This window comes from Podarcis bocagei (genome assembly GCF_964188305.1).
Source record: "Podarcis bocagei genome assembly, chromosome: 8".
NCBI lineage: Eukaryota > Metazoa > Chordata > Lepidosauria > Squamata > Lacertidae > Podarcis > Podarcis bocagei.
In genome coordinates, this window is record NC_138133.1 from 84,361,643 (window position 1) to 84,505,821 (window position 144,179).

General features: G+C 44.3%; 3 protein-coding genes and 1 long non-coding RNA gene across 12 annotated transcripts; 2 read left to right on the forward strand and 2 right to left on the reverse strand.

The window, feature by feature from the left end:
- Nucleotides 1-5,741: 5,741 nt before the first annotated feature.
- Nucleotides 5,742-27,840, reverse strand: LOC308592791 (solute carrier family 2, facilitated glucose transporter member 5-like). 2 transcript variants are annotated; one of them, XM_081204639.1, is made up of 13 exons: nt 27,383-27,840; nt 26,329-26,918; nt 24,704-24,799; nt 22,708-22,865; nt 20,988-21,112; nt 19,666-19,818; nt 19,446-19,571; nt 17,682-17,869; nt 13,999-14,109; nt 10,928-11,029; nt 8,704-8,779; nt 7,676-7,803; nt 5,742-6,001 (listed from the first exon to the last, which is right to left on the reverse strand). In XM_081204639.1, the coding sequence occupies exons 2-13, from the start codon at nt 26,881-26,883 to the stop codon at nt 5,828-5,830; spliced, it is 1,992 nt and encodes a 663-aa protein (XP_081060765.1). In that variant the 5' UTR covers nt 26,884-26,918; nt 27,383-27,840; the 3' UTR covers nt 5,742-5,827. The 2 variants fall into 2 exon arrangements, with proteins under 2 accessions (XP_081060765.1, XP_081060766.1); XM_081204640.1 differs by having other exon boundaries at nt 27,695-27,832.
- Nucleotides 27,841-34,996: 7,156 nt separating this feature from the next.
- LOC308592842 (solute carrier family 2, facilitated glucose transporter member 5-like) lies at nt 34,997-59,475 on the reverse strand. 4 transcript variants are annotated; one of them, XM_081204768.1, is made up of 14 exons: nt 59,361-59,475; nt 56,249-56,382; nt 52,174-52,339; nt 50,293-50,388; nt 49,588-49,730; nt 48,691-48,815; nt 46,844-46,996; nt 46,213-46,338; nt 43,679-43,866; nt 41,612-41,722; nt 39,490-39,591; nt 37,786-37,861; nt 35,450-35,577; nt 34,997-35,228 (listed from the first exon to the last, which is right to left on the reverse strand). In XM_081204768.1, exons 3-14 carry the CDS (start codon nt 52,270-52,272, stop codon nt 35,055-35,057), a joined length of 1,521 nt encoding a protein of 506 aa, XP_081060894.1. In that variant the 5' UTR covers nt 52,273-52,339; nt 56,249-56,382; nt 59,361-59,475; the 3' UTR covers nt 34,997-35,054. The 4 variants fall into 4 exon arrangements, with proteins under 4 accessions (XP_081060894.1, XP_081060895.1, XP_081060893.1 ...); XM_081204769.1 differs by lacking the exon at nt 59,361-59,475 and having other exon boundaries at nt 56,249-56,479; XM_081204767.1 differs by lacking the exons at nt 56,249-56,382; nt 59,361-59,475 and adding an exon at nt 54,974-55,108.
- LOC308592809 (solute carrier family 2, facilitated glucose transporter member 5-like) lies at nt 55,116-111,612 on the forward strand. 5 transcript variants are annotated; one of them, XM_081204682.1, is made up of 14 exons: nt 55,116-55,169; nt 59,561-59,694; nt 61,274-61,496; nt 63,703-63,798; nt 64,685-64,836; nt 65,719-65,843; nt 66,720-66,872; nt 66,961-67,086; nt 68,217-68,404; nt 71,432-71,542; nt 73,605-73,706; nt 77,844-77,919; nt 78,043-78,170; nt 80,262-80,488. In XM_081204682.1, exons 1-14 carry the CDS (start codon nt 55,167-55,169, stop codon nt 80,433-80,435), a joined length of 1,791 nt encoding a protein of 596 aa, XP_081060808.1. In that variant the 5' UTR covers nt 55,116-55,166; the 3' UTR covers nt 80,436-80,488. The 5 variants fall into 5 exon arrangements, with proteins under 5 accessions (XP_081060808.1, XP_081060812.1, XP_081060811.1 ...); XM_081204683.1 differs by lacking the exons at nt 55,116-55,169; nt 59,561-59,694; nt 61,274-61,496; ... (9 more) ...; nt 78,043-78,170; nt 80,262-80,488 and adding exons at nt 81,425-81,567; nt 84,930-85,051; nt 85,955-86,195; ... (9 more) ...; nt 108,748-108,875; nt 111,370-111,612; XM_081204686.1 differs by lacking the exon at nt 66,720-66,872.
- Nucleotides 111,613-133,412: 21,800 nt separating this feature from the next.
- LOC308592645 lies at nt 133,413-133,668 on the forward strand. The gene is made up of 2 exons (XR_014010598.1): nt 133,413-133,575; nt 133,608-133,668. It is a non-coding gene; the product is annotated as an uncharacterized lncRNA (long non-coding RNA).
- The last annotated feature ends 10,511 nt before the right edge of the window (nt 133,669-144,179 follow it).

Sequence of the window (144,179 nt, forward strand, 5' to 3'; positions counted from 1 at the left end):
AGTACAGCGTTGCCTCACGTTAAGTACTTAATTCGTTCCAGAGGTCCGTTCTTAACCTGAAACTGTTCTTAACCGGAAGCACCACTTTAGCTACTGGGGCCTCCTGCTGCCGGCGCGCCGCCGGAACACGATTTCTGTTCTCATCCTGAAGCAAAGTTCTTAACCTGAATCCTTTCTGGGTTAGCGGAGTCTGTAACCGAAAGCGTATGTAACCTGAAGAGTATGTAACCCGAGGTACCACTGTACAGTTGGGATACCTCCTTTTCTGAAAGGCCCTACGCCATTGAGAAGGGACGCGAGTGGTGCTGTGGTCTAAACCACTGAGCCTCTTGGGCTTGCTGATCAGAAAGTCAGCGGCTCGAATCCCTGTGACAGGGTGAGCTCCTGTTGCCCTGTACCAGCTGCTGCCAACCTAGCAGTTTGAAAGCACAGCAGGGCAAGTCGATAAATAGGGCGGGAAGGTAAACAGCATTTCCATGTGCACTGGCACTCATCATGGTCCTCCATGCTCCAATAGTGGTTTAGTCATGCTGGTCACATGACCCGGAACACTGTCTGTGGACAGACACCGGCTCCCTCGGCCTGAAAGGGAGATGAGCGCCGCAACCCCATAGTCGCCTTTGACTGGACTTAACCGTCCAGAGGTCCTTTACCTTTTTTTACCTTACACCCTTGAGAACAGTTGATGTTTCCCTTAAAAAATTAAAATGTGTTTCTAAACACTATAACTTCCTTGTCCGGTTACGTTACGTTATGTTATGTTATAGTGGACCTGTGGATTTCATTTTCCTGAATGATTGGCTGTGGAAGCCATTTTGAGAAGGTTGCTGTGTAACTGAGGCAAAATCTACTTTTCTTTGGTGGCCGTGATTGGTTTTTTTGTCATTTATGTAAATTGTATCATTGAGGTAGACTCCATATAAATGCATAAAAGTATGGTAAAGGTACCCCTGCCCATACGAGCCAGTCGTGACCGACTCTGGGGTTGCGCGCCCATCTCACTTAAGAGGCCAGGGGCCAGCGCTGTTCGAAGACACTTTCGGGTCACGTGGCCAGTGTGACGAAGCTGCTCTGGCGAGCCAGCACCAGCGCAGCACACGGAAACGCCGTTTACCTTCCCGCTATAAAGCGGTACCTACTTGCACTTAAGGGTGCTTTCGAACTGCTAGGTGGGCAGGAGCTGGGACCGAACTGCTAGGTGGGCAGGAGCTCACCCCGCCACGGGGATTCGAACCGCCGATCATACGATCGACAAGTCCTAGGCGCTGAGTTTTTACCCACAGCGCCACCCGCGTCCCATATAAATGCATACATACATATATATCTGTAAAAACCATTAGGGCAGAATAGTGTTATTTCTTGATGTTTGAGAATTCTCAGTGTAGTTTGCCACTGTACAAGTCCTTCCCTGTGAGACTCTGTTAATTGCATTATTCATTTTGATGAATGATTTTTGATATTTGATATTTGTTAACTACCAAACATATTTGATATATATTAACTACCAAACTTTTAGAAGACATCTGAAGGCAGCCCTGTTTAGGGAAGCTTTTAATGTTTAATACGTTACTGTGTTTTAGTGTTTGCTGGAAGCTGCCCAGAGTGGCTGGGGAAACCCAGCCAGATGGGCGGGGTATAAATAAATTATTATTATTATTATTATTATTATTATTATTATTATTATTATTATTATTATTATTATTATTATATTTCGAATGACTACGACTTTATCATTTCGATTACTGTGATGTTAAAAGGTCTGCCTTGGATTCATATTGAGATCATTCTGTCATTTTTGAGATTGCATCCCAGTACAGCTTTTGCCACTCTTTTGTGGACTATGAGGGCTGCTCCATTTCTTTTATGGGATTCTTGCCCACAGTAGTAGATATGATGGTCATCTGAACTGAATTCACCCATTCCCATCCATTTTAATTCACTGATGTGCAGGATGTCAATATTTATACTTGCCATCTCATTTTTTACCACATCCAGCTTACCAAAGTTCATGGTTCTTACATTCCAGGTTCCTATGCAATATTTTTCTTTACAGCACTGGACTTTCCTTTCGCTTCCAGGCATATCCACAACTGAGCGACCTTTTGGCTTTGGCCCAGCCGCTTCATCAGCTCTGAATCTCCTTGTACTTGTCCTCCGCTCTTCCTCAGTAGCATGTTGGATGCCTTCCAACCTGAGGAGCTCATCTTCCAGCGTCATAACTTTTATATGCCTGTTGTTTTTGTCCATGGAGTTTTCTTCGCAGGGATACTGGAGTGGCTTGCCAGTTCCTGCTCCAGATGGATCACGTTTGGTCAAAACTCTTCACTATGACCTGTCTGTCTTGGGTGGCCCTGCACGGCATAGCTCATAGCTTCTCTGAGTTATTCAAGCCCCTTCTCCATGACAAGGCAGTGATCCACGAAGGAGCTAAACCTTAGCGATATCATATAGACATTTCCAACAAAAAATAAAGACCCCAAACTACATCCCTGATAGTTTGATAAAATAATGAAGTTACAGTCTCAGCCATAAGCAAAATAAAATGAAAATGAAAAACAACAGCAAGGCTCAGAAACTAGGCTACATTGATATCAGTAACAAGTATTGCACTAGTTATCTAGGACAGGCAAAAAAATAGGGTTCGGTTCAGTTGAATGTTAAAATCAAAACTATTTTCTCACTTAGGAAGCACATCCATTTAAACTAAACTAAGTTCATGTGCATAATTTAGAAACAGAAAAGGAAAATAAATAAATGGTGTGTGGTAGCTACAGCCAAATTTTCCATGGACCTTGGAGCTGTTACCTACTGTAGTACATATTATGGGTTGGATGGCAGGGAGAGGGAGAACAAGGTCAAAGTCATTCTCAACTCCAAATGCCATCAATCACAAACCTGCAGTTCCAGGGTCATGGTTAACAGAACAGTGAAAATGTTGCAGATCCCAAAGTTAGTGAGCAGAAGAAACCTGTGCCCTTTAGAATCAGCGATAAACATCTAGAGAAAACAAAGATAAGGCTGGGAGATCTGATGAATTACTCACTGGCTGACTTATGTTTCTTCGTGGACAGCTAATGAAATTCATTTTTATAAATAAATAAATAAATAAATAAATAAATAAATAAATATAAGATTACCAAGCATACAGATGAACAAATCTTGCTGAAGTGGTATCAGCTTGCTTTCACAATATGTAATTCCTTCTGATCGGATGTGGTGATGACAATGACAATGACGATGTGTCAGTATAAAGCAAGTATAAAAAAAGGTAAAGGTACCCCTGCCCGTACGGGCCAGTCTTGACAGACTCTAGGGTTGTGTGCCCATCTCACTCAAGAGGCCGGGGGCCAGCGCTGTCCGAAGACACTTCTGGGTCACGTGGCCAGTGTGACATCGCTGCTCTGGCGAGCCAGAGCCGCACATGGAACACCGTTTACCTTCCCGCTAGTAAGCGGTCCCTATTTATCTACTTGCACCCGGGGGTGCTTTCGAACTGCTAGGTTGGCAGGCGCTGGGACCGAACAACGGGAGTGCACCCTGCCGCAGGGATTCGAACCGCCGACCTTTCGATCAGCAAGCCCTAGGCGCTGAGGCTTTTACCCACAGTGCCACCCGCGTCCCAAGCAAGTATAAATGATGCATATTGGGGCAATTTCCTCATCTAACCCAGAGCTTCCCAAACATGGTTCTCCAGCTGTTTTTGGACTACAATCTCCACCCCCATCGTTCAGGGCCTTCTGGTGGCTCCCTCATTGCGAGAAGTGAAGTTACAGGGAACCAGAGAGAGGGCCTTCTCGGTAGTGGCGCCCACCCTGTGGAACACCCTCCCTTCAGATGTCAAGGAAATAAGCAGCTATCCTATCCTTTAAAAGACATCTGAAGGCAGCCCTGTTCAGGGAAGTTTTTAATATTTATTGCTGTACTGTTTTTAACATTTGATTGGGAGCCGCCCAGAGTGGCTGGGGAAAATCGGCCAGATGGGTGCGGTACAAATAAATTATTATTATTATTATTATTATTATTATTATTATTATTATTATTATTATTATTATTATTTTATCTTCCCTGACCACTGGTCCTGCTAGGTAGGGTTGGTGGGAGTTGTAGTCCAAAAACAGCTAGAGTCTCAAGTTTGTACACTAACAGGGGCTGAACTCATCAGAGTCTGTAACTGACCATGGAAAAGCACTTGGGGCCATTGTGGACAGCTCAATGAAAATGCTGTCCCAACATGTGGCAGTTGTAGAAAAGGTGAATTATCTCTGTTAGGGATTACCAGGAAGGGATTGACATTAAAACTGCCAATAATATCATAAGGCAGTTAGACAAACCTGTGGAGCAAGCAAACTTGCAATACCATGCACAGACCTGGCCACCACAGCATGAAAACAATATTGTAGAGTCAGAAATGGTGCAGAAAAGGCAAACCACAATGGAACAGCTGCAAAAGTAACTGCTCCAAAAGGAAACAGCTCAATACTGGAGCAGGGGATTAATTTGGAGAAAAGGCAAGTAAGGAACCAACCAACGGGAGAGTGAATTGACTTGGCAAAGTCATACACTTGACCTCTGCTCTGTTGCTATGGTAACCCAGTGCACCTGGCCTCTTATCTCAGAACATCCAGCTGTGTGAAGAGATGTGCTAACTCAAAAATGAGCCCAAGCACTGTGCAATTTAACCCAATGTTCACATTACACTGATGCTCCAAAGTTCTTCAATAGATAACAGTCAGTGTTTTAAGCTGCCTCACTTTGTGCACTTTAAACCATCAATTTTTATTGCACTGTTTATTTGTTGTTTTAAATCATACACTGTGTGTGTGGGGGGGGGGTTACATACTGGTCTATAAAAGACTGGTCTTTTGAAGGAGAATGATTTTTCAAAACTTAGGAGGTGAAAGAGGAAAAGGTGGAGGAGACTTACTGCCAATGCATTTGTAGAGGAATAAATAATGGTAAAGTAAAGGTAAAGGGACCCCTGACCATTAGGTCCAGTCGTGACCAACTCTGGGGTTGCGGCGCTCATCTCGCTTTATTGGCCAAGGGAGCCGGCGTACAGCTTCTGGGTCATGTGGCCAGCATGACTAAGCTACTTCTGGCGAACCAGAGCAGTGCATGGAAACTCTGTTTACCTTCCTGCCGGAGCAGTACCTATTTATCTACTTGCACTTTGACGTGCTTTTGAACTGCTAGGTTGGCAGGAGCTGGGACCGAGCAATGGGAGCTCACCTCATCATGGGGATTCAAACCGCTGACCTTCTGATCAGCAAGTCCTAGGCTCTGTGGTTTAACCCACAGCACCACCAGTGTCCCATAAATAATGGTAGAGCTTATCAAACCCAGCTGAACTATCTCCAGTTTCAGCCCTGTCAACCAATAGAGTCTCTCCATATAATAGCAGCCTGAAATCAGACAAACATAATAAAAGTTATTAGATGAATTGAAGAACTGGCAGGGTTCTGAGCCCCTGAAGAGTCTGGTCAGTTCTCTTTCCACTTTTAAGTTCTGCACTTAATCTTGGATGTCAGCTGCTCTCCGTCTAGAAAATATTTACCTTTAGTTTCACCTCTATAATTGTCTAAACACTTTAAGCACTGAGTCCTGCATCTCAGAACTGTCTTCTCTTCTCATTTTCCCCACCACCTTGACTAAATTTTTCTTTAAATAAAGCACTGACTACCATCATCATCATTTATCAAAATGATTACAGTTTTAGACAGTGGAAGAATATCAGTAACAGCTCTTTGAATAATTTCATTTATTTAAAAAAGCTATTTAATATATACACAAACAACAAAATAAAGTGCATAGGATGCTTCCTGAGTTTTTACTTGATGTTCCTCTTCTTGGTATGTTTCTTCCTGGGCTTCGGGATCAGCATGGATCTCCTGATCTGTACAAAGGCCTTCATTTTTGTTTCTGGTATAATCCTGAAGATAACGAAAAAGGTAGCTACAGAGACAGGCCAGAAGAGAAGGAAGATATAGGCTCCCATACTTGCCTAGAGATGGAACAAAAAAGGGGCAGTAGGAAGGAAGGAAGGAGAGAAACAGAATCTTGGTTATTTATTTGTCACACACATATTCTTTTGGAGTTTACCCTTCAAGGAGCTCAAGACCAGACTTCCAGATATTTGCCACAAGTGGTGGCAGTAGTGCATTTTGGACCAGCTCCCCGCCCACCTAACCCAGGTTGACCTATCTCTGTTTTGCTCTACGTTATTGTGCACATTCAGGGTTGGCTCCTTCCTGCTTGCTTGCTACGAGTCCACCGGCAATTCCACCCAAAGAAGCCAGCTATGGCTTTCTTGTCTTAGGAGGCACCATGGGCTCTGTCCAGGGCACTGAAAGAGCGCATGAAAGAGTTTGACTGTGTGGGTCAATAATGCAGGCAGAGATTACAAGCAGGTCCTCCTCTGGAGAGGCATCTGCAGAGTTGCTCTCCTTAAATAAATAATTTTATTTATTATAAGGTCAATTCTGTATCCAGGGCAGCTGTCTACCAACTCCACCTGGTACGCAGGCTGAGACCCTACCTGCCTGCGGACTGTCTCGCCAGAGTGGTGCATGCTCTGGTTATCTCCCGCTTGGACTACTGCAATGCGCTCTACGTGGGGCTACCTTTGAAGGTGACTCAGAAACTACAACTAATCCAGAAGGCGGCAGCTAAACTGGTGACTGGGAGCAGCCGCCGAAACCACATAACACCGGTCTTGAAAGACCTACATTGGCTCCCAGTACGTTTCCGAGCACAATTCAAAGTCTTGGTGCTGACCTTTAAAGCCCTAAATGGCCTTGGTCCAGTGTATCTGAAGGAGCGTCTCCACCCCCATCCTTCTGCCCGGACGCTGAGGTCCAGCGCCGAGGGCGTTCTGGCGGTTCCCTCATTGTGAGAAGCAAAGCTACAGGGAACCAGGCAGAGGGCCTTCTCGGTAGTGGCGCCCGCCCTGTGGAACGCCCTCCCATCAGATGTCAAAGCGATAAATAACTACCTGACATTTAGAAGACATCTTAAGGCAGCCCTGTTCAGGGAAGTTTTTAATCTGTGATATTTTACTGTATTTTTGGTTTCTATGGAAGCCGCCCAGAGTGGCTGGGGAAACCCAGCCAGATGGGCGGGGTACAAATAATAAATTATTATTATATTATTATATTATTTATACCCCACCTATCTGGGTTTCCCCAGCCACTCTGTGCCACTTCCAGCAGAATATATCAGTTTTCTCTGACTAAACAATTCGTGGCAGAGTGGAAGGTGCTGGTGTTCGCATGGATATTATTATTAATTCAATTTATATACCAGCCACCCAGAGTGGCTGGGGCAACCCATTCAGATGGGCATGGGATGATGATGATGATGATGATGATGATGATGATGATGATGATGATCTCAGGATGGTGTACCCAGGGATGTTGGGAGGTGCAGTCCAGCAACATCTGGAAGGGCAGAGTTTCCCCATCACTGCACTGAACCTGATTGGAAAATATGCAGATTCCTGAAATGATTTAACATTCAACTTTAACAAAACACACTGGCTGGATTGGGGGAAGGGTAGAAATAATGGCAAATAAATAACTTCAAGGGTATGGCTTCATTTGTGGGTTTGGGGAAACAATAATGGTGCGATAAGGGGTTTACCGCACTTACGACCAAATGGAAATTCAAAACGACTCACCTCAATGTAAAAGAATATGAATTCTATAAGAAACCTACTGAGCCAATGCACAAATCCTGCAATCGCAAATGCTGAGGCCCGGGATGACTGAAGGAACAGCTCAACCACAATTACAGTTGAAATAGAACCTTGGTAGACAGAAATGATTTAGGGCATTGAATACCACTTTTCTTTTATTTTATTTGACTCACTACATTATCTGCTGCATTCATATCTTTCATATCATCTAAAGAACACAATGCAAAGACCATAAATAAGCAAAACTGTCCTTCTAGCACAGAAAGCGCCATATCTGCATTTACAGCATTGTTAGTCACTTAGCACTTTTGTCTCCTGACTGAATGCTTTCCCTGGATTGCACAGGTTTTGAAACAACTTGTTCATGGAACTATGTATAACCTGCATTTTTCAGCTTTTGCAGTAATATTCAGTATTCAGAGCCTCCATGCATTTCTGAACATTGAACTTAAAAATATAAGTTACCTATGTTGGAAAACTGAAAGTGGAAATGTTTCTTGAAGAATGACACCCAAGTTCTAGTTTCCAGGAAAAAAACATTCCTCTTCAATGAGGCCTTTGGCTGATTAACATCCTATAGCCTTTTAAATGTGTTTAACATATGTTGTGCATATTATGTTTTTATCTTGTGTTTTTATGTTGTGAAACACCTTGAGATCTATGGATGAAGGGTGGTGTAATAATAATAATAATAATAATAATAATAATAATAATAATGATGATGATGATGATGATGATAATTTTGACCACCTCATGAGAAGAGAAGACTCCCTGGAAAAGACCCTGATGTTGGGAAAGATGGAGGGCACAAGGAGAAGGGGACGACAGAGGACGAGATGGTTGGACAGTGTTCTCGAAGCTACCAGCATGAGTTTGACCAAACTGTGGGAGGCAGTGGAGGACAGAAGTGCCTGGCGTGCTCTGGTCCATGGGGTCACGAAGAGTCGGACACGACTAAACGACTAAACAACAACAACAAATAATAATAATAATATCATCTAAGCACTTACCTGATCCTATACCATGTCCAAAGATGAATACGTTTTCCAAAACTTTTCTTACATGCACCATTTGCGGGATAAATTTCTGTTGGAGAAAACAGGTCATGTTTATTGTCCACAGCTGAGTTTAATGTGCATTTGAAATGTTTGTGTTCCAATTAAGGTAGGATTGTCCACCAGCTCATTTCCCATGAGTTTCCTCCCTGAACATCTGGATTCCCTCCCCCCTCGCCCACCAATTCAAGGTGAATCGAATAAGTTTTGAAAAATGCAGCTCCACTCAAGATAATGGGCACATTGCCTCTCTCTCTCCCCCCCCCCCTGTGAGATGAAGCATCCATTCTGACTACTATCCTTTCCATGTACCTTGCACCATCACGGTGCCAGTTTTTCTTTGGGTAGTGCCTATATTTGAAAATCTCTGCAGCAGTATATTTTTGTCTTCTTATGTTTTAAAATGACAACAACAATTTCACTGCTAGTGAAATTTCCAGGTGTAGTCCTCATGGTGTCCTCCATATTTTGTTGGACCACAATTCGCAAAGCCAATTCCCCTCACAGGGAGTTGACTTTGCAAGCAGATCATGAGCCTGGGCTTAGCTAGCTCCGCATCACAGGGAGTTCCTGGCAGCGTCATTTCATATCGGCCAGTCCGATCAGCCAAGGAGGGCATGGCTTAGCCCATTTAAACAAGCTGCGGCCAGGCTCTTGCTCTCTTTTACCTTGCTTCCGCTTGTGCAGTTCTCCCTCCTTCCCTAAGGCTAGGTCCTTATCGTTTGACCTTGCTATGGACCTCAGTTGGTTGCCTGTTGAAGGGGCCTGGTAGGAATTATTTCCACTTGGCAAATTGGCACCAGCCACTTGGCTTTTCGCCTACCTCATAGCAAATCCTCACAACTTTGTAAGATTTGGTGGTTAGGCATTGGAGTATTTGGTGGGAGGTGGCGGCCATTACCTACCCCTCCTATTTCAAGGGTATTCCATTAAAGGAATCTGGGAGGGAGGGTGTCCTCTGTCCGAAGCCCAGATGGGGGCCAGTGCCATAGCACGACCCCTATCGGTGACCCTGGGGGAATTCCTAGCTGATGTGCATCAATAGGGCTCCCCCTATTGGTGGTTAACTCTCAGGTTCCAATGCCTAAGCCAATACCACTCACATTCTGTAACCCATAAAGTTGTGGCCCTTTTCAGCCCATTAACCTAAATTCTGGTGTCAAGTGTCTTTATTCTACAATGGGGTAGGGTTCAGGACCTTGCCACACAACATTCCTAACTATTGGCCATGCTTGATTGAGACTGATGGGAATAGGAATGCAGCAACATCTGAAGGATTGTCACACATACTACTTCCCACATACCCCCCCCCACATTTTGGGAGGGCAATTTGGGACACATACAGACCTGCACCATTCTGCCACCTGCCACTGCCACCTGCTGCCCGCTTGCATACTGGCAGTGCTGGAGGGGGGGGACAGCCAGTGAAGGTGTGGAACCAAAAGAATGTGCAACCAAAGGATATGTCCCTTTTGATTTTGCACTCTTTGGGCCCCTGTTGGGTTAAATCCTAGAAGTGTGGCACCAGCTTCCATAAGTACATCAGCCATTCTGTTCTTTTGTCCCACACTCTGCTGTGAGTCAACTGACGCGCACCACAGTGTGGGACCAAAAAAAACTATGTCTTTGGGTCCCACGTTCTGGTGAAACTAGAGTATGGGGAGCTAAAATGAGACATCCAGGATTCAGATCAGAAGCCAAACAGGCTTCTGTCAATCTGGGATGTCTCGTTCGAAACGGGACATTTGAGAGGTAAGCTCCCATATTTCCAGTTACCACTGTTTGTTCCATAGAACTGTTGACCCATAGAATGAAGGAGACCTCTATTGCCTCTGAATCTAACATTTGTGTAACTTTCAGAGGAAACATCTGTCAATGGGAAACTATGTTCTTATTCATTCACTTAAAGACTTCGTACAAAATTCAGCTGAAGGTTAAAAATCCAATGCTACCTTTCTCTCAAGTCTCCTTCTACAGATGTACCAATCAGAAGTATGCCCATGCCTCCGTTCGTATGCCTTGTTTTTATTATTCTTAAAGAAATGTCCTGTCACATCTACAGCCATCTTAAACATTGGCTTTGGAGCTTTTGCATGATACAGATTAAAGATGGAGGGGGGACAGGGCCAAACGACAAACTATTTAATGATTCTCAGCTCGAAATCTACCAACTACAAACCACTAAATCCAGTGACATGGTTAGCATGATACAGGTCACGATGCAGATCCCAGAGCCAGTGAGAAGCAGAAACTTGTGCCCCTTAGAATCAGCCAGATACATCTAGAGAATATAGAGACAAGAAAGAGGGACCCTAGGCGTTACAACAGTACAATAAAACAGTGTTTCCCAAACTAGGGCCTCCAGCTGTTTTGGGACCACTGGTCCTGCTAGCTAGTGATGATGGGAGCTGTAGTCGAAAAACAGGCTTCATTCACTCTGGAGGGGCTCCTGTTCCATAAATTTTCATAATTTTGGTCAAAAGAGGAAAATTGGCATCTGATTTTTTATTTTTATTTTTGTTCCCTGTTATAGCAAATGGGTAATGGGAGAGCTTTGTTTTGGACAGTTTTTCCCAGAACCAGAATTACAAATCAAAGCAGAGGTAGCATAGGGCAAAACAGTAAACAGTTGCTTTTTTTTTAAGACAGAGTTACTTGGGGCTTATTCACACCCTTCATTGAGAAGGAATGCATATATGAATAGCAGATTTTGAAGCGTGGCATACTGAATTTGTGTCTAGACAACCACAGTCGGGGAACAAGGCTCTTAAATGAAAAAGGACCTGAAGCTAAGACTTACAATGCAGTCCTCTACATATCCACTCAGAGATAAGCCCTTCTGATCCCAGGTAAGCATATGTAGCATGTTTGGGCAACAAAATACCTTTCATGTGTAGTGAGACTACAACTCCCATCGACCCTAGCTATCGGAGCCAATAGTAAGGAATGGTGTAAGTTGTCTTCAGTGCTTTTTTTGAGGCTGTACATACCACCTCTTCACCCACCATCCTGCTGCCACCACTTCCCAATGTGAGACCCTTTTACAGTTATAATCATAGAATCACAGAATCTACGAGTTGGAAGGGACCCCAAGGTCATCCAGTCCAACCCCCTGCAATGCAGGAATCTCAGCTAAAGCATCCTTGGCAGGTGACCAGTCAACCTCTGCTTAAAAACCTCCAAGGAAGGAGAGTCCACAACCTCCTGAGGGAGACTGTTCCACTATCAAACAGGGAAAAAATAATTGTTTGCCTAGTTGGAATCTCCTTTCCTGCAACTTTAAGCCATTGGTTTGAGTCCTACCTTCCAAAGTAGGTGGAAACAAGCTTGCGCCATCCTTCCAATACTTGAAGATGGCTATCATATCTCCCTTCAGTCTCCTCTTTTCCAGGCTATACATACCCAGCTCCTTCAACTGTTTCTCACAAGGCTTGGCTTCTAGACCCTTGACCATCCTAGTTACCCTCCTCTGCACACATTCCAGCTTGTCAACATCTTTCTTAAATTGTGATGCCCGGAACTGGACACAGTGTTCCAGGTGTGGCCTGACTAAAGTTGAATAGTTGCCAAAACACCTTCGAGGAAGGTGCCTGGCAATTGTAAGAAGGTCTCACCATAGCAGAGGCGCTTTGGCGCAGCATTTTTATGATTGCCAGGTACGCTTTGATGATCGTAAAAGTGGTCGCGCCAAAGTGCCTCTGTGGGAAGCGGTGAAGTAGGAGGACAAAGTGCCTCTGGGAGGCTGTGCCTGCCGCCGCAGGAAGTGGTGGCGGTGGCAAAAGCAGTCTCAGGCAAAGGGGGAGGGAGCAAGCAGGTGGGCATGCAAATGGCAGCCAGGTGGAGGTGGGGAGATAGGGGACATGGTGTGTATTGACACCTTTTTCATAGAAATAAATCACTTGTTGTATTCCAACAGCATCTAGAGAGCAGCTTGTTGGCTACTCCAGAGGTATAGGGATGTAGCCACATGGATACATCTGTATCACAGACTTAAACTGGTCTAATATTAATTCCCTTTTCCAGAGGACTTTTAGGAATCGTAGTTCTATGATAGTAAGATAGGGGTGATATATCAAAACCAAAAAAGGTTTTGACCTTTAAAGCCCTTCACAGCCTAGGACCCTTGTACCTACGGGACCACCTCTCCCGGTATGCCCCATGGAGAGCCTCAAATAGCAACACCCTAGTGGTCTCAGGCCCTAAGGAAGTTAGATTAGCTTCAACCAGACCCAGGGCCTTTTCAACACTGGCTCCGGCCTGGTGGAACGCTCTGCCTCATGAGACCAGGGCCCTGCAGGATCTGATTTCTTTCCGCAGGGCCTGTAGGACAGAGTTGTTCCACTTGGCCTTTGGCTTGGAGCCAATTTGATTCCCTCCCCCTCTTTCTTTTTTTCTTTTTCCTTTCTCCTCCTGTGATGAGGCTGCATTTTAATATTTTAATGTTTCAATATTTTAATGTTGTATTTTAATCTTGTTTTTAAGTTGTATTCATTCAACTTGTTTTTATTATTGCTTGTTAGCCTCCCTGAGCCCGGCCTTGGCTGGGGAGGGCGGGGTATAAATAAAAACTATTATTATTATTATTATTATTATTATTATTATTATTATTATTATTATTATTATATCTTCTCTATACAGTAGGCCATTTAGGCTAAAAAAGGCAATTCCCCTTAGAGTACATTGATGAAATAGTTAATGCAGCAGAATAAAGTACATAAAGACAGGAGCTCTTGCTTCTTCTGACACATGCACATGCAAAGTATTTTTTAAAAAACCCTTGAAACAGTTCCAAGTAAAGCATGGAGCCATGAAATCTGTTTAAATCTAAGGGCTTCTCTTAGATCTGGGGTGTCCAAACTTTTTTCAAAGAGGGCCAGATTTGATGAAGTGAACATGCGTGAGGGACGACCAAAGGGCCAACCAAAGTTGTTGACCTTTCTTTAGGATTGAAGCTGTTGAGCTTTTTTTAGGATTTTGCCCCAGGAAATAAACTGCCACAGGGGCCAGATTAAACTGACCGGCGGGCCGGATTAGACCCCCGAAACGGGTTTAGGACATGCCTGTCTTAGAAAGAATAGTTGGGAAAACCCCACAAAACTACAATTCCCAGGTTTTTGGGAGTATGGGAGAGCTGCTGCACAGAAAAAAATATGGCAGAAAAGATATAGAATGTTGCAGTGAGGATCAGTCTATTGAAGAAGGGTGATTTTCAAGACTTAGAAAGTGAGAGGAAAGGTAGAGGAGGCTTACCGATAATGCAATGGCACAGGAATAAACAGTGCTTCCGATTATCAAAAGTAGATGTATTTCTGCAATATCTGACTTTGTAGGTGAGATGATTCTCTCTTTATAATAGTATGCCTGAAATCAGACCATCACAATAAAAAGTGTTAGGTGAGGGGGAAGAAGCACATGATGGTGACCTGGGATTCTGAGAAATCCTAGAGTTCGTTTTCTGGTTATTTCGGTTGCTGTTGTTCTTTTCTGGATGTCAGCTGCTCTTAACCTAGAAGTCCTTTAATTTAGGTTCCTCTGTATAATTGACCCGACACTTTAAGTAGCAAGTCTTGTGCTTCAGAGTTGTCGTTTTCCTCATATGCCTGCCATGCTTGACTTAATTTTAGTGACTGACAAAGATGGAAAATAATTCAACATCAAATCATAAAACTGTAGCGTTGGAAGGGACCAAAGACAAGAGACTCCTGACTTGGCTCTTCTCCTTTGCAAAATCTAAGTCTAAAGTGATGGTGTTAACTAGTTGTCTCCTGAACTGCATCATCGCCCAAAAAGCCGAGTAAAAGAAATATGTGACATAGAATCATAGAACTGTAGAGTTGGAAAGGATTTCCAGGGTCATGTAGCCCAACTGCCCACAATGCAGGAGTCTCAACTAAAGCATTCATAACAGGTGGCCATCCAACCTCTGTTTAAAAACCTCCAAGGAAGAAGAGTCCACCATCTCCCAAGAGAGCCCATTCCACTGTCAACAGCTCTTACCATCAGAAACAACTCTTACTTGTCACTATTTTCCAGGATGATGAGGAACCATTGGTTAGCACTCTTTGGGATTAGTCTGTCAAGCAGCTACAAGTCCACCTAAAAGTGGCCTCATCCAGCCCACATTTTACCAGTTTCTCCACAAGAATATCACAGGGGACTCTGTCAAAAGCCATACTGAAATCAAGATTTACTACATCCCCAGCTTTCCACTGATCCACCAAGTTTGCAACTATCTCTGTATAAAGTATTGAGATTGTCCGGCATGCCTTCTTTTTTTTAAGAAACCCATGCTGGGTCTTAGTCACCACAGCACCCATTTCTAAGCATTCACACACTGGCCATTTAATTAAATGTTCTAGGGCCTTTCCTGGTATCAACCTCAAGCTGACTAGTCAGTAGTTACCTGTGTCTTATTTTTTCCCCCTTTTTGAAGACTGGTACAACGTTTGTCCACTTGCAGTTTGCAAGGACCTAATCTGCTGTCCAATAATTCTCAAAGATTGTTACATGGCATTGATGTACAGGGAACTGGAGCAATATTACTGGCCTCTGTTAATACACAGGAAGCAGAAGGAAGCAGCTGGAAAGAATTATTTGTAGATTCAGTTTTCTTTATACTAATTCACAGAGCATGGGAAAGAAAGATGAACTTGGGCTCTTAAAACAGGAGGGCAAATATGATATAATAGGCATTTATAAAACCTAATGGGATGAGACTCATGGTTGGAATATAGTAACTGAGGGGTATGAACTAATCAAACAGGAATGAAAGAGAAGTAGCATTATCTATAAAGGATATGTACACCTGTGAAGAAATCCATGACTTGGAGCATGGAAGGCAGGTTGGGAGTATTTGGGTAAAAATACCAGAGCCCAGGCATCACTCCACACATGCCCAAGGCTTCTGGACCCTCCTGACTGGCCCTTGGCCTGGGGCCCTGTCACTTCATATTCACACAACTGGATATGAAGCTTAATTGACCCCCTTCTGGCTGCACAAACCATGCCACTGCCCCCACCGCCCCTGGTGTTGGTGGCATGGCTACGCCAGACAGCAAAGGCCCACCCCTTGGAGCCCTGAGGTAAGCAGCTATTAGCATGAGTTATTTGTATGAGTAGCGGAAAACAAGCTTGCTCCACTTTAGATGTGACAGCCCTTTAGATATTTGAAGATAAAAGGTGGATTCTGATTAAACATGGATGCCATCTGTCATAGATCCTTTAGTTGAGATTGCAGTGTGTTGGACAAAGTAACTCTCTGGAACCCTAACAACTCTACAGTTCTATTATTTTATTCTTAGGAAGAACTTTCTGATGGTAAGAGCTCTTTGACAGTGGAACAGTATTTCTGAAGGTGGTAGTTTCCTTCATTGGAACTTTTAGAGCAGGAATTGGGTGGTCATTTGTCTGGGACTCTTTAGCCATGACTCTTGCATTGCAGGGGGATGAATTAGATGACCTTCGGAACCTCATCCAACTCCATAATTCTATAACATAATCATGTTGATTTTCCTCTCTTCCTTCATGCTGAGAAAATGAATTGAAACAGGAAAATGCAGGACATGGTGATGTTGTGTCAAATAATGGACATATCCGTTCATTTCCCATCCATTTTAACTTCACGTGTGTTCATTAACAAATCTGTTCTGTACTATTTCTGCATTAATTTGGAAACCAGACATTTCTGCACAAATATTCCTTTTTCGATGCATATTTAAACACCTGGTACATTTTTCTGAGCTGAGAAACATATTGCAAAATTTCAACAAGTGCAGAACCTGAAAGATCATTGCATTCCAATCCATACGTTAATCTGATACGTGGGAATCATGTTATCTCACATTAGATGTCAGACCATTAACATTTCATAAACTTAAAGGAATCATTCCAATCTGTCTAACTGTGTGATGCCTCATTCTACATTACCCTGATGTCTTTAGTATTCTGTACCTGTGAAATCTATAAACTTTTAGGCAGAGGCAGAGTTCCTCCACACCGGGTGCTGAGCTGAGGAGGGCACTGCAGGACATTACAACTATGAAGTAGTGCATTCACAGAATGGAAAACAAGAGGCGGGTAGTGGTGGTGAATTTTGACCTTGCACAGGGTGCCACTGAAATCTGAAAGACCATAGTCTGCCTCTATCCTAGGCAATGCCATCTTCCCAGTAGATACACTGTCAGGTCAGTCACAGAGCAGAGAAAGACAGTGACACACAGCTCAGCTCAGTTACAGTTAGTTTTTTTAAAAAATTAAGGAAGCAGAACAGAGAACACATGGAGACTTCTGAGATTGCTACTGTCTAGTTGAAGCAGTTGCTCAGACTGGCTTGTACCTCCCAATTCACTCCCTATCCCTCTGTGTCAGGCCCCTCCCTCTGTTTTCAGTGAGCCCCAAGGGAACCTCTCTGTTTCTGCCTGGCTCTGTGCTCGGTAACATGCAATGGATGCATTGTTCTGGGAGTAGGGGCACACAGGCTGTCAGCAGAAAATCTGTCAGGCTAGCTCTGCGATGAAACTGCTAAGTCTGATTCCTGTCTAAATCCTCTTCCTCTGCATTTTCCCGGGGGGGGGGGGCTCTTGGTCAGGTGGTTTCCACCACTCCTCCTCATCCAGCCACTCCCTGGCATGCACTAGGGTGAAGATGGAAACCTTGAGGCACCCTGTGTGTTGTCAGGATATATATATCACTGGCCATGCTGTCTAGAGTTGATTGGAACTGGGATTCACCAACACCACAGGCCTCCCCTTAAGGGTGGTTAGATAGCCTTGATCCCTGGAATAGAGTCTGGAAAACAGAGCAGGCCCCTGCATGCATCAACATGGGCCATTCTCAGAGACAGTGACAATTGGTGCTTCTGAACCTTTTTGTGAAATACATTCTTATTTTACATGGTTGAACCTCCTAACAACTTGGGATATTGCTTTCCTTACCGCATTGAGGCCATCAAGCTGCTCTCCACCCATCAAGACGAAGATGCGGATGACATGCCATTTTAGGCTTGGGGTCATCATTAGCTTAAGTGAATCCATGTTCTTTTCGTCTTTCTCAATTATGTCCTCCAGCTGGAGCTCTTCAATCTCATCTTCCACGTCGCTAGTGTCTCGCAGCTTCTTCAGTACTGGGTGTGAACAGAGGCAGAGAGGATTAGACTTTGAAAGGGGTGACTTCTAAAATAAATAAATAAGCAGATTGATTGAAAGGAAGTTGGAAAGGGGAGGTCTGGAGGGTTTAATCTCTCTGGTATGCTTGGGAGTAATTCAGAACCATAAAGAAGCAATCTTGGGAATCTCTTAATAAAAATTTGTGGTATTTGAGGAAATTGTATTGGGATACTTTCTGCATTTGTGATTGTTGCAACTATTACACAACAGTTGCTATTATTTATACTTGCATAGATTTCCATCATGTGTGTAGTATTGTTTTGTTAATTTCATTGTTCCTAGAATTCCTCTTGTTTTTCATACTTCCATACATGCCACAAAGGATATTAGCTGCTTCCTTTGACATTACTGGAGACAAGCAACACGCCGCCCCCCACCCCAGAACACATCCCCATGCAATTTTGAAAACTTGATTTAAAAAACAAGCAGACTATTTTTCTATTTCAGAGCCTAGACATAGTGCACTGAATTACTCCAGGTGGATCATCATGTTTATAGCATGCATGACCGATGGCCATCCAGCCTCTGCTTAAAAACCTCCAAGGCAGGAGAGCCCACAACCTCTTGTGGGAGTCTGTTCCATTGCTGAACAGCTCTTGCTGTCAGAAAGTTTTTCCGAATGTTTAATTCATAATCTCCTTTCTTGTAGCTTGAAGCCACATTCTTTCACTCATGATACTCAGCAACTTTTATTCAGAGGTATACTGACTCTGACACTATTGCCATCACTGCAAGTAGCCATTGAATGACCATTGACTCAGTCCAGTATACCTGAAGAAGCGTCTCCACCCCTATCGTTCTGCTCGGACACTGAGGTCCAGTGCTGAGGGCCTTCTGGCGGTTCCCTCACTGTGAGAAGCCAAGTTACAGGGAACCAGGCAGAGGGCCTTCTTGGTATTGGCACCTGCCCTGTGGGATGCCCTCCTACCAGATGTCAAAGAGAACAACAACTACCAAACTTTTAGAAGACATCTGAAGGCAGCCCTGTTTAGGGAAGCTTTTAATGTTTGACGGACTATTGTATTTTAATATTTTGTTGGAAGCCTCCCAGAGTGGCTGGAGAAAGCCATACATAATAAATTATCATCATCATCATCATCATCATCATCATCAATTATACCCTCCCACCAGATGTCAAAGAGAACAACAACTACCAGACTTTTAAAAGACATCTGAAGGCAGCCCTGTTTAGGGAAGCTTTTAATGTTTGACAGACTATTTGACAGACAGATGGGCGGAGTATACATAATAAATTATTATTATTATTATTATTATTATTATTATTATTATTGTTGTTGTTGTTGTTGTTGTTGCCTAAATAGTTGTGTGAAAGGAAAGTGCATTTATATATCAGTTGTATGTGCATTGTTATGAAAGGCTGTTGATGACCCTCTATTAATGAGAGGATTATCAACATAAATGATCTGATAATCCTAGATTGAATTATGCAACAGGCCAAAGGTGCCTGAGGTCTCTTCAGCCTGAAGGGATATCACAGCTCTTTATGGTGCCCATACCTAGAGGTCCCAGTACCTTTTATTGCATTGTTTTCATCCTCCTTCTGAATGAAGAGATACCTAGGACTTTCAGGAAGTAAGGGCAGTAGAAAGACCTGAAGCAATGGCATGACCACAGAAATGCTTGTCAGAATGGGTAAACCTGTGAAAGAAAATAAGAGTGACTGATAACGTGAAAACACTGAGGTGGAACATCTGAAAAGCTGTAAGTCAAAGGATGAATTTCTCTGAATTACCTTTTCGAGTCCCAATAATTTCTGGGAGAGAAAGTATCTGAGCCAACAGAACACCAAAAGAAGAAAACAGACTGTGCATCATCATTATGCGTCCCCTCAGGTGTATAGGGGAGATTTCCCCAAGATATATGGAGACAACACAGAAGGTTATTCCTGGTTAGGTGATAAATCAAAATATAATTTACAATAAGCTTGTGACATGGTGTACAGAAACATATATAGAGAACTCTGTGTGGTACAGAAGGCCACAATGAGTAATGCAGTTAACTCCTTATGAATTTAAGAGGTCCCCCATAGACTTCTGCAAAATGCCATGCTGTCCTTGCATGAGAGATCACTGGATCAAGCTACATGGAGAGATGATATTTGACATCATAGTTACAGAGTTGTTGCCCAGTTGTAGCTCCCCACCATTTCAGGCCCCACAAAGTTACAGAAAGAGGTGTTCTCAGTGACTACTTCTTAACTTTGGAGATTTCTCCCCCTGGCTGGTTGCCAAAAGCCAGAGCACTTCACGCCATAGACACCAAGATGTTGTCCAGTTGTAACTTAAACCAAACTGAGCCCCACAAGGGCTTGCAGAGAGGTGTTCTCAGCCGCTGCCTCTTAACTTAATAAATTTCTTCCCTAGCTGCTTGCCAAAGCCAGAGATTACTCATCTTCTAGAACTGGAATTAAATATGTTCATTTAAACTAATTGTGATGGCTAGAGAAAAGTTAGAAGAGAAGTAGCCAACCTGACACTCCACAAACGATATTTTGACTGCGATTCTCAACATCTTTTACTACTGAATATGTTGGCATGGGCGGGTGGAAAATATAAATCAATAATATTTGCCTCCCACTGGAGTAGAATAATTAGTATAATTACCACATCCCAGATCTTTGGGATCTAATCTCTAATCTAATCCACCCCACACATCACTCTTCATGTCCTTGGGGACTAGGGGAGAAGGGAGTTTGTCACAGTAGGACAGGAAGACTCCCAGGATTCTTCTGCAGCCTCTTGCCCCCTCTCTGCTTCAGCATCTGAGTCTGAATTGCTCTCTGTCACAGGCTCTCCCTGCTCACGAAATCCTGTTGCCCCTACAGCATCCAACAACTCCTCCCACTCTTCTCCCTCTGACCTCTCCTCGGGGTCCCACCACCAATCCCCGGTTTCTGAGACTTCCTCCTCTGGTGTTTCCCTTGGGGGTTCCCTGGCTGGTCCCCCTCCCCATCATCCAGTTGGTCCCTGAAATCACCTCAGATGAATCTTGTGCATTTCAGGATAATTTCTTTTTACAAAAAGGCAAGCCAATAAATTCAGGACTCCGACTTACCTGAACATACTCCAAAGCAGAAATTGACAAAGAGGCTGTATCCATAGGTTCTTATCAAGTGTGAGAGACCCAATAGTACAGAACAAATAATGTACAAAATGTCAGCTATCATCAAAGCACCTTTCCTGAAAAAACAACAAAAAAAAAACAGGTGGGGTTGAGGGAGAAGATGCCAATGAATATAAGATGCTATCAAAAGAGGAAGAGGGGGGTTATGGTGCTTCCTACTTCAACTGTTTGGACTGAATTTGGGATGTCACATCACTCATTCCATCTCTCAAATTGGGAGAACTCTACCGATATTTTGAGAGTAAATGACTGGGACACACGAAACATCTCCAGCATGGCTAAACAGGGTTTCCCTTCTTTTTGTATTGGACCTGGAACCATTAGAAACTACCCAAATATTAAAAGCATCATAATAAAAAGTAAGGAACATCTGGCTAACTTAAATGCTGATTACAACATGGTCCTGATGCTAGCAGATGCTTTAGACCCACCACCTTATTTACACCAGGAACTGAATGGACATAACAGGGCTAAAATAAATTAATCAAAATCAATTTTAAGGATTTTCAACATCCCACCCAAGATTCAGATTCTAATTCCAATGGTACTTTAGTGTCCCACGTAGATATAAAAGCTTCCAATATTTGGAGGTTTGGGGAACCATGAGCCTAAAGAAACTATTTCTAGCGGGGCTCCTATAATCACTGGACAGCTTTGTCCCACTGGTTAAAAATAATAATGATGAAAAGTGATTTTGAAAGGTTGTCTTCCTTTGATCTTGCCACACTGAGAAAAAATGTTTCTGTAAAAAAAAAATATTGTCTGCCTAAGTTGTTACATTGCCTAAGTTGTAGCTTTTCCAAGTTCTTCCCATAGATATAGCACTCTAAATTTTGGCTGCTTGGCAAAAACTATTTGAAACATTTATATTTGAATCTAAAGAGGCTTGGGTGAGGATATTTTACCTACACAGAACAGTTTAAAAAGTGCTTGGATAAATAAAACTATATTGTGAAGCTAACCAGTCAAAAGCAAGCTATACCCCTAATATCGAGTAACACAGCAAAAGCCTAGAAACAAACTGAACAAATGCACAATACGGGAAATTCAATGGATGTTGTTCTTTTAGTGGGGATCTGGTTAAAGAATTTAGATTGGATAACTACCCTAAAGGTGACTCTTCAGATATGCAAATCCAGGATGAAATGTTTACCCCTTCCGAAATCTCAGTTATCCAAATTGTGTGCAGTCTACTTCCTTTTAATAATAAGAATACTTAAATATTGTTCTGTCTGTAGTGTTAGTGTAGTGAAAGATAAACCTACCAATGTGGTTTCAACAAATTTTGTGTCTGTAGGATTATAATGCATTTGGAGAGCATGTTCCCACCACCCTAAAACAAAGTTCATTTAGCTAGCTAAAAGTGATCAGATAAGATTCCAGGACTCTGTCCCTCCCTGCCATACAACACTCCCTGAAATGTTTAGTGAAATATAAAAATTATCTGACATCATCCCCTTTGCCTTTCTCTGAAATCCCATTCCATTTGGTCGAATGCCTTGGGCAGGTGGAATGAAACTAACAGACGACATTTTATCTTTTATTAGATGTTACTGGGGAATGTAGGTCAGCAGCAACCACCCATTCCCGCATCCCCTCAAAACTGCATGCTAGGAAATGCAGTTCACCACTTAAAGGGTTATATCGATACCTGCCAAATCTATCCATCAGCCAAGCAACAGGAAAGGACCCACAGATAGCTCCGAATGGAAATAAAGCCACAGGGATAGTGGCCAGGACCAGTTTATTAGAATCTACTCTATTTCCAAGCTCTTCCAATATAGTTGTGTTATACAAGTCATGCAGGAACTAGGAGAGAAGCACATAACATTCAACATTAGGACCTTTCTGCAGAGTGTATGGCAGCAAAAGCTGAGAGGCTGAGACCTGGCTGAAACCCTGGAGAGTCATGACTAGTTAGTGTGAACACTGTTGAGGTAGATGTACCAATGGCCTGACTCACTATGAGGAAGCTTCTATCATCATCATCATCATCATCTTCATCAATAGCTGCCCATCTGACTGGGTTACCCCAGCCACTCTGGGCAGCATCCAACAAACTAAAGTAAACTAAGACATCAAACACTAAAAACTTCCTGATACATGGCTGCCTTCAGATGTCTTCTAAAAGTTGTATAGTCCTTTATCTCCTTGTCATCTGATGGGAGGGTATTCCACAGGGAGGGCGTCACTGCCAAGAAGGCCCTCTGCCTGGTTCCATGTAGCTTCACTTCTTGTAGTGAGGGAACTGCCAGAAGACCCTCAGAGCTGAGTGATGGGGGTGGAGACGCTCCCTCAGGTATACACAGCCAAGGCCCCTGAAGGCTTTAAAGGTCAGCACCAACACTTTGAATTGTGCTTGGAAACATACTGGGAGCCAGTGTAGATTCTTTAAGACTTTTGTCCTATGTTTAAAAAACAAACAAAACAGCAAATTCTTGGCAGAGAGATGCAGCCAATGCTGGATGGACAGTGGGAATGTCGGGATGAGGAATGACTCTGCCACATTCACAGTGAAAAAGTTAGTTTCTTGCACAAGGTGATCATCTGCGATGTCCCAGAAATCACAAAAGCTGTCCCCACCTTTATGTCATTCTGTCATTTATCAAACTTCTCAATAATTCAGGCATGTTTGGGGTACCTGCTTGTGAAGCAGCTTGCATTAGTAACATAACAACCCCCTTTTGCAAAACCTAAGAATTATTTTTTTAAATGCTAAGACTCAAAATGGGTGTAGTTTATGGATTATGGATCAGCTGCAACACAAACAAATTCAGTGGTGTTTATAACACAGCAAGATGGGTGGGGTATAAATGATAAAGTTGTTGTTGTTGTTGTTGTTGTTGTTGTTGTTGTTGTTACATTATGGTGGAGCAGTTAGAAAGGAAATGGGGTGAAGTGGAAGAGATGTTGTGCGTTCTCACTATTCATCCATGTGTGTGCATATTCACATGCCACATGTGTGCCCAGGAGAGTCACGAGTGATATGGAAATTTTGACATTAGATTCTTGCCTTAGATGTTCCATGTATTTTCCAATAGTAATTGCAGAAGTCTATATAGGATTATATATCAACATGCCAATGAATAATTTGATTCTTATGTTTCTGCATTTTTCAACTCTCATGCTACACTGTGTAAACACCAAATCATTCCTTCCAGTAGCACCTTAAAGACCAACTAAGTTAGTTCTTGGTATGAGCTTTCGTGTGCATGCACACTTCTTCAGATACAAGTGTGCATGCACACGAAAGCTCATACCAAGAACTAACTTAGTTGGTCTTTAAGGTGCTACTGGAAGGAATTTTTTTATTTTGACTATGGCAGACCAACACGGCTACCTATCTGTCACCAAATCATTGCATTCCATGCTTATCTGACCCTAAAAAGGCACAAATGACCAGCCTGGAAATTCATGAAGATTTTTAAACAGAAAATAAGCATCTTGCTACAGAAATGTGGGGGACCAAATTTAAGACTGGGGTGTGTGAGAAACCGAGAGAACCAAAACAGGCGGATCCTTCCATCCCTACTTCCAGTATGTGGCCCCCCTCAAATTACCCTAGGTGGAATGTGGCCCTCAACGGTGTAAAAGCCCTATAATAACTGCTGCTTTAATAAGCCAGCTACACTGCAGCACCATCTTACCACAGTTGGAGAGTAGAGTAGCCACATGTTGTAACCATCACACTGTGATAGGAGGCAGGAAACAACTGAGACCCAAATAAGCAACTTTGACGACTCCTGCAGGAAGGATAAGCAGGTACTGTGATGAAACTGCACAAGGTCAGATACATGAGAGCAGCTGCTCATGTGTAGATGTTCCACGAGATCATGAGTGAACTATCTGTGCAGTTCAGTTTCCTGACAGTGTATGTGCTTCTTTTCTGATGTCCATGCTCAGTGCATGGAAACCAGGGTGACAGGGTGTCAAGGAGCTGTCAGGGAGCCAGGTCAACCACAGGGCAGGCACACACACAGAAGGCACACAGCAGAGTCCTCTGGTTTGCCTTAATCCAGCAAAGACATAGCTGAAACAGACCACTAGCTCTGCCCATCCCCCTCTAACCTATCAGTCTGGATCCCTTCCAAGCAGACAGAGGCTATGTAGAGAGGCTGAGCTCCTCCTCTGGGCCTGTCTGGCCTGTTGCTCAGCAATGTGCAGGACTTTCCTTGAGAGGAGTGTCAGAGTGGGAGGAGAGCCAGCAGGACTGGGACCGTCCTGCTGCTGTGGAGCAGGGTCAACCTCTGACTCCTCTATGTCCAAGTCTGCTCATACACTGTGACTCTCAGCCTCTCCCCCTGTCCTGGAAGGGCCTCCTTCTCCTGTCCTGACTCCCCTTTGATCGCTCAAACCTCCTGCTTCTAGCACCTCCCAGCTCATCCCTTCTGCAGACTGCTCTTCAGTGTCACACCACCAGGATCCAGGATCTAAGTTGTCTTCTTCTGTGACCCTCCCTGGAGGGTATCTTGGGTGGTTGGCTCCCACCACTTCCTCATCCAGCTAGTGGGCAGAGCACATTAGCACTCCCTGCTGCAGCTGTGATGGATGTACTTCTAAATACTCCTGCCACATATTCCTTCTCCATCTTAATACGGAGAGCACATTGTTTCTGGTGCCTTGATGGAAGTAAACCAAGTCATGATCAGCATATTAACAGTTAACTTCTAGTACCCATTTCATTCCACAACCAATCCAAGAGTTGGGAAACTGGAATCTTACAGTCCAACCAGGAGATTAAAACCCGTCACAGGCCCCAGCTGCAAGATATCACTGATTAGAAATGGATGGGTGCCATTAATAACTTCAGTACCAGCCTTGAAATAAATTTATCCATCACAGGATTTTACTAAATCTGGACAACCACATTCCTGGAAATATTCATAAATACAATGCGAATAAGGGCAGGATTCAGATCTAAACTGGACAACATTTAGGGAATAATCTTATGCAGATGAAGCATGCAGCTGCCTAAATCTCGCAGAGGGAGAATGTGCCTTTAAAACAGTATTTTGTGCTAGGGAACCAGGTCATATAACTAAGTTTAACAGGCTTCAAACCCAGCTGGTATGCTAAATTATTTTATCAATTGTTTTTATTATACCAAACTAACATATTAATCATATAGATTTAGACAAACCCATAATATCTTTCCTTTCTACATTGGGACTACCCTAAGAATGCCTAATTCAAACCGAATGTATTATGAGTTGTTCTACCTATAAGAATCTGGGGAAAAAATTACACATCAGTTTGGATTGATAGGACTCACCTGTGTCTTGGGTGTTTCCTCTGAACTCACCCGGGTTTTGGATGTTCCTTCCAAACTCACCCAGGTGTTGGTTGTTCCCTCCAAACTCACCCGGGTGTTGGCTGTTTCCTCTGAACACACCCGGATGTTGGTTGCTTCCTCTGACCTCACCCGGATGTTGGTTGTTTCCTCTGAACACACCCGGATGTTGGTTGCTTCCTCTGAACTCACCCGGGTGTTGGTTGTTTCCTCTGAACTCACCCGGATGTTGGTTGTTTCCTCTGAACTCACCCGGGTGTTGGCTGTTTCCTCTGAACACACCTGGATGTTGGTTGCTTCCTCTGAACTCACCCGGATGTTGGTTGTTTCCTCTGAACTCACCCGGATGTTGGTTGTTTCCTCTGAACTCACCCGGATGTTGGTTGCTTCCTCTGAACACACCCGGATGTTGGTTGCTTCCTCTGAACTCACCCGGATGTTGGTTGTTTCATCTGAACTCACCCGGATGTTGGTTGTTTCCTCCGAACTCACCCGGATGTTGGTTGTTTCATTGTCTACCTCTTCTTTTTCATCCATAGTTTCTTATTTAGGAGCCCAGAAAGAAGGCTCACCTGTCAAGAAGTAAGAGAGTTCTTTTCATTTGGACCTACCATCTGTTTCACAACTACAGATCCATAAGTTTTGAGGCTCTTCCATTTAGTTAGTATGTCAAACAGTCATGCCTGGGATTTTATCCTACAGGATTGTAGGGGGACCGGAGGCACAGGGCATTGGAATTCAAGGATTTGTTTTCAGAGCAGGAGTGATTATGTCATCTGTTGGCGTGAGGCGGTAGCTAATTTGTGTGCTAGATTAGGCTAGCTAAAGTCCAAATATGGAAAATGATCAAGCAGAAACTGGATACTTCCTTCCTTTTCTTTGATGGAATTCCATCTTCACCTTGGACGCCTAGATTGTGACACCATTTAAATAACCACTGAACTGGATAGATATGGAATCTAACTGTAGGCAGCCTCCTCATCTTATGCAGGACATGAATGGAGAGGATGAACAGGCAAAGAACACATGGACTTACTGTAGCTTTCTCTTACTGGCGAGGAATGGAGTATTGAGTCAAGCCTTCTTTTATTCTGAAGTAAAGCTCTCAGAACTCTGTGTTGTGAGAGCCAATCAGAGGAAGGAGGCCAGAAGGTTCCAGGAAGCTGTTGACAATTGGGTTCTGAGATCATCCCTGCTTACAAGTCTGGTTTAGAATCGCATTGTCACAGCAATTTAATATGGGTTGGTTGCTGGTTGGAGCTAGAATAGCATTGTGGCGAGATGACTGAATAGGGAAGTCCCCTGCACAGAATATCCATAGCGTGACCACATTCTTTCGCAGCCTTACTTCTTCCTTCTGCAACGCGAGGATAACAACATTGACCTTTCTTGCAGGGTCGTCATTTGGACTCCAATATAATTCCCAGGAAACATTTGAAAATGTTTTAGGCAAATGCTGTGTTTCATTTAGCTTCCAGCATTTCACATTTCAAAATAGCTGTTTTTAGAATGCTTCAGTTGTCATGCCAGGCAATGTTCCATATTACATGTTCCATACATATTCCATATTCCAGCCCCCAATTGTTGAAGGGTCTTTGAACCATTTGCATATATTGCAATGGTTTACTCTACAATAGTTTCCCCTTCACTGATTTAAAAGCCAATATGGTTGGTGTGTTTGTGTGTGTTTAAAAAGAATAATTAATCTTTCAATTTTTGAATATATCCTTACAAACAAAACAATATCAAGAGTTTCCTGCCAGATTTTTTAAAAAGGTTATGTGCTTTAAATGTCCTGTAATTAGTAAAAGACATTCCTGACTACCGAGGGCATCTTCACCTCCAGTGACAGAGCTGGACCCAAGAACACCCAAAAGTTAAGTACCTGCTCCTCTAGGAAAACTTCAACCCCATCCAGGGCAGGCAACTTACTGTCTTTCTAGATCCCGGAACAACTCACCCACAGAGCTTCTATCTTGCCAGACCCTATTTATCCATTCATCCAGACCACCACTGCACCCAGAGTACAGACCAGGGTCTTCCCAGTTATTCCCAATTCAGATGTTACTGAGAAAGTTGGGTATCATCAGTATGCTGAAGACACATTATTCCAAAACTCACAATGGCTTCATATAGATATTTGATAGCATCTGAGACAAAATAGTTCCCCACAGCACCCCATAGTTCAAGAAACAGCAGGCCAAGAAGTCATGCAACACTACCTTCTAGAATCACTGCAGAACATTGCTCCCTGATACCCACCCACCCCCTATGCAGTCCATGGTGTCAAAAACTGGTGAGAGATCAAGAAATAGAACAAGGGACACATTCCCCTTGTCCCACTCTCTGCAAAGGTCATTCACCAGGGCAACCAAGACAGACTTAATCCCATTCCCAGCTGTGAGCCCAGATCGGAATGGGTTTAAATAATATTATGTAGGCCCATTTCCATTTAGGTTCAGACATGGGTTCAGGACTGAATAGTCCTTGGTTGCCCTGATAAATGGCCTCTATCAGGAGATAGATGGGTGAGTGAAACATATTGCTCTTTCTAGATTTTTCGTTGGCTTTGGATACCATTCATCCCAAGGACTCGATGGCCCTTGTGGTCTCTTCCAGCTCTATGATTCTATGAATGAGAATTGGAGACACTGTTCCAATCCTACATTTGGGACCAAGTCCAGAAAGTAGGATTGAGAAGTTGCCTTTCAGTCCTTTGGTGGCAAGGTTATCACCAATGCTATTTAATTTACCGTATTTTTCGCCCTATAAGACGCACTTTTTCCCCTCCAAAAATGAAGGGGAAATGTGGGTGCGTCTTATGGGGCGAATGCAGGCTTTCGCTGAAGCCTGGAGAGCGAGAGCGGTAGGTGCGCACCGACCCCTCTCGCTCTCCAGGCTTCGCGGACCTCTCCTCAAGCAGCGGGAACGTTCCCACTGCTTGGGGAGAGTTGCCGGCATCCCGAAGCCTGCAAGCGCTGATCCCAGCACGTGCAGGCTTCGCGGATCTCTCCCCAAGCAGCGGGAACGTTCCCACTGCTTGGGGAGAGTTGCAGGCATCCCGAAGCCTGCAAGCGCTGATCCCAGCACGTGCAGGCTTCGCGGATCTCTCCCCAAGCAGCGGGAACGTTCCCACTGCTTGGGGAGAGTTGCAGGCATCCCGAAGCCTGCAAGCACTGATCCCAGCACGTGCAGGCTTCGCGGATCTCTCCCCAAGCAGCGGGAACGTTCCCACTGCTTGGGGAGAGTTGCAGGCATCCCGAAGCCTGCCCTCGCTGATCCCAGCACGCGCAGGCTTCGCGGATCTCTCCCCAAGCAGCGGGAACGTTCCCACTGCTTGGGGAGAGTTGCAGGCATCCCGAAGCCTGCAAGCGCTGATCCCAGCACGTGCAGGCTTCGCGGATCTCTCCTCAAGCAGCGGGAACCACCGCTGGGGTCCCACGGCTTGCAGAGAGCTGCCTGTTTGGGGGCTGGGGTCGGGGGAAGCTCGGGCTGCCCCAGCCCCGCGCCTGGGGGGGAAAATAATTTTTTCCCTTTATTTCCCCCCCAAAAAACTAGGTGCGTCTTATGGGCCGGAGCGTCTTATGGGGCGCAAAATACGGTATACATGAAGCCGCTGGGAGCAGTCATTAGGAGTTTGCAGGCAAGGTGCTGTCTGCATGCAGATGACACACAGCTCTGTTTCTCCATGACGGAATGAGGAGAGGCCATGTAATACCTCGGGCAGTGCTTGGGTGCAGCAATGGGATGGATGAAGATGAACAAATTGAACTGGAATCCTGGCACGGCAGAGGCATTGTGGGTGAGTAGTTCTCATGTCTGAGAAATTGATCAGTTGCCTACCCTGGATGAGGTTGGACTCCCCCTGAAGGAGCAGTTTGACAGTCTGGGTGTGCGTCTGGATCCAGCTGTGTCCCTGGAGGCTCAGATAGCATTTGAGGATAGAAGGGCCTTTTATCAAGTGCAGTTGGTAGGCCAGCTGCAGGGGTTCCAACTTGAATAAAATATTGTGTGGACAGGCGGAGCCCCCAGATCCCAAGCGCCCCCCCCGTCATGTGGAATAACGAGTCAAGACAACGTGCTATGGGGTTAAATTGGCCACAACTTTATTAAATTTTAAATATGGGTAGACCTTGGCTCAGGCATTAGGCATTCTCCCTCCCCAGTCCCCAGCTGGGGACCTAGGGAACATCAGGGTTATCCAGTGTGTGTGAGAGACCACCTTACCCCATATATGCCCACTCAATATGTGGACAAATCTAAAATGTAAAATGCCAATGGGTGTTTTAATCTCTTTTTAGTTTATTGCTGAGTTTTCTTTTTTAAAAAATAATATTTTCACTTTTTTTACTGATGCCGTTTTGATTTATTCTATTTGTAAACTGCTTTGAGGCTTTATTTACTGTCAAGCAGTATATAAATGTCACAAAATAAATATGAAATAAATGTATGATAATATCAACCAATTTCCTCTAGGAGTGTCTGCAGCTACGTCACCATGACCTCGTAAGTTTCATTGACATCCATCTGTCTCACGAGACAGTGGAAGAGTGCACCTTTTGGAGTGAAGTCCAACCACTGGAGAGTTACAGTGTCTGCTGTGGCTGTAGAGACTGAAACAGGAGAGACACGTTTTATTGCACCTGGGGCAGATGAAGGTGTACGTTTGTGCTGATGCGGGCGTACCATGGTGTTTTTTCTTTCTGCGCTCCTCCCAGTGGTCACCTCTCCTCTGGTACTCTCACAAGTACTTGCCCATAAAATGGGATGCTTGAGACAGGGCTGTAGTCATTAAGTGCCATCAGGTACAAGGTGGGCTTTTTGAGGAGTGGGTGCATTATCTCCTTTTTCAAGGTGTCTGGTGCCATCCCGTCATGCAGAGACCTGTTCACCACACCATGAACCCACCCATTTTATGCCCCTCCTCCTGCTAGCATTACTCAGCAATGATGGACAAGGATCCCAAAAGCACATTAGTAAAGGTAAAGGGACCCCTGACCATTAGGTCCAGTCGTGGCCGACTCTGGGGTTGCGGCGCTCATCTCACTTTATTGGCCGAGGGAGCTGGCATACAGCTTCCGGGTCATGTGGCCAGCATGACTAAGGCACTTCTGGTGAACCAGAGAAGTGCACAGAAACGCCGTTTACCTTCCTGCCGGAGCGGTACCTATTTATCAACTTGCACTTTGATGTGCTTTCGAACTGCTAGGTTGGCAGGAGCAGGGACCGAGCAAAGGGAGCTCTGTCAGCATCGCCCTTGAGCCAGTGCCACCAACAGGACTCATCCACTTCAGCCCCGACTGGGCTAGGCGAGCTGGGTAGCACTTCCAGAGACCACCTTCTGCATAGGAACAGGTCAAAGTGCTGTGGACTCACAGCTTAGAGTTGTGAGCACCGGATTCACTCTCACAAGAAGACAGTCGTTGCACAGCAGAGTATAGCAGAGTCTAGCAGAGTATATAAACAACTCGGAGAGCAGCTCTGTAGAATATCTTCTTTATTCTATCTAGAACTATTACACAACTATATACAGAGCTAAATAGGTCTAAGCATAAATGAATGCTGAACCGCACTGAGTGTCTGCAGCTGCTCTTAGCAGCAACCTTATCTATACACACGATCTCTAACTAACACTCAGTCTCTCTCTCTCCGACACACTGACTGACTGACTCTTTGATGTGGTGCTGGCGCAGAATAAGTAGAGAGCAGAACACGCCTCCTCCTCTCTGGAGAATCAGCAGACTCCTCAGGAGATTCTTGGATATGGGAGGGGTGAAATCTCCCTGCCAGAGCGGTACCTATTTATCAACTTGCACTTTGATGTGCTTTCGAACTGCTAGGTTGGCAGGAGCAGGGACCGAGCAAAGGGAGCTCACCCTGTCATGGGGATTCGAACCGCCAACCTTCTGATCAGCAAGTCCTAGGCTCTGTGGTTTAACCCACAGCACCACCTGCATCCCTAGTAAAAGTACATTATTGAGCACTTATTCACAAGCACCTTCTCAAAGTTTGAAGGGCTTTCACTCAGAAGATGGATTAAGCTTGTTTTCAGCTGTTTCAGACAGTAGAACCTTATCCAACGGATTCAAGTAACAAGAAAGGAGATTCCAACTAAACATTTAGGAAGAACTTTCTGACAGTAAGAAATATTTGACAGAGGAATGGACTAATTTGGAAGGTGGTGGGTTCTCCTTCATTGGAGGGTTTCAAGTAGATTTCAGATGCCCATCTGTCAGATAACTGTGATTCCTGCATTGCAGGGGACTAAGGCATGATGACCCTTCGGGTTGCTTCCAGTTCTAGGATCCCATGAAAGCCATAAGACTGCAAAACCTTAAACTGATCCCACAAAGCATGGCTTGATGGAGCATTGGAAGTCTCACTCTTGATGCATCTATTGTGACATCTCTGTCATTACAGAAACAAATGGATTTGTCCTTAAGGTACCTAGGAGGTCTCTAAGGTATCCCAGGTTCCATCTGTCAAGATAGGTGTTAACAGCCAATGGACTGCCTTCATGAGCTGATTTCATGGAGACATGATAGAAGTAGCAATGTCACTGCTTTCACCGCCATGCAATGGGCACCATTATGGGCTCTAAACTTGTGTTGTTTCATCTTTGCAGCAATTGTTATGCTTCCTGCACCCACCCCAGCTGTTGTCTGGAATATTCCATGTAGGGTATTGCCAGGGAACTGCCATCGCAGTCAGGAGTGGAGGAAGGGCTCCCGAGCGATGCCGGAGAAGGTCCCAGCAGGAAAGGAGGGGATTCAGTGACCAGGGAAGGAAATCAGCGTTACACCAGGGAGAAAGGCGGGCGGAGGTGGGCTTCGGAGGGATGGCTCCAGGACTCTTCACCAGAGACCAGCGGGGAGAGCATTGGTCCTCCACTGCCCACACCCACCCTGCGCAGAAGACTTCCACGCAGGGAGGCTAGGCGGAGACTATCCGTCAAGGAACTTTTATGTTGGAAGAAATTCAGGAAACGCCCACTGACGGATTCTGCCAGTGACTGAGACAGACGCAGAATCAGGACTGTCCAGCCAGGGAAAGGTTTTTCCAGGCAACCTCGCCGAGAGTGGCGGCAACTTACGCACAAGCAACCCCTAATTCCCATTACAGGTATACCAGTATACCAGGCAGTCAAATGCGCTCCACCATCCTTAAGGATTACACTCAGAAGCGATCATATCTATGGTCTTATGGTCATCATCCTATAGTGAGATGAGGGCCTAAGTTCCACCCACTGGAAAGATCATTAGATCTTCAGGGGTAGACTATCCTCATGAGTATGGGAAGGTCTGAGAGCTCCCTAACTGTTGCTGTTTCTTCTTCTTCTCCTCCTCCTCCTCCTCCTCTTCCTCCTCCAAACTTTGTCCACTACCGTAATACCACAGAACCAACCCTCAATCCCTGATCACTGTCATGTAGGCTTGCCAAATACCCTCAGTAGGAATCCAACTAATGATCCAGTTTACTAGACATTTTCAATCAATATGTCCCTTTCATAGACACCTCTGCGATGATGATGGCATTCAAATTAAATTGAAAAGGAGGGAAAAGGAGTTGTCTCTTACTGGTTTTCAAATGTAATTGAAGGTTCCTATGAGCAACTAGCTAGAAGTGGGTCTCCCTGCCACAGCATGCATGGAAATCAATGAAATAAATCCTTCTGGGAATGACAGGTCTTAAAGACAGCATTAGCTTTCCAAGGGATTAATATGGGCATCGGGTTGTTTATGTACTGCTTCTGGAACTGGAGCTATTTCATTTGGCATACTGTGGGTGATCACCCCTTGGAGAAATATGGGAATGGGGGCATCCTACCCTAGAGGAGACTTCAGTGCTGTTAAAAGTAGCAGCTAGGTGCTGGGATGATAAACAGGCAATTTTTCACCCCAAGGTGGTGCTGTGGTGATGAACGAAGTGGTGACCATAGCCTATGTGATGGGCTGTCATTCAGGATGAATTACGGGCCTCTACAGTAAATTCAGGGTGGCGCTGTGGGTTAAACCACAGAGCCTAGGACTTGCCAATCAGAAGGTAGGCGGTTCAAATCCCCACGATGGGGTGAGCTCCCATTGCTCGGGCCCTGCTCCTGCCAACCTAGCAGTTTGAAAGCACATCAAAGTGCAAGTAAATAAATAAGTACCGCTCCGGCGGGAAGGTAAACGGCGTTTGCATGCGCTGCTCTGGTTCTCCAGAAGTGGCTTAGTCATGCTGACAACATGACCTGGAAGCTGTACACCGGCTCCCTCGGCCAATAAAGCGAGATGAGCGCAGCAACCCCAGAGTCGGCCATGACTGGACCTAATGGTCAGGAGTCCCTTTACCTTTACCTTACAGTAACTACATGTCTGTAGTAAATAAGTAAAGGCAACAAAGATGTAGCCTGTTCTGGAGTGGAATCTAATTTGGCCCAGCCAAAATATTGTTCACAAGACATTCACACACACACAAAAAATACTAAGACCTGGAAAGGGGGCAGCTGTTGAGGTATTTGTCTGTTGCCTTCCTGAAATTTGGACACTTTCATGGCACAGAAAAGCCTGAAAATGGTGTGGAGTGTTCAGACAAAAAGGAAAACTGCAACATCATCATTGTCATTATTCAGTTTAAGAGTAACCACAAGAAATCTCTTGGAATATGTTTTTTTTAAAAACCCTATTTAATAAATGAACAAACGGCATATGCTGCTTAACAAGTTTCTACTTGGGCGATGGCATCTTGAAACGTACCCTCCTGGGATTCCGGGTGTTCACTTTCCCCCTGATTTCCACAAAGGTTCTGTTTTTGGTTTCTGGAATGAACTTGAATATATAAACAAAGATGGCGAAACCAAATGGACAGAAAAAGATTAAGCTATAGGGCCCAATATGTATCTAGAGATGGGGAAAATGGGGGCAGGGAAGGAGAGAAAGAGGCAGACATGAGTATAATGTAGAGCTCTATCTATCATCTATCTATCCACCCACCCATCCATAACACCCATATATCCTTCTTGGCTCCACCCAGCTCCCCTCATTATTTTTTTTGGGGGGAATAATGGTTGTAAGGAGCAAAGTCTGCACTCCTCATCAAAATTACCTTCAAAATCACTCACCTCAATGTAAAGGAAAATCAGTCCTACGAGGAAGCTTAGGAGCCAATGCAAAAATTGTGCAATCACAATGGCTGAAGATCGTGATGACTGAAGGAAGAGCTCCACCACTAGCACAGATGGAAGTGGACCTTTGGTGGATAGAAAGGATTCCAGGAATTTAATACTCCCCCACCCTTGAAAATTGATCTTTCCTAGTTATTGTTTTACTTGAGTCAGTTTATTACTGCTTCCAGTGAGACATCTCAGATCAATTTCACAGTAAAAACAGCCACAATAAAAACAACTAAAGACAATCCCGTAATTTCAAAACCAAGACAGGTGCTGATTAGGATGAAGATCTCCACTTAAAAGGCTTGGTGAAAAAGGAAGGTCTTCAAAAGGTGCCGAAAACACAACCAAGATATGGTGCCTTGCTGATGAGTGATGGGAGAGGATGTCAAAGGCAAGGTGGCACCACACTCAAGGTCAGATTCAGACATCATCATATGGAACAGACCTCCTGATGAGATGGTATTTGCAATAGGTCCCTGTGGCGTTTGCCCTCCTATGTCTGTGACAACATACTGGGTTCATAGGGAAAGAGTTAACTAATTGTAAAATGACTAACCAATGGGAACCCAGGGGGTAGAGTTAGCTGTGTATAAGGGTTAAGCACAGAGGGTTTTTTAGAGAGTGAGTTAGAATTAGAGTTGTTGAAAAGACAGTCTGGAGTTAGGAGAAACAGAGAAGGTAAGTCTGTGGGTTGGGTTCGGCTAGTCTGGTGTGAGAGAGGGAGAGAATTTGTTAAGAGGAGCCAGTCAAACAGTTGAGATAATCAGTCAGAAGGTATTAGGAAGGTATAGGCCAGTGAAGAAACTAAAGTTAAGATACTGACAGGTATATTATCTGAGAAACCATAAACTTGTTAATGTTTGTAAAATAAACTTGGGGTTTTTTTGTTCACTTTTAACAACTGACTGGACTCAGTGTTTTACCAGAGAGTAACTGGTTGGTGGCAGCAGTAAAGAGAGCACAGTGGTGGCACAGGAATCAATAGACCATTAAACGTCCGGCGACCCTGTGTGATCGCCATAGTCCCTACCTTCAGAGCACAGTCATTAATGGGTATATAAGGAGTGAGATGATCTCTTAGGCATTCTTATCTCAAGCTGTATGGGACTTTGCACACCAGGACCAATACCTTGAACTTAGCTTTGTAGCTAAACAACAGCCAGTGTAATCCCTTTAGTAGCAGTGTAACAGAGTAGTGAAAGACTGCACCAGTGACCAGTTGGGGCATTACTTATTGTGCTAGTTGTAGGTTCCAGCCCAACCTCATCGGTACTCTGGGAAAGAAGGCATTGCAGTAATCCATCCTAGAGGTTTTCAAAAAATGGATGGCATGGCCCACAATATTTGGCAGGGTTCAAACTCAGTTTGCTGATCCTTATCCAGACCTCTACTGAGTCAAGGTGCCAGTGCAGGGTTTTGCAGACTTCTCCTGATACAGATGTTACAGAGAAATGGAAATTGGGTATCATTACTACACTGATGACAGCTCTTCCCAAATCTGCTAATGACTATTCCCATAATGGCTTCATAGGGAAATAGCATGGAGGAAAATATGGTACCCTGCAGGATATCAGAGCACAATTGGCAGGGGACCAAGAGGTAATCACCCAGGGCTCTGAAATAGGAGGAGTAGAACGACTGTAAAAGAATGTCTCCAATGCCCATCTCACCAAGTCACACCACCGTCAATGGTATCAAATGCTACCAAAATATCAAATGAAAATAACCACATGCTCTTACTTTCCTCTGTGTCACTGCCTTGTCTTTACTTCTCTGGTATACCAAAGTGTAGAATGGCATCTTCTGCACCGGAGAGGGCAGGGTGGAGGGTACTATCTCCTCTGCCTGATGCCAGGTGCTGGCTCTCATGGCTAGCTCCAAGATGGATGGGTGTCCTATGAATCACAGCAACTCCTCCCTCTTCATCACCCCCCAACACCTGCAGCCTGTCTCATGCTACATCATGTATCTTGACAGGCACATCTGGATGTGATCAGGTTCTCCTAGCTCACCCACCCAGGTCTCAGCAACACATCTCACATGAACAACCTTCTCCACGTTCAAGTTAGATCTAACTCAGGTTGCCACAGCACACACAGCAGACAGGCAGCCATGAATCTCTCTCTATGTGAGGAGTGCAACATTAATAGTAACTCCCTAGCCTTCTATGGTGAATTACCAACTCCCCATAGCTGTGTGTCTTTCTACCATGATCACTTACATTGATCACTTATTCATCTCTCCCCCATCATCTAAAGAGCTCAACGCATCATCTAAGCACTTACCTGGCCCAATGCCATGTGCAAAAAGGAATATGCAGATTAAGATTACGCTGAAATACCCCATATCTGAGATGACACTCTGTTGGAGAAAGTAGACTGTATTTCAGTTATGTACTTGTGATCTTGTCAGGTGCCCTTTATTTCATAAAAGTTATATACTGCTTGATTGCTTTTTGATATACCTCAAGTGCATAAAAAGGTAAAGGACCCCTGGACAGTTAAGTCCAGTCAAAGGCAACTATGGGGTGCAGCGCTCACCTCGCTTCAGGCCGAGGGAGCTGGTATTTATCCAGACAGCTTTCCAGGTCATGTGGCCAGCATGACATAGAATTATGCTGCGAGACTATAATTCACATAATCCCTAACCATTGATCATATTGGTTGGGGCTGCTGGGAGTTGGGTCAAAGAGCAAAACTCATCTTTCCATTTGCTATCCCTTATTCCTTGAAATTCTGGCCCACAGAATGCAGTGGGTAGTGCAAAACAGCAAGAACTGAGCCCCTGTGAAATCTGTCATCTTAGAATGCAGCCTCCATGTACAGTGGTACCTCTGGTTACAAATGGAATCCGTTTCGGAGGTCCGTTCGGAATCGGAAACCACCCGTAACATGAGGCGCACTTTCACTAATGGCGCCTCCCGCCACATGTGTCCCTCCGGTGCGCAATTTCCGCTTGCATCCTGGGGCAAAGTTCGCAACCAGGAGTGGCTACTAATGGGTTAGCAGAGCTTGTAACTCGGAGCATGCGCAACCAGAGGTACCACTGTAATGTTCACAGGGTGGAGACTATGCTCATTCTTATCCATTCATAGAAACATAGGAGGCTGAATTATACCTGCCAACATTTGAATTTGAGCCCTCATGACTGGAAGTTTTTAAGCAGAGTTGAGATGGTGAATTGTCATGGATGCTTTAGCTCAGATCTGTGCATTGCAGCGAGTTGGACTAGCTGGCCCTCGGGGGTCCCTTCCGACTCTATAGTTCTAGGATTCCATGATTTTACTTCCTTGCTCACTGCTAAACAACAGAGGTGTTGGAAGCACCAACCAACAGTACAGCCATTTCAAATCACCTCAGCTTTTATACATAATTTTGGGGAAAGGAAATGTTCTGATGCGTCTACTGCCAGCTTCCCCACTAGCTTTGGAGCTGTTACCGTATTTTTCGCCCTATAGGATGCACCATCCCATAAGGTGCACCTAGTTTTTTGGGGGGGGAATAAAGGGGAAAAAATTTTTTCCCCAGGCACAGGGCTGGGGCGGGGGAAGCCCGAGCTTCCCCCAACCCCAGCCCCCAGAACAGGCAACTCTCCACAAGCCGTGGGAGCCCAGCGCCGGGCTCCCGCGCCTTGTGGAGATCTGCGCGAAGCCTGGGCACGCTGAGCTCAGCGCACCCAGCCTTCAGCATGCAGGCAACTCTTCGCAAGCCACGGGAGCCCAGCGCAGGGCTCCCACGCCTTGTGGAGAGCAGCGCGAAGTCTGGAGAACAAGAGGGGTCGGTGCGCACCGACCCCTCTCGCTCTCCAGGCTTCAGTGAATGCCTGCATTCACCCCATAGGACGCACACACATTTCCCCTTCATTTTTGGAGGGGAAAAAGTGCGTCCTATGGGGCGGAAAATACGGTACATAGTGTGTGTTATACGGGAAGTGGGCTAGAGGAAAGCCCATTTAGCGATTCTCAGCTCTAAATGCCACCAGTTACAAACCTGCAGTTCCATGGCCACAGTTAACAGGACACAGATGAAACCGCTCACACCAAAGCCAATGAGAAGCGAAAACCTGCGCCCCTTATAATCAGTAATAAAAATCTAAAGAATATAAAGACAAAGATAAAATTACTAAGCATATAGAGGAATAAGACATGCTGAAGAGGTATCAATTTGGCTTCTCTAGTAGTGATGTATGGAAGTGAGAGCTGGACCATAAAGAAGGCTGATCGCCGAAGAATTGATGCTTTTGAATTATGGTGCTGGAGAAGACTCTTGAGAGTCCCATGGACTGCAAGAAGATCAAACGCATCCATTCTTAAGGAAATCAGCCCTGAGTGCTCACTGGAAGGACAGATCGTGAAGCTGAGGCTCCAGTACTTTGGCCACCTCATGAGAAGAGAAGACTCCCTGGAGAAGACACTGATGCTGGGAAAGATGGAGGGCACAAGGAGAAGGGGGCGACAGAGGACAAGATGGTTGGATAGTGTTTTCGAGGTTACCAGCATGGGTTTGACCAAACTGCGGGAGGTAGTGGAGGACAGGGGTGCCTGGCGTGTTCTGGTCCATGGGGTCACGAAGAGTCGGACACGACTAAACGACTAAACAACAACAACAACAAAGGTACGTCCTGCTATACTAGCATTTTAGAGTTTCTTCTTATTTTTTTAGTGAATGTCTTCCAGTAGCACCTTAGAGACCAACTAAATTTGTTATTGGTATGAGCTTTCGTGTGATACACTGAAACAGAAGTCACCAGACCCTTATATATAGTGAGAGGGTGAGGAAGGGTATTACTTAGAAGGGTGGTGGGAATGGGTGATTGGCTGATAGGTGTGGTAAACCTGTTGAAGACTGTTAACGACTGCAATTGTTATTACATGATAAAGCAGGGGGTGTGATGGCTAAAAATAGCTTTATCTTGTATAATGAGATAAGAATCCAATGTCTCTATTCAGACCAGGTCTCTCCATGGTTTGAAGTTTGGTAATAAGTTACAATTCAGCAACTTCCCTTTCCAGTCTATTTCTGAAATTCTTTTGTAATAAGACAGCTACTTTGAGATCTTGTATAGAATGTCCTGGGAGATTGAAATGTTCTACTGGTTTCCTCTGTCTTGAGATTCCTGATTCGACTACGGCAGACCAACATAGCTACCTACCTGTGATTAGTGAATGTTTGTGCAAGAAAGTTATGAATTGCAAGGGCCAGTCTGGATGATATTCTGTGCTCATTCCAAACCTATGATTCTATGATGGGGGAAGGGGAGCGGAATCAGAATTACAGATCAAAATGTAGAGAGCACGTGGCAACACAGAAACATATTGGGATATTTTTAAAAAAAACACACACAAAAAGATCAGGACTACTCTTTAGGTTCACATACAAGCTTACATTAAGCAAGAATCCATGTAAAAACAACAGAGCAAGGAGAGTATGCCACAACTGTGTGTATACATGAGTGTCAAGGATCTTAAATAAGGAGTTGAGTGAAAGCCTATAAATACCTACTCAAAGAAATCAGGACTTAACAGTAAAGTAAGTGTGCAGAGATGGTTTAGCTTCCAGATGTTGGACTACATCTCTTATCAGCCTTAGTCAGAATGTTCAGTTATTGGAAATGACGGGAGTTATAATCTAACAAATTCAGGAGACCACCATGTTAACTATCCTGGGTGTATAGATTGCAGTCTTTTGGACATAGCTATACAACAGCCCTAAACTGGTGTAGCACTGATTTCCTTTTTCGTATTTGGAAAGTATAAATTCTGTGGTAGTAGGACAGAAATAAGGCACATTCTCCTTAGAAAACAAAAGGCACAAAGGTAAGAGTCCTTGCTCTCACCAACTCAAATTTTATTTAAACAAAAAATTCAAATTCTAAACTAATTTGCAAATTGATTTTTTAAAAACCCCTTCGGACAGCTTCCAAGAAGCCAGGTAGTATATGCTAATATGTAGGACTGCTCTTCAAAATAATACTCAGACAACTCATGTAAAACTATAATTCTTGTGGTTTTTATGAAAGGGGGGCACCTAAATTGGCAAAAAATAGTTATAAAATGTTGCATGCATTTCCAAGATCTAGAAGGTTAGTGAGAAAGAGGTAGAAGATGCTTACCCCAAATACCACTGAGATACATAAAAAAGTGGTGGCTGCTATTGTCACAAATCGGGATGAATATTTTCCCATATTTATATTTCTGAAGTTTCTCTCTGCATAAGAGTATGCCTGAAAAGAAGATGCATACCATTACAAGTCTTATCTGAATGGAAGAAAAAGAATGTTGACAAAGATACATAACCGACCCAATTCTGCAGGACTTTCTTTGTATTTTGCACTGAACCTTGGATATCAGCTGCCCCTAATCTAGCATGATCTCTATAATTGTCTCGACTCTTTAAGTATCATATCCTATGCTTCAGAGCTGCAATTTTCCTGGCATCCCCCTCCATTTCCAAATTTTCCGCAGTCTGCTGGACATGTAATCTTGGCATGAAAATTCACATCTCCCTACAGCTTTTCTACACATTAGAGCAGAGCTTTCCAAACTTTCCATGTTGGTGACACACTTTTTAGCCATGCATCTTTTTGTGACACACCAATTTCAGTTTCACTAGCAAACTGGTGGGTTGCCTGTTCCCTTTCCAGCCCCAGGAGGAGTGTGGGGCACATTGGCGCAACGAACCTACACACTGCAGCCGACACACTAATGCGCCGTGACACACAGTTTGGAAAGCTCTGCATTAGAGGATCCTAGTTGGAAATGAAGAGAGCTATTCCCTAGAAACAGGCCCTTCTAAGATAAGGAAGAGTTGACTTGGATCTCTTCCTTGCAAAATCAGGTCCTACTGAGATTTGCCACCAGGTATACGTCTGATCAAAATTGCTGCAGTTCTAATGTATGTACTTTGGCATGTGATTGATCAAACAATTTCATGTAGCTGGATTATTTTGTGGTTATTTTGTAGTCTTGCTTTTCTCTGATAGTTGAGAAAGTTTTTTGGGGGGAATCATCTCCTTCAATGGAATAGCATAAATATCCCTTTCTTAGAGCATCTTTCCCAATTCCATTTGAGAGCATGCATGCAACCTTTTGCATGTGTCCAAGCCTTGCTGATTCAGGTAATTATTATTTAATAAGGGTATTTCAGCTCTGCATCAGTATTACAGGTTGGTAACGTTAGCTTATAGTATGTAATGTTCTTATGCTATATATAACATTTTTAACCTTCTCTTATTTGTATCTGCAAGCTGCCTTGAGTTTCATAAGGGAAAAAGGCAGGGTATAAATGGACACCCCCAACAAAAATTTGTTGCACCATCCAACAGATTATCTCCACCACTTGGCTTGGATTTTTGAATTATTGAAAAGTTAACGAGAATACAATTCACATTTAAGAAACAATGTCAGTCAATAACCCTGAATGACTCACCATTCAGGATTACCCCAATGACTTCAGCGCTCTGTACTTCTGGAACCTTTAAAGGTAAAGGTTAAGGGACCCCTGACCATTAGGTCCAGTCGTGGCCGACTCTGGGGTTGCGGCACTCATCTTGCTTAATTGGCCGAGGGAGCCGGTGTACGGTGTGGCCAGCATGACTAAGCCGCTTCTGGCGAACCAGAGCAGTGCACAGAAATGCCATTTACCTTCCTGCCAGAGTGGTACCTATTTATCTACTTGCACTTTGACGTGCTTTCGAACTGCTAGGTTGGCAGGAGCAGGGACCAAGCAACGGGAGCTCACCCCGTCGTGGGGATTCGAACCGCCGACCTTCTGATCGGCAAGTCCTAGGCTCTGTGGTTTAACCCACAGCGTCCCTCTGGAACCTTTACCCCTCAGCAATGCCATCTTTCCTGTAGAGCAAGACCATTTACTTGGGCAGCAGTGGGAAATCTGCAGCCCACCATGTGTTTTTGGACAAGAACTCCCATTATCCCTGACCACTGGCCATATTGGCTTCGCCAATGAGAGCTGGAGTCCCAACAATACCCACAAGCCTACAGTTTCCCTCTCCTTGTGTTACAGAGTTTGATATTTCTAACACTTGGAGAAGCATCTGAAAAACAGAACAGGGGCAAAGAATGCGGCCATCCATAGAGACAAACAGTGGTAGCTCGTATGACAGCCTCTAAATTGTATGTACAACAGGGGCCTTCATTTTGCCTAGCTCAACCTTCCTTACCACATTGATGCCATCGAACTGTTGTCCAACCATCAAGACAATTATGGCAATGACTTGCCTTCGCAGTTTTTTGGCAAATAGCAGTTTAAGAGGTTTCATGTTCTTTTCTGACTTTTCAACAATGTCCTCCTGATGGAGCTCTTCAATCTCATCCTCCACATCATTTCTGTTCCTTAGTTTCTTCAGTGCTATGTTAAGAATAGAGGCAGAGAGGATCAGACTTCAATAGAGGTACTTTCTAAATAAGAAGAAAAAAGGAAGAGGCTGGTAACAAAGGAAAAGTTGGATGAAGGAAGTCAAGAGGGTGAAATCTTTCCAGAATGCTTGGGAGCCATTGAATGCCATAAATACAGAAGTCAGAATGCTCACTGCAGAGCAGTAAATATACCACCAAGGTCAAGTGGATGCCTCTGTCGTGAATGAATACAATAAAGGAAGCATTTCAAGGTAAAAGAAAAAGGGGGGGGAGTTTGTTTTGGAAAATAGAAGTCATGTCCAAATAAGAAAAACAAAAGCAGAGCAGAAGCTTTAGCAAAAGAAAGGCAGGGAGGCATAAACAGAATCTGAGGAGCATATTACTAGAAAAATTAAGAATGATAGAAAATCATGGGGGAAAGAGGTCATCACTCCAAGGGACAGGAAATATATCCCTTAGAAGTGGTCCATTCCTTCATGAACTGATATGTTTTTTGCTGAATAAACACATTCATAATCCGAATACAATTAAACTGTTAAGCAACAAAGATAGCTAATGATTTGCCCACCCAGTGCAAAGGCTGCAGAAGACAGCATCTGGAATGCCTGGTAGACAGTGCTGAGGAGGGGCATTGGTCATAGTGCATGTTATCATCAAATATATTATTTCCTTTACTTGGAAACATGGGATTTGTGGATCAACATGAGGGAGGCTTGACTGCTCTGGAGTCCTTGCTCTCTTGCGAGGTCAACAAAAATGATGGAATCTCTAGTTACCTTGAGGATTTGTCATTGTGGCCAAAAAGTTTTGTCAGCTGAGGATTCCTTCATGTCTGAGTAGTGGAAATCCTCATACAAAACTTAAAACCCAAGCTAATACTGCCTTGATGACTATGTGGGTATAAAGTGCCTTTATAAAGTCCTACAAATTCCAAAGCATTCGGGCCATCACTCTAAAGGCCCCATTTCTTGCAGAAATTTTATCTTGCTCTCCATGTTGTTGGAATGTGAAAAGGAGCCAGATTTGAAAAGTGCTACATTCATTTATATTAACATAACAACATAAGTAAATCCATGATTGATCACTCCAAATGCTTATCATTGTGGTTCTTTTAACACCTGTTCATAGAAGACTGGAAAGAAACATTAAATGTAAAATTATCAAGCATGTAGAAGAACAAGTTTTGCTGAAGCAGAAGCAACACGGTTTCTGCAAGGGTAAGTCCTGTCTCACCTTTCAGAGTTGTTTTACAATGTCAGCAAGCTTACAGAGATGATCATCCGGCACTGTGAACTTTTGAAGAGTTTTTGGCAGAGCACCACACCTAAGAATCCTGAATAAGCATCACAGCTGTGAGATAGAGAGGAGAGGTCCTCTTCTGGACCAGAAACAGGTTAAGAAACAGTAGCAGAAAGTAGGGATCAATGAACTCCCAATGGACAGATGTAGAAAGTGAAGTTCCCCCACTGGCTCGGCACCCAGTGCAGCAGAACCAGTTGTACTGCCCTAAATATATGATGGCCAAACATATCACTGTGAGAAGGAAGAAGGAAGAAAAGTGCAATGGGGGCAGGCAAAGGATCCCAATATGATCCTTTTACATGGTTTTGCATGTTCTGCGGTATTTTATGCATTGTGATTTGCTCTTTATTGATTTATTGATTGATAATTCTTCATTGTGGTCTAAACGGTTTAATTATTATTTGTTGATGTTTAATTTTACTGATTAACTATTAGATTCTGATGGATTGTTGAACGCTGCTTTGTTTGATATAAGTTGTTTATTTTAAAGTTATTATGACTTTTAATATTGGATCAGATTGTTACTATTAATGTTTGATGTTTTATTGTGTTTTTATTTGTGTTAGAAGTTGCCCAGAGTAGCTTGGGCAACCCAGCCAAATGGGTGGAGTATAAATACAACAACAACAACAACAACAACAACAACAACAACAACAACAACAACAACAACAACATGGCTGGCTCCAGAGAGACTGTCCTTCTTTCCACCACCCTGGCCCAATTCTACATTTTATACCATTTATTTGCTTCGGTGTTTAAACACTGGAAACTGCCTTGGCTGCCCTGACAGAAAGGTACTAAGTATATAAATGCAATAAATAAATTTATGTATACAACAAATGAACATTTACATAACATGTTTTTCATACTTCTCATATGTAGTTCTTCTGAAATGGATGTTAGTGGGCTCTTATGACTGACCGCGTAGGCTGCTAGAATGGCGAGACCTTATGGGACAAGCCAGTAGTGGGTGACATTGCACAGCTATGTAGGGTGCTCACACTTAGAGGTCCCAGTGCAATTCAACATATCATACCTTTCCTTGAGCTCTCTTCATCCCTCTTCTGAATGAGTAGGTACCGAGGGCTTTCAGGTAAGAAGGGCAGTAGAGGCAACTGAAGAAATGGCATAACACCAAAAAGTTTTATCAGAGTTGGGAAGCCTGTGGAAGAAGATAGTATGAAGATAAGGTGAAGAAACAGCAGTGCTCCATCTGATGCTATCTACCATATGTTTGAGAAAGGGGCTTGTTGGTTGGTTGGTCATTCTGTTCTCTGTGGGTTTGGATGCCTTTCAAGACATAATCAGCAAACTCAGCATGAGGGTTTCAAAGTTGGGGGACCTTAGTCAACATGTGGATGCCAGATGTCATTTTGAATCAAGATGGCAGGCCAAAAAGTCCTTCCTCATTTTGGGGAAATTAATGTTGCAGTACCGGCAGCTTTTCCTCCCACATGTTAAAAGTGTGGCACTTACTGTAACAACATCATGGTGAGTACCAGAAACTTACTTACTTACTCACTTACTTATTTTAAAAGCAAGCACATCCAAAAACCATTGTGGTTTTTAAATGGATAGTGTTATCTACAAAACTGGTTTCCACAAAATCCTGGGCAGCACTCCCCTCCGCTATACTATAAGGCAAATAATTAATGTCACTGAATTACCTTTTCCCGTCCCCAAGACTTCTTGAAGACAAAGTATCTGAGCCACGAGGAAACCAAACAAATAAAACACTTGGTACATCATGATAATGCCTCCCCTCAGGCTTCTAGGGGAGATCTCACCAAGATAGAGAGGGCCAACACAGAAGCATATTCCTGGTTATATAGAAATTCAAATGGTAATACACAACATGCATGTGACATGATTTATTTATTAAGGCTTGTATTAAACAAATTACTATGCAAATCATCCCATAAGCACAATGTGCACAACTGAACATTGTCCAATTCTCCCCCCCCCCCAATGTTGTTGTCAACATGCAGAGGGCCGAGAGGCCAACGGGCAAGGCCCAGCTCAGATGTCTCCTTCCAAGGCCCGTGCTCCAATGTAAATCAGTGACCCGGGCTTCAAAGCCAGGGCATGCTATCAGCAGAGAGAACTGCGCACACAGAATAGGTGTGAGGCTTGTGCAAGCATACTACAACTACAGATTTATTAATCATAAATCAGGACAAAGAAACATGTCATCTCTCTCTCATGTCATCTCAGAGAGAACAGGAAAAGCAAAAGCTATACACAACGGAAGTTTCCAGCATACTGTGCTGGAATGTAAACAGACATGTGGCACACAACAGTTCCACATGTCTGCTCCTTAAGGTGGAATAGAAATGTCAACAGATGCCCCGGAAAATATTTTCCTATAGTTTTTTTCAATCCTCCAGAATAGATTTGGGAAAGCTGTGTGTTGCACATAGTGGGAGGAAATTGTGGGAGGTCCCTTTGCACCCATGGGAGCGACTCTTGGAAGGAATTAAAGGGCAAAAAGGGATACTTGGAATAATGGTAATCATCTCTTCATTGAGAAGGCATCAACTTCTTATCTTTGGTTTCAGCTAGGACTTGCTCCAGGGCAACATCTCCGAAAGGTTTAGTGCCTACAAAGGTCATAGAGGTTAAACCTGTACACAAGGAAGCATCCACCTCCCTGTCAGTTAGCCAGAGGTGTCTCCTTGTGACCATTCCAGCAGCCATTGCATGAGAGGAGGACTGGGCAGAGTCCACAGGTGAGTCAGAGATGAATGCAAGGACATGGGAAGGTTTTAGAAGTGGTTTCTGGATTCTGTCAGGGTCCTGAGTTGGATAGCCTAGAACATCTTCAATTGAAAATAGTACTGCCTTGGAAAAAACAGAGGTGGAGACTGAGGCTCTAATAGCTAATGTAGAAGCTTCATGTACACATTTGAGAGCAGAGTCAGATTTACACTGATTGGCATCTTTCATTGTATATTCCCATATCTGGAAAGTGGGGCAATCAATCGAAGAGGGCAGATACGGGTTGCTCAGTGATTGAAGGCATAAGCACCTGAGTACCCTTGTCAAACTCTGTGGCAAAATCTGGTGAAGTTGCCTCCTTAACCTGCTGTAGCCAAGTTGAGAGCATATTGCTGTAAAAGGACTTGCTGAGAAGGAGAGAAATTATCATAGTGGGCTAAATGAATGGGATGTAAAAGGAATTGTTGCTGAGGAGAAACCAACTGGGGCACTGAAGCAGCAAACCAGGAGGGGGGCACGGTGGCCAGAAATAAACTGTGCATGTGTAGGGGGCTGTCTAATGGATCCCACAGCAGTGGTACAGGCAGTCATAGACTCCTGGGAAAACTGCTTCATGAAAGAATCTCTCTCACCCACAACAGCACAGAGGGTGCAAGGACCTATTCTCCTGCTCTTTTTCAGGTGCCAAATTTCAGTGTTCCTGATCTAATCAGCTTAATGGCACAAATTGCAGGCTGACTTCTGACCAGGTGTCCTTAGCTTTTTTTAAAATATAAGGCACTAGATCCTGACTCACCTGTGCTTATTCCAGAGCAGAGACGAGAAAAGATGATGTATCCGTGATTATGTAATGAAAGTGAGAATGTCATCACAACAGCAAATATAATTGCTGAAAGGTTAGTTATGAACAGTGCAACTTTCCTGAAAAGATAGTGAAATGGAGCAGTGAGGTAGGGAATATATCGTACCATCTAAAGAGCAAAGGAGGGGAGGTACTATGGAACTGCAAGGGAGTCCTCAGGGTTGTTGTTGTTGTTTTGGTTTTGGGGTTTTTTGGGACAATTGCTTTTGGTTGTCATAGTTTGCAGAAGGGAGAAAGAACTACACGAGGCACCAAAACTCCTACTACCAAATCAGATATCTCAAAGATTGCAGGACACACTGAATTTCCACAAGGGCTAGAAAACTAATATTTGTGACTATGCTAGGCAAGTTTTGTTAGTTGGGGGAACTGGTGGGAGAGTCTGGGATCTTCTTAATGGAGGCATGTGCTCTACTACTGACCTGGAAAAATCTTTAGGTGCCTGCCCTAGGTACATAATTGAATGAAACCACATTGAAAGGATGATCTTGAATTCAGAAGGAATGTACCCACCTCCTAAAAACAAGGCTTCATTAGCTACCATTAGGTCTCCAGGGCCCTAACTAGATCCTATTGTGTTTCTGACTGCTACATATCCCTCCATGAAATGTCTAACAATTGTTAAATGTCATCTGACAAATACGTGTGCATTTTTCTATCTCTGAAATCCCACCCTATTGCTTGAATGAACAAGAGGAATGATAATGTTATTGTAGCTTTATAAGATGTTATAAAGGGGTTTAGAGGGGCTGTAGTCAGCAACATTCTCCCATCACCACACCCTGCCATACTAGGACATGTAGATCACAAGTCTCAAGTTTATCTCTATACCTGCCAAATCTATCTAACAACCAACCAGCAGGAATGGTTGCAAAGGAGGCTCCGAGTGGAAACATAGTCACGGTGATAGACAGAAGGGTAATCTGAAAATCTGTTTCTTCAGGTCTTGTTATGTTATAGAAGCTAGGCAGGAGCTAGGACATAAGCACATAATGATTAGAACCTCACCACAGATCACATGGCAAAAAACCTGGAGAGCTTGGGACTTAGCTGAAATTCAGGGGGGCCATGGCCAGTCAGTGCACACAATGAGCTACATGGCCTATCGCCAACAATAATAACAATAATAATAGTTTTATTATTTATACCCTGCCTATCTGGTTTCCCCAGCAACTCTGTGCAGCGTCCAGCACATATAAAAACATAATAAAAAGTCAAACATTAAAAACTTCCTGATACAGGGTGACTTTAGATGTATTTTAAAAGTTGTGTAGTTCTTTATTTCCTTGACATCTGACTGGTGGGTGTTCCACATGGAAGGTGCCACTGCCGAGAAGGCCCTTTGCCTGGCTCCCTGCAGCTTCACTTCTTGCAATGAGGGAACCACCAGAAGGACCTTGGAACTGGACCTCAGTGTCTGGGCTGAACGATGGGGGTGGAGATGCTCCTTCTAGTATATTGGACTGAGACCCTTGCTTTTTGAAGGGCCAAAAGCCTTTGCTTTTTGAAGCCATCTTTGCTGTAGCGCCATCTTACCCCAACAGTGTTGTAGAGTACCCACAGATTGTAGCCATGCTGCATAGGTATGAGACAGGAAGCAACCGTTACCAGAATCAGCACCATGGACAGGTCCTACAGGAAGGAGCAGCAAATACTGGGATGAGACTGCACATTGTTAATTAAGTACACTTACCACTAATAAGATCCTAAATGGAAAGACAGAATAAATATATAGCTCTGACACCTGGACATTGCTTCATAAATGCATTCTTTTGTACCAAGTGTTAGCTGAATTCTCTGGGTGGTTTCCAACCTCATTAAAATTCAAACTACGACAAAATTAGAAACAAAGAAAAATATTAAATCTAAACAACACAAGCAGCCATAATGTAGACACCGCCTGGAGACTTTCTCTAGGGAGAACATTTCATGAAGGGGGCTCCACCTTTTAAAAAGCCCTTTCTCTCATCACTTGCCTCTGAAGGGCCAGTTAGCATAGCAAGGAGCAGGTGGGTACCTATGGGAGTGGGAGAAGGCAATATTATATGCCAAACCTTTTCCTTTCCTTTTAATGGACTATTTCACCACAATGCTAAACTGAGTCCTGCTTATTTTCAATTATCAGTAGTCCTTTATTGCTAGGCACCACACGCTTAATAGATATGTTACCTATGAGGAGATTTCACCCCTCCCATACCCAAGAATCTCCTGACCATCTCCTGATGGTCTCTGCTGACTCTACACAGAGAAGAGGAGGCGTGTCCTGCCTATCTACTTATTCTGCCCAGTAACATATCTGTGTGTGTGAGAGAGAGTCAGTCAGTCAGTGTATCGGAGAGAGTGAGAGTGTTAGAGATCCTAGAGATAAGATTGCTGCTAAGAGCAGCTGCAGACTCTCAGTGTAGCATTGATTTATGCTTAGAATATTCAGCTCTGTATATAGTTTTGTATCATAGTTGTAGTTATAGAATAAAAGGAAGATACTCTACAGAGCTGCTCTCCGAGTGGTTTATACTCTGCAAGACTCTGCAAAACTCTGCTGCGCAACGACTGTATTATTGAGACAGTGAATCCGGTGCTCTCAGCTCTGAGCTGTGAGTCCACAGCACTGTGACCGTTTCCTGTGAGAAGGAGGTCTCTGGCGGTGCTTCCCAGCTCGCCTAGCCCAGTCGGGGTTGAGGTGCATGAGTCCAGTTGGTGCACTGGCTCTAGGGCGATGCTGACAACCTATGCAATACAGATTTCCGATGGTATCCTTTATTGTGATTAATTCAAGCTACACCCCTATCTTGAAGATCTATGAATTTCTATGACAGAGGAGTCGACCTAATGTCCAGAGGTGCCTATTCTTTGGAATAGATATATAGAGTCCATGCGGAATAGATATGGAATAGATATATGGAGTCCATTAAAAATGCTCAACTGGTAATCAAAAGCACCTACATAGAAGGATAGAATTGGAAGGGATCTTGAAGATAATCTTGTCCAACCCCCTGTCAGTGTTCAACTGTCATAGGCATATGACTGCATGAGGCAGGTGTGTTGAACTGTAGCTGGCTGAACTGATGCTGGAGTAAGTCCTCAAAAATGGTATTCTGGGGGTGGGGGTGGGGGAGGTGGAATCAGAATGGATTTGGGTTTGATCTTAAGCATGTTAAGCTTGGTCATGTGAGCTGGGAACACAGCATAGAACACTATTTTAAAGTTTTGTTTTACCTCTGCCAGGCTTAAGCAGAGCGGCACTAGCCCCACTGATTAATGGAGTCTGGTTCTGATGTAAATTTATGCTCGCTTAACTTAAATCAACTTGCTCATTGTGCATAAGATTGCTCCTTTAGTGACTGATGGATCAGTTGTATCCTTTTTATTCATGGTTTGTAGGGAGTGGATTGGACGAAGCACTCCACTCTCACTCACCCGTTTTTTGGTTGCTGCGTTGCCTACATTCTTCTTGCTATTCCTGGCTTCTTGAAAAGTGGATTGGACAAAACTCTCTGAGTTCACCTCTCTCTCCATTTCTGCACCGGCTTTCTCATCTCCTTGGTTCGTGTTTTCTTGTGTAAGAGTCAGAAAACACACTCACCTGTTGGGGAATAAGAAAGTTACCCTATTGGACTTACCCTATTTCCCAGCACCTAGCTCCAGAGTGATAACTTGAAGTTCTTCCTTTGAGCCCAAATCATTAAAAGCAACAAAACAACAACAACCTAACCTAACCTAAGGGTCATCACCTGTGGTGTAATGGAGGAGGAGGACAGGGGATTGCAGCTCTGGGACTTCTTCAGAGCAGAAGTGTTTGTGTCATCTGGCAAATGCACCAGGATAACTGATGAAACCTCCTTGCTTTGTCAAGTGAATGAGGTGAAGTTTGTGATCTTAGAGAAAATCGGTATACAGAAAATAATAATGGGGAAAATTATGGAAAACTGACTTAAAATTTACAGATTGTTCCCTATTGAAGGAGAATTACATGAAGAGGGTGTACAGATGGTACACAACACCAGTGCAGTTAGGGAAAATGGACAAAACTAGTTCAAATATATGTTGGAAGTGTAAAGAAAAGGAGGGGACATTTTATCATATGTGGTGGGGTTGTAAGGTAATTAAATTTTTTTTTTGAAATGATATACAACAAATTGAAGAAAATGTTCCATTTAACTTTTGTTAAAAAACCTGAAGCATTTTTATCAGGGATTGTAGGGAAAGATTTGCCAAAAAAGCTGAAAACATCTTCATGTATGCGACAACCGCCGCAAAAGTTTTAATAGCACAAGGATGGAAGACTGAAGAAACCCCAACTAAAGAATAATGGCAAGAAAAATTGATGGATTATGCAGAACTGGCAAAACTGACATACAAGCTATGGGACAAGGATAACTGTGACTTTAAAGATGAATGGGAACACTTTACAAAGTATTTGAAGACACAACAAAGCGAACTGGACTCCTTGGCTGGCTTTGAATAAACATTCACAAACTTTTTATTGATAATAATCAGCTAAATAGTTTGAGGATTTATACAACAGTGTAACATGCAGAAAACAGCATTTTTAGAGAAAAATGGGAGGGGGATATGGATGATATGTCTGGATAATATGTTTTGTTTTAATTTTGAATAAAAAGTCATTTAAAAAAAGAAAATGAAAATGAAAATAATCAAGTGGATGCAGAGTACTTTGATAAGTTTCGTCATCAGATAGCACTCTACATTTTAACACTTCTTTGCAAGCTTGTTTACATTTATAATGAAAAACTAAAATTTGCACTTTTTGTGGTTGAATGTATTTTGAATGAGCTCAGTGAGTTGTAGAAGCTGAATATCCATTGGAGTGCTATCACACAACTCTTAATAAATTGAGTACTGCTAAGCTGCATTTTTGGAGTCTCCTTGGGGACATGAGTATGGATCTGCCATGATGAGCATCTGCGCTTCAAAATTTACCACTATACTGGTCATCATCAAATCACTTGCATTGACCATGGGAGAGAACTTCTTTAGTCCTTGAACATTTGGCTCCTTCAACATATACAGTTGTACCTTGGAAGTTGAACAGAAGTCTGTTCAACTTCCAAAACATTCCTTTGAAAACCAAGGTACGACTGTATTGACATGATCTCAGACAGAAGCTGGAGAAAGTACAAGACCTGCCCATGTCATTGATTGTATAAACAACAAGATACAGATGGAATCTCTCTATGGGCAGTCTCCCCACCCAATGCAGAGTATTCACCATGGAAGGATTCAAGGACAAACAAGCAAGAATCCACAAATGTGTATGCACAAGCATCACCAACCCACACTGCCTGCTATGTGCAGAAAGCAAGACAACCACTTCCTTGGGTCAAATAAGGCCACAGCTTTATTGATTATTGATGTAAGAGGTTTGGCATGGGAATTGGATATAACCATTTTCATCCAGCCTACCTGCTGGATGTGTTGATTATTGGAGTCAACCCTAAAGTGGTGATGTCCTATGACTTATATCAAGTAGGAACATCCCCGTTGGATCACCATGTTGAGGATTGCCTCACCTGGGTGTCTGTATAGAAGCAGTTCTTCCTGGTTCCATTTATCAGGATACCCCTTACCCTTTGCAGGGACAGGCAGAAGATACAGCCTCCCATCAACCATGACTAAGGCTTACCCAATGCTTAAACCACTAAAGTTTTGATGATTGCTATGAGGTAGGTAAAACCCACTAGACAAGGCTGATTGGTCCAAGGGGAGATTCCTGCCCAGCCCTAAATATGGCGGTCAACAATGTCCACAACAAGGTCAAATGCACCACAATAATGACAACAACATAGTGTGTGTGTGTGTGTGTGAGTGAGTGAGTGAGTGAGAGATCCGACAAGGAAACTGTGTGCAGGAGCAAGGGTAGGCCATTTTAAATACTGGACAAGTGAACCCAAGTGAAACCTGCTGACCTCAGTTGGTCCCAGGAAGAGTCCACCCCCCAGGCCTGCCTGCAATAGGCCAATTCAGCAGGCACACCTAGAATCTGACCTCCTAGCTAGCATGGAGGACCAACTGGCTCCTCAATGGCCATGAGACGCCCACATGTAGACACTCCATGCTGGATCACACCAGGCAGGGTTCTGCAGGCCCGCAAGGCCACCATACCAATGGTTGGGTTAGTGGAATTAGGTGCACAAATGTTGCCACCCCCTGCTGCCCAATATGTGGAGAAGAAACAGACAAAACAAATGCTTCTTACCACAGTGGTCCCAGACTGGTGAGGAGGGAGGAACAGAGTCAATTCCTATTTTAATTTTTTTTTTTAAGCACTCAGAACTCTATTGGTGTTGCGAGATCCAATCAGGGGGATGGATGTCAGAAGGTTCCAATAAGCTGTTGACAGTTGGGAGCTGAGATGACCTAAGCTTTCTCCTGACAAAGGAGACTGCTCTATGGTTGTATTCTAACAATAATTTAACTTGGAACAGTTGCTGGGGCGATAGAACTAGAATTCTGTTTCCTGCTGAATCAGAAAAAAAGTCAATTGTTGTTGTTTTGTAGGCACTAATAGGATGGTTCTGTTCAGATCTTCTGGCTTCTGGTGTTATGATTCCAATGGTTGTAGATAAAATGAAGAAAGAAAAAAAAGAGTTTCCCAGCTCTTTCCTCTCCTCCTTTGGTATTACTGGTTTATTTTGGGCTGTTCTGTATTAACATAGCTCTTCCCCAGGCCTATAGGACCCCCCATTACTGTTGTGATTCAACTTACATGTCCCTGGCTTCTCTAAGTGGTAGACTGAGTCCATCATTATCTGGACTGGAGGGAAGAACATTCATAGTCACCCCCCCAAAAAAAAAAGCTGTGGAGCTGTGGTTTACCCCACATGTCTAATTTCCAGCACCCTTAAGAAACCACAGTTCCCCAGATTCTTTGGGCTCTTTTGGAGGAAAATGGATCATTTTCTCTCCTCACACTAAGAAGAAGAAGAGTTTGGATTTGATATCCCACTTTATCACTATCCGAAGGAGTCTCAAAGCGGCTAACATTCTCCTTTCCCTTCCTCCCCCACAACAAACACTCTGTGAGGTGAGTGGGGCTGAGAGACTTCAGAGAAGTGTGACTAGCCCAAGGTCACCCAGCAGCTGCATGTGGAGGAGCGAAGAAGCGAACCCGGTTCCCCAGATTAGGAGTCTATCGCACTTAACCACTACACCACACTGGCTCTCACTAGGGATTTATGCATATGCTTCAGTCCGAACCACTATTCTTTCACACTTTCACCTGACATTTCCTGTTATTCTGCTACCGGTTTACTTTACACAATTCTGTGTTCTGTTTTATCATCTACCGATGCAGAAACATTCATTTATCTTTCACGTAGCACAATATAGGCACACGTATCCACCATCAGATTTTGTCAACAGGAAGGGAACATTTGGGTGAAATTCTCGGAGAGATGTTCCTACAGTTTCCTTACCTTTGAAATGGCTAAATACATTTGCAAGTGCTCTTTCATTCTACAAAATATATCACCAGTGGTTTGCACCATGTAGCCTTCCCAGTTTGCCCATGCTTGAATTAACTCCCAGGGGAAGACATCATGAGGTAACTGCCACGTTGTCTTCTCACATCAGAAAGCTTGGGTTGAACAGCAACAATAAGGTATGCTAAAAAAGAAAGAAAAGAAAACCAAACACCCACAAAAATTCTGGATAAATGCTTAAGTGCCATGAGAATGGAAGAAAAAATAACATTCTGGAGAAATTGGAGGACATCTTTCAAAACATAAGGCATGGACTTTGTGCCCCCCCAAAATGTGATATTGCAATTAAAAGGAACTTATAGGAGCCTATTGCTTTAAGAAACTGCTAAGAAACTGCTGAGAAAGCTTCTTACTTTGCAAGCAGCCCCCCCCATAAAAGAGAGAAGTGAAAATCACAATACATGCAGGTTCACAGCATACACAATACAAAGCGCAATAGATGCACAATAGCTTTTGCTACAAAATGTATCTAAGTTATGCTTGTGCACAGTAGATGCTGAGCTACGAATATGCTTATGTTAGAAGCACAGGCACACTAAAATGAAATGTAACTAAATAAGTTCTGGCTAACAACAGCTTGTATGCTTTTTTTTTGAATGAGGTAATCGGGTGGCGCTGTGGGTTAAACCACAGAACCTAGGACTTGCCGATCAGAAGGTCGGCAGTTCGAATCCTCGCAATGGGGTGAGCTCCCATTGCTCGGTCCCTGCTCCTGCCACCTAGCAGTTCGAAAGCACGTCAAAGTGCAAGTAGATAAATAGGTACCACTCCGGCAGGAAGGTAAACGGCATTTCCATGTGCTGCTCTGGTTCGCCAGAAGCGGCTTAGTCATGCTGGCCACATGACCCAGAAGCTGTACACCGGCTCCCTCGGCCAGTAAAGCGAGATGAGCGCTGCAACCCCAGAGTTGGCCACAACTGGACCTAATGGTGAGGGGTCCCTTTATCTTTACCTAATGAGAAAGCATATGATTGGAGAAAATTGTGATGTTTTGTGGCAAAAGCTTATAAATAACCCCCATCCCTGACCTCCGAATGGGGGTTCTAGCCTTTGTGGAGTGATCCCACTGAAACACTTTACTGCAGTAAATAAACTTTCTGGATTCTCTCTTCAACCTGACTCATGAGTAGTTAATGGTACTAGTGAGACAGCAGATTTGCACTGCAACACCTTTTCCTCTCATGACACCCACCAACAATTCCTAAGAAATCGCTGGCTGTTGAAGCATTGTAATTAAAGAATTTTAAGTGGACTGGTGACCTTTTCCTTCAAAATTATAGGGAGGGTTTCATATGCCAGCTTCACCATTTCCTTCATTTAGTGCAGGTATTTTAGTTTCAGTATAAACAGGACTCCGTTTTCACACCTACACCTACACACACACACACACACACACACACACACACACACACACACCACTTTTAATTGTTCTATGAGACATGGAGGGAAAGAAAGAAGAAAACTAGGACATTCCAGGATCAAACGAAAAACTGGGATGACTTCTGTAATTCTGGGACTGTCCCTGTAAAATTGGGACATGGAGGGTATAGATCTGTTCCATGCTACCTAAGTCCCAAAGCTTATCAGTGCTGACTACTTGAGGAGATTCTTGGTGCAATGAATAACTGGAAGTTCAGAACATAGAATGAGCAGGAAGTTCTTTCCCCTTTGAATTTATAAATGTCTAGTTGCTGGCCCCATAAATCCCTAGCTCTCCCAATCTACCAGATCTATCATTTTGTTACTTATCCCTGGTAAATCATTCTCCCTGTCAGAAATGATTTCTTAAATGTGTGTTGGTGTCATCATTCTTTCAGGTTTAACTGCTTCCCAAGCGTATCTAGAAGTCAGACATGGAAGTCCCCCATGAGCATGGCTGTACAGAGATACACATGAACACTGAAACATTGTGCCATGCACATGCAGCAATTCGCACATACCACAACTGCTGAAATGTTGAGAACATTTTAAAACCATTGATGGACTCTAGCTAAACCATATAGGTAAAGGGACCTCGAACATTAGGTCCAGTCGTGACCGACTCTGGGGTTGTGGTGCTCATCTCGCTTTATTGGCTGAGGGAGCCGGTGTACAGCTTCCGGGTCATGTGACCAGCATGACTAAGCCGCTTCTGGCGAACTAGAGCAGTGCATGGAAATGCCATTTACCTTCCCGCCGGAGCGGTACCTATTTATCTACTTGCACTTTGACGTGCTTTTGAACTGCTAGGTTGGCAGGAGGAGGGACCGAGCAACGGGAGCTCACCCCGTCATGAGGATTCGAACCACCTACCTTCTGATCTACAAGTCCTAGGCTCTGTGGTTTAACCCACAGCGCCACCCGCATCCCCCTCGCTAAACCTAGCTAAACCTGCGTCCCCCTAGCTAAACCATATATTGCCCTCGAAATACTGAAAGGAATGCAAAATGAGGGGGAAATCACAGCTCAGGACATAATATGCATACAGGAACTGGTGTTGTTATCATTGTTCTCTGTTGTTAATGAGAATTTGAAGCATAAGGACTTGATCAAAATATTATAAGAAGAATTAAGGTGGGCATTTCTAAATACTGGGATGATACAAAAGGGGATGAATCAAAAAAGGGTGGATTGAGGGATCCAGTGATGGATCGAAAGAGCTTGACAAATAACTTTTATTTAGTGGAGTAACATGGGCACAAGCATAGAGAACAAAACACAAAAGATGACTTAGAAAAGTCAGGTGTATTTGTGCCAATATGGCTTCCATTTATTGAATAAGCAAATACTGATACTTCTCTGCCCAGATCCCCTTCTTCTCAATCAAAATGCAGGAATAATGCCTTGCAATAGGCAATCCTATCAATACAGATTTTCAATTAGTATTTCAAAGAAATCCATCCCAGCATAAGAACTGAACTATTCTCATAGGAGCTCCATAGCTTTAAATGTGAAATTTTCAATGGTCCATGAGATATAGTATTTGAATACAGCACTTCCAGGTGTGTTCCTGAGATTATACTGCGAGTCTAACGATGACACTGGAAGATCAGTCATTATTATCCCCATGAACGAGTTAAGGCAGAGGTCAGGGTGGGGAGGCTGAGTGAACATTAAGGCCACCTAGTATTATTCAGGTATAGCTCGATGAGATCTGAATGGGTGCCTTCCTTATCCATCACTCACTCATTTTGCCACTATGCTATTCTTGCTTTGTCACACCAGTAATTAATCCACATTAAATGATAGTGAGAGTACGATTCTAAACCAGTCTCCTTTGTACACAGTGATTATGCATCATCTTGGTTCTCAACTGTCAACAGTTTCTTCTAGAACCTTCCAACATCCTCCCCCAATTGGCTCCTGCAGCACTGCTAAGAGTTCCATTTGGCTTATTTCAAAAGAATTTAGGGTGTGGCTCAATTATTCTTCAACTTGCTGGTAATAGAAAACAACAGTAAGTTTGAGTGTTTTTTGCCTGCTCGCTCTCAAATATTTCTATCAAAACTCCCCTGCAGAGGTTGGGGTGACTACCACCAGACAGATTTCACTCTACCCATTTCTGTGGGTCTTCATATTTTGAAGCCTGTCCCAAGAGGTCTGGATGTAGGATATGACCAGACTGTGTGTATGTCAGCGACTGGGCAGAGGAGGAATGGTGGAGACCGCCTCCTTCTCCTGACCGTTTCAGGTAGGAGGAACGGGAAGACAGTACAGATTTACAACAGGGGTTTGAGGGAGGTCGCAGCTCAGAGGCAGATGAGGGGGAAAGCTGTGAAATCATAGGAGAGCTGGAACAACACCCAACTGGCACATTGTCATTAGAAAGCATTCCAGACCCTCCATCTCCCAGAACCTGGCGAGCCTTAAAAGTAGGAGAGCAAAGAGCTCAAAGACAGAGATCATGTAGCCGCACCTGTAGAAGTGATGAATGAGGAAGTGGGATAGAGGGGTTCAACGCCATTAACCAAGATGCTTTTACAGCCTCTCTCTGTAAAGATTGAAATAAAAAAGGACGGTAAGAAACTTTTCCTTGTCTTTATGCTTTGCTGGGCCACCAGCCTTGAGCTGCAGACAGCATCCTGACAATGTAGCTTCATTATACATGGGGGAGAGGTTTTGGGTGGAAGCTATTTAAACCTACCCTTCCCACTTTCTGAACACTTTGCATTCTGGAACATTTATTGGTATTCCCCTCCCTCCACCCCCAGTAGGCAGAAGAATGTGTCTGTCATGAATTGAGCATGGTTTCTATGTCCCCCCCACTTTTCATTTCTGCTTGGTATTTTGGATTTGCCATTTGTTAATTTGGGGTTTTCTAGGATATTTAAGATTTCTAGGATGGCATACCCTCCAACTTCTTAGGTCCCAAAATAGATTCCAGCTGTTAAGGAGGGTGCCATCCCATTTCGTGAGATGTTCAACTCTTTGAGAATACATATCCAAGATATGAAGAAAATTATGTAGAGGGGAGAATGCATAAAGGCCTTTCTTCACCCAGGCCTTTGGCTAATTAAACAATCTACGGACGTAATCAAGAACACTGCCAATAGCAGAACATGAACTTTCTACAGCTTCGGGCTTTGTTGAAATGTTCAAATAATCAAGGACCAAAGCAATTCATTCCCACAATATTTCAACTAACAAAAGATGTGGTGGTGGCCTCTGCGGTAGTGGCAAATCAGTGTGGGAGACCCCCATAACCACCCTCCTAGGCATGTCCAAAAATGTAGGCTTCTCCACTTCCCTTCCACTATATCATTGAGAGAGGGGGGGTCTGGGGATTAGGAAGCTCATGGAAGAGACCAGGTCTATCAGTGACTGCTAGCCTTAATGCATAAATGGAAAAACTTTAGAGCAGGGAAATTTTGCAAGACACAAACAAAAACAGAGCTGGTCTTACACTTCCATGCCTTGATTGTAACCTTTGTGCAGATATCTCGCAGGCTGCTACTGGAATTGCAATGCTGTACTTCTTAAGTAAGTTGAAATAGTTACTTATGTTCTGTCAACAGCACTCTCTTATTCTCTGACAGGTCAGCCATTTCCCCCGACTCTAAAAAAGAAACCATGAAGAAAAAGCAGGAGGCATCCAAAGCGTCAAGAAAGCCCAAAACACACAGAGAACACAAAGCACACAAAACACACAGAGCACCCAATGAACCCAGTGAACCTAGTGAACCCAATGAATCCAAAGAACCCAGTGAACTCAGTGAACTCAGTGCACCCATTGCACCCATTGCACCAACCAGTCGTGAGGTGAGCTTGAAGAATCTGTGGAATCCACTGAATTTATAAAAACTGAAAACCCATGTTGTTATGTAATTGTTTCCCAAGGTTCAGACAGGGATGTAAACCAATTGTACAATATAGCATACAGTACTTTGTGTGGCGTTCAGACTTCTGGAGCAATCCAAAACCAAGCAGAATAGCAGTAGGGCAAGATGAAGCTGCCTAGTTCCTCCATCAATGCTGGCTGGATCAGAAGGCTGGGGGAAGGAAAAAGCCTGCTCTGCGTTACCCCACCCTCAGGGCCGGGTTTAGATTCAGTGAGGCCCTAAGCTACTGAAGGTAATGGGGCCCTTTATATGTCCAGCTGTCCTTTGTCAACAACAAACTGCGACTGTTTTTTGTGTTGAATATATGCTATATGGTAATTTATGGACCTAATAGGTATCTAAAGCCATTTGCACATAACAAAATATGTATTTTATCCAAGTAATTGTTGAACTGAAATACAATTAAGCAGAAATATAATATTTATATATAGTATTATAGTAGTAAGTGAGGGTAATAGGGAACTGTACTAGGTAAAGGTAAAGGTACCCCTGCCCGTATGGGCCAGTCGTGTCCGACTCTAGGGTTGCGTGCTCATCTCGCTTAAGAGACCGGGAGCCGGTGCCGTCCGAAGACACTTCCGGGTCACGTGGCCAGCGTGATGAAGCTGCTCTGGCGAGCCAGCACCAGCGCAGCACACGGAAACACCGTTTACCTTCCCGCTATAAAGCGGTACCTATTTATCTACTTGCACTTAAGGGTGCTTTCAAACTGCTAGGTGGGCAGGAGCTGGGACCGAAAGACGGGAGCTCACCCCGCCGCGGGGATTCGAACCGCCGACCATACAATCGGCAAGTCCTAGGCGCTGAGGTTTTACCCACAGCGCCACCCGCGTCCCTGGGGAACTGTACTAGTAAATAATAATATAGGCCTACTAAATAATAAAGATGAATATTTTTCTAAAGTAATTTTATAATGGGATCAAAATAAATAAATAATGTATTACATGAAATCAATCAGTAGGCATAAGACTCATACCCTTAGTCTATGCTGCCAGTCTACAAGCACTCTTTAATATTAGATAACAGGTACAACAGCTTGATCTACATTCAACTGTGCTGCACTGCAGTCTGCAGCTGCATACTACCTGTTGTCATGCGACCAGTCCCTGCAGAATGTAGGCACCCTATATATAGACATGAGCAAACTGGTGATATTTTAGGGAGCAGGCTAGCAGGCGGGGCTCATTGCTTACATCATAGGAGCTTACACAACACAAAACACTGTTGCTGTATGTAGGTTTTGTTTTATTTGTCCCCCCCCCCTTATATTTTGGAAATGTACATCCAGTTGTTTTTCCCTTTACATTTTTTTTTTGCGGGGGGGCCAAAAGAGTGGGGCCCTAAGCTATAGCTTGTTTAGCTTATACATAAATCTGGCACTGCCCACCCTGGAGATAACTTGGCATTTGGGCATAGATGAGGACAGATGCCCTGAAGCAACAACAGTAGTGCCAGCATGGGATTCAGTGCATGCTGAACCACCTCATTCCCCTCCTCACCTACACTCAGCAAGGATCCCACCAATTTTGCTTCCACCTGACCACAGTGAATGGAACGGAAAGCTGTGCAGCAGCAGGGCAAGGCTTCCAGAGAGTCATTCTGTGGTATGGGGGTGGAGGGAGATGTGAGCTCCATCTGTTTCTCCACCATGGAGGACCTTGCAAGGTTGGGCTGTAGCCTTCCTCATGCTTAGAGTAATCCGATGGGTAGACTGCAAGTATAACCAAACTTTGATTCAGTTTACTATATTTAAACGATCCTTGAGAGATAAAGGTGGTCTCTAAATGTAATAAACACAAATAAATAAAATAAAATAAAATAGAAGATAATAACCATCATGACTAGCAGGAGATGGTGTGGCAATGATGATCATGTTCAGCTGGAGTAGCCAAAGTATACAAATGTTGCCATTATAAAATAATGTCTTAATGTTTCACTCTATCTTTCAGTCTACAAATGTTTTAGTGATAACTGTAGTTAATCAATGGTTACTTAATATAAGTATTCTGCCCTGTACATTCTCATCACGTATCTTCTTCTTCTTCTTCTTCTTCTTCTTCTTCTTCTTCTTCTTCTTCTTCTTCTTCTTCTTCTTCTTCTTCTTCTTCTTCTTCTTCTTCCTGCAGGATGTCCCAATGAGGCTTATTTGGATTTCAATGGCTGCCTGCTTAATTAGTGTACAATATGGATACAATATGTGGTTACTCTACACCCCTTTTGTGGTAAGATAGCCCTGTGTTTCACGTGGCTTCTTAAAGCAAGGGTTTAAGAAGCATCACATTTCTTCTGGGATACATTGACAGGGAACATAGGCTGGCACAGATGTAGCCAGATCCCAAAGTAGGTAGGGCACTGCTGCAAATCTCTCTCTCTCTCTCTCTCTCTCTCTCTCTCTCTCTCTCTCACACACACACACACACACACACACACACACACAGAGAGAGAGAGAGAGAGAGAGAGAGAGAGAGAGAGAGAGAGAGAGAGAGAGAGAGACTCATACAAGCTTCCTTCTTAAGTTTTCCAAAAAGAAAAGAGAGGGGATAGTCATAGTCAATTTCCCAATGTATCCTGTTTTAAAAGCCAGTATATGACAAGCTACTGCTCAGTAAATAAAAGTAGAATATAGAAGGCAAAAAGGAGAGTGCTCCTTTCTCTTTGAGTCTAGATATTTAAAAAAGGGACATATTTTCCTATTTTCACTTGTGAAAGTGTGGACAAAACTTTTGTGATATTTCCTAGCAGGGGTGTCAACTTGAATACAATACGGCGTGGCAGGTAAGTCCCACCCCACATAATTGATCACAAGATGCAGTGCACACATACTGTTTGAATGGCAATGGCTATTAACTTGGGGAGGGGGTTCTGACCACCTAAAATAGTCTATGGGAGGAGGGAAAGGGACCTCAGCTCCAAGGAGTTGGCCCCATGCCTCCCAGTTCTGAATGTGAGTGGGAGAGACATGCACATACTTTCTCTGGGCATCCCAGAATTGCCTGCAGATCCTTGGCCATCATTCAGTTGGTCCCAGGCTCTCGCATTCTGCTGCCACACAATGCCATGCCACATGAGCAGTCCTAATCTCAAGCATTTATTGTGCTTCTCCCTCAGCTCCTACATGACTTGTTCAACATAACAACCTTTGAAGAGATGGAAGATCCAGGTTCTCAGATGTATATTGTGGCTATCACCATTGCTTTATTTCCACTTGGAGCCATTTTTGGGACCATTCCTATTGGTTTTCTGGCCAATAGATTTGGCAGGTATTGAGATGAATTTGTGACTGCTGAACGACAAGGAGAGGGAGTGGCAGGGAGAGACACAGTGAGATCCATTTAGGTCCATGGAATCATACCTGAAAACCTTTTGTTATCTGATAAAGCTTTGTTTGAAGGTGGTCAGAACATGCCTACCAATTGCAAGATAATCCCACCAATGCTGTTTTGATCAAACATGCACCAGCAAATTTTCTAATATACAGCTGTGGAAGAACCCAGAAGTTAGTGGTAGAACACATGTTTACATTCAGAAGATCCCATTTTCTCTCATCATCATCCCTCAATTAAGAGATTTTATCTACCACAGCAGAAGGTTTCTAGCTCTAGTGGAAATATATGAGCAATGCCTCCTGATATTTATTAAGATAAAGAAAGTGTGTGAGTAATTTCACAGTGCTTGGGTATAGAAGTTTCAGGGCCTTCCATGGGTCCTTGTTTCCTCCCATTACAAGCAAACCCAAGGGCCTTCTGGCAGTTCCCTCATTGCGAGAAGCAAAGCTACAAGGAACTAGGCAGAGGGCCTTCTCGGTAGTGGTGCCCGCCCTGTGGAACGCCCTCCCATCAGATGTCAAAGAGATAAACAACTACCTGACATTCAGAAGACATCTTAAGGCAGCCCTGTTCAGGGAAGTTTTTAATCTGTGATATTTTAGTGTATTTTTGGTTTCTATGGAAGCCGCCCAGAGTGGGCGGGGTACAAATAATAAATTATTATTATTATTATTATTATTATTATTATTATTATTATTATTATTATTGGATTAGGAAATTCCTCTAATCCTATAGCTCCTCTCCCCCCTTTGCTGCTTTGATGGTATCATATATTGGCATCTTCCCACCTCACTGACCCTTTCACTGTCTTTTCAGGAGGGGAGCTATGAAGATAACGACCTTTTTGAGTCTGATCCCTCCTGTCCTATTGGCTGTTGGTGATACCGTAGACATCCATGAATTCACAATTGCTGTACGTTTCTACACCGGGATATGCACAGGTGAGTCAAGGTCCCAGGATTAGTAGTTTGGCATAGAATTCATGTTGTTAGTTTGAGCCTAGCAGAGACACTGAGCAATAGTTTGTTTCCACAACAGAGGGAGGGTGGGCTGCTAAAGAACCAAGTAAAGCAGCATCAGTGTGTCTCATTTTCACAAACATCTCCCTAATTGACTTTGGAAACCAGTGTTGTGGCTCAGATAGGCCACCAAGGATGAAAAAGCTGATAGAGGTGGCCTTGAAACTCTATAGGACTGTGAGTTGGAAAATGGATTTTTGTAAAATACGAAAAGAGGAATCACTGTGCAGAATTATTATTATTTAAATATAAGTATGGGATGTCCCAAGGCCTTGGGTTAATTGGTATACTAATTATTGTACCAACAAATACACCACCATGGAGGTTGTTTGACCATAGTTTCCATCCATCACAGCCAATAGCTATTCCATGGCAACTAGACAGAGAATTGTACATGACTTGTAGTCCACTACTATCAGTTTGGCTTGTCCTGCTACCTTAATAGTGGCCAACACTATTAGTTTGAATTAAATGATTTAATGCCATTTCTCAGAGATATACAGGCTCTGGGCAAGTTCCAACAAAAGAACATTCCCAAGTTGAGAGGCAGCTACTGAGAGCACCAGTCCGTACGCCCTTGTGGGGGCCGGTTTGGTTCAGAGCTACAAGTGGATGGTGTTGCCATATCTATGGTGTGAGATGTGAAATGTCGGTGACATTTTGCAAAATTCTACAAAAGAACAGCTTGGCAACATGAGATATGACTTGCACGGCCTACTGGAGCCTCAGGGTTGTTCATACATTTTGCACATATCACATGTTCATTGTGATTTGTCTGCTTATTTATCAACTAAATAGGACTAATCTCTGTTGTTGTTCCTCTGTATCTTGGAGAGATCGCCCCTGGAAGCATGAGGGCAACTATCGTCATGATGCCCCAGCTATTTTATGCTTTGGGCATCCTTGCGGCTCAGCTAATTGTTTTTGAAGAATTATTTAAGATGCGAGAAGGTAATTAAGAGAAATTAACCCTTTGGCTTATACGAGACCAGACGCATGGCCACAGTTTCTCCACATTGTCGTCTATCTTCTTGCACAGGTTACGTGATTGTGATGGGCATTTCTGGGGTAATGCCATTTTTTCAGATCATACTACTACGCTTCTTTCCTGAAAGTCCGAGGTATCTGCTCATTCAGAGGAAGAATGCAGAGAGTGCAAGGGAAGGTACGATACTCTGAACTGTATTGAGATTTCTAGTTGTGAGCATCATACATAGCCATGAGAACGCATCTGGCTGAAGAGACATCACCCACCATTGGCCAGAATAATGACCTCTCCCCATTCTAGCATTTTGAAATAATTGCTTATATTCCCATGTTATTAATTTAGAACCAACCACATCCATTTCATTACAATGTGCACACATATGAAATATTAGTGTAAATGATTATACACATGTTTATGGCCACTGGGCTTCCAATGGCTCCTAGTAATGACGGTGATACGTTACCTCTATTATTAGAGGCTGTTGTTTTGTTTTAGTTTTTATAGTCTTGCTGTTCAGCAGGTGGTGGATGTTTGGAAAATATACAATAAAGCTGCAATGGGACAACTAATTCATAAAATGTATCTAAAACACCAATAGAAATATTTAAGTAGGAACTGAGTAAAATACTGCTTCAATCAGCAATGTCACTGCCCACCCCCAACCCCACTGCAAAAAAAGTCTGGACAAGGAAATGGTGTCTGCATGACATACATAGCCATGAGAACCCATCAGGCTGAAGAGTTGTTTTTTTCCCCAAGTTGATGGAGTTGCAAACAGATTTTTTTCTGGAAGCAGTTGACATGGAAATGAATGCTAACCTTCTGCTAGATATCCAGAAGAGACCTTTAAGTTGTGGGAAGGGTCACATAAATTGTGGAAATTATCAGGTAAATAAATGCCAGGAAGTGAAATAAAGCACTGTTTGAATGCAGCTGAACACGCACAATGATTGCTGACTCCTCCCCACTACTGCCTACTGGGTTCCCCCACTCTCCAAGTTTTAGTTTCATTTGTATGTGACTTCCATTTTCTGAAAAAAGCCCTTTTTTTTTCTTTGAACAGCTTCCTTAACTCCGTTCATTCACCACAGTGACATCCCCTTGGCCCTGTTAGATATTATTACCAATCAGAGTTGTATATTCTAGCTGAACATTTATGCTGACCATTTTAAATAACTTCCAGACATTCTAAAGAGATTTGACCCTCTAGACTTCCCCTTTCCCACTTCCTTCTTAACAATATCCTCATTCTTCTGAGACTCTTATTCTACTGAATCCTAATCCTTTCTGCCTCTGCTCCCATGCAGAACTGAAGGTGCTGAGAGGCAAGGATGATGTGGAGAATGAAATGAACGAACTCTGTCAGGAGGACGTCTTTGAGAAAGCAGAAAAGAACATGACTGTTGCTAAACTACTATCATCCCCAAACCTGAGAACGCAGGTCATCACCATAGTTGTCTTGACAGGTGGTGCACAGCTTGACGGCATTGGTGCGGTAAGCAAAGCATTGCCCCCCTTAAAAAAGAAGTTTGGAGGTGGAGCCAGATAACTGAGGCCTCATTGGGTTTAAAGGCTGTGGCATCAATTATCACTGCTTGTCTTTAGACACAGCCAAAGTATTTCTACTCAGGGAGCTACTCTGTGGGTTTTGTTGGGAGTTCAGTGCCCATCAGTCACAGCTAGGAGCTGCTGTCCAATAGCACCTGGAGAACCACAAGTTCTCCATCCATGCACAAGTTATAGTCAGACTCTACGGGAAATATGGCATTGCCTGGGAAAAAGATCGACACTGGGCTTAGACTTGCCAATCAGAAGGTTGGTGGTTTGAATCCCCGTGACGGGGTGAGCTCCCGTTGCTCGGTCCCAGCTCCTGTCAACCTAGCAGTTCCAGAACATGCCCCAAAGTGCAAGTAGATTAATAGGTACCGCTCTGGCGGGAAGGGAAACGGCATTTCCGTGTGCTTCTCTGGTCTTGGTGTTTCCATTGCACCAGTAGTGATGCTGGCCAAATGACCCGGAAAAACTATCTGTGGACAAACACCGGCTCCTTCAGCCTGTAAAGTGAGATGAGCACCGGAACCCCAGAGTCGTCTGCAACTGGACTTAACTGTCAGAGGTCCTTTACCTTTACCTTCTTCTGAAATGTTGAATGCACTACATTATTTGTGTGCCAAGACCCCATGGCCTTGCAGTTCCTTAAGGGTGGTTAATCAGACAAGACAACAGCATATGGTTTTATGGGATCAAATAGGCCACAACTTTTACTGGTTACAGATGTGAGTGGTTTGACATAGGCATTGGGTGAAACCAAACTATATTATATTATATCATGCCAGCCCAACTGCTGGGAGTGTTTCTAAGGAGAAACCACCATTAGGGGAAGACCTATGACCTACATCAAACAGGGGTATCCCCCCCCCCCGAGTGTGGAGGAGTAGGAGTGGTGTGGCCCTAGACCTCATCTGGGCTTCAGACAGAAGCCACTCCACCTCGGCTTACCCAGAGTTCTCCTTAGCATTTACAGTTGGGGCTGAGACAAGCTTCAACCCTTACAAGCATCAACCATTCACTGTAAGCAGTAACTGAGCTCTAAGTAGACCAAGAGCTGTATATGCCAACTTTCTATGATTGGGATGTTGGAAAACTTTCCCCCTTTGGGAGAGGCTGGTCCCTCTCCCAGGCTCCCGGGGTTTGTTTGCCGGTGATCTACCCTGACTGACATCCCTGCAGTCCAGGGAGATCTTGATAGGCGACATCTCCCTGCGTAGAAGATGCACACCCCCTTCTTCCTTGCATACCATCAGGAGAAAGAAGATAGTCAGAAAGTCTATTACATCTCATTTATTTCTGACTGTACAAAAGAATAAAAAAAATGTCCGTTCTCTCAGACTCCACCAAGCAACAGACTGATACTTTACACAAGCAACAGGAAGGTCTCATATTACACTGAAAACAAATCCCTGTGAATCCTGTGAACTGCCGTGTACATCCTGTCCCACGGTCAGACACATCATGTGATGTAAACATCGAGCTGCTTGTTTGCAGCTGCGTAGTACTCATATTCCAATATCCTCCCCCATATGAATCGACTTTAGCTGCGAACAAAGCTTTATCCAGAGAAGAAAACAAACAGTTGCCAACTATTGCATCGTGGACTGGGGCTCAGAGCTACTGTGTAGATGCCCATGTTTTGGTGCCTTCTGCAGTAGTGATGTATGGAAGTGAGAGCTGGACCATAAAGAAGGCTGATCACCAAAGAATTGATGCTTTTGAATTATGGTGCTGGAGGAGACTCTTGAGAGTCCCATGGACTGCAAGAAGATCAAACCTATCCATTCTGAAGGAAATCAGTCCTGAGTGCTCACTGGAAGGACAGATCCTGAAGCTGAGGCTCCAATACTTTGCCCACCTCATGAGAAGAGAAGACCCTTGGAAAAGACCCTGATGTTGGGAAAGATGGAGGGCACAAGGAGAAGGGGACGACAGAGGACAAGATGGTTGGACAGTGTTCTCGAAGCTACCAGCATGAGTTTGACTAAACTGCGGGAGTCAGTGGAAGACAGGAGTGCATGGCGTGCTCTGGTCCATGAGGTCACGAAGAGTCAGACACGACTAAATGAATAAACAACAACAAAGTCCAGCATCTTGTTCCCCACATTCGCCAACCAGATGCCTAAGGAAACCTTAAACAGGATTCTTCGGTTCCTCAATATCTTGAGTCACCACCAGTTGCTCCTTCATTTCATATTAGACTGTTATTTAGATATAATCTGGATGTCTGACAGTTGACAGTTAAGTCCAGTCGCGAACGAATATAGGGTTGTGGTGCTCATCTCACTTTACTGGCCAAGGGAGCCGGAGTTTGTCCGCATACAGCTGTCAGGTCATGTGAGCAGCATGACTAAGCCACTTATGGTGAAACCAGAGCAGCACTCAGAAACATTGTTTACCTGCCCACCGGAGCGGTACCTATTTATCTACTTGCACTTTGACATGCTTTCGAACTGCTAGGTTGGCAGGAGCTGGGACCAAACAACGGGAGCTCACCCCGTTGTGGGAATTCGAGCCACCAACCTTCTGATTGGCAAGCCCTAGACTCTATGGTTTAGACCACAGCGCCACCCGCGTCCCTTACCATATATATACCACTGGTATATTTCTTTGGTTTTAACTTGGTTGTATTATGGATTTTAATATGGTGGTAAGCTGTTCAAAGGCCCAAGTTAATGGTTGGTATGCTGATAATTTAATAATATGGTGGATCAGGCTGGTGGCCTAGCAGAGAGCCAGTGTGGTGTAGTGGTTAAGAGTGATAGACTTGTAATCTGGGGAACCGGGTTCGCGTCTCCGCTCCTCCACCTGCAGCTGCTGGGTGACCTTGGTCTAGTCACACTTCTCTGAAGTCTCTCAGCCCCACTCACCTCACAGAGTGTTTGTTGTGGGGGAGGAAGGGAAAGGAAAGGAAAGGAGTAGGGAAAGGTTGACCAAGACTAGACTATTGATTATTTTTTTCTGATTTCAGGTGTACTATTTTGTAGATATAATCTGGATGTCTGCAGGGGGGCAAGAAAAAATGCTCCGGTACCTTCGTATAGTATTAATTGTTGCTGGCTTAATCGCACTCTTGATCACGGTAAGCCTTTTCCACTTCTTTGTCTCTTTCCTTTTGAATCTTAAAACTCACTGTTCTTCAAAGGAAATAAATTTAAGTTTCACAGTCTCCCCCCGTCCACAACAGCCCCATGAAAAATAAACATTTTTTTAATTATAGTATTATGAGCATTCTCTGAGCATTCTTTGTCAGAGAGCCACAGTTATTAACACACAGTACCTGTATTCTAGTATGCATTGGAAGTTATCCAAAGGGGTAAAAAAATCAGCTTGAACATTCTGTTTTTGCATCAAAAATAATTTTGCTTATTTGTTTCTTTCATTTTGGAGGATACATTCCTATTCACTAAGTGAAACACTTGTTTTCATTCCATTAGTGAATTTATGTGGAGGGGTAATAAGATAAAAAGTATCCAGACAATTGAATTTCAAATCTAGACTAACTGTAAGGAGAAGCCCCTACTGCAGAAGAACCAAAGTTCTCAAAATGCCCTTAAGAAAGTCCAATTAAATTTAAATTGTCTGTGGTAAAGATATACCCTATAAGCTGCAATTCTATACAACAGGGGAAACCAATCTGTTGTTCTTCAGATACTGTGACTTTTTGAACAACTGAACTTTATTACTTAATTTATTTATTACTGACTTACTGAACTTTCTCTACACCTTTTCCTCATCCAGCTGGCTGGAGCTGATGGGAGTCCTTAAGATTTAGGGAGTACCATGTTGGCTAAATGTGCAAACTCAAAGGCACACCATGCTTCAATAGCTGTTGTTTATATGTGGATTCCTCCATAGTGAAGGGTATCTTCAGTCAGATATGACCGAGAACTATCATTCCTTAGGGACACATATTTTTAGCAGAATGCTGGTATCATCAGTCAACATCACACATGGCAGCAGCACAGTTTGATATCATTTACTACCACTACAAACTACAAACAATAAACAACATTATACAGTATTACTTCAACACGAAAACACAACTATCCTGTCTTAGATGCCTACAGAAAACTTTTTATTATTATTTCAGAAAGTCTGCTTTATTTGAAAATTTTGCTGATTTTATCTGTGCTCTGTTGATCATTATTTTATATTTTTAATGTACACCATTTAGATATTTTAATTTTGATTAAGAATAATAATGTAAATTAAATTAAATTAAATTAAATACTACAGTGATATCACTTGTGCACTTGATGAGAATTGCTCATAAAAAACGTTCTCCAAGGCAGGATTGTCCTGAGAAGTGTAGGAATAAAATACAACTGGTCCTTTTAAGTACTTGGGGTTTTCCTCTCTTCCCTTTGTCTACTTTAGTTTTGCCCCTCGCTCCTGGTTTTGTGGTCTGTTTCTACCAGAGTCCAACCCACACTGCATAACACCACTGGCTTTTAAAATTTTATTAGCATTTTTATCCCACCCTTCTTCCAAGGAGCATGGGGCATTCTCATTTTATACTCCAAAGAATCACGTCTAACACTACTTACCACACACCTCATCTGCTCTCATAATAGGAACATTGAAAGATTCTTGTTGGAGACTCTAGAAGAGAAAAAGGCCCATCTAGTCCAGAATCCTGTTCTCAGAGGGTGTGAAGTTATGTTGAAAAATATCCCCCAAATGCATAATTAGGTTACACAGTGGTACGTCCGGTTACAGACGCTTCAGGTAACAGACGTGTCAGGTTACACACTCCGGTAACCCAGAAATAGTACCTCGGGTTAAGAACTTTGCTTCAGGATGACAACAGAAATTGTGCGGCGGCAGCGGGAGGCCCCATTAGGAGGCCCCATTAGCTAAAGCGGTACCTCATGTTAAGAACGGACCTCCAGAACGAATTAAGTTTTTAACCAGAGGTACCACTGTACAGCATTAGCTTGCTTACACTGACACTATCAATGAACTCTTAAAAGGTTAGTCAGGACTTGCCTTTGGAGAAGCCACACTGATATATTCATCCATATGCTTCCTAATATTAGCTTTAATAATGCTTTCTACCAGTTTTACAGGAGACAATATAAGCTAACTTATGTTGCATTGTACTTTCCTGTATCTCCTTTCCTCCTCTTTATATTCTCTAGATGTATCTCGCTGATTCTAAGGGACATAGGTATCTGCTTCTGATTGGCTTTGCGATGTGCAGCATCGTCTGTGTTCTGTTAACCTTGACCCTGGAACTGGAGGTTTGTAATTGAGAGTTGAGAATCACCAAATGGGCTGTCATTTAGCCCCGTTCTTGCTCCCCCTATACACCATGCTATGTAATAGCAATAAAGTTAAGGTGGAAGTTGGCTGTATATGCTGATGGGTACATCTGTAGAAGGAGACTTAATAATAATAATAATAATAATAATAATAATAATAATAATAATAATAATAATTTATTATTTGTACCCCGCCAATCTGGCTGGGTTTCCCCAGCCACTCTGGGCGGCTTCCACAGAAACCAAAAAACACTAAAATATCATACATTAAAAGCTTCCCTGAATAGGGCCGCCTTAAGATGTCTTCTGAATGTCAGGTAGTTGTCCATCACCTTGACATCCAATGGGAGGGCATTCCACAGGGCGGGCGCCACCACCGAAAAGGCCCTCTGCCTGGTTCCCTGTAGCTTCGCTTCTCGTAATGAGGGAACCGCCAGAAGGCCCTCGGCGCTGGACCTCAGTGTCCGGGCAGGACGATGGGGGTGGAGACGCTCCTTCAGGTATACTGGGCCAAAGCCATTTAGGGCTTTAAAGGTCAACACCAGCACTTTGAATTGTGCTCGGAAAAGTACTGGGAGCCAATGTAGGTCTTTCAAGACCGGTGTTATGTGGTCTCGGCGGCCACTCCCAGTCACCAGTCTAGCTGCCGCATTCTGGATTAGCTGTAGTTTCCGAGTCACCTTCAAAGGTAGTCCCACGTAGAGCGCATTGCAGTAGTCCAAGCGGGAGATAACTAGAGCATGCACCACTCTGGCCAGACAGTCCGCGGGCAGGTAGGGTCTCAGCCTGCGTACCAGGTGGAGTTGGTAGACAGCTGCCCTGGATACAGAATTGACCTGCGCCTCCATGGACAGCTGTGAGTCCAAAATGACTCCCAGGCTACGCACCTGGTCCTTCAGGGGCACAGTTACCCTATTCAGAACCAGGGAGTCCTCCACACCAGCCCGCCCCCTGTCCCCCAAAAACAGTACTTCTGTCTTGTCAGGATTCAACTTCAATCCATTAGCCGCCATCCATCCTCCAACCGCCTCCAGGCACTCACACAGGACCTTCACCGCCTTCACTGGTTCTGATTTGAAAGAAAGGTAGAGCTGGGTATCATCTGCATATCGATGGACACCCAGTCCAAACCCCCTGATGATCTCTCCCAGCGGCTTCATATAGATGTTAAAAAGCATGGGGGAGAGGACGGAACCCTGAGGCACCCCACAAGTGAGGGCCCAAGGGTCTGAACACTCATCCCCCCCCACCACTTTCTGAACACGGCCCAGGAGGAAGGAGCGAAACCACTGTATAACAGTGCCCCCAGCTCCCAACCCCTCTAGACGGTCCAGAAGGATGTTATGGTCGATTGTATCAAAGGCCGCTGAGAGATCCAGCAGAACTAGGAAACAACTCTCACCTTTGTCCCTAGCTCGCCGGAGATCATCAACCAGTGCGATCAAGGAAGGGATCCAAATGGTCCGCATCCTCCAGGCGTGCCTGGAGTTGTTCAGCAACCACACGCTCAATCACCTTGCCCAAGAATGGAAGATTTGAGACTGGGCGATAGTTGGCCATACTGGCTGGGTCTAAAGATGGTTTTTTAAGAAGCGGTTTAATGACCGCCTCTTTCAGCGGATCTGGGAATGTTCCCTCACAGAGGGAAGCATTCACCACCCCGCAGAGCCCATCGCCCAGCCCTTCCCGGCTAGCTTTTATTAGCCAGGATGGGCAAGGATCAAGGAGACAGGTGGTTGGTTTCACGCGTCCAAGCAGCCTGTCCACATCCTCGGGGGTAACGGATTGAAATTGATTCCATGCAACTTGACCAGACAGGGCTCTAGCACTCTCCCGCCCCGGCCCTGCTCCCACGGTGGTGTCTAGCTCCTTCCGAATATGAGTGATTTTATCTGCAAAAAACTTTGCAAAATCGTTGCAGGAGATCTTGGGGTCTTTACAAGGCCCCGGTGGTAAAGGTGGTTCCGTTAAATTGCGGACCAACTGAAAGAGTCTCCTGCTACTATTTTCTGCAGATGCAATAGAGGCGGTGAAGAAAGTCTTCTTCGCCGTCGCTATCGCCACTTGGTAGGCTCGACGTTGAGCTCTAACCTGTGTCCGGTCAGATTCGGAGTGAGTTTTCTGCCACCGACGCTCTAGCTGTCTCAGCGATTGTTTCATCGCCCTCAGCTCCGAAGAAAACCACGGGGCTGTCCGGGCTCCATGCAATCGGAGAGGGCGCTTCGGAGCCAGACAGTCGATAGCCCTGGTTAACTCCGCATTCCAGCGGGCCACCAGGGAATCAGCTGAAAGGCCATCAACATGGGATAAAGCATCCCCTACCACTCTCTGGAAACCATTTGGATCCATTAAGTGGCGGGGGCGGACCTTCCGAATTGGTCCCACCTCCCTGCAGAGGGGAAGGGTCGCGGAGAAGTCCAGTTGCACCAGGAAGTGATCTGACCATGGCACTTCTTTCGTTTCACTTTTACTTAGTGTCAGATCACCCACGTCTCTAGAGGTGAATACCAGGTCTAAGGCATGTCCATGACTATGAGTTGGGCCCAACTTATTCAGGGACAGCCCCATGGAGGCCATGCTTTCCACGAAGTCCCGAGCGGCTCCTTGTAAGGTCGTGTCGGCGTGGATGTTAAAATCCCCTAGGACAACCAAACTAGGTGTCTCCAGGAGAACATCCGCCACGACCTGAAGCAGCTCGGACAGGGAATCCTTGGTGCAGCGGGGAGGTCGGTACACCAAAAGGAATCCTGTACTGCCCCTATTGCCCAACTTCCAGAACATGCACTCAGAAAACTGGGTCTTCCCAGTAGGACGCCTGATGCAAACTAATGACTTCCTAAAAATCACTGCAACCCCCCCTCCCCGCCCACATGACCTGGGTTGCTGTGCGTAAGAGAAACCTGGTGGGCAAGCGGCAGCAAGGACGGGCCCATCTGCCTCATTCAACCAGGTCTCTGTCACACAAGCCAGGTCAAATCCTCCATCCACAATCAAGTCGTGGATGGCAGTGGTTTTATTCATCATTGACCTGGCATTACACAGCAACACCTTCAGGTCATGTGGGTTTCCCCTGTTGATTCCAGTATCCATCTGGTCAAGGCCAGACCTGGAGGCAGGGATAGTCTTCAAACAACGACTAAACCTGCCTCCTCGGTAATGACATGGTCTGGTCTTAGCGTAACTCCGCCTCCTGCCCATGATCACCGAGATCGGATGTCCCAGCGCTTCCCCCCCTGTGGAACTTGCCCCAGCCATCGTGTTGGCTGGGGCCTCACTCCCAGGCAGCCCTGATCCCGCCCCTTAAAAACAAAACACAAACTATACAGAACCAATAAAACAACAGAAAACAAAAACAGAACAATTATACTAAAATTAATCCCCAACCAAATATCCATTACACCCACCCACCCCCAACAAGAGAAAAAAGGAAAAAAAGAAATACAAATTTAAATTGCCACCGACTGCTTGAGGACATTTTAAAACACATTGGAACAGGGAAGCAGTTGCAGAACACTTCCCAGCTTCCCCAAAAGTTTGTTCCAAATAAGGGCCTGGGCCACGCCCCCTGGGCCAGTTGGAGAAGACCCTGGAAGGGAGCAGGCCCTGCAGTCCTCACCCAGCCGATGGTCCGAGGCCTCACCGCAGCAGGAGTCCCTTTATAGCTGGGAGGAAAGGGCCTGGGCCACGCCCCCTGGGCCAGTTGGAAAAGGCCCTGGAAGGGAGCAGGCCCTGCAGTCCTCACCCAGCTGAGAGAAAAGTTATTTTGGTTTATACAATTCATTTGGATTTTGTGCAAAGGCTTGAAGGGAATGGCTGAGAATGGACATAGTCTCCCATCTGTGAAAGTCATATGGATGTTGCAAGACAACTCAGAGAGATGGAGATCTTGGTGTTCTGTCTCACCTGCTGTTTTCAATTGGCCGGCAATTCTAGCCAAAGTGGTTGCTGTCCCATTGATGTTAAGAGTCCAACTCCCATCAGGCCCAACTAACATGGAAAGTGGTGAGGGATGATGTGAACTGTAGTCTAGCAACACTGATTACCCCGGCACTAGATAAGGGGCACCTGTCAATATCACATGTACATAACTGAAATGCAACCTACTTTCTCTAACAGGACACCATCGACGAGTTGGCGTATGTCAGCCTATTTTTAGTGCAAGTATTTATCATAGCACACTCCATTGGGCCAGGTAATTGCTCACATTATGTTATGATCCCCTTAAGTGATCTGCAAGATATTAATTGGATAGAGGAATATTTGAGTTCTATGGTGAAATGTTGATCCATGTCATGAACCCTTTCTTTCCACCAAGGTCCACTTCCAAATGTAATTGTGGTGGCAATGTTCCTCCAGTCGTCACGGGCCTCAGCCTTTGTGATTGCGGGATTTGTGCAGTGGTTCACACACCTTCTTATGATGATGGTGTTCCTTCAAATTGCGGTGAGTGATATTGATAGTCAGCTTGATCCAGGGAGCAAGGTTTCGTCAGTGAGCTACATCCATCTCTGTTCCTCACCATTATCCACCCACCCAGCCCTCGGGTAAAACCCAAGATATGAAGCCATAACCTCAGATGGATGGATTTGTCAGCATTCTTGTCTTGTGCTTTGTTCAATGTGAATGTTAAGGGTATCTTGAAGATGTGCATATTTTCTAATAAGTTCAAACAATCTGAACAATATTCAAATGCCCAGTTGGCCATGAAAACCACTGCTTAGCCTTGAGCAAATTGCTCTTGCTTTCAGGAAAGGAGCCATAGTTTTGTGTGCAGAAAGTCCCAGACCTGATCTCTGGTATCTCCTGGAAAAGACTTCTGTCTAAGGACCTGCTGCCAGGCAGTGTACTGAACTGGTTGGACAAGTTGTCTGACTCCGTACAAAGCAGTTTCATATGTTCATCTTTGTCTGCTGCCAGGTGGTCTGGGCCTTAACCAGGAACTGCTTTAGCCAAAGGGTCAGAGCTGCTGTAGACTGTATATGCTCAAGGCCACTACAGATATGGAAGGGAATAAGGAGTATGTAACTTCAGCTTCTGTCAGTGGCATAGCGTGGGTTGCTGGTGCCCAGGACAGGGCAAGTGTTGCAACTCCCTGAACTGGGCATTGGTCAGTCTCTTTGCTGGCCAGTATCTAATCAAGGGATCTAATCAATCACTCCTTGCAAAGTAGTCCCAACTTGGGAGTAGAGATAAGGCAGAGAAATGCAAAGCCAAGAGCACCGCTGTGTTGCCTTGCCCTCCTGTCCTTGGAAAAAGGTGTTCTGGGCAACAAACATGGCTCCATAATTGCTTTCCCCCTTCCTCTTCCTCCCTCCCTCCTTGGTGGGCTCACTAAAACCACCCTTCCCCTCTCCTTCTCGGTCAGCCCAGGGGTGGGGCATGTGGGGGTATCCCTTCACCAGCCGTGAGGAGAAGAAGACGCTGCTGTCGCCGCGCCCCATAACCCCGCCCTGGGTGTGGCTTGCCTCCCCGCAGCTCATGCCTTGAGGTGGGAGCCTGTTGTGGCAGCGCCTGATTGCTCTCCTTCAGAAATTTGTCTCCAGGACCATGCACCACCTGCCCCACACTATGCCACTGGCTGATGGGATTGGTAGAATGTGTGAAGCCTCTGAGTTTACTACTCTACATAAGAAATCTTCCAGCCTACTGCACACATCTCAATCCTCTACTTCCAGTAGTTGAGTGGGTTGCAGGATACACACTTCTTATATCATCAAACCTTGTGCTCATGTACCCTAAGCTCAAAAGAACAGCTGCTGTTGGAGGAAGTAGCAATATACAGTCATCACTTGGTTTCCCCACTCTCTAGCAGTAGTGAGGCAAGCAAGCTGACCCCTGCTGCTACGACCCATCTTACCTGTAGAAGGGCTCTTTTTGTAGAGCATGAAGAAGTAGCCAGCAGTTCACCACTGAAAACTCCTCTGGTCAAAGCTAAAGGGTTTGGGGATGGCTGTTTGTTAAATGTAGTGGAGAAGACCATCCTTGAGGAGGTACTCACTCTTAGGTATAGGTGAGATGATCACATTTAGCAGTGGTCCTGATAGGTCCTCCAAGCAAGACAGGAGCAGCATTTTGGACGGTGGCATGGGCAGGGGCCTGCAATATCCTCCAGCTTATCCTATGCCAGAAACTCAGGCTGAGGATAGAGAATCAGAAGGAGCCTCAATGAAGTGTCAGCAGAGCACCGTGTAGAACACGTGGTTCCCAACCTTTTTTTGGCCGTACCCCACCTAAGCATCTCTAAAATCCTGATGCTCCCCCCTTGACATATTACTCTTATTATTCTAAAAGTGCACTCATATTCACATGTTAAAATAGTTAATATCTATTCACTGATAATAATTCATTCTAAAATTGCCCCCCCCCCTAAAATTCAAGTTGCCTCCCTGTCGGGTGTGTGCCCCACGATGGGAACTACGAGTCTAGAAGCACTTTGAGCTCCTGGGTGGGGGGAGGGTCCCAGAATGATATGTGTGCGAAATATGGATGAATACAATTCTCTATTATGCTCAAGTCTGTCCTTTTCATCTCCAGGTAAAAATCGGGACCTACAGCTTCCTTATGTTCTTGCCTTTCTGTGGAGGCCTGTTTTTTTTCCTCTTCAAGAATTTCCCAGAAACCAAGAATAGGACCTTTGTGGATATTAGAAGAATCATAGCACTCCAGAAGCTTAGGAAGTCCAACCTTATGAAACTGACAGAAAAGTAGAAACTTGGGAAGCAACCCATGCAGTTTATTTATTAAATTGTGTTTAATAATGATTCAATAGAGCCCTTCTTGCTATCCTTTACTTGTCTTAGCCCAGTTGACATACTTATAATAGCAGTTTCCCTCCTGGTTTGAAGGCACAGCCTTCATTTTAATGTTAATCCCCCCCCCCCGGGCATATTCAGGCTATTCTGTGAACGTAGTTAGATTTCCACAAAGCAGCAGATCTAAACCTCACTAGCTACCACCCTTCCAGGTCTTAGTAGCTGTTTGTGAACATTGTGTGAACAATATTCTGGGTGGTCTGAAGCACATACAGCCCTGGGATAGACTGCAGCTCAATGGCTGCAATTGCAGCTTGGGAATTTGAAAGAGGCTTTGCAAGTCTGATTGGAAGCCTGTGAGGAGAGAGAGGGAGATGCTTAACTCATACTGAAGAAGCCTTAAATCAGAGATGAGGAAACAAGTGACCTTCTAGATATTATTAGATTGAAGGTCCATCATCCCAAGCCAGGAAGGCCAGTGGTCATATATGATGGGAGTTGGGGTCCAAGAGGCTCCCCAATCTTGGCTTAACTCAGGCTGCCCATATATACCAGGGGTGTACATCCACTTTGAATGAAGTCTCAATCTGGAGCTAAAGCAGCCTGCTTTGGGCATATTCAGACTGCTACTAAAGTGAAGCCACTCTCTTCCTAAGCAGTCTAAAGCAAATCAGCCTGATTTCAAAGCTTCAGAGCTCTGAAGAGCAGTTAGAAGCAATTGTTGTTTCACCTCTGGCAGCAAAATATTTTGAGACGGTCCTGCCTGCTGTCATTGCTGAAAAGCCTTCCCTTTACTCTTGCATTGAAACAGAAACAGTCATTTTGCCACTATCCTATTCTTGCTTTCTCACACCAGTAATTAATCCACATTAAATGATTGTGAGAGTACGATTCTAAACCAGTCTCCTTTGTACACAGTGATTATGCATCATCTTGGTTCTCAACTGTCAACTGTTTCTTCTAGAACCTTCCAACTTCCTCCCCCAATTGGCTCCTGCAACACTGCTAAGAGTTCCATTTGGCTTATTTCAAAAGAATTTAGGGTGTGGCTCAATTATTCTTCAACTTGCCAGTAATAGAAAACGACTGTAAGTTTGAGTGCTTTTTGCCTGCTCACCCTCAAATATTTCTATCAAAACTCCCCTACAGAGGTTGGGGTGGCCACCTCCTCATCCTGACCCTTCCAGGGAAGAAGAAGAGGAAGACAGTATAGATTTACAACAGGGGTTTGAGGGAGGTCGCAGCTCAGAGGCAGATGAGGGGGAAAGCTGTGAAATCATAGGAGAGCTGGAACAACACCCAACTGGCACATTGTCATTAGAAAGCATCCCAGACCCTCCATCTCCCAGAACCTGGCGAGCCTTAAAAGTAGGAGAGCAAAGAGCTCAAAGACACAGGGCACGTAGCAGCACCTTTAGAGGAGATGATGAGAATGACAAATGAGGAAGTGGTGGGGGGGGGGGAGATTCATTCGGGACAACGCCATTATCCAAGAAGCTGGGTTCTATAGCCTCTCTCTGTGAAGATTGAAATAAAAAAGGAAGGTAAGAAATGTTTCCTTGTCTTTATACTTTCCTGGGCAACCAGCCGGGAACTGTGGACAGCATCCTGACAGTGTAGCTTCATTATCTCTGGGGGAGAGGCTTTGGGTGGAAGCTGTTTAAACCTACCCTGCCCACTTTCTGAACACTTTGCATTCTGGAGCATTTATTGGTGTTTCCTGTTTTTGTCCCCCTCCCCCCCAGCAGACAGAGGAGTGTGTCTGCCATGGATTCAGCATGGTTTCTATGTCCCCCCCTTTCATTTCCGCTTGGTATTTTGTTTTTGTTTTTAAATGATATTTATTGAGAATTTAAAATTACAGAGAGAAAAAAGGAAAAGGAAAAAAGATAGACAAAAAAGGAATTAAACAATACAAGTCAATAAAAACAAAAAAAAACAAAACAACAAAAAACAAAAAAACAAAACACACAATACATCAAAAACAAAAACAAAAGCAAACCAAAAATTTAAAAACAAATCCAATATTCCCAAATCTTTATCTTTCGTTAACTTGTTTCATCGACCTCCTCACACCTCCCTTTTTTGTATTCTAGTTATTAATTATCTCAGCAAATCCTTTCCATCTTTCACTATATTCTGTCATTAAATTACCTTAATTTATTTTAACCTTATCTTACCATAAAAAGCCCTAAAGCTTAAAACTTAAAACTTATTTATACATAATTCCTTTTAGCATTTCTACTAAAGCCAAATAGTTTCATTCCAACATTTTTCCTAACACTCATTAATTTTACAATAATTCTCTAAATGAATTTTTAAACTTTCTTCCAATCTTCATCCATCGTCTCTTCTTCCTGGTCTCGGGTTTTATCAGTCCTTTCTATCCCTTCCATCTAGTCCATCAACCTGGTGACCTTCTATCCGAGGCTCTTAAGTCTTTTCCATGTCCCTTCTGCAGGTCTTCTTCATGTTTATACCTGCACTTTACTTTGTCTTCTGCTGATCTTATTCTTAATTTCCTTCCTTTCTCACTGAGGGGTAGACTCCAACTTGACAATATCTTTATCCCTTCTCGACAGGTCAGCCCATTCTCCATAGTCAGCACTGAAATCCAAAAGATATTTGAAGGCATGTTTCAAAGTCCCTCCAAGGTTAAAGGCCCCCACAACTCCAAACTCCTCCTGGCCCAAAACCAGATCCCAAAAGTCAAAACATCCCTGCATAGGGGGATCTCTCCAACTTCCCACCTCCAAACCAAACAGTACTCCATCTCTCCAAATCTGACTTTCTCCAGGTTCAGTCATCAGAAACAACAACTTATGTTCCTGCAACTTATGTTACTTGAGGTTCAGCAACAACCTCCTTTATCTTCTGCACAAGTTGCCCTGTCAAAGCAAATTCCTGGGTTGGTTCCTGAGTGGTTTCTATATAGGCATTCACTATTTGTCCAAAATTGCTAACTGCAACAGTCATCAAATCCATCTTCTCATGTAGCTGTTCCAGTAAAGCGCTTGTCTTGCAAAAAGCAAGCACTAAGGCTTCTTCTGGGCACATTCTTGTTCAAGGTCAATGTCTGGTTCTCACGATCTTTAATCTCTACAGCTGTAGAATTCCCCAGATCGACTCCAGCAACAGTTTCACAAGCTCCCTCTAGAGGAAACAATTTCTGTTTGTATTCGTCTTTTTAAAAGCAGATCCAGCAACAAAATTCCTTTTGTTTTTCAGATATTTTGTTCCTTTTAAATGCAAAAGGAAACATTGGAATCAATATGTTTCTCTTTTCTAACTATCTGTCAAAAAATGTTTTATTCACAGTCAATGAACTTCCCCAAAGCGTCTGTCTCTGACACCCAGTTCCCAGGTTCAAGACGGTGGAAATTTATCTTTCTTTACTCTCTCTCCTGCAGGTTTAAACAATCTAAGATTTCCCCCCTCTTCTCCTGATTCCAAGGGGGGTTTGGTAGTTTTAACTGATGGAGATTTAGTCCTTTACAGACGACTTACCAGACTTTAGCTTGCAGTGTCTTTGCTTCAATCTATTTACAAAAGCGGAAGGCGGACTTCCTGTTTAGACCTTCCTGCTTCGGTGCCAAATTAAGATGTTTCATAGTCCAATTTTTGTTCTACTCACGGGTAGTTGTTTAAAGTCCAATTGTCCACAGGAAAAAGTCAGCGCTCTCCGGCAACAGCAATGCGGCTTCACTCCGTGAAAAGAGCAGTCGATTTGAAGCACCGCGCCACTCACCCCACGTCACTCCGGATCCCCGAAACCGGGTTTCCCCACGAGTATGGGAGGCGCAAAAGCTGCCAGCCGAATCCCACGTCCACAGGCTTCTCCCGCCTGTGGTTTCTGGTGGGTCTCCGCCTCGCCGTGGTGGTTCAGACCCTCATTCCCACGAAGCGGATTCCTCCCGATCAGAGGAAATCCGCCACATTTCCGCTTGGTATTTTGGACTTGCTATTTGTTAATTTGGGGTTTTCTATGATATTTAAAATTTCTAGGATGGCATACCCTCCAACATGCTGGGTCCCAAAACTTGGGCGTGACTAGTTTGAGATCTTGGAGCCCCCAAAACATGTTTTTTTCAGGGCCGTACTCTGGCAGCACAACATGGCAGCCAGAAACCCATGTTTTGGGGCACTGCACGAGATCCCGGCCCCATTTTTATCGGGGTGAGATTCCAGCGCCCAAAATGGCTGCACGAAAAAAATGGGATGTGCTGGTGGGACGAGTGTGGAAAGACTAGTGTAGTCCCAGAAGTCATGGGGAAAACATGAAAAGCAGCTGACACAGAGAGAGAGATGAAGAAGGACCACAGAATGTTTGGAGTCTTTGCATAGCCTCAGTAATGAAAAAGGCAACTAGTGGAAAAACCTCAAGCTAAGAGGTCTGGGATTAAGAGTGCAAAGCACCAGGTACAAGTTGAATCTTGACTTGATGTTTCAGTTCATTCAGCTGCAGCTGAACCAATAAGGTTGCCCTAGATGCAGCTGTTTCTGATGTGATACTGGTGGATACGGCACTGGAGACCCAACAGGACCTCACTGTGGCTGTGAACCCTAGTCCAGGTGAGTACACAACCTAAGCAACTACATAGTAGTGACCTGGTTGACCGCCATCACCCTGCCCAGAAGTGGGGAACAGTCAGTATAGGTCTTATGCAATACCACAAGGATTCTCCAAGTGTTGAGTGGGAAATAAGAAACAATAAAGCTCCCTTTAGAGGCTACTTGTAAGTAGGTTTGGAGGAATGCCACAGGTCTGGCTGCCACGTGAACTGAGGTAGGAGGCAATTCATCTGACCTTGATCCTTCAGCAGCTGTTAAGAAGGGTGCCATCCCATTTGGTGAGAGGTTCAACTCTTTGAGAATACATATCCAAGAAAATGATGTAGAGGAGAGAATGCATAAAGGCCTTTCTTCACCCAGGCCTTTGGCTAATTAAACAATCTACGGACGTAATCAAGAATACTGGCAATAGCAGCACATGAACTCTCTACAGCTTCGGGCTTTGTTGAAATGTTCAAATAATCAGTGTTCAAGGACCAAAGCAATTCCTTCCCACAATATTTAAACTAAAAAAAGATGTGGTGATGGCCACTGGGGTAGTGGCAAATCAGTGTAGGAGACCCCCATAACCACCCTCCTAGGCATGGCCAAAAATGTAGGCTTCTTCATTGTCCTAAATTTCCCTTCCACTGTACCACTGGTGGTAACCCTTAGATTAGAGGACCTTTTGAGAGAGGAGGTGGGGATTAAGGAGCTCATGGAGGAGGCCAGGTCTTTCAGTGACTGCTAGCCCTAATGCATAAATGGAACAACTTCAGAGGCTGTAGAGCAGGGACATGTTGCAAGACACAAAATAAAGCAAAAACACAGGCAGTCACACTTCCATGCCTTGATTGTAACCTGCTGGTCTGATCCTCTTCTGTACTTATGTTCTGTCAACAGCACTCTCCTATTCTCTAACAGGTCAGCCATTTCCCCCGACTCTCAAAAAGAAACCATGAAGAAAACGCAGGTGGCATCCAAAGCACCCAGAACACCCAAAGCACCCGCTGCACCCGGTTCACCCAGGAAACCCAGTGCACCCAGTAAACCCAGTAAACCAAGTAAACCAAGTGCACCCAATGAACCCAATGAACCCAGTGAACCCAGTGAACTCAGTACACCCATTGCACCCATTGCACCCATTGCAGCAACCAGTCATGAGGTGAGCTTGAAGAATCTGTAGAATCCACTGAGTTTATAAAAACTGAAAACCCATGTTGTTATGTAATTGTTTCCCAAGGTTCAGAAAGGGATGAAAACCAATTGTACGATATAGCATGCAGTACTTTAGGTGGCATTCAGACTTCCGGAGCAATCCAAACCCAAGCAGAGTAGCAGTAGGGCAAGATGAAGCTGCCTAGTTCCTCCATCATTGCTGGCTGGATCAGAAGGCTGGGCGAAGGAAAAAGCCTGCTCTGTATTACCCCACCCTGGAGATAACCTGGCATTTGGGCATAGATCAGGCCAGATGCCATCAAGCGACAGCAGTAGGGCCAGCATGGGATTCAGTGGATGCTGAACTATCTGATCCCCTCCTCACCTATACTAAGCAAGGATCCCATCAATTTTGCTTCCACCTGACCACAGTGAATGGAACGGAAAGCTGTGCAGCAGCAGGGCGAGGCTTGCAGAGAGTCATTATGGGGTGTGGGGGTGGAGGGAGATGTGAGCTCCACCTGTTTCTCCACCACGGAGGACCATGGAGGGTTGGGTTGCAGGCTTACTCATGCTTAGAGTAATCCGATGGGTAGACTGCAAGTATAACCAAACCTGGATTCAGTTTACTATATTTAAAAGTTTATGACCATCTGCTAATATCAAGGATGGACAGCAGATCATATGCCTCAATGACACATAATTGGTGCTTTCTTTTGTCCTTTTGTCCTTTTTTCATTTTTTGTTTTGTTTTGTTTAATAAGGAACTTGTCAGGGGAATGCCCTTCCCACAGAGAGTCCCCTTTCAGGCAGCAAGTTAATATCTCTGTATTCTTCCGGGCTCTTGAATTCAAAATCAAACAAGCCTGTCTATTTGAACTACAGTCAATTCCCTATCATGGTTTTAGGGTGCAGTTAAGTTGACTTTAAGTTGTTCGGTTTGCTCTGACTTTTGGATGCTTTACCTTGCATTTGTGCTGTTTACCACTGGTAAGCACTTTTTACCTTAAAGGTAAAGGTAAAGGTACCCCTGACCATTAAGTCCAGTCATGACCGACTCTGGGGTTGCGGTCCTCATCTCGCTTTATTGGCTGAGGGAGCCGGCGTACCACTTCCGGGTCATGTGGCCAACATGACTAAGCTGTTTCTGGCGAAACCAGAGCAGCACACAGAAACGCCGTTTACCTTCTCCCCAGAGCGGTACCTATTTATCTACTTGCACTTTGACGTGCTTTCGAACTGCTAGGTTGGCAGGAGCTGGGACCAAATAACAGGAGTTCACCCCATTGCGGGGATTCGAACCGCCGACCTTCTGATCTGCAAGCCCTAGGCTCTGTGTTTTAGACCACAGCACCACCCGTGTCCCTTACCATATATATATATATACCACTGGTATATTTCTTTGTTTTTAACTTGGTTGTATTATGGATTTTAATATGATGGTAAGCCGTTCAAAGGCCCAAGTTAATGGTTGTTATGCTGATAATAAGAACCTGCTGGATCAGGCCACTGGCCTACCTGGGCCAGCATCCCATTCTCACTGAACCAACCAGATTCTGATGAGAAGCCCCCAAGCAAGACCTGAGTGCAACACTCTCCCCTCCTATGGCTTCCAGAAACTGGTATTCTCTGACTCCAAAAGTGTAGCGCCATTGTGGCGTAATGGTTAGAGTGTTGAGGTAGCACCCTAGGAGAGGAGGGTTCAAATCCCCACTCAGCCTTGACCCAACAGTGTGACGCGGCAGCTAAAAAAGCCAATGCAATTCTGGGCTGCATCAATAGGAGTATAGCATCTAGATCAAGGGAAGTAATAGTGCCACTGTATTCTGCTCTGGTCAGACCTCACCTGGAGTACTATGTCCAGTTCTGGGCACCACAGTTCAAGAAGGACACTGACAAACTGGAACGTGTCCAGAGGAGGGCAACCAAAATGGTCAAAGGCCTGGAAACGATGCCTTATGAGGAACGGCTAAGGGAGCTGGGCATGTTTAGCCTGGAGAAGAGGAGGTTAAGGGGTGATATGATAGCCATGTTCAAATATATAAAAGGATGTCACATAGAGGAGGGAGAAAGGTTGTTTTCTGCTGCTCCAGAGAAGCGGACACGGAGCAATGGATCCAAACTACAAGAAAGAAGATTCCACATAAACATTAGGAAGAACTTCCTGACAGTAAGAGCTGTTCGACAGTGGAATTTGCTGCCAAGGAGTGTGGTGGAGTCTCCTACTTTGGAGGTCTTTAAGCAGAGGCTTGACATCCATATGTCAGGAGTGCTCTGATGGTGTTTCCTGCTTGGCAGGGGGTTGGACTCGATGGCCCTTGTGGTCTCTTCCAACTCTATGATTCTATGATTCTATGATTCTATGATTCTATGATTCTATGATTCTATGATTCTATGATTCTATGATTCTAGGGCCAGCCACCATCTCTTAGGCCAACCTACCTCACAGGGTTGTCGTGAGGATTTAATGAAGAGGAGAACCATGCAGCACTACTTTCAGATCCTTGGGAGATAAAGGTGGTCTCTAAATGTACTAAACACAAATAAGTAAATAAAACAAAATAGTAGATAATAACCATCATGACTAGCAGGAGATGGTGTGGCAATGATGATTATGTTCAGCTGGAGTAGCCAAAGTATGCAAATGATGCCATTATAAAATAATGTCTTAATGTTTCACTCTATCTTCCAGTCTACAAACGTTTTAGTGATAACTGTAGTTAATCAAGAGTTATTTAATATAAGTATTCTGCCCTGTACATTCTCATTATGTTTCTTCTTCTTCTTCTTCTTCTTCTTCTTCTTCTTCTTCTTCTTCTTCTTCTTCTTCTTCTTCTTCTTCTTTCTGCAGGATGTCCCAATGAGGCTTATTTGGATTTCAATGGCTGTCTGCTTAATTACTGTACAATATGGATACAATATGTGGTTACTCTACACCCCTTTTGTGGTAAGATAGCCCTGCGTAGCACGTGGTTTCTTAAAGCAGGGGTTATTGTAGGCCTGGGAAACCTTTTCTCTGTTGAGCACCACATTCCTTTTGGGATAAATTGATGGGGATCATAGGCTGGCACTGGTGTAGCCAGATCCCAAACCAGGTAGGACACTGCTGCAAATCTCTCTCTCTCTCTCTCTCTCTCTCTCTCTCTCTCTCTCTCTCACACACACACACACACACACACACACACACAGAGAGAGAGAGAGAGAGAGAGAGAGAGAGAGAGAGAGAGACTCATAGCAATTTCCTTCTTAAGTTTATCAAAAAGAAAGAAGAGAGGATAGTTATAGTCAATTTCCTAATGCATCCTGCTTTAGAAGCCAGTATATGACAAGTTACTGCTGAGTAAACAAATGTAGAGTGCTCCTTGCTCTTTTGAGTCTAGATATTTAAAAAGGCAAATATTTGCCTATTTTCACTGGTGAAAGTGTGGACAAAACTTTTGTGACATACAATATGGTGTGGCAGGTAAGTCCCACCCCAAATAATTGATCACAAGATGCAGTGCACACACACTGTTTGAATGGCAATGCCTATTAACTTGGGGAGCGGGTGCTGGCCCACTTAGATAGTCTATGGGAGGAGGGAAAGGGACCTCAGCCCCGAGGAGTTGGACCCTATGATTCCTAGCTCTCAATGTGAGTGGGAGAGACATGCACACACTTTCTCAGGGCATCCCAAAATTGCCTGCAGATCCTAGGCCATCATTCAGTTGGTCCCAGGCTCTCACGTTCTGCTGCCACATGATCTCATGCCACATGAGCAGTCCTAATCTCAAGCATTTATTGTGCTTCTCCCTCAGCTCCTGCATGACTTGTTCAACATAACAACCTATGAAGAGATGGAAGATCCAGGTTCTCAGATGTACATTGTGGCTATCACCCTTGCTTTATTTCCACTTGGAGCCATTTTTGGGTCCATTCCTGTTGGTTATCTGGCCAATAGATTTGGCAGGTATCGGGATAAATTTGTAACTGGTGAATGACATGCCCTAGGATGGTGGGGAAGGGGAACAGATAGGTGCTGCTGATCTGCATGCCCCCAGTAACAGCTAATCAAATATGCAATATCATCACTTTAGCTGGATGGGATGTTAGGAAAGGACAAATACACCTCAAGAAGGGGTGTGTGGCACGGAGAGACACAGTGAGATCCATTTAGGTCCATGGAATCATACGTGAAAACCTTTGTCAGCTGATAAAGCTTTGTTTGAAGGTAGTCAGAACATGCCTACCAATTGCAAGATAATCCCACCAATGCAGTTTTGATCAATTTGGTTCTTAAGACATCATCTGACATACACCAGCAGATTTTCTAATATACAGCTGTGGAAGAAGCCAGGAGTTAGTGGTAGAACACATGTTTACATCCAGAAGATCCTATCTTCTGTCATCAGCACCCCTCGATTAAGAGATCTTATATAGCATGGCAGCAGGTTGCTAGCTCTGGTGGAAATGTGTGAGCAATGCCTCCTGAAATTTATTAAGGTAAAGAAAGTGTGTGAGTAATTTCACAGTGCTTGGGAGTAGAGGTTTCAAGGCCTTCTGTAGGTCTTTGTTTCCGCACATTACTAGCAAACCCAAGCTCCAACTACCGCACAATCACACAATTGCGCTCATTTCACATGCTAGCAAGGTTATGCTTAAAATTCTACAAGGCAGGCTTAAGCAGTATGTGGACCGAGAACTCCCAGAAGTGCAAGCTGGATTTTGAACGGGCAGAGAAACCAGAGACCAAACTGCCAACATGCGCTGGATTATGGAGAAAGCTAGAGAGTTCCAGAAAAACATCTACTTCTACTTCATTGACTATGCAAAAGCCTTTGACTGTGTCAACCACAGCAAAGTATGGCAAGTTCTTAAAGAAATGGGAGTGCCTGATCACCTTATCTGTCTGCTGAGAAATCTCTGTGTGGGACAAGAAGCTACAGTTAGAACTGGATATGAAAAAACTGATTGGTTTAAAATTGGGAAAGGAGTAAGACAAGGCTGTATATTGTCTCCCTGTTTATTTAACTTATATGCAGAATTCATCATGTGGAAGGCTGGGCTGGATGAATCCCAATTAAGATTGTTGGAAGAAATATCAACAACCTCAGATATGCAGATGACGCAACTTTGATGGCAGAAAGTGAGGAGGAATTAAAGAACCTCCTAATGAGGTTGAAAGAGTAGAGCGCAAAATATGTTCTGAAGCTCAACATTAAAAAAACTAAGATAATTTGGTCGCATCACCTTCTGGCAAATAGAAGGGGAAGAAATGGAGACAGTGAGAGATTTTACTTTCTTGGGCTCTGATCACTGCAGATGGTGACAGCAGTCATGAAATAAAAAGACACCTGCTTTTTGGGAGAAAAGCAATGATAAACCTAGACAGCATCTTAAAAAGCAGAGACATCACCTTGCCAACAAATGTCCGCTTAGTTAAAGCTATGGTTTTCTCAGTAGTGATGTATGGAAGTGAGAGCTGGACCATAAAGAAGGCTGATCGCCGAATAATTGATGCTTTTGAATTATGGTGTTGGGGGAGACTCTTGAGAGTCCCATGGACTGCAAGAAGATGAAACCTATCCATTCTTAAGGAAATCAGCCCTGAGTGCTCACTGGAAGGACAGATCCTGAAGCTGAGGCTCCAATACTTTGCCCACCTCATGAGAAGAGAAGACCCTTGGAAAAGACCCTGATGTTGGGAAAGATGGAGGGCACAAGGAGAAAGGGATGACAGAGGGCGAGATGTTTGGACAGTGTTCTCGAAGCTTTCAATATGAGTTTGACCAAACTGTGGGAGGCAGTGGAAGACAGGAGAGCCTGGCATGCTCTGGTCCATGGGGTCATGAAGAGTCGGACATGACTAAACAACACTAGCAAACCAGAACAAATTATCTATAAAAGGATTAGGAGATTCCTGTATTTCTATAGCTCCTCTCCCCCCTTTGCTGCTTTGATGGTATCATATATTGACATCTTCCCACCTCACTGACCCCTTTCATTGTCTTTTCAGGAAAGGTGCTGTGAAGATAGCTACCTTTTTGAGTCTGATCCCTCCTGTCCTATTGGCTGTTGGTAATAACGTAAATGTCTATGAATTCACAATTGCTGTACGTTTCTACACTGGGATATGCACAGGTGAGTCAAGGTCCCAGGTTTAGTAGTTTGGCGTAGAATTCATCTTGTTAGTCTGTGCTGAGCAGAGACACTAAGCAATAGTTTGTTTTCACAACAGAGGGAGGGTGGGCTGCCAAAGAACCAAGTAAAGCAGCATCAGTGTGTCTCATTTCCACACACATCTCCCTAATTGACTTTGGAAACCAGTGTTGTGGCTCAGATAGGTCACCAAGGATGGAGTAACTGGTAGAGGTGGCATTGAAACTCTATAGGACTGTGAGTTGGAAAATGGATTTTTGTGAAATATGAAAAGAGGAATCGCTGTGCAGAATTATTATTATTTAAATATAAAGTATGTTTTATCCCAAGGCCTTGGGTTAATTAGCATACTAATTATTGTACCAAAGAACATACCACCATGGGTGTTGTTTGACCATAGTTTCCATCTGCCCCAGCCAATAGCTATTCCATGACTAATAGTTAGAGATTACATGAATTGTAGTCCACTACCATCAGATCCTGAAGCTGAGACTCCAATACTTTGGCCTCCTCATGAGCAGAGAAGACTCCCTGGAAAAGACCCTGATGTTGGGAAAGATGGAGGGCACAAGGAGAAGGGGACGACAGAGGATGAGATGGTTGGACAGTGTTCTTGAAGCTACCAGCATGAGTTTGACCAAACTGCGGGAGGCAGTGGAAGACAGGAGTGCCTGGCGTGCTCTGGTCCATGGGGTCATGAAGAGTCGGACACAACTAAATGACTAAACAACAACAAACCATCAGTTTGGCTAGTATTACCAACAGTGTTACCGTAGTTTGAATTAAATGATTTAATGTCATTTCTCAGAGATATACGGGCTCTGGGCAGGTTCCAACAAAAGAACATTCCCAAGCTGAAAGGCAGCTACTGAGAACACCTGTCCGTACTCCCTTGTGGGGGCTGGTTTGGTTCAGAGCTACAACTGGGTGGTGTTACCATATCTATGGTGTGTGATGTCATGGCTCCATATAGTTCCACTCAGCGGTCGGTGGCATTTTGCAGAATTCTACAAAAGAACACCTTAGAGACATGAGATATTACTTGCACATCCTACTGGAGCCTCAGGACTGTTCATGCATTTTTGTACATGTCACATGCTCAATGTGATTTATCTGTTTATTTATCAACTAAATAGGACTAATCTCCGTTGTTGTTCCTCTGTATCTTGGAGAGATCGCCCCTGGAAGCATGAGGGGAGCTATCGTCATGATGTCCCAGCTATTTTATTCTTTAGGCCTCTTTATGGGTCAGCTAATTGTTGCTAAAGACAACTTTAAAATGCGAGGAGGTAATTAAGATAAATTAATCCTTTTGCTTATACGAGACCAGACTCATGGCCACAGTTTCTCCACATTGTTGTCACTCTATCTTCTTGCACAGGTTACGTGATTGTGATGGGCATTTCTGGGGTCATGCCAATTTTTCAGATCATACTACTACCCTTCTTTCCTGAAAGTCCGAGGTATCTGCTCATTCAGAGGAAGAATGCAGAGAGTGCAAGGGAAGGTACAATACCCTGAACTGTATTGAGATTTCTAGTTGTGAGCATCATACATAGCCATGAGAATGCATCTGGCTGAAGAGACATCACCCACCATTGGCCAGAATAATGACCTCTCCCCATTCTAGCATTTTGAAATAATTGCTTATATTCCCATGTTATTAATTTAGAACCAACCACATCCATTTCATTACAATGTGCACACATATGAAATCTTAGTGTAAATGGTTATACACATGTTTATGGCCACTGGGCTTCCAATGGCTCCTAGTAATGATGGCGATACCTTACCTCTACTATTAGAGGCTGTTGTTTTGTTTTAGTTTTTATAGTCCTGCCGTTCACCAGGTGGTTGATGTTTGGAAAATATACATTAAAGCTGCAATGAAACAACTAATTCATAAAATGTATCTAAAACACCAATAAAAATATTTAAGTAGGAACTGAGTAAAATACCACTTCAATCAGCAATGTCACTGCCCACCCCCAGCCCCACTGCAAAAAAAGTCTGGACAAGGAAATGGTGTCTGCATGATGGGCAGGCTTGGTATATACTGAACAATTAGCCTGAAAACATGCAAAGATGCCAGCGTAAAACAGTTTCATGTGATATTTTCTGAGGAACTCATACACAGTACCACAGTGGAAGTGGTAGATAACTTTATAGGCAATTTTCCTGCAATGCAGTTTCATAGAATTGTAAAATTGGAAGTGAGCATGAGAATCATCTAGTCCAACCACCAGCAGTGCAGGCATATTTTGCCCAGTATGGGACTCGAACCCACAACTTTAGTATTAAGTACTTTACTGACTGAGTGGTGACTGAGAGAAGAAAGCAATGCATAAACAATTTCATTGGTTTCAGGCTGTTTCCAATACTTGCCCTATTCAGAGTAAGCCCATTGAAATTAATGGGCATGTCTGATGTAGTCTTAGTTTGAGTAGAACTTAGTTGGATACAACCCCATATAATTTGTGCTATGGCTGCATTCAGATATGAGGATTATTGCATTAGTTTTCCTGGTTATAAAGCTAGCACTTCTATCATAGAATTGCAGAGCCTGCATAGCTCAGTTGGTTAGAGCTTGGTGCTGATAAGGCCCAGGTTGCAGGTTCAAGCCCTGTATGGGATGGCTGTGTAGTCTTGCATTGCAGGGGGTTGGACTAGATGATCCTTAAGGTCCCTTCCAGCTCTGCAATTCTATGATTCTATACTTTGCAGGACTGGCATAGCCACAACCCCACACCTCCAAAGTGAGTGTATTAATGATAAGATGGATGAAATCCTGAGGGTCTTTTAGCCCCTATTTATAGCACAGCTTTTTTACTGCATTATCTGCAGCAACATTATGGAACTGCGACATTTTGATTGATATACTGTTATGCCAAGCAAATTCATATCCTATTTGTTTATCTATTATCAATCCCATCTTACATTTTACCTTGTTGCTAGAATCCCTTCAATTCATTTCAATGTCATCAGCATTCAAAAATTTTACAATATTTCTGTAAATAAGTTTTAAATTTCCTCCAATCTTCTTCCACCGACTCTTCTCCCTGGTCTCGGATTCTGCCAGTCATTTCCGCCATTTCCATATAGTCTATTAGTTGCATCTGCCATTCTTCCAAGGTGGGTAAGTCTTGTGCCTTCCAATGCTTTGCGATGAGTATTCTTGCTGCTGCTGTAGCATACATAGAGAAAGTTCTATCCTTCTTTAACACCAATTGGCCAACTATGCCCAGGAGAAAGGCCTCTGGTTTCTTTGGGAAAGTATATTTAAATACCTTTTTCAATTCATTATAGATCATCTCCCAGAAAGCCTTAATCCTTGGGCACGTCCACCAAAGATGAAAGAATGTACCTTCGATTTCTTTACATTTCCAACATTTGTTATCGGGCAAATGATATATTTTTGCAAGCTTGACTGGAGTCATGTACCATCTGTACATCATTTTCATAATATTCTCTCTTAGGGCATTACATGCCGTAAATTTAATCCCGGTGGTCCACAACTTCTCCCAGCCAGCAAACATAATATTATATCCTATATCTTGTGCCCATTTTATCATTGCAGATTTTACCGTTTCTTCCTCAGTATTCCATTTCAACAGCAGATCATACATTCTTGATAGTATCTTAGCATTGGGTTCTAACAGTTCTGTTTCTAATTTTGATTTTTCCACCTGGAAACCAATTTTTTTATCCAAATTATAAACCTCTCTTATTTGAAAATAGTGTAACAAGTCTCGCACCTTCTCTTTAAGCTTCTCATAACTCTGCAATTTCAATTTGTCACCTTCCTGTTCTAAAATTTCCCAATACTTTGGCCATTTGGCCTCCATGTTAAGTCTTTTCAAAGCTTTCACTTCCATAGGTGAAAGCCACCTTGGTGTTTTACTCTCCAGAAAGTCTTTATATCTTATCCAGACGTTGAACAATGCTTTCCTGACAATATGGTTTCTAAATGCCTTATGTGCTTTTACCTTGCCATACCACAAATATGCATGCCACCCAAATATATTGCCATAGCCTTCAAGATCCAAAACATCTGTATTTTTAAGAAGCAGCCATTCCTTCAGCCAGCAAAAAGCTGCTGATTCATAATAAAGTTTAAGGTCTGGCAGGGCAAACCCCCCTCTGTCTTTGGTATCAGTAAGTATCTTAAATTTTATTCTGGGCTTTTTGCCCTGCCAGACAAATCTAGATATATGTCTTTGCCACTTCTTGAAACAATCCATCTTATCAATGATTTGCAATGATTGGAATAAAAATAACATTCTCGGCAATACATTCGTGATGACTAGATTGCTTTTGTGCCTTTGTGTAGTTTAAACTAGCACATCCATGAACTACAAACTCAAAAGGAAATATACAGTGGTACCTTGTGTTACGTACCGTCCCCCTTACGAATGCTTCGGGTTATGCACTCCGCTAACCCAGAAGTAGATGCCCCTTGTTGAGAACTTTGCCCTGGGATGTGAGTGGAAGTTCTGCTCCAGTGGTGCAGCAGCAGTGGGAGGTGCCATTAGCAAAAGTACGCCTCATTTTACGAGCGGCTTCTGCTTACGAATGGACCTCCAGAACGGATTAAGTACGTAACACGAGGTACCACTGTATTTGCTTTTCTCTAATAGGGGTATAGGGACACAGGTGGTTCTGTGGGTTAAACCACAGAGCCTAGGGCTTGCCAATCAAAAGGTCACAGTTTGAATCCCCGTGGCGGGGTGAGCTCCCGTTGCTCGGTCCCTGCTCCTGCCAACCTAGCAGTTCGAAGTGCAAGTAGATAAATAGGTACCACTCTGGCAGGAAGGTAAACAGCATTTCCGTGCGCTGCTCTGGTTCGCCAGAAGCGGCTTAGTCATGCTGGCCACAGGACCCGGAAGCTGTACACCGGCTCCCTCGGCCAATAAAGTGAGATGAGTGGCGCAACCCCAGAGTCATCCATGACTGGACCTAATGGTCAGGGGTCCTTTTACCCTTTAATATGGGTATGGCGTGACACAACACCAGTTGTTGTTGGACATGTCGCCACTCTTTAAGTGCATGCATGCTTCTGTTCCCCTATTATTCACCCATGAAAGTGGCAGGGAAGAACTGTATGCCAAAATAGTACCCCAAATTTTTTCACGGTGCGAGAATTATAGTGCAAACCTCCTTCATTTTTTTAAGTTAATGGAGTTGGAAGCAGATTTTTTTCTGGAAGCAGTTGACATGGAAATGAATGCTAACCTTCTGCTAGATATCCAGAAGAGACCTTTAAGTTGTGGGAAGGGTCACATAAATTGTGGATATTATCAGGTAAATAAATGCCAGGAAGTGGAATAAAGCACTGTTTGAATGCAGCTGAACATGCACAATGATTGCTGACTCCTCCCCACTACTACCTACTGGGTTCCCCCACTCTGCAAGTTTTAGTTTCATTTGTATGTGACTTTCATTTTCTGAAAAAAGTCATTTTTGCTTTGAATAGCTTCCTTAACTCCATTCATTCACCACAGTGGCATCCCCTTGGCCCTGTTAGATATTATTACCAATCAGTGTTGTATATTCTAGCTGAACATCTATACTGACCATTTTAAATAATTCCCAGACATTCTAAAGAGATTTGACCCTCTGGACTTCCCCTTTCCTGCTTCCTTCTTAACAATATCCTCATTCTTCTGAGACTCTTATTCTACTGAATCCTAATTCTTTCTGCCTCTGTTCCCATGCAGAACTGAAGGTGCTGAGAGGCAAGGATGATGTGGAGAATGAAATGAATGAACTCCGTCAGGAGGACCTCTATGAGAAAGCAGAAAAGAACATGAATGCTGCTAAACTGCTATCATCCCCAAACCTGAGAACGCAGGTCATCACCATAGTTGTCTTGACAGGTGGTGCACAGCTTGACGGCATTGGTGCGGTAAGCAAAGCATTAGCCCCCCTTAAAAAAGAAGTTTGGAGGTGGAGCCAGATAATAGAGGGCTCATTGGGTTTAAAGGCTGTGGCATCAATTATCACTGCTTGTCTTTAGACACAGCCAAAGTATTTCTACTCAGGGAGCTACTCTGTGGGTTTTGTTGGGAGTTCAGTGCCCATCAGTCACAGCTAGGAGCTGCTGTCCAATAGCACCTGGAGAACCACAAGTTCTCCACCCATGCACAAGTTATAGTCAGACACTACGGGAAATATGGCATTGTCTGGGAGTAAATGTTTGACAGCTACAGAACAGTTGGGGTTAATTTGAATCATGCAGTGGAAAAGATTGATACTGAGCTTGGACTTGCCAATCAGAAGGTTGGCGGTTCGAATCCACACAACGGGGTGAGCTCCCATTGCTCCGTCCCAGCTCCTGTAAACCAGGCAGTTCCAGAGCATGCCCCAAAGTGCAAGTAGATTAATACTCCGGCGGGAAGGTAAACAGCATTTCAGTGCGCTGCTCTGGTGTTGGTGTTTCCATTGCGCCAGTAGCGGCTTAGTGATGCTGACCACATGACCCAGAAAAACTGTCTGCGGACAAACACCGGTTCCCTCAGCCTGTAAAGCGAGATGAGCGCAGGAACCCCAGAGTCATCTGTGACTGGACTTAACTGTCAGAGGTCCTTTACCTTTTTCTGAAATGTTGAGTGTACTACATTATTTGTGTGCCAAGACCCCATGACCCTGCAGTTCCTTAAGGGTGATTAATCAGACAAGGCAACAGCTTATGATTTTATGGGATCAAATAGGCCACAACTTTTATCGGTTACAGATGTGAGTGGTTTGGCATAGGCATTGGGTAAAGCCAAACTGTATCAGATTATATCATGCCTGCCCGCCTGCTGGGAGTACACCTAAGGAGAAACCACCTATGACCTACATCAAATAGGGGTACCCCCCCCCAGGATTCCCCATTTGAGGAGTGGTATGACCCTATTCCCTGTCTGGGCTTCAAACAGGATGCCTTTAACCAACGAAGAGCAGGCAGAGGCTACAACTTCCCCTCCAGCCAAGACCTAGGTTTACACAAAGGTCTCCTTAGCATTTACAGCTGGGGCTGAGAAACGGTTAAACCCTTAAAGGCATCTACCGTATTTTTCGCTCTATAAGACGCACCAGACCACAAGACGCACATAGTTTTTGGAGGAGGAAAACAAGAAATAAAATATTCTGAATCTCAGAAGCCAGAACAGCAAGTGGGATCACTGCGCAGTGAAAGCAGCAATCCCTCTTGCTGTTCTGGCTTCTGGGATAGCTGCGCAGCCTGCATTCGCTCCATAAGACGCACACACATTTTCCCTTACTTTTTAGGAGGAAAAAAGTGAGTCTTATACAGCAAAAAATACGGTACCATTCAGTGTAAGCAGTTGCTCTTGTTGTTTAGTCGTTTAGTGGTGTCCGACTCTTCGTGACCCTATTGACTAGAGCACGCCAGGCACTCCTGTCTTCCACTGCCTCCCGCAGTTTGGTCAAACTCATGTTGGTAGCTTTGAGAACACTATCCAACATCTCGTCCTCTGTCGTCCCCTTCTCCCTGTGCCCTCAATCTTTCCCAACATCAGGGTCTTTTCCAGGGAGTCTTCTCTTCTCATGAGGTGGCCAAAGTATTAGAGCCTCAGCTTCAGGATCTGTCCTTCCAGTGAGCAATCAGGGCTGATTTCCTTAAGAATGGATGTGTTTGATCTTCTTGCAGTCCATGGGACTCTCAAGAGTCTCCTCCAGCACCATAATTCAAAAGCATCTATTCTTCGACGATCAGCCTTCTCTATGGTCCAGCTCTGTGCTAAATAGACCAAGAGCTGTATATGACAATTTTCTATGATTGGGAATCATGCAAATTCTATTTACTTATTTATTAAATTTCTATACCACTTTATATTTTTAATAAAAACCTCGAAGCGGTGTACAGCATATTAAATCAATAAAACAATAGTCGGGCGATGTTCTTCCGGCCTCATGAGGAGCCTCTTTTATAGGGCTGGGTGAGTGTGGGCCTCGCCCCCTAGGCCAGGTGGAAAGGGCCTTGCAGGGAGCGGCCTCCACACCTCACAGTCAGGCGATTTTCCTCCGGTCTCATAAGGAGCCTCTTTTATAGGGCTGGCCATCCAACCTTTGTTTAAAAACCTCCAAGGATTCATTACATTGTCAAACAGCTGTTACTCAGTTACTGGTGCCCGCCGTGTGGAACGCTCACCCATTAGATGTCAAGGAAATAAACAACTATCTTACTTTTAGTAGACATCTGATGGCACTCCTGTTTAGGAGAAAGTTTGATGTTTTATTCTCTTTTTAATCTGTTGGGAGCTGCCCAGAGGGGCTGGGGAAACCCAGCCGGATGAGCAGGATATAAATAATAAATTGTTGTAATAGACTATATGGAAATGGCGGAAATGACTGGCAGAATCCGAGACCAGGGAGAAGAATTGGTGGAAGAAGATGGGAGGAAATTTAAAACTTATTTACAGAAATATTGTAAAATTTTTGAATGCTGATGACATTGAAATGAATTGAAGGGGTTCGAGCAACAAGGTAAAATGTAAGATGGGATTGATAATAGATAAACTAATAGGACATGAATTTGCTGAACCAGTTTTTAAAAGGGATACAAAAAAGGGAGACGTGAGGAAGTCAGGAAAATAAGTTAACTAAAGATGAGAAATCAAGAAAGAGGGAGTTTTCTTTTCTTTTATATGTGTTTTTTTTCTTCTTTATTGTGTGTTTAATGTTTGTATTTCTGTATTTTGTAATTTTGTATTTTTTGTTTTTGTATTTTTCTGAACTTTTCTATTGATAAAACCTAATAAAATATTATTATTAATAATAATAAAAAATTGTTGCTGTTGTTGTCAGAAAGTTCTTCCTGATATTTACAGTAGTTGGAATCTCCTTTCTTGTAACTAGAAGCCATTGGTTCGCGTCCTACCCCCTAGAGAAGGAGAAAAGAAGCTTGTTCCACGTGACAGCCCTTGAGATATTTGAAGATGGCTATCATATCTTCTTTCAATCTAATCTTATTCTGGCTAAACATATCCAACCCTTTCAACCATTCATAAGGCTTGGTTTCCAGACTCTTGATCATCTTGGTCGCCCTACTCTGCACACGTTCCAGCTTGTAATATCCTTATTAAATTGTGATTCCCAAACTGGACACATTACTCCAGAGACGCAGCTAGACTGGTAAAGAAATATCTTTTTGTATGCTTTGTATATGCATTATAACACGGTGAGACCAGATGGCACTGTGGAGTTCCATTTTTGCCAACGTGATTTCTCATATAATGTTCACCACGTGATTTCCTGAAACGCTTCTTTGATGTGTCTGGATCCAGCCCAGGTGTGGTCTGACCAAGGTTGACCAAGATTAGAATATTGATTATTCTTTTCTGATTTCAGGTGCACTATTATGTAGATATAATCTGCATGGCTGCAGGGGCAGATGAGAAGATGTTGCGGTGGCTTCGTATGGTCACAATTATTATTGGCTTAATTTCACTCTTGATCGCGGTAAGCCTTTTCCACTTCTATGTCTCTTTCCTTCTGAAACTCGCTGTTCTTCAAAGGAAAGAAATTTAAGTATCACAGTCTCCCCAACCCCACAACACAGCCCCATGAAAAATAAACATTTTTTTAATGATAGCATTATGAGAGGTCTCTGACCATTCTTTGTAAGAGAACCATAGTTATTTACACACAGTACCTGTATTCTAGTTTGTATTGGAAGTCATCTAAAAGGGTAAAAAAAAATCAGCTTGAACATTTGTTTGTTTGTTTGTTTGTTTTTGCATCAAAAATAATTATAAGATAAAAAGTATCCAGACAATCGAATTTCAAATCTAGACTAACTGTAGGGAGAAGCCCCTACTGCAGAAGAACCAAAGTTCTCAAAATTCCCTTAAGAAAGTCCAGTTAAATTTTAATTATCTATGGTAAAGAAATACCCTATAAGCTGCAAGTCTATACAACAGGGGAAACCAATCTTTTGTTCTTCAGATACTGCGACTTTTTGAACAACTGAACTTTATTACTTAATTTATTTATTACTGACTTACTGAACTTTCTCTACACCTTTTCCTCATCCAGCTGGCTGGAGCTGATGGGAGGCCTTAAGATTTAGGGAGTACCATGTTGGCTAAATGTGCAAACTCAAAGGCACACCATGCTTCAATAGCTGTTGTTTATATGTGGATTCCTCCATAGTGAAGGGTATCTTCATTCAGATATGACCGAGAACTATCATTCCTTAGGGACACATATTTTTAGCAGAATGCTTGTATCATCAGTCAACATCACACATGGCAGCAGCACAGTTTGAAATCATTTACTACCACTACAAACTATACACAACATTATACAGCATTACTTTAGCAGGAAAACCCAACTATCCCGTGTTAGATGGCTACAGAAAACTTTTTTATTATTATTTCAGAAAGTCTACTTGCTTTGAAAATTTTGCTGACTTTATCTGTGCTCTATTGATCATTATTTTATACAGTCATACCTTGGGTTACAGACGCTTCAGGTTGCATTTTTTTGGGTTGCGGACCGCCAAAACCCAGAAGTACCTTAACGGGTTTCGGCAGCCGCGCATGTGCAGAAATGCCAAATTGCAACCCACACATGTGCAGATGTGCCGCTGTGGGTTCTGGACACTGCATGTTGTGAACGTGCATCCCGCACGGATCATGTTTGCAATCCGAGCGTCCACTGTATTTTTAATGTACACCATTTAGATATTATTATTATTTTATTAAGAGGCTTATATGTTATACAAAACAATGTAAATTAAATTAAATTAAATTAAATACTACAGTGATTTCACTTGTGCACTTTATGAGAATTGCTCATAAAAACATTTCCCAAGGCAGGATTTTCCTGAGAAGTGTAGGTGTAATGAGTATGGGTTGCTCGTGCGTAAGTTGCCGCCTCTCCTGGCTATGTTGCCTGGTTAAACCTTTCTGTCTGGACAGCCCTTCACTTCGTGGCTGCCTCAGTCGCTAGCAGAATCCGTCAGTGAGCATTTCTTAAACCTTTTCCAACATAAAAGTTGTTTGACGCCAAGTCTCCTCCTACTCTCCCTGCGTGGAAGTCTTTTGCGCAGGGAGGGCGTGGGTAGCGGAGGACCCATTCTCTCCCCGCTGGTGTCCGGTGAAGAGTCCTGGAGCCCTCTCGCTGATTCCCCCATCTGCCCCCCTTTATCCCTGGTGTTACGCTGATTAGCTTCCCCATCTGCTGAGCTGCCTCTCTTCCTGCTGGGCCCTTCTCCAGCATCATTTGGGAGCCTTCCCTCCGCCTCTAGCTCCGATGTCAGTTCCCTGACTTGGGCAAATCGGTCATAAAATCAATGGACACCACCTCCCAAGGTTTCCCCGGCGTGGGTAAGGGTTCCAGTAATCCTGTGGGGGCAGCCCACTCCCCCTTTGCCCTTTGGCAGCGGTCACACCCCCGTACATATTCCCGTACATCCTCCCTCACCCTGGGCCACCAGAACTGCCTGGTGACGAGCATCATGGTTTTGTGCTGTCCAAAGTGTCCAGCTGTGGGGTTGTCGTGGAGTTGTTTGAGTACCTTCCCCCGTAGGGTCTCCCCTGGTACATACAGTGCCCCCTTATAGTACAGCACCCCTTCCTTCTCCTCAAACCCTCCTTGGGTTTCTCTTCCGTCTGGGAGTTCCCGGATTTTAGTTTGTGCGAACACGTCGTTTCTAGTAAGTCCGGCCAGTTCTCGTTTCCCCACCAAGGTTCCCCCACACACCCATCGGTCCTCGGGGATCACGTGTCATATCTCCGGCGGCCCCTCTCCTTCCATGTATTCCGGCTTCCGGGAGAGAGCATCTGCTCTCACGTTTTCCTCTCCTGGCACGTATTGAATTTCAAAGATCGCAAGCAGTTCGCAGTCATACACAGTATAGTTTTGCTCCGACTTGTTCAGCTTTCTCAGGAAAAAGGCACACGGTTTCCATTCCTGCTTGCTCCTCCCTGGCTGCAAAAGAACCTCCCCAATGGCTCTGTCGGACGCGTCGGTCTCTAGCCTCATGGGTTTCTCCAGATCCACGTGCAGGAGCTGCTTTTCCGATGTGAATGCCTTCTTCAGTTTTTCAAAGGATTGCTGGGCCTCCTCTGTCCAGACGAACTTCCTTTTGCTACTGAGACAATCTGTGATGGGTGCTGTCAAGTGGGCGAAGTTCTTGATGAACTTCCTATAGAAGTTGCTGAACCCTAGGAACCTCTGCACGTCCTTCCGTGTTTTGGGAGCCTTCCACTCCAGCACTGCCTGCACCTTGCTTGGGTCCATCGCTAGGCCCTTGTCAGACAACTTGTACCCCAGAAACTTGACTTCTGTGGCGTGAAACTGACATTTTTCCAGCTTGACCCACAACTGGTGCTTCTGCAGTCGTTTTAGCACTTCCCTGACGTCTCTGACATGTTGCTCCTCATTGACCGAATAGATTAAGACGTCGTCCAAGAAGGCTACGCAGTTCTTGTACAGCAGGGACCCCAACACGTGGTGCATGAAAGCTTGAAAACAGGTGGAGCCTGACTGTAATCCAAAAGGCATAACTAGGTACTCAAAGGCCCCCCAGGGGTGTGAACATTGTGGTCTTCCATTCATCCCCCTCCCTCATCCTAATCAAGTTGTATGCTCCCCTGAGATCAAGCTTGGTAAAAAATTTCCCCTGCCTCACCCGTGTTAAAATGTCGTCAATCCTGGGCATTGGGATGGTCACTGGTTCTGATAACAAATTGACGGCCCTATAGTCCACAATGAGCCTGGGTTGATTAGTGTCCTTTTTGTCCACAAAGAACACCGGACTGCCCCCTACCGCTTTTGATTCTCTTATGAAGCCTCTTTTCAGGTTCTTGTCAATAAATTCCCGCAACTCCTTCATCTCCCTGTCCGACATGGCATACAGTTTACCCACCGGTAGCTGCGCCCCAGGGAGCAAGTTGATTTGGCAGTCAAAGGGCCTATGGGGGGGTAGGCTATCTGCCTCCTTCTCGCTGAAGACCTCCTGCAGGTCAGCATATTGTGGTGGCACCTCCCCTTTCGGCTCCACAGCTATCCCAGCCACCCTGGCCATGGTCATTCTTGGGGTTTCCCCCCCTAGACAGTGTTCCAAGCAGTAAGCGGACCCAAAGGTGACTGTCCTCTGATGCCATGCCACCACTGGATCATGTTGTGCTAGCCAGCTCATCCCTAATATTATTGGGGGCCCTGCCAGTGAGGCTACGTGAAAGGCGATGGTCTCTGTGTGCCTGGATTCCCTCATTCTCATTGGTGGGGTCTGGTGCGTCACTTCCCCTCCCAGAAGCTCCCTGCCATCAATGGTGGTTACTTGCAAGGGGAAATCCAAGGGCAGCAGGTGGAGCTGGTGCTCTAGTGCAAAGTCCTTGCTGAAGAAATTGCAGGAACTGCCTGAATCCAACAGCCCTTTCACCTTGACTGGGTGCCCATTCGGGAGTTCTAGCACCACTTTGATGGCTATAGCCGCCCTGGGGGGGGTCTGGTTGGGGCACTTCTATTGGTTGCTGGCCTGGCTGCTGTGCCCGCTGAGTGGCAGCCAAGCGTTGGCATTTCCCTGCTCCTGCCCCTTTACCATCTCCTCCTCACCCCCTCCAGCTCCCACCATCCCTTGCCAGGCCTTTCTTTGCGGGCAGACCCTGGCAAAATGTCCTGGCCGCTGGCAGAGAAAACACATCTTGGTGGTTTTCCCATCCTTTCCCTCCCTTTTGCGACCTTCACTGGAGTTTGAAACCTCCCGCGCGTGCGCCCCATCTATTTCCATTGGCTCCGCCGGCGGGGAAGGCTGCCTTGGCATTTCAGGAATGCGGTAGTCATGGTAATGTTGCTCTCTCCCTTCCCGCTTCTCCTGGGCCCGCGCTTCCTGCCTTACACCAATTGCAAGAACAGCCTTGGTCAGCTGATCCATCGACTGCGGGCGGGGTGCGTGGGAAAGCTCGTCCTTCACCGTTGGGGACAACCCCTCCTCGAACAGCATTTGAATGGGTTCAGAGTCCAATTCCCACCCGAGCCGGTGGACTAACATGGCAAAGCGTGACCAGTAGTCTCTAACTGACTGGTTCCCCTGTTTGCAGCCCATCAGTTCTCGCCGAGTCACACTTTGCTGTACATCACTGGAATACATCGCATCCATCGCCTGGAAGAATTTCCTCAGGTCTTTCAAGGCGGCATTCTGCGTTGCCATTAGGGGCCTGATCCATTCTCTGGCCCCATCCTGCAGATGTCCGACAATATAGGCAACCCTCTCCCCATCGTCTGCAAAATCATTCTGTTGCCGTTCCAACGCGTACTCTATTTCCGTTCGGAACACACTGTAGTCCTGGGGTTTCCCTCCAAAATTGTGTACCAGTCCCGGTACCTTCCTTGCTACGGGGGTGGGTCTGACCTGAGCATCCTGAGCCCGCCTTTCGTCCAGCCGCGCTGTCAGAAGAGCCACATGCTGTTCCAAATCTCGGTTCCTCTCCACCAGATTTTGCACTCCAGCTGCTCCCTCCGTGGCGCCAGCTTCTCCGGTTTTGCTCATGATGCTGCCTGCCTGTCGCTGTGCACGAGCGACGTCAGGGACTGACGGATTGCTGTAATGAGTATGGGTTGCTCGTGCATAAGTTGCCACCTCTCCTGGCTATGTTGCCTGGTTAAACCTTTCTGTCTGGACAGCCCTTCACTTCGTGGCTGCCTCAGTCGCTAGCAGAATCCGTCAGTGGGCGTTTCTTAAACCTTTTCCAACATAAAAGTTGTTTGACGCCAAGTCTCCTCCTACTCTCCCTGCGTGGAAGTCTTCTGTGCAGGGAGGGCGTGGGTAGCAGAGGACCCGTGCTCTCCCCACTGGTGTCCGGTGAAGAGTCCTGGAGCCCTCTCGCCGATTCCCCCATCTGCCCACCTTTATCCCTGGTGTTGCGCTGATTAGCTTCCCCATCTGCTGAGCTGCCTCTCTCCCTCCTGGGCCCTTCTCCAGCATCATTTGAGAGCCTTCCCTCCGCCTCTAGCTCCGATGTCAGTTCCCTGACAGTAGGCATAAAATACAACTGGTCCTTTTATGTAATTGGGGTTTTTCTCTGTTCCTTTTGTCTACTATAGTTTCGCCCCTCACTCCTGGTTTTGTGGTCTGTTTCTACCAGAGTCCAACCCACACCGCATAGCACCACTGGCTTTTAAAATTCTATTAGCATTTTTATCCCACCCTTCTTCCAAGGAGCATGGGGCATTCTCATTTTATACTCCAAAGAATCAAGTCTAACACTACTTACTACACACCTCATTTGCTCTCATAATGGTCTCTCTCACACTTCATAGGAACATTGAAAGAGTCTTGTTGGAGACTCTAGATGAGCTAAAGACCCGTCTAGTCAAGACTCCTGTCCTCACAGGGTGTGATGTTGGAAAATATCCCCCAAATGCATAATTTGGTTATACTGCATTAGCTTGTTTACACTGACACTATCAATGAACTCTTAAAAGGTTAGTCAGGACTTGCCTTTGGAGAAGCCACACTGATATATTCATCCATATGCTTCCTAATATTAGCTTTAATAATGCTTTCTACCATTTTTATAGGAACCAATATAAGCTAACTTATGTTGAATTGTATTTTCCCATATCTCCTTTCCTCCTCTTTATATTCTCTAGATGTATCTCGCTGATTCTAAGGGACATAGGTATCTGCTTCTGATTGGCTTTGCGATGTGCAGCATCGTCTGTGTTCTGTTAACCATGGCCCTGGAAATGCAGGTTTGTAATTGAGAGTTGAGAATCACCAAATGGGCTGTCATTTAGCCCCGTTCTCGCTCCCCCTATACACCATGCTATGTAATAGCAACAAAGTTAATGTGGAAGTTGGCTGTATATGCTGATGGGTACATCTGTGGAAGAAGACTTGAGCAAAAAGTTCTTTTGGTTTATACAATTCATTTGGATTTTGTGCGAAGGCTTGAAGGGAATGGCTGAGAATGGACATAGCCTCCCATCTGTGAAAGTCATATGGATGTTGTAAGAGAACTCAGAGAGACGGAGATCTTGGTGTTCTGTCTCACCTTCTGTATTCAATTGGCCAGCAATTCTAGCCAAAGTGGTTGCCGTCCCATTGATGTTAGAGTCCAACTCCCATCAGCCCCAACTAACATGGAAAGTGGTGAGGGATGATGTGAACTGTAGTCTAGCAACATTGACTACCCCGGCACTAGATAAGGGGCACCTGTCAATATCACATGTACATAACTGAAATGCAACCTACTTTCACTAACAGGTCACCATCAACGAGATGGCGTATGTCAACATACTTTTAATCCAAGTATTTGTTATAGCACACTCCGTTGGGCCAGGTAATTGCTCACATTATGTTCTGATCTCCTTAAATGATCTGCAAGATATTAATTGCATAGAGGAATATTTGAGTTCTATGGTGAAACGGTGATCCATGTCATGAACCCTTTCTTTCCACCAAGGTCCACTTCCAAATGTAATTGTGGTGGCAATGTTCCTTCAGTCGTCACGGGCCTCAGCCTTTGTGATTGCGGGATTTGTGCAGTGGTTCTCACACCTTCTTATGATGATGGTGTTCCTTCAAATTGTGGTGAGTGATATTGATAGTCAGCTTGATGCAAGCTGCAAAGTTTGCGTCAATGAGTTTCATCCATCTCTATACCTCACCATTATCCACCCACCCAGCCCTCAGGTAAAACCCAAGATATGAAGCCATAACCTCAGATGGATGGATTTGTCAGTATTCTTGTCTTGTGCTTTGTTCAATGTGAATGTTAAAGCATCTTGAAGATGTGCATATTTCCTAATAAGGTTCAAACAATCTGAACAATATTCAAATGCCCAGTTGGCCATGAAAACCACTTCTTAACCTTGAGGAAGTTGCTCTTGCTTCCAGGGAAGGAGCCATAGTTTTGTGTGCAGAAAGTCCCAGACCTGATCTCTGGTATCTCCTGGAAAAGACCTCTGTCTAAGGACCTGCTGCCAGGCAGTGTACTGAACTGGTTGGACAAATTGTCTGACTCTGTACAAAGCAGTTTCAGGTGTTCATCCTTCACTCCTTGGTGGGTGCACCAAAACCGCACTTTTCTTCTTGGTCAGCCTAGGGGTGGGGCATGTGGAGACATCCCTTCACCAGCCATGAGGAGAAGGAGGCACTGCTGCTGTCCCCCCAGAAACCCCAGCCTGAGTGCGGCTTGCCTCCCCACAGCTGCAGCCTCGATGAGGGAGCCTGTTGTGGCAGCGCCTGGTTGCTCTCCCTCATAAATTTATGCCCAGGCCCATAACCCTGTGCCCCCCACACTATGCCACCAGCTGCTCTGATTGGTAGAATGTGTGAAGCCTTTGAGTTTATTACTCTGCATAAGAAAGCTTCCAGGTTACTGCACACATCTCAATCTTCTACTTCCAGTGGTTGAATGGGTTTAAGGATACTCACTTCTTATATCATCAAACCTTGTGCTCATGTACCCTAAGCTCAAAATAAAAACAATAGTAATAATAATAATAATAATAATAATAATAATAATAATAATAATAATAGATTTATATCCCACCCATCTGGCTGGGTTTCCACAGCCACTCTGGGCGGCTTCCAACAAAATACCCTAAACAGGGCTGCCTTTAGATGTCTCCTAAAAGTCTGGTAGTTGCTTTTTCCTTTGACATCTGGTGGGAGGGTGTTCCACAGGGTGGGTGCCACTACCAAGAAGGCTCTCTGCCTGGTTCCCTGTAACTTCACCTCTCGCAGTGAGGGACCCGCCAGACGGACCTCGGTGCCGGACCTCAGTGTCCAGGCAGAATGATGGAGGTGGAGACGCTCCTTCAGGAATACTGGACTGAGGCCATTTAGGGCTTTAAAGGTCAGCACCAACACTTTGAATTGTGCTCAGAAACGTACTGGGAACCAATGTAGATCTTTCAAGACTGGTGTTATGTGGTCTTGGTGGCTGCCCCCAGTCACCGGTATAGCTGCCGCATTCTGGATTAGTGGTAGTTTCTTGGTCACCTTCAAAGGTAGCCCCATGTAAGGGCATTGCAGTAGTCGAAGCGGGAGATAACCAGAGCATGCACCACTCTGGTGAGACAGTCTGCAGGCAGATAGAGGCTCAGCCTGGGTACCAGATGGAGCTGGTAAACAGCTGCCCTGGACACAGAATTGATCTGCACCTCCATGGACAACTGCGAGTCCAAAATGACTCCCAAGCTGCTCATCTGGTCCTTCAGGGGCACAGTTACCCCATTCAGAACCAGGGAGTTCTCCACACCTGCCCGCCTCTTGTCCCCCCAAAACAGTACTTCTGTCTTGTCAGGATTCAACCTCAATCTGTTAGAACCGCTGCCGTTGGAGGAAGTAGCAATATACAGACATCACTTGGTTTCCCACTCTCTGAGGAGTCCAGCTCTAGCAGTAGTGAGACAAGCAAGCTGACCCCTGCTGCTATGACCTGTCTTACCTGTAGAAGGGCTCTTTTTGTAGAGCGTGAAGAAGTAGCCGGCAGTTCACCACTGAAAACTCCTCTGATCAAAGCTAAAGGGTTTGGGGATGGCTGTTTGTTGAATGTAGTGGAGAAGAACACCCCAAAGGAGGTGCTCAATCTCAGGTATAGGTGATAGCTCCTCCAAGCAAGACAGGAGCAGCATTTGGGACGGTGGCATGGGCAGGGGCTCGTGGTTCTCACTGCAATATCCTCCAGCTTATCCGATGCCAGAAACTCAGATTGAGGATAAAGAATCAGAAGGAACATGGTCTAGAACATGTGGTTCCCAACCTTTTTATTTTTACCATGCCCCACCCAAGTATCTCTAAAATCCTGATGCTCCCCTGACCCTGTGATAAATTAACCTGCAATAGTTAATAACTATTCACTGTTAATAACTCATTCTTGAATTGCCCACCTTAAAAATAAAATTGCCACCCTGTGGGGCATTGTGCCCCACGTTTGGAACCATGAATCTAGAAGAACTGTGAGTTCTGGGGGGGGGGGGGGGGTTGGGGGCAGGATCCCAGAATATGTGTGTGAAATATGGATGAATACAATTCTGTATTATGCTATTATGCTCAAGTCTGTCCTTTTCATCTCTAGACAAAAATTGGGACCTACAGCTTCCTTATGTTCTTGCCTTTCTGTGGAGGCCTGTTTATTTATATCTTCAAGAATTTCCCAGAAACCAAGAATAGGACCTTTGTGGATATTAGAAGAATCATAGCACTCCAGAAGCTTAGGAAGACCAAATTTAAGAAACCGACAGAAAAGTAGAAACTTGGGAAGCAACCAATGCAGTTTATTTATTAAATTCTTTTTTAAATAATAACAATAATAATTCAAGAGAGCCCTTCTTGTTATCCTTCACTTGTCTTAGCCCAGTTGACATACTTATAATAGCAGTTTCCCATCTAGTTTGAAGACACAGCCTTTATTTTATATTTTTATTTTCCCTCCTCCCCATATTCAGGCTATTCTGTGAACATAGGTAGATTTCCGCAAAGCAGCAGATCTAAACCTCACTAGCTACCACCCTTCAAGATCTTAGAAGCTGTTTGTGAACATTGTGTAGACAATATTATGGCTGGTCTGAAGCACATACAGCCCTGGGACAGACTGCAGCTCAGTGCCTGCAATTGCAGCTTGGGAATTTGAAAGAGGCTTTGCAAATCTGATTGGAAACCTGTGAGGAGAGAGAGGGAGATGCTTAACTCATACTGAAGAAGCCTTAAATCAGATATGAGGAAACAAGTGACCCTCTAGATGTTTTTAGACTGAAGGTCCATCATCCCGAGCCAGCAAGGTCAATGGTCATGTTATGATGGGAGTTGGGGTCCAACAAGGCTCCCCAATATTGGCTTAGCTCAGGCTTCCCACATATACTAGGTGTGTACATCCACTTTGAATGAAGTCTCAATCTTGAGCTAAATCAGCCTGCTTTGGGCATATTCAGACTGCTTCTAAAGTGAAGCCACTCTCTTCCTAAGCATTCTGAAGCAAATCAGCCTGATTTCAAAGCTTTCATTCTGCTTCAGAGCTCTGAAGAGCAGTTAGAAGCAATTGCTTCACCTCTGGCAGCAAAATATTTTGAGACGGTCCTGCCTGCTGTCATTGCTGAAAAGCCTGCCCTTTACTCTTGCATTGAAACAGAATCTGCTGTTTCTTCTTCAGAGATGAAGAGTTCCCATTCCATTGCGGGGAAGAAATTAAGCACTAGATAATGTAACATTTCAGAAGAACCCTTGATCAGGCAGAAAACCTCTCCCCATATTTGCAAGAACTGTGCCTCTTTCCAAGAATTTTTGCCAGGAGGAATGCACTAATGAGTGTCAGGTGCTGTTCTGAATGCTGGGAATGATTTGTTGGAAATCACATTAAATACGAACATCCGTTTGCAGATGAGATCTGCAATGTCCTCGTTCCAATCCCGAGCAGATGGAGAAATGTAAACACTTGCCGCTTTCCCATAGATTTGCACATTTGCGTCCGAAATGTCTACCTGTATCTCCTACATTGTCCTTGCATTCAGGCAAAGTTGTAGTGAGAAGAGCGAGAGGCTATCTGGCAAAAAAAATCAAGCTGATTCAGGATGCAGAAATATATCCAAAAGCTGATATTTCTCTTCCTCCAGGTTGCAACCTGTTTCAAAATCACACATAGCATCTTTCTCTCTTTGATTCTGGTTTTCAAAAATCTATTTCACCCATTCTCCCACTCCCCCAAATGGAGAACTTAAAACCTATTAATGTTCAAGGGCTGTTTTGATGACACTCAGTGCAAACAGCAGTGTTACATATTCAGGTCTGACTTCTCCACATTATTTTGGGCTCCTGTAATTATACCCCAATATCAGCCAGAATTGACTGTTTCTAACTCTTAACAACACTGAATATCATTAACTGATCAATCGGACATGCAAAGTTTTGGGATAATGCTGAAAATCAGAACATTATGAACTGTGCGCTGTCTGCATCTGTCTTGTTAGTAAGGGAATTGGTGCAATTTAATGCAATGTCTCTTAAACCAGTGGAGGGTGGTCCATTGGGCAAGTGAGGCACTGTCCTGCCAAGCTCAGTTTTGCAAGCAAGCCCCCCATTGGCCTACCTCTCTACTTACTAGCAGTATATGGGTGGCACTGCTTATCTGCCTCCTCCTCCTCCTTAGTCCTAGCACCGTTTTTGTAGAACTCAACAAGGAAGCAAATGGAGACAAGAGCAGAATTGCTTCTAACTTCACTAGCCATTTGCTCCGGCTCCAGTTACTTGGTCTTGGCCTCCCTGCCTCCCTCCCTACCAGTTCTAATGAGCACCGGCCACCACTGTTCCAAACTTTTAAAAAACCAAACCAAAAGCCAACACACCTCATTCTGTTCTGATTGAATGGTTTTACACCAGAAAGGGCTTGCTCTTTAATATGCAGAATAAAGTTAGCAAGCCTCAGTGAAAACCATCCTAAGTGTTTCCAAAGGAGTCACTATGATAGTCAGTGTGTTGTGGTGTGAAGTGATGTGATTTGTGTCATACGCGTGGAGGAAAAACTTAAAACACGTAGTAGCAGAGTTCTGAAGGCAAATGAGCATAATAGTCATCAAATCCAGAACATTCAGGATTGGCACAGTCCATAAAAAATCCAGTTGCAGCACTTACAAAACTTATAAACTTATAACAAGACTAAAATTTAACACTAAGCATACTATGTACAGAACACCACACCAGAAGGAAGAGAGATAGAAAGAGAAAGTGAAACCCAGGATCCTTCTGGCCTATATTTATAGTCAGCGCAGTCTTTAGCATATGTGCTGCTGGGGTGCAAAGATCCGCCCAGCTGCCCCAAATTTAGTTTAGCCCCCAAATTAACATTTATTATGATGTAAGAGTTAATTTTGTGTGCATGGCACCATTGAGTCTGACAAGCACCACCATTGTGAATGACAAGCACCGCTGCTGGCGCGGCGCATCTTTGGTAAATGAGTGCACAAAGTCGAAAGTCCTTTAGTGAAACAGTTGGTATACATTTTGCTGATACCTAGGTATATATGCATTTTGTTTTCCTAGCTTGATCAAAATTATTTATTATTTCATAACAGGTAGATAGTTAAGAGCTTAGGCAGCTTCAGTGGCAGGCACCTGGCACCCCCCAGAATTCAGCACCCGGGTGCCCCACACCCCTTTCATCCCTGGGTAAAGACAGCCTTGTTTATAGTCAGCATGACTTTAATTGGATATGAGAACTCCTTCAAACCAGCTTCCCAGAAGGTATAACCCAAACAATCATGACCCTTCTGCCTGCTTCTCTCACACAGAGAAGCTGCTAGTAGCTTCTAGAATCCTCTTGTATTAATCAGAATAAGAAAGATCTCCACACACCAGATCAATACTTTCTGCACTAAGAAATGAAAACTGACAATTTTGGGGTAAGAACATTACACTGGACTAGGACTTGGGTGTCCCAGGTTCTGTTGACTCCGTAACTTGGAAATCCTGGGCAGGATACCAGAAGAGCCGGTGCAATTCCAAGCACAGCATGTTGGATGGACACTGGGAGACTGAGGTTTAAATGCCGTTTCACCCAGTGGCTCTGACCATAGATGGAAGTAAAAGCAGATGGAGTTGGGGGACACACAGGATCTCTGCTTCCAGATCCAACATGTCTAGATCCACATAAATGTGGGAGAACCTCCAAACCATTCTTATTTTCAGTTATGGGGAGTTTGCACCCCTACAGATTCATTCTGGATTGAACTCTGTGGTAGTCTGAATTGAATCTGAATGGGAACTCTCCTTGGTTCCTTGGTTCCGTGGGGAAAACACCATTCACTGCCTCTGTTGTTTGTGAGGTGGACCTTCGCTCAGTGGGAGAGCATGTGCCTTACATGCCGAGGTCCTGGATTTGATCTCCGGTTATAAAAGGACTGAGTAGGTGGTGATAAGAAAGCCCTTTGATGGAGACCCTGAAGAGCTGTTGCTGCTGCCAGGGAACATGGGAAGATGGACAGAATTGTCAGACCTGATACAAGGCAGTTTGCTGCATGTACACAAGTAGTTGGGGTTATAGCTGGAAATTCTAAGGACCGTAATTCTACTTCTGAAATGTATGGTGTATTGTGTACCCATTTGACTGGACTCTTGTCTTATGATGCTCTTTTGGTCAAATGTCACCTCAGAACCCTAAAACACCCACCCTGCATCCTCTATCATAGGACCCTCACTCTCCCTTTCAAAAAAAAGAAGGCCCATTTGTGGGTGTAGTTCAGAGTGCTTGAAACTGTTCCCTAGAGACAAACCACCACTTCAGAAGAGCTAACAGAGGAAAGATCAGGCCTCAAGGAAGTGTTGAAATCAGTTACTGTTAACACCCTTCAGATTAGAATCCTTATGCAACACAGGGGGATTGTGTGTGGGCTTTTTCTTTGCAAAATGTCTCTGGGTTGTTTCTTCTAACGTCTGTCCTTGTGGGTGGCTTCCTTTGGGACAGTTTGTTCTTTGTCGTTCTCTCCCCGCCCCCCTTCTCCCAAGCAAGTACTCTGCCAGCCAAACAGGGAGAGTTTGAATGACTTCATTGTGGCAGCGCTCCAGGGACAGAAGAAGCTACACATGTTTGTGCTGCATACTTAATGAGCCTATCCAATTTTTGTTTTACAATTTTTATTTGAGGGCTGGGATGGGATGAGACAAAATTCCCTCATTTTCAATACCTTTGTAACCTCAGAGGGGAACAGGTTACGAGCTGTGTGTTGTATTGCACACTAATAGACACACATGGCCATGACTAACTTAGTTCCCTTAATTTTAGTGGGTCTATTTTAGTGGAACTAGCATAGAATGTAACCCTACTCTAGTGTATCCTTTCATCTTTTATGGTTGCCTTAAAGATGTAGGTAGGGCTTTCTTACCTTGGTGCCATGTTGACCTCCAGCAGGTTAAGCCTTCTTTTCACCTAATTAAGGTGGCAACCTAGTTCAGAGGAGGTGCCTAGGAACAGCCCAGAAAACTGCTATGTGGGAACTCAAAGTGATGCCTTGAGAGATGTGGGCTCTCCTCTCCATCCGAAGCTTTGTGAGCCCTCTGAAGCTTTGTGAGGGCTGCAGCCCACTCCCAGTTCTTCTTGTTGGCAGAGGGGAGACCACTGATCCCACTTCCCTTGGAAGGGGAAGACAGATCCTTCCATTGTTCCTGCTGTAACTACAGCTTCCCAGTAGCTTCTCCTCACCTTCTTCTTTGCCTCATTTCCATTTCCTTTCCTCCACCATCACCCCTGTCAATAGCGCTGTCCAGGATGCTAAGGGGTCCATGGCCACCCCTGGCACTCTTCTGCTTCTGCCCACTGTTCCTGCTTCCTGTTTACATCAGTCATTCTCAACCATGTGTCCCCAGATGTTGTTGAACTACAACTCCCATCATCCCTGACCACTGGTTCTCCTAACTAGGGATGGTGGGATGTAGTCCAACTGTGGGATGTGATACATAAGTAGTAGTCAAGTACAACATTCCTTGTTTTCCTAGAGTGAATATGCGGGGGAATGTTTGGTCCAGCCAGTCACAAACTTCCTGTTTCCTCCTGGCTGGGACATACTTCCAGGCAACACAAAAGGACAAGGCGCGCTGCATACTCTCTCTTTTTGACTTCCTTTGTCGTTGGAGCAGCTCTTTAGCAAGGGGTGCTCTGTTGGCTTCTAGCCAACAGAGGACACTAGGATTATCTCCATAAGGGATAGATCCACATGTATATACTTTGTAACTAAGTCTGCCTTCAGGGATCCAACTGTGAACTGAATGTGTGAGTAAACCTCTTTTATATACTTTACACAAGATTGTCATGTGTTTATTCTTTTAAAATGGATAAAAGGGAACTTGCCAGGAATATACAATTCAATACTGAAATGTATATAATAGTGAGAGGCTTAAACAAGTCTGCAACCAGCTATGTGCTGTGCACGTAAAAGGGGCATGTAAACTCTGCTAAGTAAAGAAACTTGCTAACACAAGTTAGGAAGGATATTAATAAACAATATACCCTCACCTGCCTCCCTGAACGTTCCCACACCAACAACACCTGGGGACCAATGGTTGAGAAAGGCTGGTTTCAATAGTAAGATTGGACTGAATGTTCATTTGTTCTGTGGCAAGGCGGGGTTGGGTGTGGGTGAGTGTGAATTGTGTTGTCAGAGTTGACATTGCTTTGTGTGTGTGTGGGGGGGGAATCTTGCATGAATAATGTGTACCTTTCCCAGCACATGCCTGCCGCTGTGTCCCCCGGGTTTGCTGCTGCTCCCCTCCATTCCCCCCCTTCAGTTACAGCTTCTTCCTCCTTCACTATGTGATCCTAGTCAATCCAGAATCATTCAATGAATGTGATGATGTTAGAAGACTTTGTGGTTGATTAGACTTGGTTATGTGCTGAGGCGGAGCCAGACAATTGTTCTTTGAAAGATCACATTAATGCCATTCATAGAAGTTATGTAAAGTGGTGTGTGTGTTGCGATGTCTCTCTTTACTCATGTTGCATTATGCTTTGTAGTTGAATGTGTTTCTTGCTAAGAGTTAGGGACGTCCCTTCCCAAAGCGACAGCGAAGACTCCGGAGAGGAAGGAGGGCAGGTTGAGGGGGGTAGAGGTTTGATTCCTTCCCACATTGAGAGTGATGTAAGCTCCTCCCATTCTGGAAAGCAGGCTATAAATTCCCAAGACAGCACAGGGCAGGCAGAAGCTGCTGTAGAGGAAATGCCACTGTTAGATTCGGCTCAAGAGGAGTAGAGGCAGGCTGCCCCTGAGTCTCCTCGGAGTAGGCAGAGGAGTAGAGTACAGGTGCAATGCCAGCCCAGCAGGAGGTGGGGCAACCTGTGGATAATAATAATAATAATAATAATAATAATAATAATAATAATAATAAATTATTTATATCCCGCCCTCCTCAGCCAAAGCCGGGCTCAGAGCAGCTAACAACAGTAAAATAATATAGCATTCTAAAATCAATTCATTATAAAATCAGTTCAAATCGAATTGATGGCAACCATTGGGCTAGAGTTCTGCGAAGAATTACCAAAGGAGGGGGTCAGGCTGTGCCTTGGCCAAAGGCTTGGTGGAACCGCTCTGTCTTGCAGGCCCTGCAGAAAGATGTCAAGTCCCGCAGGGCCCTAGTCTCTTGTGACAGAGCGTTCCACCAGATTGGAGCCACAGCCAACAAAGCCCTGGCTCTGGTTGAGGCCATCCTAACCTCTCTGTGGCCTGGGACCTCCAAGGTGTTTTTGTTTGAAGACCGTAAGGTCCTCCGTGGGACATACCAGGAGAGGCGGTTCCGTATGTACGAGGGTCCTAGGCCGTATAGCGCTTTAAAGGTTAAAACCAGCACCTTAAACCTGATCCTGTACTCCACCAGGAGCCAGTGCATGATATCCTGCTGGCGTTGACAGCATCATCCAGTGGGTCCAACAGTGTCATCCGGAGAGGATTGAGCTGGGAGGGCTTGGACTGAAACTATTGTGCAATTACTAAATAAATCTAAGAGTGATAAACCTGCCAGCTTGCCGTGTCTTAGTGTGAGAGAGACATTGTAAATCCTGAGACTAAGTATATTTTTGGTTGCCCCTTATTATCGCTTTTTTACACAAGATTTGAAGTATGCTCGTGAATGCCAGTTTCTAGGAATCACAAGTGGGGAGAGTGTTGTTGTTGTGCTCAGGTCTGGTTGGCCACTGCGAGGATAGGATACTGCACTCGATGGGCCATTCTCCTGATCCAGCAGGCTTTTCTTACACCCCTACAAAGATATTTAAATATCTTCTTTGGAGGTCTTTAAGCAGAGGCTTGACAACCATATGTCAGGAGTGCTCTGATGGTGTTTCCTGCTTGGCAGGGGGTTGGACTTGATGGCCCTTGTGGTCTCTTCCAACTCTATGATTCTATGATTCTATGAAATATAACACAAAATCAAGCAATGCACAATAGTGATGAAGAAAGATGCTGTAAACATCCCTCAGTGCATTTGTGTGCCTTTCCACATTTACTTCGACTGTGGGACAGTGGAGTTGATTCATAAACAGCCAGCTGGGCCAAATACAGTGGTACCTCGGGTTACAGACGCTTCAGGTTACAGACTCCGCTAACCCAGAAATAGTACCTCGGGTTAAGAACTTTGCTTCAGGATGAGAACAGAAATCGTGCTCTGGCAGTGCAGTGGCAGTGGGAGGCCCCATTAGCTAAAGTGCTACCTCAGGTTAAGAACATTTTCAGGTTAAGAACGGACCTCCAGAACAAATTAAGTTCTTAACCAGAGGTACCACTGTATTGAAGCTGAGGCTCCAAGACTTTGGCTACCTCATGAGAAGAGAAGACTTCCTGGAAAAGACCCTGATGTTGGGAAAGATGGAGGGCACAAGGAGAAGGGAACGTCAGAGGACGAGATGGTTGGACACTGTTCTCAAAGCTACCAGAATGAGTTTGACCAAACTGCGGGAGGCAGTGAAGACAGGAGTGCCTGGCGTGCTCTGGTCCATGGGGTCACGAAGAGTCGGACACGACTAAACGACTAAAGAACAACAACCACTGTATTGGGCCAAATCATAGCAGAGACATAGGTTGCCTTATAGCTTGGAAGAAATCCATTGTGATTGGGGGAAGAGCAGAGGTGGCCTCCCATGAAGGAAGGTGAAGCAATGGGCTCAGGTGGCACAAGTAATAAAGGCAGCACTCCCCCTGCCCACCCCACTGCTTCCGCCACCAAGAGGAAGCACGTGGTGTTACCGTTCATCTTCCTTGCCCCAGATGGAGAAGCGAAGTGAGCGACAACGCATAGAGGAGTGCCCCAGCTCCCACCGAGTTTGGTGAGAACTGGGGCATGGTGGCAATGGGACACGGCAAGTAGGGCCAGGAGATGGCAATTCCCATTTTGCCTCAGGTGGCAAAACTGGGTAGGCCGCCCCTGGGGAACAGAAACTAACAATAGCCTTTTTAAATTTTATTTGTACTGGAATTGTGGAGTAGACAAGGAGGAATAATGCCGCAGGAGCTCAGTCTTGGGCCCTTTCCTTCCTAGTCAAAGCCACACCATGCCAAACAAAATAGCACACTTCCTCTGCGTTCCCATCTCATTTTGAGAGACGCCAACATGGAGGAAGACCTCTAGCAGGTTCTGCTTCTGTTTTGGGAGACGAGGTGAGTTATGTAATAGTACCACGTTCCCACCCACCCTCTTTTACACTCTCCTGTTATGCAAACATGTAGCTTGACACACATACATAATGTATTACCTAACACATCATCAACCATGAGCTATTTTGTCCATTTTATTTTAAAGTACCAGCAACAAAGTTTCAGGAATTGAGAGGGGAGGGAAAACAAATTGAAGGCTGTCATGGGTTTCAGAATTACTATTTTTTAAAAAAATAAAAATATTTTGCCAAGAGCTGAAAGGTATTCCTCAAAGATCTTTTTCGCAAACTTGTCAAAGTTGTTTGACAGATTTGTGGCTAAGCAGGACTTTGAGGAGAAGAAGAATTCACTAGAAGGGTGGACTTGCTGCTATTATTATTGGAGCAGCACAATGTCTATTCTCACAGTTTCATGAGAGAGCAAGCTCTGTCCCTTCTGGCAATCCCCACTTTCCCTTTTCTGAGACCTCCACAAATCGTTCAGCTAAGTTCTAATGCAAGGGGATTTCTCCACTCATGGATGATAGTGGCTCTACATTGTTTGGGGAGAATTCACAAGTTTGTTTAATAGCATTTATATTGCATTTGATTGCTATAAAAAAAAACCCCAAAACCCTCCAGCTATAAAGTTGAGGCTTCAGAACTTCACCCTCCAACTCATGGATGGGCTGGAGAAGGGAAAAGAGGTTGAGCCAGAGGGGACATGTCCTGGCATTGCACCCCTACTCTTCTTGGTGTGATTATCATCACAGGTAAACACAGAATGCCCCCAAAGGATTTAAGTGTCCTTAACATAGGATGGCAGCATATGGGAAGGCAGAAATGTTGACATTCAAAAAGGCTTCTTTAGGAGACAGGTTTTCTAGAGTTCTCATATTTTCCCCTTAAGAAAGCAGAGCTGGATTTTTGCTTCTCTGCAACTTCATTGCATTGCACTACCTTCCTCGCCAGGTATTCGTGCTTGCCTGGCTTCCAGGCATTCAGCCCCGCTTGCTTAGGACCACGTCCCCATTAAGTCTGGCATTTCCCTGCCGCTTCAATCAGATTGAATAAAGCGTCTCTTAGCCACTGCTTGAACTTCTGATATTTGCATCCCACTGTGTTCAAAGCAAGCTCGGCGTTGCACAGTTTTCAGCAGCGTCCTGTTTAGAGGTAGCCCTGTGGGAAAGTACAAAGGATGGAATCAAGTGTTCTATTTATAGAGCACGCCTGGCTTTTAATGGGCAGCCTTGCTTCCTTTAGTGGGCAGGCTCACAATCACACAGCATTCCAAAAGGCCCACACAACTAAAGCTTAGATACTTATTGCAGAGAGCAAATGATGAACGTGTACGGGGAGCTGTGCCCACCTTTATTGTTCGGGTCAGCGGATAAACAACAATCCTTCAAATTATCGAATTTGGCCATTTTATTTTCAGCAGCATGAAAGATGCCGGCACAACCCAGCGGTCACTCTCCAGGCCAAGGAGCCATGATTTCAACAGCACAAATCAACACTGGCTCTACAAAGGAGGGTGCAAGTCAGTTGCAGGGGATGGCTCTGTCCAGGGACAAGTAAAGATAGTCCAGACTCAAAGAGAACAACATAGAATCAGAATCAGAACTGTAGAGTTGGAAGGGACCCTATTCTAGTCCAATCCCCCACAGGGCAGGAATATGCAGCTATCCCATTTGTTGTTGTTGTTGTTGTTGTTGTTGTTGTTGTTGTTGTTGTTGTTGTTGTGTCGTTTAGTCGTGTCCGACTCTTCGTGACCCCATGGACCAGAGCACGCCAGACACTCCTGTCTTCCACTGCCTCCTGCAGTTTGGTCAAACTCATGCACACTGATACTGCTTTACTTGGTTCTTTGGCAGCCCACCCTCCCTCTGTTGTGGAAACAAACTATTGCTTAGTGCCTCTGCTCAGCTCAGACTAACAAGAATTCTACGTCAAACTCGGAAACCTGGGACCTTGACTCACCTGTGCATATCCCAGTGTAGAAACGTACAGCAATTGTGAATTCATAGACATTTACTTTATCACCAACAGCCAATAGGACAGTAGGGATCAGACTCAAAAAGGTCGTTATCTTCACAGCACCTCTCCTGAAAAGACAGTGAAAGGGGGCAGCGAGGTGGGAAGATGTCAATATATGATACCATCAAAGCAGCAAAGGGGGGAGAGGAGCTATAGAAATACAGGAATCTCCTAAGCCTTTTATAGATAATTTGTTCTTGGTTTGCTAGTGTTGTTTAGTCGTGTCCCACTCTTTGTGACCCCATGGACCAAAGCACGACAGGCACTCCTGTCTTCCATCGCCTCCCACGGTTTGGTCAAACTCATATTGAAAGCTTCGAGAACACTGTCCAAACATCTTGTCCTCTGTTGTTCCCTTCTCCTTGTGTCCTCCATCTTTCCCTGCATCAGGGTCTTTTCCAGGGAGTCTTCTCTTCTCATGAGGTGGCCAAAATCTTGGAGCCTCAGCTTCAAGACCTGTCCTTCCAGTGAGCACTCAGGGCTGATTTCCTTCAGAATGGATAGGTTTGATCCTCTGGCAGTCCATGGGACTCTCAAGAGTCTCCCCCAGCACCATAATTCAAAAGCATCAATTCTTCGGTGATCAGCCTTCTTTATGGTCCAGCTCTCACTTCCATACATCACTACTGGGAAAACCATAGCTTTAACTATACGGACCTTTGTTGACAAGGTGATGTCTCTGTTTTTTAATATGCCAGCCCATATGGGGAATCAAACCTTGACGTTATCAGCACCATGCTCTAACCAACCGAGCCATCCAGGCTGACACAACACTGTGGTGTTAAAGAATGCACCTCTAGCTCTGAGCCATTTGCTGTAATGAGTTTTCTTCCTCTATCTCGATGGCCCTGATGCTTGGAATTCTCTCCCTGCACACTTATGTAGTCCCCACCCCAATATCCTTCCTTCCTTCAAGTCCTTCCTCAGAACGTTGACTTTTCAGGAAGCCTTTGGCTTGATATCTCAGTTCTCAGTCTCGGCTATAAGGGAGCCTAAACATGCATTAACTGTATAACAAGAGATTGCTGGATCAGGACAACGGTCCATTTAATTCAGCATCCTTTTTTCACAGTGGCCATCAAAATGCCTATAGGAAGCCCATAAGCACTATCCAAGCTCAACAGCAGTCTCCCTACTGTGTTTTCGCAAGTAGTATTCATAAGCATTTCTTCCTCCATAGAGGCAGAACATGACCATCATGGCAAACAGCCACTGAAAGATTTTACACAATGAATTTTTCTAATCCTCTTTTAAGGCCACTCTGGTTGGTGGCCACCACTGCTTCCTGTGGGAATGAATTTCATAGTTTAACTTTCACTACATGAAGAAGTGCTTTCTTTTGTCTGTTCTGAGTGCTCCAACATTGGATGTCCCAAAATTCTAGTGTTGTGACAGAGAAAAAAAATTCTCTATCCACTTTCTCCATCCCATACACAATTATATACATTTCTGTCATGTTGTCTCTTACTTGGCTTTTTTCTAAACTAAAATTCCCCAAAAGAACACATTCCAACATTTCTTGAATAAATGAATGAATGAATCTAAAAACTATAAGCCGTCACACTAGACAGCATCTTAAAAAGCGGAGACATCACCTTGCCAACAAAGGTCCGTATAGTAAAAGCTATGGTTTTCCCATTAGTGATGCATGGAAGTGAGAGCTGGACCATAAAGAAGGCTGATTGCCGAAGAATTGATGCTTTTGAATTATGGTGCTGGAGGAGACTCTTGAGAGTCCCATGGACTGCCAGAAGATCAAACCTATCCATTCTTAAGGAAATCAGCCCTGAGTGCTCTCTGGAAGGACAGATCGTGAAGCTGAGGCTCCAAGACTTTGGCCACCTCATGAGAGGAGAAGACTCCCTGGAAAAGACCCTGATGTTGGGAAAGATGGAGGGTACAAGGAGAAGGGGACAACAGAGGACAAGATGGTTGCATAGTGTTCTTGAAGCTACCAGCATGAGTTTGACCAAACTGTTGGAGGCAGTGGAAGACAGGAGTGCCTGGCATGCTCTGGTCCATGGGGTCACGAAGAGTAGGACAAGACTAAACGACTAAACAACAACAACAAATAAGCCGTCACAATTGGTCACAATGAGTAGGATACAAATAATTGATTTAAAACTGAACAACAACAACCATAAAAAATTGCAAAAAATCACTCTTGAATAAGTTAAGCACTCCACGTCTCACACTCCCCCTTATAATACATGTCTTGGTGCCTAGCTCTCAACTTATTTGCAGCCAAGGCAAATTTTGCAACCCGTGCAGTAATAAATACATTATTGCCAGCCAGCAAAATAGAGATTTGCTCAAGGGGAGTTCGGTTGGAAAGAGAGCAAAGGATGTAATTGAGGAATTTTTGTCTAGAGGATGTATATAAAAAGGGCATCGTAACAAATAGTGTTGAATGTCCTCCAAGTCTCTTGACTCACAGTTGCAGTCTTTGGTACACAGGGGGTGTCCAACCTTTCTCCATACAGAATTTTCTCCATCGCCTTGATCGTTTTTTATTGTTCTTTTCCAAACCTTTTGCAACTGCGAAATATCCTTTTGGAAGTGAAGTGAGGAAACCTTATATGCTCCATTTCACTCCTGCATGGTGCCAGGTGTGGGGCAGGAAAGGACATAGCTGGTACCAGTTGCACTAAGATGTTCCCCATTGGGAAATCCCTAGTTCAGCTGATGGGACTCTCTGTCTCTCCCAGTGCTAAAGCCACTTCCGCCCTGCAAAGGAGGTGGCGTTGCGGGCTTCACGCCCCCACCATGCGCGCAGCGGCTGGAACCCAGCCTCCATGCGATTGGGGGAATCCCCAGCTGCGTCACCCTGGCCAGCCAATCGGCTGGCTCTGGGGGCATGGCCTCCCTATTTAACGGAGACACGGCCGGGGAGCTCCCTCTTTTGTCGCCTCCAGCTGCTCCTGTTTCCCACCCTCCCGCCCTTTAAGGGTTTTGTTCCTTGAACTTGCTATGGACCTTGGTTGGTCGCCGTTGAGGGGCCTGGTAGGAATTTTTCCACTTGGCAAATTGGCACCAGCCACTTGGTTTTTGCCTACCTCATAGCAAATCGTCACAACTTTCTGTGTATTGGCGGTTAGGTATTGGTATTGTTATTGTTATGTAGATGGAAGAGGGGAGGAAGCACCATCACCTGCCCTGCATATTGAAGGGTAGTCTGATAAAGGATTCCGGGGGGCGTGGCCCTGTCCAAAGCCTATGGAGGTGAGGGCCTAAGGCACACCCCCAAGCGGTGACCTGAAGGAGTTCCTAGTTGATGTGCATCAGCAGGACTCCCCCTACTGGTAGTTAACCCGTCGCGGACTTCAAGCGGACGGGCTGAAGCCAGATATAGTCGGTTAGGACCAGTGACTAAGCCAATACCACTCATCACCTGTAACCAATAAAGTTGTGGCCTTATTTGGCCCATTAACCTCAATGTGTCTTTATTTCCACTGGGGGGGGGGGGCTCACCATGCAATTAGCTGACAGGCCCTGAGAGTGAGCCCACCTGAAGATGCACATTCATTGCTTATCAGCTGATGGGTGCTGCCAGCCATCAAAAGACCTAATTCAAAGTGATGGTCAGCTGACTGATGCCGGGAGCAAGTCCTGTTGCATCCATCTCCTGACATCAGGTGACTGGAAGGTTGGGAGCCTTGCCCACTTCTCAGACTTGACCTGTGGTGTGTGTGTGTGTGTGTGTGTGTGTGTGTGTGTGAGAGAGAGAGAGAGAGAGAGAGAGAGAGAGAGAGAGAGAGAGGATCTGGCCCACTGGCCAGATTCATTTCCCAACCAGTTCTCCTACATAAACTCCCTGTTTGTGGCATGTGTCATGAACAGGGAGTTTATGAAGTCTGAATCGAAAAGGATCATATGGAATTAATGCAAATTGCTCCTTGCCACACTCACAGTTTCAAGGACAAAATACTTGTTCCTTGACACTCGGAGCAGAGGTGGCTCTTAGCACATTATAACAGAGCGATTTTTGAGTGTGCAGAATATCTCCTTTCCACATTGCTCTGATCAATGCTCTGGGTAAGCACGGTGGCACCAGGCATGCGAAGGCTCCTTTGATTTCAGCCTTACTGGCATTAATTTAATTACTGGTCTAATCTCCTTAAGCCCTCGGAGCATGAGAACATTTGGCACTCTAAGCCAAAGAGAATGCTTGAGAGACTGCTTTTTGTCACTTTCAGAAAGGGAGAAGAGGTGACTGGCTATGGCTCCCATTTCGGCTAATTAGTTTAAGGGAAAGGTTGTCTTCGAAAACGCTTTATGTTAGAAGACTTTTAATTTAAGAAAGGTATCGTATCCATTTTAGAGGGAGATGCTGTAACAAGGACTCAACCAATGACACAACTACACATATATGCCAAAACTTGCAGTGGGTATGCACTCTTAGTTTATAATCTTTTAAATAGATTCACCCATATTTTCTGGCTGAGGAAGCAGCCCTGCCCCACTCTCCGCCTCAAACTCAGAAAACCTATTCCCACAACCATTTCCAGTGTACGCTGACTCTATCCACTGCCATGCTACATCCATGAGCAACAAAAGGCTTCAGTCTTCACTGTGCTTCTAACTCTACGGCTATCTAAAACATGACCTAACTCAGGCTTCCTCAACCTCGGCCCTCCAGATGTTTTGAGATTACAATTCCCACCATCCCTGACCACTGGTCATGCTAGCTAGGGATCATGGGAGTTGTAGGCCAAAAACATCTGGAGGGCTAAGGTTGAGGAAGCCTGACCAGCTCCTTGATAAAGGTAAAGGGACCCCTGACCGTTAGGTCCAGCCGTGGGCGACTCTGGGGTTGCGGTGCACATCTCGCTTTACTGGCCAAGGGAGCCGGTGTACAGCTTCTGGGTCATGTGGCCAGCATGACTAAGCCGCTTCTGGTGAACCAGAGCAGCACACAGAACGCCGTTTACCTTCCCACCAGAGCAGTACCTATTTATCTACTTGCACTTTGACGTGCTTTCAAACTGCTAGGTAGCCAGGATACCAGGCTGTAAATTAGTTTCAAAACACACCATTTCCCAGGTGTTATTTATCACCCCAAACAGCAGATTTCCACTCCCCTACCGTACGCCCATGTAGGCACACCTGAACAAGTGAAGATCAAGCTCAATGCATGTAATAACCCACTGTAACCCACCAAACATATATGCCCTTAAGCTGTCACATGATGAACACAGCTACTTTCTGAAAATTCTCCAAAGCAGCAGAAGTTTCTTTTCTATGCATCCTGAGAAATGCAATGGTCTTTTTCTTGTCGTTGTTGTTTATGTAAGGTAAGTTGTCTGTAGACGGCAATGAAATACAAAGGAGAAGAAAAAGAACTAGAGGCAGGAATGAATATTTTTAAACAGAAGAATATGCTTGTGTTCAGTGAAACCATTTATTAAACCATGGCCTCTAGCATTTGGTCTGTTTGCGTCTGCTCTTTCTTTAGTCCTTTTATGTATTCATTCATTCATAGGCTTCCACACTTTGCATTAAATAATATGTTTGTAATGAGTACACACACACACACACACACACACACACACACACACACACACCAGGACCCATGTGTTGTTAGTATTTTGTCTTCTGTCTTAAAATTCCCATTGCCTGTTTAAAATTTCCTATAGGTCATTCTGGGAATAAAATCTTTCTTTCTTTCTTTCTTTCTTTCTTTCTTTCTTTCTTTCTTTCTTTCTTTCTTTCTTTCTTTCTTTCTTTCTTTCTTTCTTTCTTTTTCTTTCCATTTTGCCCTCCCTCCCCTACTTTAAGCAGACCCTCCAAAGTGTTCCTATTCTCCAGGGATATCCCTGATTTAGATAAGCCATCCTGGTTTCTGGTTGGAAATGTCCCATTTTTCCTTAGGATGTCTCTATTTTCATTGGAGAAATGTTGGAGGATATTTTATCCACCTCATGAGAAGACTCCCTGGAAAAGTCCCTGATGTTGGGAAAAATTGAGGGCACAAGGAGAAGGGGACGACAGAGGACGAGATGGTTTGACAGTGTTCTCGAAGCTACCCACATGAGTCTGACCAAACTGTGGGAGGCAGTGTGAAGACAGGAGTGCCTGGCATGCTCTGATCCATGGGGTCAAGAAGAGTCGGACACGACTGAATGACTAAACAACAACGAAATGCTTTAAAGCCTAAATATGCATCCATTAGATTAGATCATTAAAGGACAACTCAAACATTGCATTCCCTAAATGGAAGCCAAAAAACCCCACACTCGTGGAGGCAGCTCCATTTGGGGGGATGGGGTACTGCAACTCCAGCATCAGTTTCCCCTCAGCCAGCCAGCCCAACTGCCTACAACCAGTTGAAGGAATGGCCATGGCTGCCACCTCCATAGTTTCAGTGTCACCCTTGTAGAACTCACCAGGGAGGAGGGTAGATAGCAAAGCAGAATTCATTGACTCTACCAATCATTGTCTCTTGGCCCCACCTAAACCTAGCCTGCCATTGGACAGCCAGTCTTCCACCCAACCAATCACAATGGGCACTAGCCACCACTGTCACACACCCAGATTGTGGCACAACACTTGGGGATGGGTTCAGGAGTGTACAATGTGCAAGCTTCAAATGGCTTTCATTAGCCCTAGGGATCCATCTCCCTGTTCAAACATTTGTGTGACTACACACACACACACTTTTAAATGCATATTTTACCCTAAAATGTGCACACATAAATAAATCAAAACTCAACCCCACTAAATAAAAGTAAAAACAAAACAAAACACTGTGTTTTGGAATGTTATTTGGACTTTGAAAAATGTGTCACACAAATATGGAGAAGTCCAAAACCTGAAGGATAAGTATGTGTTGGTCTGTATATTAGTGTACACATCCATTAGATGTGGATTAGGTCAGGTAAGTGCTGTCCAAATGAGATTCAGCCCAATTTCATGGAAATCACAGCACTATCATCTCAAGTTCTGGGCTGATACTGGTGTAGAGTCCTTAAGCTGTGCCAAAACCTGTCCTCCAATCTTTTATGTTCTCTTCCCCTGAGAAAGAGTCTTCTATTTCTTCTGCCTCATTCTCAAGGCATTTTAGAGATTACTTAGAATTCTAGTGAGTGTGGGGGTTTGGACTTACCTTGTCATTGTGAGTTGCCGGGGCTGGTGTGTGTATTTTTCATTCTAGTAAATATTCCTCCAGGACTTTGCAGCCTCTCTGGCTGCACAAACTTCCTGATCCATGAAAACTCCATAGGAGGAGTTGCCCCATGATGTCTTTCTTTGGGACTTTGGGAGACACCCAGGAAGGCTGCAGAGTGCAGAACACCAGTGAGTTGGCTTATAGATAGAAATAAAGGGCACTCACAAACGACCCTTGTCAAAAACAAAGTATGTATGACAAAGCCCCTCCATCTTACCCATGAGAATTCCCTTTCCCTTTGATAATCCTTAAATGCAATTTATGAATGGTAAGAAAGGAGAAACAAAAACAAAGGAGAATTTTTTGGCATAGCTCTGGTAGAAACTCTCCACTTTTGGGGGATGAAACAGAAGATCCCAATGAGAAAATGGAAATGGTATACCCATGCTTGTGGGATTGATTTATTTTGTGGTTGCCTCCACCGAAATGTAATTTATGCAAGTGTTATTTATTAAATAACTGGCGCCTGAGTGTCAAGTTGCCCTAATTCAGCAACTAAACACACTGACACATGTGTTCATCTGTGCTGTTCTTCATCCTCCTTTATCCCCGAGAGCTTGTGCATATGAGACATTTCTGGGTAAATAGAGCTCAGGGAGAGTTCACTTGACTTTTTATGGTTTAATTTATTAGAACGTGATCCCAGCATAATTTGGACAAGAAAGGTCATTTCTCCACCTTGTATCCATTAACGAAGTACTACAGAACTCGAGAGGCGCATAATTATGCAGTTCTGTGAGAGGTTTATGAAATTTCATTAGGGAGGTATTTTACCAACCTTGACGGCTTTGGCTGTTAAAAATATATATATTTATTTTAAAATGTGCAGTTCACCTCCTTAAGATACCAAAGGAGGTGTTGAGTGTGGAGGGAGAAAGTACCCCTCAGTCTGGACACCACCTTAATGACAAATTGAAAATGACGAGAACATTTTGGAAATAACTTATCAGGTAGGCTGGGTGAGATGAAATATGCAAATATTTTAAGAGCTGAAAATGTATAATGCATAAAAGAATCAGGCTCACCAAAGAGCTTGGGCAAGCTGAGCATGCAAATGATTTATTACATCTTCCAAGCTGCTTCTTCTATTTTATTTTCTTTCCTTTTTTTGCTGTGGCCATTGGAAATATGTTGAATGATCAGTTTTGACAACCTGCTGAACTGCACACCTCACTTTTTAGAGATGGCCCTTGTGGAGGACAGGTTTATTCCAGGATATATGACATTATTTTCTATCAGCTGGAAACTGGGGCCAAGTCATACTTCCTTTTTCCTTTCTGAACATCATCAAGATACAAAACCTCCTGTGCTGAGGTGAGGTAATTTATATGTTTTTACATAGCGGAAGAGAGGCTAAACCTCTGTTTAAACATGGCAGGTGTTCAGAGACAGGAAATGCTAAGCATCTAACTTCCTGAGCCACCTCCATCTTGGTTGGAGACCCAGTCTTTGACATCATGACTGAACCTAATCAAAGCTGGGTGGTTTGGATGTATATTTGCCCTAATGTGGTAACCATAATGGATTTGTCATATTGATCATCACATAATATGGTTTTAGGAGCAGGTGGCGTTGTGGTCTAAACCACTGAGTCCCTTGGGCTTGCCAATTGGAAGGTCAGTGGTTCGAATCTACCCAACGAGGTGAGCTCCCGTTGCTCTGTCCCAGCTTCTGTCAACCTAGCAGTTTGAAAGCATAGCAGTGCTAGTAGATAAATAGGTACCGCTGCGGTGGGAAGGTAAACAGTGTTTCCATGTGCTCTGGCGCTCATCACAGTGTCCCATTGTACCAGAAGAGGTTTAGTCATGCTGGCCACATGGTCGAGAAAGCCCCTGGGCCTGAAGCGAGATGAGCACCACACCCCATAGTCACATTTGACTGGACTTAACTGTCCAGGGGTCCTTTACCTTTACCTTACCTTTTTTTTACTTTTTAATATGGCTTTAGTACAGTGATTGCCAGTAGGATGAGCCTCTTGACCAATATGAGGCATAGCTAAAAGCGATAGTTGCTCTTCTAGTCTACTTCCTGCCAGTGTATTTCAGGCACCTAATGCTGAAAGGCTGACTTTGTTGAGGAAAAGGAAGGCATTAGGAAACATATGGATAGTTCAGACTTCGTGTAATGAGGATAACTGAGGGCAGTTTACTTATTCTCTAGAAGGCCTTGTCATTGAATCAGTGTTGGCTCATTTATTTATTTATTTTACCGCACTATACAGTGGTACCTCTGGTTAAGAACTTAATTCGTTCCGGAGGTCCGTTCTTAACCTGAAACTGTTCTTAATCTGAGGTACCAATTTAGTTAATGGGGCCTCCTGCTGCCGTGCGATTTCTGTTCTCATCCTGAAGCAAAGTTCTTAACCCGAGGTACTATTTCTTGGTTAGCAGAGTCTGTAACCTGAAGCATCTGTAACCTGAAGCGTCCGTAACCCGAGGTACTACTATACCCTGGGGTGTCAAGGCGGTTCACAGAATAAAATCAAGACATAACCACAAAATACATAATAAAAATAAAAACAACACCCCAATAGCCGCCCCCCCCACAAAAAACCCCCACAAAAAACCAAAGGCCTGGTTAAAAAGGAACATTTTTGCCTGGCGCCTAAAGGTGTATAATGAAGTGCCAGGTGAAAGACCTTGGGGAGAGCATTCCACAGACAGGAAGCCACTGCAAAGAAGGCCTCTTCTTGTGTTGCCACCCTCCGAACCTCTTAAGGAGGAGGCACATGAAGAAGGGCCTCAGAAGATGATCTCGGTGTCCAGGTAGGTTCATATGGAAAGAGGCGGTCCTTGGGGTATTGCAGTCCTGAGCCTTTTAAGGCTTTATAGGTCAAAACCAGCACTTTGAATTGGGTCCGGAAACTAATTGGTACCCAACGCAGTCAGACCAGGATTGGTGTAAAATGCTCAAAAGAGCAAGGGGAAGGGTTGGTGGGGATGCTCGCTTTATGGCTGAACAGGATCTTGCACCCTTTGCCAGATTTATTTGGGAGGTCTTGGACAGACATTTCCTACACCTTTGGACCTATGAAGTCTAGAAGGCCACTTAAGGCAACTAAAACAGGACAGGGCTAGCCCAACCATAAATTGGATTAGACAACTGCCTCAGGCTGCAGATCCTGAGAGAGGGCAGTGGAATCGGTCTCCAGCTTCCTACTGAACCTCTTCCTCCAGCTCTTCTGTGGCCTGTTTGGGTCCCCTAATATGTCCTGCTACTGACGTACTATTGTAGCACCCTGCTTGTCGTTAACGCTTAGCTGGAATGAAATATTCAACGCAGCAATAGAGAAATTAAAATAATAATTTATTTGTCAGACAAATAAATGATAGGCACAGTGGTATATGGTTACCAAAGCTCTGCCCACTCCAGCCCTGATGGCCAGCACTTATATTTCCTCAGCCCAGCCCCCTTGCTCCTCCTTTGGCTGCCTCTGTCCAATCAGCCTGGTTGAAATTTCTATTGGCTGTTTGCTAGAACCAATCATAAAAGATACACCCATTTCCTATTACCTTTTATGGGAGACAAAGAGCTATATTTCCTTCTATCCATAAATGGTAGACAAGTAGCCATATATCTTACATTTGCCTCGACAAGGCACCTTAATTACCAGATCACCTTTTGCCCCTGTTGCCCCTCCATTCCAAAACAAATGGCTAAAACAAATGGCTCATGGTATTAAATTCTATCTAAACAGAGATCTTGGGTTCACATTCTCACACACCATCAATGAAATAAGAATCTAACATAAGAATCTAACATTTCTTACTTTCTAAATCCTTTGCATAATTACATTAAGTCAACAAATCTCATACATAATATAGATAGCTTTTTAGAAGAAAAGGCCTTTGCAAAGTAAAAAAGGAACTCAGTAAAAACAGCTTCAAAAGAAGCCTCTTCAGTTTACACCCTCCTTTCCCAGCCAGCTGCTTTTCCCATTAGCTCTTCCCAAAATTTATTGCCCTTTAACTCTCTCAGTATACCTTAAACCTTAGGAAAATATGGCTAGAGTCTGATGGGAGGCACATGGTATTATTTTCTGTTAAACAATAAATCTTACTATTTACCAACTCTTAATTAGTGTTTTTGCAGCTTGATTGTATTCTGTAATATGTAGGGTCAGTGTAACATTTGATCCCAGCCTGTAATTCCCTTTTACAACTTTGAGAAACTTGTCTCCTGCTACTGCTATAAATCAGGGGGGCCCTTGTTCAGGAGAGCAGGAAGATAAACACTGCCAGAGTACTTAGCCAGCTGGTTTCTGCCTGGCATGAAACATACAAACATTTGCAAATATATCTTTAAGCTCATTTTAAAATACAGGCCTTGATCAGATGCCTCACTATAGAAGATGAAAGTTAAGCCACAGGAGGCCTAATGAGACCAAGAGTGGTCAGCTTTGGCCTACAGGCTGTTGGTTGCCGAGCATGCCTTGAAACATCACCCATAAATATTATCTGCAGGAGATAAAATCAGTGGTCCATGACAGGCATGTTGAAAATACACAAGGAAAAGTAATTCACAAGCTATAATAGTCAGTAAAAACAACTATATGTAAAGCAATATCAGGGTAGCAGTAACATTGCAAGGATTCAATTTAAACAGTGTCAAGTGTTATGAAAAGTGAATTTGTTTACCACGGAATAGGCTGGCTGTCCATCCAACACACCCATGTCATATCCCCAACCAAAGCACGTTTAAACCAGGAGAAAATAATAAGAAAGCTACTTACAAATCCATATATACATGTCAACATTTATTCTGTAGACATCCAAAAGATGTTTGATCCAAATAAAGTTATCTCCCCCCCCCCCATATTTAATAGAGCTTTTCTGATGAATTCTGACATGCTTATTTCCTGCTTCTCTCGCTCAACTTAAAGATGTCCCTATAAATGTGTGATTCAGACACCTCCTTTGCTACAATGATGCTAAAAATTATTCATTTGCTGATTTTTTGTGGTGTTTCATTTTGTTGTTGTTTAAAAAATTGCTTTTTAATGTGCATTTCATTCTGCATTTTATGAGAGCTAGTAAAAGATTTTTTTAAAAAAACCTCCAATGGGGGGGGACTTGCAATGAAGCCCAACCTCTTAGAATATTTATAGCTATTTATGAGGCACTACTAAGTAAACACAGCAAAGGCCATAGAGATGAGCTGGAGAATTAGTGCATGACTTATTATTAACTTCCTTCCAGGGATTAGCTGACCTCCTCCACCTCATTCTCCTACCTGCATGTAATATGGAAGATCTAGCTAACCACAAGTGCAACAGGACAGGTGTCCATCCATCGACCCATCACTCAGCTGTATTAATCGCTCATTTACTAAGCAAGATAGTTTTATGGATCAAAATCGACATTGCTTTTGAAAGCAGGTGGCAGAGCAGAGGTGCAACATGATATCATAAGAAACTAATTCTTCCACCTAGTAATGAGCTGTTCTTTCATTTATCAGCTGGATGAGAAGCAGGGTGATGAAACACAGTTCAGCATCCTGCCTCATTGCAATTTTTAATTAAAAGGGAAGGGGGAAGAAAACCCTCTTCTTGCCATCTGAGGAAAAGCAAAAGTGTGCAGTGTCAACCACTGCACAGATCTACAATTCCATGCAAATTCTGACTAAGCCTCTTAAAGAACAGGAACAAAACCTAACGTGGCCTTGTTTCATCTTTTCTAGAGGAGAAGAGAATAAACAAGCTTGTCTGGCTCCATCTGCTAATGGATGTCGGATTGCCTGTACACAAAGGAAAGCATTTTATCCTCTCGCATACAGTCTGCCATATTTTCTGGCACTACAAAACAGACAAGTATATAGTCATTTCTTCTATATCCCTAGAAGGAGGTTTCACATGGGGATTTAGTTCTGCGCTGAACTTCCTTGACTTTGCTTTGACCTCTCATGCTCCCTCCAACTCCAGGAGATCACACACACACAGAGAATGGATGCTTGCAATTAAATATTGACCACAGCTCATGGCAGAGCACTTCATTTGCACGCAGAGGAAGAGAAGAAGAGTTTGGATTTGATATCCCACTTTATCACTACCTGAAGGAGTCTCAAAGCAGCTAACATTCTCCTTTCCCTGAGTGAGGCTGAGAGGCTTCAGAGAAGTGTGACTAGCCCCAGGTCACCCAGCAGCTGCATGTGGAGGAGCGGAGACGTCAACCCAGTTCACCAGATTACGAGTCTACCACTCTTAACCACTACACCACACTGGCTCTGCAGAAGGTCTCAGGTTCAATCTCAAGGATCCAGTGGTAGTTAGTGCTCTTCAGAACTGGTGGGTCGGAAGGTAGAGAGCCCAACAGTAAGCCAACTAATTCTGGCTTTGATCCCCACCCTATTCCCTTCTGGGTTCTACAAGGGGTGACATGGATACTTAGGTGGAAGAAGCCAACAGGCCATGCCACCCCTTGGACTGGTTGTAAGCAAAAAGGCAGGCAGGTGGTATCTAACTGAGGATGGTGGGACAGTGCTTCATTAGCCTGAATGGACCACCCTCCATTGCAATTATGTCTAGGTAGGACTGGGGAAGTCCCCTTGTCTGAAACCCTTACGAGCTGCTGCCAGTCAGTGTAGGGTATGCAGTGGGGAACCCGTGGCCCGTCCTCTCTGACTATTGGCCTTGCTGGCTGGTGCTGATGAGAGCTGGTGTTCAATGACATCTCTAGGATCACATTTCCCCCACCCCTCAGCTCAGCTAAGACTGAACTAAATAGTGCTAGATCTCACCTCCCTGCAGTATACAGAGATGTTTAAGGGGTATTGGGCTGCACCCAACAAAACTGTACTCAGAGTAGACCCATGGAAATTAATGGATATAAACTAATCATGCCCATTAATTTCAGTGGTACAAATATGACTGGGCTGGGCTGGCCACACCCACCGTTGATCACACTTGCTGCTGGCATACGGCTCCCGAAGGCTTTCCAATGGTGAATGCGGCCCTTGCTTTCATTTGGGGCTGGAAAGCACCATGAGGCAAAGTTTCCAGGGGGGGTGAGAAAGACAACAAAAGGTGTCTTTTCTACCCCCAATTCCACCCCCTTTCAGAAACCTCCCCACCATACTGGCACACCTCATAGATAGATCAGAAGAATTTTATTTGCATCAGCTACTGACCATAGCAAAAAAATAAAATTAAATGTACTGAACATAGAGGTAGAAACTTAACTATACAAAATACATTTTGGATGTTTACATCAATAATCAAATAACATATTTATTCTAACTGCCCCCACTAAAAACCTTTCAGTTTTTGCAGTATTATTATATAACCTCATAGGTATATAATAATGATATTAAAGAGCAAGACACTACCCTTGTTTCATGCAAGCTGTAGCCCTAGACAGGACCATGCATGTAAGGGGTCGGAGATAACCTGCAAAATCCCCTTGTGCATGCACCACTTGACAGAACATGTGATGCTTTCTCTGGGGAGTACGGAATCTCTTTAACTTGTTTTGAAAGAAAGGAACTGTTTAGCCTAAGCAGAATCCAACCACCACTTAGTTGAATTCACAAGGTAAATTCAACCACAGCAGGATGAGTCCGGCTGACACCTCTGCCCTGGTTTATGAGTTTGTCTCTGAGTCTCCCTAACATTCAGAGTTTAAATAAATGTAATTTGATGGGGATGAAGGACACCCTGGAGGCTTCTGGCTGGGTACAACTTGGGAAGATGCTATTTTGAAAGGGAAATGAAGGAACACAGGACGCGAATTGCCTAAGAGAAAACAGAGAATAAATTCAGGAATCCTGAGCACGGTACCTACTAAATCTAGAGAGGCAGTTTAAAGGAATCTAAATAATTAAATGTGGGGCCTAGTCAGCAGAATTTTGGGGGCATCAGAGGGCAGCTCAGAAGGCAGGGGAAAACACACTTTTGTTTTTGTTTCTTTAGGTCTAACATCTATCAAGACTTCTCCTGGCCTATCTCATGCATCCTTGCACCTGTCCATTTAAACTCGTTTGGTATACATAGACCTAGTTACAGCACAGAAATACTTGTGGCAGCTCCAATTAGAAGGAATGTTTGGAGACGTGGGGAATTGCTGGGTTAGAAATGATTCTGTTTTGAGCTCAAGAGCTTGCAAGAGAGGTAAACAATTTTAGAAAGGTTTCTATATCCAAAGCAAGAGAAGGAACAGGCAAGTGGTAGATCCTCTGCATGGAGAAGATGGAGAAATGATATCAGGTGACAAAGAAAAGATAGAACTACTCAACATTGCCTCTGACTTCACCCAAAAGAATAACGTGGTCTGGTGATAAGAGAATAAATGGTGTAAGGAGGGAGCTGCAGCCCAAGATAGGAAAGCAGGCAGTAAAGGAACACCTAGCTACTTTAAATGAATTCTGATCTCCAGGGCTTGATGAACAGCATCAAAAGGTACTGAAGGAGCTTGTGGATGTAATTGCCTGTAATGATTCTTGTATTTGGGGAAGTTGGGATTCCACACATGAGAAATAGATTAGGGGAGTTTCTCAAAGTACTTTTTCCTGTCTTTGACTACTAAGGAGGACAGCCCATTCCCTGCTCCCAAGTTTATTTGACCTTGCTGAACTAGCCCATGTTTCTGTAACTTTCAGGCTTGAAGACCATCTAACACCGGTCCTGAAAGACCTCCACTGACTCCCAGTACGTTTCTGAGCACAATTCAAAGTGTTGGGCTGACCTTTAAAGCCCTAAAGATCCTTGGACCTGTATACCTGAAGGAGCGTCTCCACCCCCATCATTCAGCCCGGACACTGAGATCCAGTGCCAAGGACATTCTGGCAGTTCCCTCGCTGCGAGAAGCCAAGTTACAGGCAACCAAGCAGAGGGCCTTCTCGGTGGTGGTGCCCGCCCTGTGGAACGCCCTCCCACCAGATGTCAAAGAGAAAAACAGCTACCAGACTTTTGGAAGACATTTGAAGGCAGGCCTGTTTACGGAAGTTTTTAATGTCTGATGCTGTATTGTTTTTAATATTTGGTGGAAGCCGCCCAGAGTGGCTGGGGAAACCCAGCCAGATGGGCGGGGTATAAATAATATTTTTTTAAAATTATTATTATTATTATTATTATTGTTGTTGTTGTTGTTGTTGTTGTTGTTGTTGTTGTTGTTGTTGCAGAGTGCTCTATCTGGGGCTGCTCCTGGGTGACTGAGAAGGTTTGACTGGTGCAGAGTGCCACTGGAGATGGCACCATAGAGGAAGGGCTGTGGCCCAGTAGCAGCACATCTGCTTTCCATGCAGAAAGGTCCAGTCTCTGGCATCTCCAGGTAGGGCTTGGAGAGGCCCCAGGGGAGCCACTGCCAGTGAAGACAGACATAGAGGGGTCATCGTCTGACTCAGTGTCAGGCAGCTTCCCATACAAGGCACCAAATGCTGGAAGACAACAAGAAGCGTTGCTGCGTTTCTTCTGACAGGCATTAGAAAGTACCTGGTTACATTAGTTATCAGTCTTTTTCTGGTCCTAGCTGAAGTTGCTATGCTTTAAATCCTTGCACAGTCTGGGACCCTCATACTTTAAGGACTCTCTCCCGATATGATCCCATTCAGCAATACTTTCTCTGTTTTCTTTTAAATTTTTATTTCAAAACCAAAAAAAAAAAATTACAAATATCAAATTCAAAATCCATATTCATTTTCTAACATAAGCCCATTACATAGATTACCTAAATTAAAATATATCTAATTGCTCTAGGCTTCCCTTTGCTATATGTAAATACAACACAATTAACAACATATATTATAAATGATATTATAGGTTCCCATATACCCCCCACTCCCTTTCACCCATGTGTGATCTCAATATTTTACTTCTTCCATCTTGTGGTGTTGTTTTCTCTGTCCCCCCCCCCTCTGTTTTCTTTGTATATTACAGTAAAGCAACAGAAGAAGTATGCTCCCCTTAATTCCCATCCCTACCAAACAAAATTCCATGCTACAGATTACAATTACCTCCCACCAATTAATAAACGAGAGTATGAGATGATCAACTGTTAAAGGTAAAAGATAAAGGACCCCTGGATGGTTAAGCCCAGTCAAAGGCGACTATGGGATTGCAGCACTCATCTCGTTTTCAGGCCGAGGGAGCCAGCGTTTGTCCAGAGACAGCTTTCCAGGTCATGTGGCCAGCATGACTAAACAGCTTCTGGTGCAACGGGACACTGTGATGGAAGCCAGAGTGCACGGAATCATCGTATACCTTCCCGCCACAGTGGTACCTATTTATCTACTTGCACTGATGTGCTTTCGAACTGCTAGGTTGACAGAAGTTGGGACCGAGCAATGGGAGCTCACCCCGTCGTGGGGATTCGAACCTCTGACCATCTGATCATCAAGCCCAAGAGGCTCAGTGGTTTAGACCACAGCGCCACCTGCATCCCTATATTACTGTAAAGCAACAGAATGTGTATGTTCCCTTTAATTCTCAGCCCTACCAAACAAAATTCCATGCTACCGATGATTAACTGCTAAAGCTTAACTTGGAATTAACATTTTCCATCCAATTTCACATTTCCTTTAGTATAATTTAATATTTCCCCTCTCCTTTACTTTCTTTTGCCGTCAAGTATACTGTTTTGTTAGTTTCCCCTTAATTTCGCAACAGACTCCACATGGAAATCTAATCATGGAAGATCTAATCAAATGGGAGAGAATCAGGGAGGGAGGGAGGGAGGGAAGGAGGAAGGAAGAGCTTGAGAAAAAGATATTGAATAGATTACATTCATTTTATCAACTCCACAGCAGCTAGAGGTGTTTCAATGAAGATAAATGAAGACCTCCATCATCTCTCTTTGTAGACTTATTTAACCAACAGACTGTCTGCTGTACGATTTGTGATGGGTTTACACAGTGGAAACTAAGTGAGATATATCTTGGCTGCCAAATCCCGGTATTCCTTTGGGTTTCAGATTTAGTACAATAGAACCACTTTCATTATCTTTGTGTTAGAGATAATGGATAATAAACCATCCTACAGTACCCTAAGGAGATCCTCAGAGATCCCAGAAGCACTTCTACCATACCGGATATGGCTCAAACCTTTCAAACCTCCCCCTCTTTTCCCCACCCCCTGAAAGTGCTTTTGAATGAAAATGGAAGTGTGTTAAAGTGTCTGAAAGCAATAATTAAGCTTTGCTTCTATTTCTCTGTTATACAGCTTCAGGATGAAGGGGGTGTTGAAAAAACACCGCTGCTCCTAATTGAGGTCCTACAGCAAAGGCTTGGGAATCTGGGGGTGTCCAAAAGTGGCTGGACTCCACCCTCCATTTCAGTGGCCACTCAGTGTCCTGGTCTACTGCCTTACCTTTCCCAGTTGTGCTGGACACCTGTCCTCCTTGTCCTCAGGAATGAGCACCTCTGGGTGTGGTGAGGCATCCAATAAACCCTTGTGAGGCCAGCTGCTACCCCTGCCTCTGTCCTTGGTGGTTTCATCAAAGAGCTGAGTTTAGTGCTTCCCAAAATTATATATATATACGACCATGGCTGCGTAGATGTTATTAGCCCAGAGATGGAAAGAAGGTAAAGTCCCAACCAGAGAAGAATGATGGATCAAGTTGATGGACTTTGCCGAAATGGCCAAAATGACCAGAAGAATCAGAAATCAGGAAGACCAAAATTGCAATAAGCAATATGGGAAATTTATAATTTATCTTAAAAATCGTTGCAAACAGTTATAATCATTAGTAGGATTGGAATAACACTTGTAGTTTAATGGTGAAATTTGGATATAATGGAGATGCAAAAGATTTTGATTTTTATGAAAGATGCAGGAGGGAAATGACTAACAATAAGACCCACAAAAGGGAGGAGGGAAGTCCAGAAGATTCTTTGGAGTCTTGTTTTTATGATGTATGTTGGATATGTGATTTTTCAAACTTTAATTTGAAAAATCATATATATATTGTTCTCGTGCCCTCAGGAGGTGGTATCACACGCCCCCCCAAGCATCAAGAAAGAAGGGGGGGATTGGAAAAAAACACACCACACCATTTGTACATGTTTCATCTGTTGTGTAATGATGCTTACCGCTAGGTCAGGCACCATTGTGGGATGATGCAAATGCCTTCCCTGGATCTGGTGGTCGTGTTGGAGGCAATGAGTGGGCTTGAGTGGACCCTTTCCAGCTTCACTCAGGCCAGGAAGTGGATCGCAGCTTGTCTGCCTATTTGGTCAATGGCAGGAGGGCTCCATGGCTGGCTCAGCCCCTGGGGTGGATTGGACTGAGCCAGCAGGTAGATTTCCAGGGGGAGTTGAGTAATTTCTCTCTCTCTCTGAAAAGTGGGCAGTAGGCTAAATAAGTTTGGGAACCTTTGGGTTAGATGATAATGCTCAAGATGCAAGGATGGAGTGCCATTCAGCTCTCTAGCAGAAGGAGAAATTATTTGAGCTCCATCCAATGGTCCAGCTCTGCTCTTGCAAGGGAGTTTCCTCTCATGTCCCCTTCCACCCCAGTGCACTGTTACGATATAGAAGCAATGCGGCAGTGAGCTGCAGCTAGCTGGAAAGCAAAACATGATGGGAATGTTGGGACTGTACCGTGGGAACCAGAGGGACAGTCTATTCACTGTGCGGAGCACTGGAATTAGCTCAGAGTGTAATATGAGCTGTACAGGAAGTACAGAAGGAGGAGTTTATTCTCTCTCGGCTGTTGGAGTTTGAAGGGAGCAGACGTGTTTTCTGTAACGCTGCAAGGACAGAAATAAAGACATGTAAATACATTTCTGTCTATCTCTTTCCCCTCCCTGGGGGGGAGCAGGGAAGAGTGGTGTGTCCTTCTCACGCTGAGGAGGATCGCCGATCGCGACCTTGCCTGTATCCTGCCAGGAAATGCAGACGGGGAGGTCAACAGGGAGATCAAGCCGGGTGCCTGGAGAGTGGCCAGTTTTCTCCTGATAAGGCTTGATTCCCGACATGCACATCCTCAAATATAGCTCTAGATTGCGGGGGGGGGGGAGCTTTGGGCAGGTTGAAACGTGCAGGATGACGAGATGATATAGAAATGCAAATGGAAATGCTTACGCAGAATTGGATACAATTCTGTTTTTTTTATTAAAATATTACATACTTCTCTCCAGCTCATGAAGCCCTCTGAAGCTGTTTGCAAAATGTAAAATAACATGCAAGCAATTACAGTCATACCTCGGGTTGCGAAAGCTGCAGGTTGTGCGTTTTCGGGTTGTGGACCGCACTGAACCCGGATGTACCGGAATGGGTTAATTCCAGGTTTCAGCACTCGCACATGCGCAGAAGCACAAAATGGCATCATGAGCATGCACAGAAGCAACACTGCGAGTTGCGAACATGCCTTCCGCATGGATCACATTCGCAACCCGAGGTATGACTTAAATTATCATGCAATCAATTACCTTAAGAAAAGCAAGGAAGCAAATAATAACTAGTAGTCAGCAAGCCTGGAGAATGTCACTCTTTCAGATACTCTGGCCCCTGTCCATTTCGCCCCTGAAAGGCAATAGCCATGATTTGAGCTGGAAGCTATTCCAGATGAAACCGTACATTAGGGGTTATGTGCTCTGAGCCAAAACCTTAAATCCTCTGTTTTGCACTACCTGGAAAGGCTGCTTCCAGGGCATAAAGGGTAGCCTTTCCTGGTGCCCACCAGATGTTTTGAACTACAACTTCTACATCTCTGACCACTGCTGGACTGATGGGAGTTGGAATCCCATTATGTCCAGAGGGCGTCAAGTTGGGGAAGGCTGTTAGAATCTCAACAGCAATGCCATACCATTTCCCTAAAATATGCATTGCATTTTATTTACAGGAAAAAGGGTGTCTCGTTTTCAGCATATTGACTCACTGAGGGACAAAATGCATAATGGGAGAAAATCGTTTACAGATCAGTGCAGCCATTGTTAATGCACACATAAAGGAAGGCAGGTAAAGTGCCACGAGACGAAAAGTGTTTGCTTTCTGTTCCTGATTGTGGCTGATGGAACTATCAAGGCTCCAGATGTTTGACAGAAAATCCTTTGTAAGCCACCTCTAAGAGTTTCGGCAATAAATACATGCCTTCAATAGAGGAGCTCACCAGCTCATCATCAAAAGCCCAGAGGAGGGGATGGGAAATTAATCCAAAAGGATACATTAATTAAGAAGGCCTACAAAGTCTGTGTACTTCTCTCTATGCAGGGAAACATTAAATACATTAAGTCAGTTTAGGTCCATAAATACCTGCCACGAAGGAACAATGTTCCTATTTAATGGCTGGCATAGCTCAATTTGGGTGATGGCCCTGAATACATGACCTGGGCATAGCTGTCAACTTTTCCCTTTTCTTGCGAAGAATCCTATTCAGAATAAGGGAATTTCCCTTAAAAAAAGGGAAACGGTCCCATCCTTAACAGGCCAAGCCCTAGACAAGTGTAAGGAACAGACTTGGAGCTGATTCAAATGTCCACATGGGCGTATGATACGGTAGTCTGGTGGGACAGTACCACCACATGGAGGGAGAGTTTGTAGACTCTGTATAATATTCCAGTGTTCAAAATAAATTGCATACATGAACTCAGTAACCTGTAAATCAACCCTATAGGGTTGGTGAATCTTCTGATCCTCACAGATGAAGGAAACT

Coding starts and splice junctions, on each gene's coding strand:
- LOC308592791 (XM_081204639.1), bottom strand. CDS start 26,883: ATGGATGAAAAAGAAGAGGTAGACAATGAAACAACCAACATCCGGGTG. Junction 21,113..22,707: donor CTGATGGATAGATTTGGCAG/GTATCGATATAA, acceptor TTGTTTTTTCAG/GAAAGGTGCTTTGATGATAG. Junction 19,572..19,665: donor AATTATTGGGACTCGAAAAG/GTAATTCAGAGA, acceptor TTTCTTTCACAG/GTTTACCCATTCTGACAAGC.
- LOC308592842 (XM_081204768.1), bottom strand. CDS start 52,272: ATGGAGAGAGAGGTGAACTCAGAGAGTTTTGTCCAATCCACTTTTCAA. Junction 46,339..46,843: donor AGTCTTGGGGACGGGAAAAG/GTAATTCAGTGA, acceptor CTTCTTCCACAG/GCTTCCCAACTCTGATAAAA. Junction 35,578..37,785: donor TGCACATGGCATTGGGCCAG/GTAAGTGCTTAG, acceptor TATCCACCAAAG/GTCCACTTCCATCTGTGCTA.
- LOC308592809 (XM_081204682.1), top strand. Junction 59,695..61,273: donor GCTGGTAATAGAAAACAACA/GTAAGTTTGAGT, acceptor ATTCTCTGACAG/GTCAGCCATTTCCCCCGACT. Junction 66,873..66,960: donor ATTATTTAAGATGCGAGAAG/GTAATTAAGAGA, acceptor CTTCTTGCACAG/GTTACGTGATTGTGATGGGC.